The following is a 128,586-nucleotide window of genomic DNA, read 5'->3' as shown; positions in this document are numbered from 1 at the left end:
CCGCTACTCACCCAGCACCCCACGTTTGTCCTAGAGACGTCTCTACCCACTAGAAGACTCGCATCGTACCAGGTTGGAAACTTCCTTTCTGTGTTTTCTCTAGGGTTTCTAGGACACATCTGCTTCGTTTGCCCTAAATCTGAGTCCCACGGGGATGTGTAAACAGTTATTACGTTTCCCGCAGGACTTCTCTAGAACAAGCTGACCACGGCCAGGCCTGTCACCTCCAAGATGGTGGCCACAGAAGAGCCCCAACATCTGGAGTGGGGGGTTGGGGGAGGTCGTCAGGCAGGCATCTTGGAGACGGTTGAGCATCAGCTGGGTTTCTTCTCCAGAAGTATCAACCAGTCTGCAAGTCAGCCACGGTTTACTGCTCAGAGGCAAATCAAATGGTCTCAGTCACAGGGAGGAGCCCGGGTTCCCTCATGGATGTGTTTACTCAGAGGATATGACCTCGCAGACACACAAACACTCTGCCAGCCTCCCACCTGAGCAGCTCCCACGGGAGCTCTAAAGTGCCTGGTAATGGCCACGTGCCCTGTGGCTATAGCCCCTGAGGTCTAGGCCTGTCCCATCAGGCCACATTCAGCAAGGCCCCACACCCTGCCCCTGTCCTGACCTCTCCTCACCTCAGGGGTCTGCAACGAGAGAAGAAGCACACAACAATGGAAAGAATCCAAGCCCGACTCAGGAGTCCTTCAAAAGATTGTGCTCCACTGGGGGCGAGTGATTTTGCCCCTCAGAACCTCAGTTTCCCTTATCTGAAAAACAGGGAAGGAACTCATTTGTGGAGGTGCTTTGGGGATGTGAACGTACCCAGAATACGCTGGGTTCTTAACATATGTGTGTATTATGGAGTTTCATTGGTGAAATCTTCCCTTGACCCTTCACAGATTGTCAGAATCTGTGGAGATGCTTACTAATCTTTTGTTCTAGTAACACTGCAACTTTGAAGGCACCAGATGGTAGCTCTTTTATCATGGAAGCATTCCTCCTGTCTTCCTCCAAGACGCCCTCACATACTGATCAGATAGGGTAGTGGTCCTATCTACTCCCAGCCTCTAACTTTTATAGACCCCATAGAAGACATCTGGGTTCTGACTTCCCGCTGTCTTCTTGGGAACTGTCCCGACCCCTTTCACATGTGTATAAGGGAGCACCTTGCCCGATGACTACTCATCCCCTGGGTTTCTGTTGACCTCCATGACCTCCTTCTCATGGAGGAGGTCATGGCCTTCTCCATGACCTAAGCTGGGCTAACCAGGCTTCTTCCCTGGGATTTATCATGTTGGAAGTGGAAGAATCTTCCTTCCTCCAACGTGTGTAGATCTGGAGCTGCTGGAAGCCACGTGGAAAGCGCCAGCCTGCAGTGAGAGAACAAAGCTGACACACAGAGAGAAGCAGACATAAAAGACACAGTATGATTGGGTCCCTGGATCAGGTGCCCTTTAGCCCTGCCTGTCCCACCCCTTAGAGGCGCGAATCATCCTCAGAATGCCAGAGGAGCAGCCCGTGTTTCCCAGCCTCTTCTGAGGTCCAACTGATTGGACTGTGGGTGGGCATTTGACCCCTGGGGGAATCAATCCAGAAACTGGATCCGTCCAATCTAATTGCGTCTCCTAGAATTGGAGTATAGATGGTCAGTGTCAAGATATTAGCCAGTGCTGAGCCCTGGAGGTAAATAGAGCCTTTGAGGGCAGTCATGAGGATTCTTACGTAAGCGGAGGTGAAGCTTGGGGCAGTGCCCCCAGGGAGGCTGGGAGGCAGCCTGTCTTGGTTCCCCACAGCTTTCCCTTCCTGTTTTCACTCCTCCAGAGTCCTGCACTGCCTGCTCTCAGGTAGCATCTCCCTGGAATATTTTCCCTTTTGCTCAAGCTGCTTTGATAGGGTCCCCATTCCTCCACTCTCCTGTTCTGTCAACGCAGCCCAGGTTCACCCAACGCAGGGGAGAAGGTGTCCCTATGGGACCTGGGAGTTTACACTCAGCCTTTTTAAAGTTTATTTATTTTGAGAGAGGGAGAGAGACAGAGAGAGAGCGAGAGAGGGGGGGTGGTGGAGAATGAGCCGAGGAGGGGCAGAGAGAAAGAGAGAAGGAGAGATAGAGAATCCCAAGCTGTCAACACAGAGCCTGACATGAGGCTTGATCCCACGAACCGCCAGATAACGACCTGAGCCGTAATCAAGAGTCGGACACCTAACTGACCGAGCCGCCCGGGTGCCCCACACTCAGCCTTTTTAAAAAGTCGAGATACAATTCACAAACGTAAATTCATCTCTTTAAGGTCTACCATTCAGTGGTTTCTTAGTATAGTCACACGTTTGTGTCAGCGTCACCGCTGGCCAGTTCATGGCATTGTCATCACTGGAAAAGAAACCCCGTACCCGTTAGTGATCATCCCCCATCCTCGCCCCTGCTCTCCCCAGCTCCTGGCTACCCCTAAACTGCTTTCTCCATATCTGTCCATGTGCCTCTTCTGGACATTCCGTATAAATGGAATTATACAAAGTGCGGTCTTCTGTGTATGGCTTTTTCACTCAGAGACACGTTTCAGGGTTTACGCTGTGGCATGTCTCTTCACTTCATTCCTTTTGATGGCCCAGTACTATTCACATTTTGCTTATCCATCCATCAGCCGGTGAACATTTGGGCTGTTTGCACCTTTGGGCTATTGGGAATCGTGGTGCTATGAACACGCGTGTGCGAGTATTTGTTTGAGTCCCTGTTTTCAGTTGTCCCGGGGTACACCTGGGAGTGGAATTGCTGGGTCATACGGTAATTCTGTGTTTGCGCCTTTCAGGAACCACCAAACCGTTTCCTCCTCCAGCAGCTGCACCCTTTTCCATTCCCACCCCCAATTTCCCCACACCCCCACCAACCCTTGTTATTTTCCTTTTTTATAAAACAGCCTTTCTGGTGGGTGGCATCTCACGGTGCTTTTGATTTGCCTTTCCCCGGTGACTAATGATGTGGGGCATCTTCTCATGTGCTCCCCGGCCATTAGTATCTCTTCTTTGCAGAAATGTCTACTCAGATCCTTTGCCTATTTTTTTTTTTTAATGGCACTTGTCCTTTTATTAACAGGTTGCAAGAATTCTTTGCATATTCTGCATACGGATTCCTCATCGGATGTATGACTTGCCAGTGTTTTTCTCTCATTCTGTTGGTTGCCTTTTTACTCTCTCGATCATGCCCTCTAAAGCACAAACATTTTTAATTTTGGCGAAGTCCAATTTATCTATTTTTTTTCTTTTGTTACGTATGCTTTTGGTGGCATAGCAAAGATAAACTCAGTCTTTAACCTTAAGTCGAGAGTCTTTCCATCTGTATCGTTCTGATTTCTGTCTGAGGTTTGTAAATGTCTTTTCTATTGCTTGCATCTTGAACAAGCCTGTCTCAGATTACAAATTCCCAGGGCAGTGACCAATTCTGAAAAACAAGTTTATACTGTGCAATTAATTAAAGCTTCAATGACGGCGATGATAATGATCCAGGGGCCAGTAAGTCTTCCCTTGGGTCTAACCGGATTTTGACATGAAGGCCCCAGAGAAGGGGCAGACCCTTGGACACGATGGAGGGGGTCAGGAGTGGCTGACCTGCTTGGAACATGCCCACCAGTAGAAAGAATTTCCACTAAACCTGGCTTTGCACCAGGCCAAGGGCACCGGTTTTTGCTGGGAAGAAGATGGGGGCTGAGAGTTGGCCTCTCCTGCTCCAAGAGGGTAAACTGTGCTCCCTGAGCAAGAGCAAGACTCTAGCGCCCTCAGCTCAGGCTAAGGGCCATAACACGGTTGAGTCAGGCAGACAAGAGAACGGAACAGGGTTCCCTGTTCAGCTCCCTGCTCGGCTCCTGGTCTCTAGAGACCCTCTGTGGCCACAGCTCTTTCTGGTCAGCTGACTTAGAGCTGACCCCCGTGGGACTCTTGTCTCTGGGGATCTTCCTAAGCCATGCCAGGGCAAACCAGCTCTGAGCCAGTGGATGGGGACCACAGCTGACTAGCCTCAGATTCCAAGCTGCCCACACCCATGGGTTTTGGCAAGACTCACTAGCACATTCCAGTCTGGCATCATTTAGAAAGCTCCTACCATGCTCTTGTGCCAGGCCACACAGGGCTCTCTGTCCTGGACCTCAGCTCTTGGCCTGGAACACTGTGAGTGTTTGGGTTGGTGTTTGGATCAAGCATCCCATGTCCCTACTAAACCCAGAGGCAATGGAAAGAGCCTGGGTTTTGGTGTCAGAACAGTTTGCATGTTGGATGACCACTTGATCCAAGTCTGATTTGGGGTAAGTCGTTTAACGCCTTTGCATGTCTCCCCTGCATCTGGGAAAATGATGTCACTGATGTCATAGGGTGGCCGTGCGAGCAAAGGAAGTGTGGTCTCTAAGTGTCTAACATCTGATGGGATGGGCTTGATAAATGGAAGGTATCGTAATCATTTACTGCAGAGCCAACTTTCAGTCCAGTATTGCTCTAATCTGTTCTTGAATCTCCCACATTGGCACCTCAGCCCAGATGTCTCTCCTGAAGATTTGGCTAGCCAATCAGCCCCAGGTCTGTCCACCCATTCACCTGGGGCCTTAGGGTGCCCCAAACTCAGCCTGCCCATGCTGGGTTCCTCATCCCCCCGCTTGAAAACTTGCTGCCCTTCTCTCCCCATATTTGCAGTCTCAGTAAGGCCTGACCATCCAGCCAGTGACCCAAGCCAGAAAGCTGGGTGTTTCCCTAGAGCTTTGCTCTTGCAAATGCCCTGTATCCTGCCAAACCCTCCTTGACAACTCGTGACTGCGTCCTCCCCTCTTGGTCCCATGGCCCTTGCAATTAGTGAAAGCTTTAATGATGATCACGATAATGACCAAAAGCAGGTACTTAGTAAAGTCTTGGTGAATGAGTAACTCCTCTCTGGTTTCCTGCTTGCTAGGCCCTCCTCTCCAGTCTATGCTCTGCATTGTAGCCAGGGCGTCCCTCCAGAAGCACATCCTGCCATTTCCAAGACCAAGAATTCAGTGGCTTCAGACTGTGCGATCATGTGACGTTCTCCAGCATCCCTTGGCAGCCCAGGCCAGTCCAGAGAAGGCTGATGATGGATGGATCCGTACTGGAAATTTCTCACCCAGGTGAGATGGCAGGCCAATGGGACGAGAGGGATGTTTACCAGAGTGATTGACAAGATGTGCCAAGACATGGAAAGTAGATGAGGAAGAAGGGAAAAAAGGGGAGTAAGAGAAGCTGAGTTATCACCCAGTCAGAAGGAGATAGTGGTAACGCAACTTTGCTGGTTATGAGTCCTTTCCCCATGCTGGCCACTGAGTTGTGGTCAAAGAGAGATGTTTGTGTTTTCAATGTCAGAGGCCATGTGGTCCCAGGTGACATGGCCAGAGTGCGGGGACCAGAGGGCAGTGGAAGTAACTGGAAGTGGAAATGACCAGTCCCTGGAGATTAAACAGTTAAGGAACTGAGAGGGTGGGGTGGTGATGGGGCAGCAGATACTTTACTGTACTTTTGCAAGGTAAAGGAGGCTTTCTTTGGGCAAACCGAGACATGTGCTCATTCTTTTTTTTTAATTTTTTTTTATTTTTGAGGCAGAGAGAGACAGAGCATGAACGGGGGAGGGTCAGAGAGAGAGAGGGAGACACAGAATCCAAAGCAGGCTCCAGGCTCCAGGCTGTCAGCACAGAGCCCGATGTGGGGCTCAAACTCACGGACTGTGAGATCATGACCTGAGCTGAAGTTGGACGCTCAACCGACTGAGCCACCCAGGCGCCCCGACATGTGATCATTCTAATGCTCAGCCACTCAGGCCTCTGGCAGGCCTCAGAATGGAGTAGAAGTGCCTAGTGTAAAGCCATTAGGGGCTGATGGGGCATGCAGGCAGCTGAACACAGAGTGGGGCGAGGTGGCATGACCAATGCCAAGAAGCTCACCGGGCAGGCGCTTTAAAGACAGAGAAGTCTGCATGGGAAGCTTGTCTGGGGACAGTGGAAGACGCAGGCGATACCTCCAGACCTGGTGGAGAATGAGATTTGCTCAGCCTCCTCCATGAGTCATACTTTTTGGACTTTCTCAAGCATTCTTTTTCAGCCTCATAACTTTCTTCAGAGTTATCTATTGTGTTTCCCTTTCAGAAAATGAAACCAAGACAGGGTGTGACTTAGTTGATTGACCCCACAGCAAATTCAGGAAAGCCCTGAAGTAGGGTTGCAGATAAGATACAGGACACCCAGTTAAACTCGAATTTCAAATAAACAACAAGTAGTTATTGCATAGGATACACTTACACTAAAAAAAATTTTTTTTCATTGTTCATGTGAATTCAAACGAGCTGGGCAACCTCTTTTTTTTTTTTTTTCATTTGTTTGTTTATTTGTTTTGTTTTTGCTGAACCTGGTGATCCAGAAGGCAGGTGAGTAGCCATATGAATCAGAGAGCCTGGTTAATGACCTGGGAGGCAGTGAGGGCAGGGCCAGGTCTGAGCCAGTCAGAGAGAAGAGTATCCACCCAAGGAGAGTGGCCAGCATGGGGAAAGGGTTCAAAACCAGCAAAGTCGCACTATCAACCATGGCCAAATTATGGAAAGAGCCCAAATGTCCATTGACTGATGAATGGATAAAGGTGTGGTATATACATACAATGGAATACTACTCGGCGATCAAAAAAGAATGAAATCACTTTTTGCAATGACTCGGATGGACCTAGAGTGTATGATGCTAAGCGAAATAAGTCAGAGAAAGATAAGTATCATATGATTTCACTCATATGTGGAATTTAAGAAACACAACAGATGAACATAGGGGAAGGGAAGGAAAAATAAGGTAGAAACAGAGAGGGAGACAACCCATAAGAGACTCTTAAATACAGAGAACAAACTGAGGGTAGCTGGAGAGGTGTTGGATGGGGGACGGGCTAAATGGGTGAGGGGCATTACGGAGGGCATGCGTTGGGATGAGCACGGGGTGTTGTATGTAAGTGGTGAATCACTAAATTCTACTCCGGAAACCATTTATTACACTCTATGTTAACTAACTTGGATTTAAATAAATTAAAAAAAAAGCAGCAGAGTCAGCTTCTGGACAGGAGCATCAGGGGGGTAAGCAAGAATGCTTTCTGCTCATGACTGTTCACACTTGCTTACAAACAGCTGGAGCCTCAGTCCACAAATGGTGCTCACACCTGTCATTTTCATTGGATCCTCTCAGCCCGAGGAAGTAGCACAGCACAGGTCCCAATACCCGAAGTGCCGAGGAGAAAGCCGAAGTTCGGGGAGGCTTTGTGCGGCCCTGGAGTTGGGGCCCACAAATGGGGGTCTCTGGGGAGGGCATCGGCTCTTGCAAGGTGGGGGCGGGGGAGCAGTGGCAAGCCCCGAATCGCACCCCGCAGGCCCGGGGGGGGAGCATGGTGCCTACTTCCCAAGCAGGCGGGATGCAGGGGGAGGGGAATCCGCCCAGAGAGAGCCTTCACTGGGGAGGGAGGGAGATGCAGGGAGTAGAGAAATGACCAAAGCTCAGGATCTGCTAGTAAATCATTTGCCTTCGCCAGGACACAGGAGCTGTGGATTGTTATTATAAAATGCTGAAGTGAAATGAAATACAGACAAAATAAAATACAATACAGCAAAATAGAATACCAGCGCCAAAAGGAATAAAGGTGCCAAACCACCCGATAAAGGTTCAGGGGAGCCGGAACTCCCACAGGGCTGGGGCCCGAAGTAGGCTCGAGAACAAAGCCGTTGGCTCCAGGCCGGGGAGCCCGGGGGCAGCAGGGGACAGTGTCATGCTCTCGTCATTCTGTACACTCCCTCAGTGACCTTATGGCATCTCTTATCACTCTGAGGGGGTGAGTTAGGTAAAGGTTCACAAGGGCGGTTCTGAGGAGGGGCTCAGGGAGAGCTTCTAGCTCATCTCTGGTTGTAAGGAGACAGCGAGTGCTGCCCTAGGTGCTGGGGTCAGTTCATTGACTCACCAACATGAAGTGATGCCCCACTATGTGCCAGGCAGCATGCCGTGTGCTGGGCAAGGTGTCTGTCTTCATGGGGCTTACATCCTGGTTTGTAGGTGGGTGGAGTGGGGAGAGACAGACAACAAATAAGTGAACAAACACATGAGTGGGGAGGCAATGTTTGAGTTGAAGCCCAAGTGAATTGGGCAGCCAGGCACGTATGTGGGGCTGAGAGGTCCAGGCAGTGGAGACGGCTAGTACAGAAACCCTAAGGGGCAGACAAGCTGAATGTGTTAGAAGAACAAAACGAAGACCGGTGTCTGAAAGAGGGAGGGCGGTCCTTAAGAGCCTGTGGAAAGGGTTAGGAATCTGGGCTTTGTTCTAGTGGGCTGGAAACTATTGAAGGATTTTGAATGGCACTGTAATAGCATCTGATAGATGTTTTAAAACAGTGGCTTCAGAAATACATGTTGAGGACATGGTGCTAAATGCAATAAACCAGGCTCGGAAAGACAAATACTGCTTATACCACTTACGTGAGGAACCTAATATAGTCAAACTCATAGAAGCAGAGAAGATCATGGTTGCCAGGGGCTGAGAGGAGGGGGACATGGGCACAAAGTTTCAGGTATAGGAGATGACTAAGTCCTAGAGATCTACCAGACAGCAGAGTGCCTGCAGTTAACTATACTGTATACTTAAAAATTTGCTAAGAGGGTAGATCTTATGTTAAGTGTTCCTATCACAAAAAAAGAAAAGGAAAGAATAGAAAACAAAAGGAGTACATGTTACATAATGACCAGGTACACCAGGTATGTATACAAACATATGTGTTTTAAACATGTTAAAATAAAACAAAAGTATCACAAAACAATAGATATCTTGTGCAACGTGTTCTGATAGTCCCAATTCTTCTATTTCATTAAAACGAAAATCAGGTCATGACCCATAGATTGATGTCATGCCCACTAATTGGTTGTGTCCTATAGATTACCCTGCTTTTAGACTATTACTCGGGCCCTTGGGTATAAAATACATTGTCGGGGGAGGGGGGAAGCAAGAGGAGCAGCCGGAAGACCAGTGAGGAGGGTGTTGCACAAATCTGGACACAAAAGGGTAGAGGATTGGACTGGGATGTTGGCGGTGAAGACAGAGGCAGATGGGCAGACATGGGATATATTTTAGAAGCAGCATGGACAGGACTTATTAATGAATTCGATGTAAAAGGAGAGAGGGGGAGGAATTAGTAATGACTTAGTTTTTGGCTTGGATTGCTGGGGAACAGCAGTGCTGATTACTGACAGGGGTTACCATGGGGAGGCAGCAGATTTGCAGGTAATCAAGAGTTCTGTTGGGGCGATGTTAATTTCAGCACGCCTTCACTCCTCTTAATTGTTCCTGCTCCAGGCTTAGCATCAGCTCCAAAGAAAGGACACAACAGGTAGAAAGCAACCCATGGTGAAACATTAAGGTTAAAAAAAACCAAAAACCAAAAAACAAAAACAAAAAAAAACTTAGTTAATAGCTACTCAGAGCTTACTCTGTGCCAGGCAGTGTTAAGAGCATTACACATATTCATTTCACTCGCAGGACAATGCAATGGAATAGGTGTTACTATTGTCTTCATTTTATAGAAGAGGCACAGAGAGGTTACTTTCCTCATCCTTAGTCACATAGCAAATACCTGCCGGAGCTGAGATTTAAAGCAAGTCTGCCTGAGCAAAATGTACCTCTGTTAAGGAAAGAGGTACTCCGTCTTTTGGAGAAGGATGAATCTTGACTTGAAGAGATGTCCACATTATATTGCGGAGTTGAAACACAAAGGCAGAATTCAGACGGTAAACAGTAGATGCCGGTTTTGATCTGCTTTTTTGGTAAAAATTATGTGTGTGTGTGTGTGTGTGTGTGTGTGTGTGTGTGTGTATACACACACACACATAATTTTTATTGCTGTACTCTATATATTGTATATGTATATGTATATATGTATATGTATATTGTGTATATGACTCACTGTGTGGCCTTAGGCAGATCTCAAGCCCTCTCTGGGCCATAAGGGCCTCAGAGGGAGGTTTGAGGGAATGCCTAGGAGCAGCGGCATCCTGGTTAATGTTTAACAACTGGCTCTAGGAGGGGGAGAGATCCTCGATTTGTAGCCTTCACTGATTTCCAGGGTATAAATACTGCCCGCAGTTTCAAGGTCGTACGTACGTGACAGACGTACGCTGGGAAGAGAGGCGCGGCAGCACAGTATCATGTAGCATTCCCGCCATGAAAATACTACACATAAGTCGCCTCAAGAGCATGGATAACAGTAAAATGTCACAAAGTAATTAGGACTCGATGAGTTTTGAGTATTTATTACCTTTTTTCCAAAGTAAGTTAATTGTAATTGGATATAATTTAACATTTAATAATGCTGTGTTTAACCACTGGCTTACAAAGCCTGTAAACATGTAGCAGTCAGCTCTAGCCAGTCTGTGTGAGTTGGCTCTAGGACACCACTGTCCTGGAGCCTTTTGAGCTCTGACAGGCTGAAGGTCCAAGGTAAGAAGGGGCAGCAAACCCACTGAGGTCATGAAGGTGGGAACGGACCTCCCCATCTGCTCCTTGGTTCCCCGCCCCACCCCCCCATGGTGTCTGCACCCAAATCACAGTCTCTGGAAGGAGAGGGAGGAAAGAGCACAGGAGAGAAGGACTCCAACCAGGAAGGCAAGTGGCAGGAAGGGCTGGCGGCATCAGTGTTATTGTTGGAGCTGTTTTCCTCTGTCTTATCAATGGCAGAGACCAGGGAAAACAATCCCCTTGACTTAATATCACCGCATGAGCCAACAGGAAACCGCCACCCCCCCCCCACCCCCCGCCAGGCACGGGTCTCTGAGGAGCTGGCCACTCTGGAGGGCCTGAATCTTTCCCAGCCCTGACCGCTCATGTTCTGCCTGCTTCTGCTTCCCACATTTCAGCACGTTGATGACATAGCTCTGAGTCTCAGTTGTTCCTTCTCTGAAATGGCCTATCCTGCCAGGTTCTGCAGCATCAGAAGGAGTAGCTTGTCTGCTGTGAAGCAAGGCCAACTTTCTACTCCCTGGCTTCATGTCTCGTGCACGAACATCACCCTGTCTCCATATCATCTTCAGTTTGGGAGCTTTGTGGGCACTCTGAGTATCACTTCCCTTCAGCAGATTTGGAAACTGAGGTCCGGGGAATTCAGGGAGCCTGCCACAGTGTCCAGAGAACCACCTGCATACACATTGGGCAAAATAAAAAAGTTTGGAATTGAGTTTGGGGAGGGTGTGGGCCCACAGGGCCCCTTATGCCAGATAACATTTATAGTATCTGGTAAAGGTGAACACCTATGTATCCTACAATGCAGCAAATGCATATACGCAAGAGATGACTCTTATGAATGTATGTCAGGAAGAGTCCTAACTGCACTGTTGCAAGAACCATTATAGGAAAGTGGCTGATTAAACCGTGCTATAGTTACACGATGGGATAGAGTACAGCAATCCGAATGAACAAATTTACAGTGGTAGCATATCTTCAGCATGATTAAAGTTGAGCAGTACTATGGTAAGCGGAATAAGTAAGTCACAAAGATTTCAAACTGCACGATGCCCTTTTAATAATGTTAAACAACAAATCAAAGATACGTTTTTAGAATACACATATATGAGACAAAACTATCCAATTAGGAAAGCAGGGAAATGATTCCAGAAGGTGATTATGTCATGTTGAGGGTCCTGGGGGGGATTGGCTAGGGGTAGACCTCATAGGTGTGTGTACGTGTGTGTGTGTATATATATATATATATATACACACACACACACATATGTGTATATATATATACACACACATGCACACACACCTATATATATATATACACACATATATATATATATACATATATATATACACACACACACATACCTATATATATACACATACCTATATATATATATATATAGGTATGTGTATATATATACATACGTTATTGCCAAGGTTTTAGTTTTTTTATGTTAGCTGGTTTGTTCACAGGAGCTTATTATATTCATAAATATTTAATCACAAAATAATGTTACAAAGTGAGGATTACGGTCAAAGCCCTTCAATGCACCTGGGCTGGGGGAGAGGGACAAAGTTGGCATTGGACATCAGAAGACTTGACTGCTGCCACCAGCTAATTTTTTAGGGGGCCAGCTCAAAACCCCAGAACCAGAAACTATGCGATTTTTCTCTTCCTAATACTAATTTTCAAATGGGTGAGATGAGGTTTGGGGACTAGATCATCTTTGAGCCCCTCTACTAGCTGAGCTAGATCGGGATCCGCTACTGTAGCAAATAAGTCCCTAATCTCGGGGCTGAACACCAGAAGGCTTGTCTGTAGTGCACATCACAGTCTGGAAGGTTCTCTGCCGCAGATCTCCTGCAGTGCTGATTGAGCGATCTGGCCTCTTCTGCCTTGGAGTCTTTCACGTCCCACCTCAAGAATGGGGGAGAGAAAACACAGAGAACCCACGCCTACTCTTTCTGCCTCATCAGAGACACACTGCTTCTACCCACGGTCCCATTGTTGAGAACAAGTCCCATGCCGTCCCCAGCTGCAAAGGAGGCTGGGAAATGGAGGGAGGACATTTCGTTTCGGCCATGCTCGAGGCTCTGAGTTGTTCCAGACCAGATTCGACAGTCTCCTGTCTCTGAGTCCACAAACCACAAAGGCTTTCTGAGTGTATTCACTCATTCCTTAAGTAAATAGGCAGCCTGCTCTGCTCCAGGGCTGGGTCAGCCAAAGGAGCACATAGCCCAGTGGTGTTGCTGGCTGGAAGGGGGTGGGAGGGGAGCACTGACCATTTTACGAATATCATAACGCCATGTGAACACCCCCTAAAAAAGAATATTGAATGGATGGGTATGAGGGTGGGAGTGGGGTTATGATTACAAAAGGTGGCTTTGAGAAAGTCATTTTTTTCCGTGAGGTTTTGAAAGGTGAGAGAAGACTGACTGCCAGGGAGGCAAAAGAGGAGGTTCTTCCTGGCAGGGAACAGCATGTGTGAAGCCGTGAGGCAAGGAAGGCCTTGTATGAGAAGGAAAGGCCAGTTGTTTCACTTGGCTGGAGGGTGGGGTACACATGTGGTACAGGAGCGGGAAGGTAGCTTGTACTTGCAATTAGCACAGAAAGGCGGTCAGCAGTCAGAGGTCAAAAGGGCCTTGAATGTCATGTGTCACGCTCAAGTGTTTGGACTGTATTCAGTGGACAGCCATGGAAAGATTCTCTTACTAGGCAAGAAAGGCCACGGGGTGACTGGGGAGGCAGTTTTGGCCCCTCCCAAAGTCTCCGTCAGCAAGCTTTCTTCCATTCTTCGATGTAGACAGGACTTTTCCCCAAAACGACGTAGAGAGCTCTGTGCACTCCGCTTTAGGTGGAGTGTTTTAATTCCCGTTTTTTCAAACAGATGCTTCATAAGCCTAAATACATGGGAACTCCAGGGCCACACCCCTCCCTCCCCTCTCTGCCACGTGCTCCACAATGAGACATGACCACATTTCGATCACTGGTCCAGAGTGACCAGGCATCTTCTTTCCAGCCCTGGAGACCTGGGGTATCTCCACGTGGTTGAGGTTTGCTGAGGGGCTATTGATAAAATGTGTATGGATTGTTTTTTAAAGTGGAGGTGAAATTGGAAGGAGAGGAGGCAAGTCATGGTTTCCCATAGCTGCTACGTGAGGAAGGGCCCATCTCTGCCCCAGCACTTTTCTGAGGGTCATTCCTCAGTGAGTAGGCGCCTGCTCGGCCTGCTCCCTATGACTTCTGGGAATGAGAGGTCCAGGGCCTTCTGCAAGCTTGCCCCAGGCCATGCACAAGGGTAGGGCAGAGAACTCTAGGCTTCTGACATCCAGGCCGTTGCCCCTCATGCCCATGCACAGTGTCCAGCTTTGAAATCAAGCAAGCACTCTCTGAGGGCCTTCTAGAGGCCAAGGTCATTGGAGGGTCCAATGCCTTCCTGTGTCCTGAGATTCAAGCAACACTGGGAAGATGTGACACATGAGCAAACTGTCTAGCAGAGGATAATCAACTCACCGAAGTCACAGCTAGGAAAGGGACAGTCTCCAAAGGCCCAGGCACTTTGCACCACTCAGAACCTACATGGAGTGGCTGGCTGAGTTTAAGGTTCAGGGATCTCCTCACTTCTTGTGGTTCTCTTATGGTCAAGAGTCTGTGGGTGGGGCCTGGAGTGGTCAGGCTGCCCCTATGGTTTTACCATCAGAGCACTGCACAAAGATGCTGAAATCCATCTGGCAGTCGCTGAGTCCTCTGCCCGGGGCCACAAGGACGCTACATCCCCAGGAAGAGGAGATGGCAAATAGTCTTCATCTTCTGAGTCAACTCCACCCTTCATGGTGACGCCGAGCACTGTGTTGAGAAGGAATCTGAAGTCATGTCTGGGGAAGAGTTCTGCACTCAGGGATTTCTGTCCTGGATGGGGGATGGGGCAGTGGCGCCCGCAGGGAGAGTATTTGCCATTTTGCTATCACTGCTGTAAGCTGACACCTTCTGTGTCAACACACAGCCCAAAGGAACCCAATGCCTAGCCTTGGCCCAGAGGAGAGGCCAAACTCAGCCTTCCCAGGGTGCACTTTGCTGTTTATTCCTGAGGCATGGAGTGTGGGCAGGTTCAAGAGGGTTAGGGATTCTTTCACATTGTAAGTCACGATGTAATGCATTTTGAAGAAAGCAGCAGCATCAATGGGCACAGCATCGTGAAGCCCCCTCTTCTTCCTCTACTCGTGTCTGGTGTCTTTCAAGCCCAAACCGAAGGCTGATTCCCCCATGAAGACCTCTGCTTGCTCTTCCTTCCAAAGTTTCTCTTGTTTTCTCTGAGCTCAAAGCTCTTTCTTGGTTTGCAACTCCCCCAAACGTCTATCAGACTGTTGTCTGGGACTTTAGGAATAGACACTTCCCTACACGGGCCCTTTTCCTCCCGACCACCACTCCAGGTAAATTGGGTATTTCTCTTGTTGAAATTGCCAAAACCACGCTTCCCTTTCAAATGACTGCTTATTCACAGTTAGCAAAGCACCTTCCTCCTGTTCACACCCTCACTTGACCATGTCAGTAGGTAGTTGAGAAAATGGAGGTTTACAGAGAGGGCAGAGACTTGCCCAAGGCCACTTGGCCAGCTCTCTTTTCTCCAAATCCTGTCTTCTCACCATTGTCCCATTCTGGAGACCATGAGGTAACAGAGTTGCCAGAAAGGGAAGGGGGCAGGGACCCAAGCCTCACCTGGAAGTCCTGTCTTCCCTGTGTTTCCGGCGCCAAGGCCGCCGCACCAGAAGACTGCCAGAAGAGGACCAATGAGGGGAAAGGGAGGATGTGGAGCAGATTACGAGCAGGTGGCTTAGCCATTAGGCTTCCTGGGTGACCTTGGGCAAGTCCCTTTCCTTCTCTGGGCCATGGGACCTCCTCCTCTGGGAAGTGAAGGTTTGGGCCAGGACCTCTGACATTTTAAATGCAAGGTTTCTTGATGTGCACATCATGGGGACAGGGGAGGCACAGAGTTTAGACCTGGGTGTGTCTTCTGAGCCTGCTCTCCAGGCCCCCCATACCCATCTGGTGATCCTCACCCATCACCTCCCATCCCGCAGGAAGTGCTGTTTCAGGGAATCTTGAGGGACTGGCTGAAGGGCTGACCTCAGATCAATCAGCTGCTACCCCGGCAAACTGCCTGTCAGTTGCTCAAATTTATTGATTACTTACTGGGTATAGAGTCCACGTGTTGGGCACGTGTGCTATAGGCAAGAGGAGGAAGCAAAGTGTAAAGCCAGAGAAGCCATGCAGGCTCCAAAGGGGAGCGTAATCTGGCCACCTCTCCAACCCTCCATCCAGCCATCCATGTAGCAAACAGTTCTGGATCATCTACTTTTTATGCAGCAGGCCCTGTGTAGGAACTATGGGACAGGGGTGGGGAGGCAGGGGGTAAAGGAGGCAGAGGCCACCAGCATGGTTGCCAGGTATGACAAGAACCCTCACAGCATCAAATCACTAAGAGACAGGGGACCCCGGAGCAGACGTCTCTCCAGGCAGGTGACAGAGATAGTTTCAGGCCTAGTGACAGAACGGTTTTGTGTAGCTAGCACCGAGGTTCTCTGCAGGCCCCACTGCTTCCCATTTATTGCCTTATACCTGGTGGGACCTGCCTGACCCCTCGAGCCATGTGAATTTGCCATCCACACTAGGGGAAAAATGCCAGCACCGCAACATAACAGGACTACTTTCACCAAGGAGGAGAGTTGGGGGAGGGGTGCAGAGACAGAGAGCTCTGGGCTGGGCCTAGGTAGGCTCATCTGGGCTCCCCAACTGCTTGCTTGTGCAACTGAACATGTCCCCTCTCTGAACAGCGGCTTTCTCTAAAATGTCCACGGAAAATCAAAACCAGTGGTTTCAAATGCTATTCTTCCTCCTCCCATCTCAGAACCTCAAAGACAGCAGCAGGGTTCCAGAGATGACCCCAATTATTTCCAGTAGTAAACTGGTTATCACACTTACTTCTAACAAATGTGTACCCCCTGTTTAAACAAATAGATTTAATACTTATTTGAAATATAAAGGGTATTGTATACGTAGGTCTCTGACGAATAAAAATACATTGAGATGTGACTGGCATATGCACTATCATTTGTATTAATAATTGCAAATTGTTTGATAGACAGAATCTTTGAAAACATCATCAGGTGATCTGAGACAAAAACTTGGAAGGGGTTCTTGGTTGGTGGGAAAGGGGGGCACATCCCTGAAGGCCTTTCAGGTCCAAGCACCCACCCACAGATGTTGTCTGTGCAGTAGTGGGAGCAATCCTGGAGGAGGGGAGTGGTGGAGAGCTTTTATGGAATGTCTTCTGCTTAGCAAACGCACACTAATCAGGTTACAAACAGCTCACAAACCCAGAGGTAGGACGGTTACGGTCCTCATTTTACAGAAGAGAAAATAGGCTTGCTCGCAGAGGTTAGGTGCCATACCGAGGTTACTGAGCTGGAGGGTGGCCAACCTGACACTTGAACGCCGGGGCGGAACGGCTCCAGAGCTAAGGGGTGAGGTGGGAGAGGTGACTCGGTCCCCTCCAGGCGCCTAGCCGCCAGGTTCCTGGCGATGGCACAGCGCAGGCGCCGGATGACTACCCCAGACTGAGAGGGTGAAGGCCCCGGGGCTTTGGGGTGTGTCAGGCGGAGGATCCCCCAGGCATACTCGGAATAGTTGGGTCACCCTGGACCGTGGGTGACAGTCGTCTTCCCGAGCTCCCCTAGCCCCATCTGGGGTCCTGGCGGCCCGCCGAAGCAACGGGTTGGGCTGGGGCCGGGGGTCGGGGCGGAGGAAAAGGCCGGCCCAGAGCAGAAATAGGAGAAGGGAGAGGGGGAGGGGGGAACGCGAGGGAAGGAGGCGGGGAGTCCTTCCTGGGGCAGGAACCCGGGCCCCCCTAGGCGGAGCTGGCCCGCAAAGCGATTCCGCAGATGGAAGGAATTAAGTGGGAGGGGGAGGGTCCTACGGTGATAGCAAGGGGAGGGGGGGCGGGAGCCGTGTGTGTGTGTGTGTGTGTGTGCGCGCGCGCGCGCGCGCGCGCGTGTCTGGGAGGGGAGGGGGAGAAGACAAACACATCAGACTAGACGGAAATAGAAAAGACGACACACACACCACACACACACTTGGACAAACAGAACCACAGAAAAAGACGACGAGCCAGACAGAGACTGGGGCACAGGAGGTATTCGTCCGAGAGAGAGCGGAGACAGTAAGAGAAAGGAAGGAATAAAGGACAGGAGAAACGAGTAAAAATGAAGTAATCGCCGAGGATTTGGAAAGAACGAGAGACCAAAGAGCGCGGAGCAGAGCGAGAGCAGATTGATTAGGCCGGGGCTGCGCTGAGCTCCCGAAGGCTCGGGGAGCCGGGCGGGGTGGGGCCTGGGAGGGCACCGCCCACGGGCGGGCCAGCAGAATACTGCAAACGCAGGGTGCCTTATTTCCCCCCTCGCGCTGCCCCACTACTCCATATTCAATGAGGCGGCCAATGGAAGGCGAGGACGGTGCAGAAGGGGCGGGGCCTCCGTGGACCCCACCTCGGGAGCGGCCGCCAGAGGGGTCAGCACTGAGGCAGATAGCGGATCGCGGGGCGGGGCGGGGCGGGCGGCGCGGAGGGGGCGGGCCCAAAAGTTTCCTGCCCAACTTTCGCTGCCTCCTTCCTCCGCCCGCGCGCGCTGCGGCCGCAGTCGGGGGGAGGCGGCGGCGGCGGCGGCGGCTGCGGGCAGCGCGCTGGGCGCAAGGCACTGGGCGATCGCCGTCGGGGCTCGGGCGGTGGGCAGTGGGCGCAGGCTCCCCGGTGCCCGCCCCTCCGCTGCGGAGGGGGGGGGCGCAAGCGGGCGGCCGGGGAGGGGCCGGCACCGCCGCCGCAAAATGAGCCTGCTGTCGGCCATCGACACGAGCGCCGCTTCGGTGTACCAGCCCGCCCAGCTGCTCAACTGGGTCTACCTGTCGCTGCAGGACACGCACCAGGCGAGTGCCTTCGATGCCTTCCGGCCGGAGCCGCCCGCCGGCGCCGCGCCCCCTGAGCTGGCCTTCGGGAAGGGCCGCCCGGAGCAGCTGGGCTCGCCCCTGCACTCCAGCTATCTCAACAGCTTCTTCCAGCTGCAGCGCGGAGAGGTGGGTGCCCCCGCGCGCCCCCGCCCTCCGTCGACCGCGCGGGGCCTTTTCCTATCCGCCCCGCTCTTCCTGGCCTGGCCCGGCCCGGCTCCGTATTGCCCGGCCCTGCTTGGCTTGGCTTCGCTCAGCTCTGCCAAACTCGCCGCCCGATGTCCCCGGGGCGCCGGGAGCGCGTCACCTCCCGGCTGAGCCCGGCTCGGAGCAGCTCAGGCGCGGGCGGGGCCCTCTTGCCCCCTCTCCCAGCCTGGAGCGCCCTGCTCAAAGGGGCCCGGGGGCAGTCCCGGCTGGGCGGGGGGCTCCGGATTCTCTCCAGACAGCCGGGGCGCGGCCAGGGCGGAGAGCCCCTTCCAAGTGTCCTTCCCACGCCCAACCCCACCCCCCTCTTGGCCACCGCTTGCTGGGACCGGGAGTGCAGATTCTGCTCAGAGCTCCTCGGCAGGGGCCTAAAATCTTGTCCTCCGCCGACCTCGGTGGTGGCCGACCCAAGGGACACCCTGGAGAGCAGGGCTTTTCCTGCTGTTCTTACGCAGGGACCCCCAGATACATCCTCCGGCTGCTTGCCCTCCCCCAGCCACATAGGAAGTGGTTTTTGAGGGCTTGACCCCACAGACTGCGCTGTCCCCCGCCCTCCCAGCCTGGAAGGAAATGAAAGGGAAATCCTCTCGAGCTCTTGGAGGGGGGCTAGCCAGGGGGAGAGGTTTCAGCTGCCCAGTGCCTTCTCCAGAAACCTGGGACGGCTGCTTTGCAAAGTCTGCCTGTTGGGGGGATTCAGTTACAAAGTGGAAGGGGCAGGGCATCTTCCCCAGCCAGATAAATACACAGATTGCCAGGACCTCCGAGCCTCTTTTCAGGGGTCATTTCCAGAGCTTTCCTAGATACCCCTCCTCTGTCTCTTCAGCTGGGTTCCTCCTCCTCCCCCAGTCCCATTTACTCATACCTCTTTTGGGAATTGCAGATACCCTTCTGTGGCCTTCACTCATCCTTCTTCTGGAAGCTCTCCCTGCAAAAGTGCAGGGGGGAAGGGGTGGAGGAGAGGACACACTTGAGGGTTCCTTTTCCTTCTAGACCCGAGCACAGCAGTTAGTTTTAGGAGAGGCAGGGTTCTGAATGGGTCGGGGAGAAGGGCCTGTGTATGCGTGAGTGTGCTGGGGACAGGAGGGGGAAAGCAGAGGGTCTCCCTTTTTGGTCCCATAATGTGTTCAACTCTGCCAGTACCGACTAGGGAGGACATGGGCATATAAAACGCTGGCCTAAGGCCCAGAGGTGGGCCAATACCAGGCGAGCTGAGACGAGGATTGGTTGGCCTGTGTTGGGCCAGTTGGGCATAGTCGCGGGAGATGAGTCTGAAAAGCCAGCCCTTGGTGCCAGGCAAAAGCATTTGTATACCAGGGCTCTTTGTAAACTATAGAGCACGCTCTCCACGGGAAGAATCATTCTTGGCTGGGAATCTGTCTTTCTCATAAGAGACCTTGTCATCTCTTCGGGGAACTGGCTTCGGTGACCGGTGACTTTGGGGTGCAGTTTGTGGATGTTTCTTCAGTGCCTGGGTCTTTTTAGGTGTTATTTTGCCAGACATTTGTTGAGTGATGTGTGGGCCCTTTAGGAATCAGGAACAGGCCAGTGGGGGCCCCAGATTAGAAGACAGATGAGATGATACAATTTGAAAGGTAGGTGATTTCATGGGGGTGCTGTGGAAATCCCAAGGGAGAAGGGTGATCATGACCCACATGACCATGACCTCTCGCCTCTCACAGGTCAAGTGGGGGTCCCCAATCGGCCTTGAGAGGCCTCCCTCTGTTCCTACCATTGGCGGCTTTCTTCCCCAAATGTGGGTCACTGCTGAGAGGCCTGGGAGTTTGGGGGCCATCCAGAGTCTCTTGCAGGAGTAGGGCATTTCTCTTGGAAATGTCTGACATCCAGGATCCCAGCTGGATCTCAGTGAAACCCATCTCCAGTCACTTCACTACTACTCACCTCGGGTTCCCCGTGAAGCGGTATATTCCTTCTCTGGGACAAGTGTAAAAGCAGCTGGTAAAAGTTATGCAGAACAATGGTGGAAAAGAGTCTCTTATGACCTGACTTTGGGGGAACCCTCTGTCTTTCTTGGTCTGGGCCTCGGTTTACCCATCCATTGAATTTAGTCTCTGCTGTCCCTTGGGGTGGTCTCCGTGGGATTTGAGAGAGACGCAAAGAGGTTAGAGGGGCTTCTCCTACACTCACAGGCCAGTGGCTTCCTTGGAGGGGCTGGAGGTCTGTGCCTGCTGACTTCCGGAAGGCTTTCTTGGCTTCAGACTCACTCATTCTCACCCCTCACCCGCTTCGCCTCCTAAACCCTGTTGGATCCCCAGCTGTGCTCCTGGGCTTTCCTGTGTCCAGGGCTTAGCCAGTGACCTAATATGGCTCCAGAATAGCAACTGGCAGAGAAGGCATGAAAAAATACCCCCCACCTGAATGCCACCAAGGGGCTGGTTGGAGAAGAAGCAAATCATGGGCAGGCCAGAGGGGACTCTATGAAGGGACCCAGGGACTCAGGAGCATCGCCATTCTGTGCAAGGCCTGGCAGGCCTGGTGGCAGTGCCTGCGGATGTGACTTGCATGCTGACCGCTGACCACGGCCTGTCTGCACCAGTCCCTGTGCCAAGAGCCCACCCCCTCCTGCACCACCCCCAGGCTGCTCCCACCACAATAGCAAAACACCATGAATGCAGCTGGGATTTGGGCGGGGGGGTTGAGGACATGGGGGCACAGAAGCCCATTGTGCCCCTGGAACCTCAGCTCTGGAAGCTGAAGATAAGCCAAGGGTTCTGAGTGGAACAGTGGCCCTGGGAGCAGAGAGAGATGGCAGAGTTCATGTACAAGTCCAGGAGCGGGCACCAGGAGGTGACCTGGGCGCTGGTGGGGGCTCTTCAGCTTCTCAGCTTGTGGTAAGGATGCCAGGCCAAAGCAGGCACAGGCACTTTGGGGCAGTTTTTTAAAAAGGCCTCGGTCTAGAGTCTGGGCCCTGTGCACTTTGGTTCCAACCCCTGATCTGTAGCAACAACTATATGTCTTTGGAGGGAGACTCCTGAGGCTCCTGGCTGAGCCCCTCCTCTCTTACCCGAGGAAGGAGAGGAAGGAGGGCTGTTCGTAGAGGGAATGGGGGTTGGGTGGCGTGGGGAGATCTTCCCTGCCAAGTTTAGCCTGGAATTTAAATTCACAGCAGTGTGGGGGCTGTGGGACTCCACCTCCAGAAATGGGGAGGTACCCCTCCTTGCTGAGCATTAGCTCTTGGGCCCCTCAGAGGGATGTCCAGAACCCCTCCTGGGTAGTCCCTGTACCCCCTCAAGAGGAGATCTAGCTGTCCCCCTCCAGGTCAGAATCCTAGAGTGGCCATTATCTTTCCCTCTTCCTCCAGGGAGAGATAGATGTGGCCCTACAGTCAAACGATGGTTTGTGGAGGCCGGGGGCAGGGCTTTAGGGTCAAATACGTTTGGAAAGCAGAGCGGCCTGTCCTTCCCTTGGAGACGCACAGTGTCTCCCAGCACCATGAAGGTGCTGAGAAAGCCCCGTGGTGTGAAACTTGTTCACTTTCCTTCAACCCAACAGTTCCATCACTATTTGACCAGAGAATGCTTTCGGCCTAGAACCTTTGATAGCGTTTTTCTGAACACCTCCCGGCCCAGGGACTGCTCTGTTGAAGGACATCTCTTCCAACCCTTAGGAGGTTTTGGCTGTTAACCCACGCCCTCCTCCTACCCCCACCTCGGGGCCCGGCACTAACTTCTGCGGCACCAGAGACCCCCCCCCCCCCCCGCCCCCTTCACTGCCCTGGTCTGTCCACTGGAGGTTGGAGATCAGCAGTAATGCTATCACAAGACTCTGTGGACAGGGCTACAGCCCTTCTGCAGACAGGGCTGGCTGTTAGGCCCTCAGAGGAGCACCTAAGGTGTCCTGCTTTAAAGAGCCCCCAGGTCTTGACAGTCTTCTGAAGGTTTTGTGTGTCACCTGTGCTGCCCTGGCAAAGCCACATATCTGTGTGAGGATGGAGTTTGTCTCAGTGGGGCTGAGAGTGGGCTTCTGGGGCTGCTCTTGGTTCCTAGCAACATTTGTGGCCTTTGTGTGCGTGTGGTGAGGGGAGGGGGCAGCGCCAAGTCCTGGGAGGAGCTCTGACTCAGGCAAGGAGGACCGTCATCCGAGGGCCTGTAGGCTGAGGTGGCCTGGCCCTCCCTCCATCAAATTGAGTTGACTAGGCAGGCCTGGACTCAGAGGGGAGGCCACACCTTGTGGACCTTCTGAGTCAGGTGGGAGGGAGGAAAGCAGGCAGGATTAGTAATTTGTAATTAGCAGAGGCAGAGGGCCAGGCCCTGTCAGCACCGAAAGGGGGGCCTCGAGGGGAAGATGGTCCCGAGAAGCCATCCCTTACTCTTGGGGAGTGCTTTTTTTCTTGGCATCTCTTTTCTCATAGCTCCCATTTTACAGGAGAGAAAACAGGCCTGGAGAGTCACCCAGCATGTCAGTGGCAGAGCTGTGTCTGGAACTCTTCCATGCTCCAGCTACAATTGTCCCTTGTGGCTCATCCTGCTGGCTGTCACCTCGATCATTCTCTGGGCCCCAGTGCAGGGCGGCCAGTCTCCAGAGGTGTTCTGTCAAGCCGCAGGGCCTCTGATATTTTGTCCCTGATCCCGAACCTTTTGAGCAGTGGTAGGCATTGGTCACGGGTACCAGGTTTCCTGCTGTGTCCCTGCTCCAGCCGCTCCCCAGAAACCGAGCACGGGACTCCCTGAAGCCATGACGGAAGTCCAAGGGAGCCCTGGCTTGTGAGAGTCAGATGATGGACACGGAGTATTTGGCAACACTTTTGTCTCATATCATAGCCTGTGTGCAGTGTCCCCCTTGTCCAGGTGGGGAAAAGGCTCTCCAACAGGAGGATGATACCATCAGGGGATCAGTGACAGCACCAGGGCCCCAGCTCAGGTCTCAGGAGGCTTGATCTGCGCTGTGTATATGTGGGCGTGGGTGTGGTGGTGTATAATCTTTTATTCTGTCCTCCTCTGGCCATGCCGGGAAGCTTAGTGCAGTCGCTAAGCTTTGCCCTGGGTCTTGCCTGCCCTCAACACCTTGGCAGATTCCAACTTCTTTCTGGTGCACGTGGCTGCCCCTTCTCCGAGACGCTTTCCCCAGCTGCCACGGGCGCACACCTCCCTCTGGCTTCTGTGGCCCATGGCAGACACGCTGTGCGTGCTTCCGGGGAGGCGTGTCATGACCATTGCTATTGCTGAGGGACCTACTCTGTACTTGCGTGTGTCTGGACAGCTACGTCGTCAGCACGCTTCTCAAACCTGTAAGTCCTAGCAGCCGATGCTCAGGCAGTGCCTGGGACTTACTAGGTGCTCGGTCACTGAGTGGATGGGTGGATGGATGATTTGCATTGCACTTACTCCCCCTCTCTTCCCTCTCTAGACCTGTGATGATGTGTGTCCCCGTACCTCATCTCCTGTTCCACCTTACAGGGGAAATGTTTATGGATTTTGCTTGATTACTTGGAAAGAGCTGACTTGGGAGATAGTAAAGCCCTGTCGCTAGAGGTGTCCGAGCAGAAACTTAGGTGTGCTCATGGTTCTTTGCCTTCTGTGGTTGTGGATCTCTTCGAGAATCGGAGACAGCACGAGCTCTTCTCCGAGGCGTGAGTGCCCAGAGCACAGGCATGCGGGCACACACAGACACGCGCCCTTGCGTGTGATTTCAAGGAGATCATGGCACCCACGTGCTGACAATAGATCTCAGATCAAGGCTCCCTTCTATAGAGGCTGCAAGCCTTGGTGGTACTCCCAGACTGGCTAAATATTAGGGTGCCTTTCAGTCCTTAGGTTGTCAAATTCATGCTTTCTGTGCTCATTCCACAAATGCGTTCTAGAAGTGAGAGACAGCTGGTCCCCAGTGCTTTCTGGCTGCACAGAGTGCATATGGCTGCAGAATGGGAGCACCTCTCAGGTGAGCGGTGACCTGGGCGGGAGCAGGAGGGACCGGATGGGGAGAGAGGGTCTTCCTGGGTCCTTTCAGCGGAGCCCTGCTGCCACTGTGCTCCTCCCTCTCCAGGTCCTTTCCCCGTTTCTCTCTCCCCACTCGCCCTGCCAAAAAGAGCATGGACTGTTTCCTTAAGTGAGACTCTTTCACTGAGCTCTGGCTGTGGACAGGGATTGTGTTTTGCACGCGTGGGTGAATGGGCCTCCGGGAGGCTGTGGCGCCCTGGGGGTTTCTGGGTGAGGGGCTGCTGCCTCTGGCATGGCTAGGCTTGCCACCTTCTTGGCCCACAGGTCAGCTTCGGACCTTGGAAACAGGAGCAGGTCTGGGCTCTCACCATACCCGAGAAATCTTTAGTCAACATGTGAATTCACTCTCCCATTGGCCAAGTCCCCATCCTATCAACAGGTTGTCTCCTCTCCCTGTTCGTGTGGAACTCTGGGGGCGAGAGCCCCAGACAGACCCTGGGGGAGAAGAAGTGTGGATCCCCTTGGAGAAGGGGCGGAGTCACTTGTGAAATGAGTGGTTTCTTGTGTTAAAGACAGGGGTATGAATGTGTACGTGTATACGCGTGTTTTCATGCACGTATCTGTGTGTATGGAAGCAGGGGATAGGGGTGGCTTTTGGGGATAAGAAAGCAGTTGTCTAGCTGTTGAAAGAACCCCCACAGAGCTGGGGATTAGGATCAGAGAGTCCCCCCACTTCAGGGCCATCTCTGGCCTGGGAGGGGCAGGACTTCCTCGGATGTTCCCCTTCTCATTGCCTCGCCCTTGCCCATCGCTGCATTGTTTTCTGTGGGCATGGTTCCATCTCTCCTGGCTGTTTCTCCTCTCTTCTCTGCACTGGTTTCCTCTCCTTCTAGGCTGCCTTTGGAAGCTTCTATGCACTTGCCCTGACTCCTGTTTGCCCCCCTCCTGCTAGGCCCTCTTACTGTCCTGGGGGCTGGGAGTGGGGAGTCAGCCCTGGAAATCCTTGCCTCCACCCCCGCAGAACCCCCAGCCTGAGGACCTAGACCCCTCACGTAGCCCAGAAAAGCTGGTGTCTCATCTTGCCAGGGCCAAGAGGCTTGACAGTACGATGTCACAGGCCCAAGGAGAGTGGTCCACACCTGTTCTTTTCCTCTGGCTCTCCTTAACATAGGAGAAGTTAAGCCTTGGAGGCCATGTGGGAGCCGAAATATAACAGGCCAACTGATGTGGGTGTGAATCTCCCCTTAGCCACATGGTGGCTGTTTTACCGTGAGCAAGTTACGCAGCCTCTCTGAGCCTCAGTGTCCAGCTCCGTAAAACGGAGCCAAAAATGCCCATCCAAATGGTGTTCTTGCAGGTATAAGAAAACCAAGAAAGGGAAAGGATCCAGCCGAGTGTACGAAACAAGCAGGATCAGAATAGATTTTAGCATCTTCCCCTCTGTTTTTCTGCAACAGCCATGCCAGAGCCTTGGGGAAGTTCTAGCAATGGGCAGAAGCTGGATGCTCTATCGCCCAGATATGCTGTGAAAACCCCACCTTGCCTGCTGGCTGCTGGGAGGAGGGGGGAGAGAAAGGTGGTCTCTTCCTCCAGGATGGTGATCTGGGCCCAGAGGCTTCCACTCAGCACAGTAGTGGGGCTTCCCTCAACCAGTGCCCTGAGCAGCTTAATCTGGGGTGAGAGTGCCTTTCACTTTGTTCATGGCAACTCGGAGACCCCAACCTATACCTCTAAGGTGTTAGGACATTCATTACCTCGTCTGTCAAGTGGGGCCCCCTGGCCCTTCAGCGCCTGTGATTATCTGCACCCAGGACAGTTGTAGGTATGAGCAGCGGCAGGAACAGTCTGGAATCTGGGGTGATGGGACGTTGCAGAATCTTTGCCTTTGGATATGCCCAGCCTCATGGGGAAGCGAAGAGACTTACTGCATGAAGAGATTAGAGAAGGACCTCAGAGCTCCTTCAGCCAAGGGCAGCTGAGTCATGGGGTGATCCCTACCAGGCCTAGTCCTGACGGACAGGGCTATGGCCGGGAGGTCCAGGAGGCCCTCGGAGGAGGCAGGGCGTCTCTCAGGAGCACCTCAGTCTGTGCTTTCCACACTGTCCCGTGGAGCCCAAGGCCTGAGTAGGAGGAGGGGCTGGGTTCAGGGCCACACCATTAAAGTTATAACCAGATTGGGAGCCAGGTCCTGGAGGAGGTTTGGATGGACACAGAGAGGGCATCCCGGGGGTGGGGATAGTAAGTGCAGAACTAGAGGGGGGACAGCGGATGCCCCGTGGGACACTGGGGCTGTTTGAGAGTTAGGGGCTGACTGACGAGGGGCTGCTCCTGCCGGGCCTTGCCCTCCAGCTACAGGCAGCAGAACTCGGAACAGGTGGGCCCACGGCGACTGAGTGCCGTCTGTGTGCGGGCTCCGGGGGTGTCTTTCAGTAGCTGGTGTCTGGACCTTAAGGAAGTAGGACTCCATGTTGCATTTTACAGACGGGAAGCCCAAGAGGCCAGGCCTTGCTCCGCAGCCGGAGGAGAGGGGACACCGCGTGTCCTGGCCTCTGCTCCATCCAGTCGCCATAGGCTGTGGAAGAGGCAACTCGCCTTTCACCTCCACGGCCCCAGCTCCTTGGGTCTTTGGAGAGGAAACAGGTTGCAGCCTCACCCGCCCTTTCAGCCAGCCGGCGAGCAGGACTCCTGGCCCTCAGGCCTGGCTGTGTGCCCTCGCCTGTGCCCCTGGGCCTCTCTGGGCCTCAGTTTCTCCATCTGGAACACGAGAGTGGCCGAGTCAGCTGCCTGCTCTGTCCTGTCAGCTCTAAGGTGGTGTCATCTTGAACCGGGGCTGGGGGAAGGGAGCTGGAGCAGCCAGGAGGGCCAGGCCAGGGCACACTAGGGGTGATAGAGGCTGTGAGGAGCTCTGACCTCGCTTCTCTGACCTGGAGCTGCCGGTGCGACACAAGCTGTGAGCGCCTGAGCTGGTGGGTGGGGGCGTCAAGCTGCCAGGGACGGGACAGGCTGCTCAGAGGCCTCTGGCTGCCCAGGGACACCCGCGGGGTCACCCGTGGGCAGGACGGTGTGGCCACAAACGGGGGAGAGGCTGTTCAGGGTGTAATTAATGTACTTTCTGGCACCCACCAAACTTCCCCTTCCTCTGGACAGTCTGCTACCAAAACAGTCCCGATTCCTGTGGACTGGCTTAAATCTTCTCCAGAGGGGGGTGGCAGGGGGAGGGGAGAAAGAAAGAAAAGAAAGAATGGGGGGGGGGAACGAAGAGGGTTGTTATTTGTGAAATTGCGTTTCCCAGCCATGAGGATGAGTCACACCATTTGGAGCTTGGAGTTTCTTGTTTGGATGAACTTTTCTCTGGGAGGCTGTGGTGATGCTGTTTTCCCTCAGGCCAGTTCGGGTGGGGAGAGGCCTCGAGTCAAGCTAAGGAGAGACCTCGGTGGTTGGAAAGTCCAGGTGCTCCCAAGGCCAGGTAGGGCTGGGCCGTCTGTACCGAACTGCCTGGGGGAGCTTATAAAAAGCAGATTTGGGCTGGGGGGAGGGGGAGCCGGGAGTTAGTGTTTACTGGGGAGAGGGTTTCAGTTTGGGATGGTGAAAAAGTACTCGAGTTGATGGTGGTGATTTTGCCCAATAATGGGAATGTATTTGGTGCCACTGGACTGCATACTTAAAAAATAATAAAAACAGGGACGCCTGGGTGGCCCAGTCGGTGAAGCGTCCGGCTTCGGCTCGGGTCATGATCTCATGTGGGTTCATGGGTTCAAGCCCCTCGTCGGGCTCTGTGCTGACAGCTCAGAGCCTGGAGCTCTGGATCGGATTCTGTCACTCTCTCTCTGCCCCTCCCCCCCCCCCCAAAATAAGTGAACATTAAAAAATTTAAAAAAATAATAATTAAAACGGTTGGCTTTCTGTAATGTAGATCTTAACCACAATAAAATGATGTAGATTCCAGGCCCTTGGTCCCAGGTGACTGCCTTGGTAGGTCCGAGGTGGGACCCAGTACTCCGTATTTGTTAAAAGTTTCTCGAGTCGTGCATCACAAGTTTGGACATACTCATCTAATCTGTAAAATGGGGACAGTGACTCATGGGATTGTGCTGAGCACCAGCTATCTTAATACGTGTAAAGTTTCCAGTACCTGGGACATTGTAAGCGCTCAGTAGATGTGACTGGTGTCATCTAATCCCCTTGCTACTGGACCCCTCCCCGCACCCCTTAAGATTGCTCAGAATTGGCTCGCGCACCTCCAGGGATGGTGGGGGTGGGGGGCTCTGCCTCTCAGGATGAACCACTCTGTCTTGGCTCATCTGAGAGCTGGAGAACCACCCTCACACTGAATGCAAGTTTGCGTGGTATCATCCACCGGTCCTGGGTAGCACTGGAGCAGAGGTGGTCATCAGGAGCCTTTGAGGTCCGTGCTCAGGCACCGTAGGCTGACGGCGTGTTTAGTCGCGCTGCCCTGGATGTGGTGTCTGTGTCTTTTTTCCCCCAGGCTCCAGCGTAAACCTACACGAGAGGGAACAGAGGCCCAGAGAGGGAAAGGGCTGGCCCCAGTCCACATAGCAGGGTGTCCGGGGAGCCAAGAAGAGTGGTGGCCCCCAGATGGCCAGGGCTGTGTCCTCGGGGGGGGGGTGCCAGACCCCCAGAGACAGACCCAGTAGGGGGGCTGAGGTAAACGCGTGTGAGGAGTGACGTCTGTCCTGGTTGGGGGGAGGGGTGCCTGATCCCCTGGGGCCTGCGTTCAGCTCATCTCCTTCCCTGCCCACACTGAGGCAACACAGAAAGGACTGTCCCCACTCTGGGCCCACATCTGCCCCGTCTTTGTAAGGGAGCCTGAGGCAACTTCCTCTCAGGGGCTCTCTTCCCCTGGCAGCCTGGGGACTTCTAGGAACAAGGCTGTCTTCCTATTAGATCCAAGGCTCCCCGAGGTCTGTAGTTCATTCCTGGAGCTCCTGATACCTGAGCTGGGGTCAGGGGATGCCCAAGCCCCATGCCCAGGTTTGTCATTGACCCTCCCGGGGAAGCTGCCTCCTTCCAGCCTCAGCCTTGCCTCGGGAAGGGGGTACCGTGGCTGTTCCCTGCCAGCCTCACCACAGGCCCTACCTTTGCTAAATTCCAGTGTGCCTGGCTGCCTGGAGCCCGTGACTCCTATAAATAGAGGCTGTATACACCAGGAGGGGGCCTGGGCCGTGTCTGCTTTGAAGCCAGGCAAGACATCTGGTTCCTGTCAGCTGGAGGTGGGAGAAGTGGGCCACTTCCTCCTGGGCTCCCAGAGGGCGGGCCTGAGCCGGACCGAGGGCTCCCCGGACGCAGTCTGCACAAGGGCCTCGTGCCACAGGAGACCAGGCAGAGCGCTGAACCTCAGTCTTGTCTTCTGTACAATGGAAACAATGCTGTAAGCTGGTGCTCCACTTTCCTGTAAGAAGGGGATACTGAGTCAGCTCAGAGATAAGTGATTTGTCTAAAGTTACGCCACCAGGAAGTGGCAAAGCCCCAAATCTAACAGGTTGCCCTCTGCTACGCCTTCTTACCTCCTGGCGGTGTGTAAAAGAACTAACGCTAATCGTCGTTACCATCAGCAGCATGGACTCAGGGGTTCCTAAGTGCCAGGTGGGAGAGAAAGTGCTTTACACCTGTGGCCTCATGTTAGCCTCACAGAAACCCTGGGAGGTACCTATCATTATTCCTGTTTTCCAGACAGGGCCACTGAGGCCCCGAGTGGTTAACTGGCTTGCCCACGGAACTCAGGCTCCAGGTGGCCAGAGCCCAGGGGCAGCTAAGGAGTCAGTGTGAATTCACGAGCGTGTATGTGTGTGCACATGCCCACAGAAATTCCCCCCCGAGGCCACGGCTGCAAACGAGTGTGCCCAGGCCTTGGGAGCCCTCACAGCCTCTGTCCCCCACAGGCTCTGAGCAGCAGTGTGTACAAGAGCGCCTCGCCCTATGGCTCCCTCAACAACATCGCCGATGGCCTCAGCTCCCTCACCGAGCACTTCTCTGACCTGACCCTCACCTCCGAGACCCGCAAGCCCAGCAAGCGGCCCCCACCCAACTACCTGTGTCACCTGTGCTTCAACAAAGGACACTACATCAAGGACTGCCCCCAGGTAAGGCCGCCCAGCTTCTGTGGGTAGAACAGTGCCCCACCCCCCACCCGGAGCCCCCTTCCACGAACCAGTGGCCACGTGGGCCTCTGGTCTCCCACCTTTTTGTCCCCTCTGGTATGTCTGAGGCAGGGCTGGCTGGTGTGGATGGGACAGAGCCCCAGCCTGAGCCTGCACCATCTAGCGAGCAATCTGGGTAAAGGGCCCCCAGATGAAGTTCTGGGCCTTCACGTCCCCAGTCTTCCTGCCAGGGTGGGTCCTGTTACAGTGGGGCAGGAGCGGGGCCAGCCGCCTCCTCACAGCTCTCCCGAGAGAGACCCCCATCTCCTCACACTCACAGGGAAGGAATGCGGGCTCTGGGCCAGGAATCCAGATGTGCACCCCCTCCCCCCGACCCCACCTCTCCCATCCTCTGTGGCAATTTTCCTCAGTCTCTTGCCTGGGAGCGGGGAGCTGAGAGGGCCTTGCCCCCGGCTCCGTGCCCCCCAGGGTAGGCCTGGGTGAAGGCCTCAGGCACTGCAGGCTGGGCATATCTCTCTCGGGGTGGGAAGGGTGCCAGGAGGTGGAGAATGTGGGGAGCAGCCCCTGTCTCCCACTCAGTGCTTCGCTGTGACGGGGCGGGTCAGATCCCACTCACGAGACGACCTTGGACTCTCTGACCGACAATGGCTTTGGCATCTTGGGGAGAGAGGTTAGCATTGTTTTAAATACGTTACAAGATGGTCCGTGATTTTTTTTCCTATTATTTTTCGTACTTTCTAATGTTTTCATAATGTGTATTTTTACTTTAATTTTACATATGTAATGGAAATGGGATCCTGGAAACTCAGAAAATCCATGCAGTCTTACCCTCCAGATGTTGGAAGCCTGGGGAGTGGCTGGGTGGGGCTGGGTGCCTTCAGACCAGTGGGAGGCCGAGACGGGCTTGTTGCTTCCTCCTTTTCTCAGAAACAGCCGTGCCCCGCGTTAGGTCCTTGCTACGCAAAGTGTGGCCAGGCATAGCCACATCAATGTCGCCTGGGAGCTTGTTAGAAATGCAGAATCTTTTTTTTTTTTTTTTTTATGAAAAAAATGTTTTTAATGTTTATTTTTGAGAGAGAGAGAGAGAGAGAGAGAGAGAGAGAGAGAGAGAGAGAGGCAGAGAGAGAGGGAGGCACAGAATCCAAAGCAGGCTCCAGGTTCTGGGCCGAAGTCAGATGCTCAACCGACTGAGTCACCCAGGTGCCCCCCCCCCATAACTGCATTTTAGTAAAATCCCCAGTGATTTGTGGATACCAGTGATCTCCCCCTCCCCCCACCCCTGGTTAAGAGAGGCCCACCCCAGACCTTGCGGATGGGGGCCGGCCCATGACGGCTGTCCTCCAGACCCACCCTCCAATGGGCCCCGTCTGCCTCAGCGTACGCAGTAGGCCAGGGGCCCTTGGCACGAGGGGATCTCAGCAGAGGGTAAGGCCCCTACTCCCTAGAGGTTCTCTGGATGGGTCCAGGGGCAAACCGGCAGCTAAGAATCTGGTTGCTCCTCAAGGATATGCCCATGGCCCACCCGGGCAGCGGCCCCTCGTAACTTCCCCAGCTGCACCCCTGTGAGAGCACTCTCAGTCACTCACCATACCTCATCATCTCCTGCCTACAGCCTTTGCTCACAACTACCCGGCATGTCAGGTCTCTCATTAGCCTCATGTTACGTGATGCTTTGTGTGAGTCAGGCACTCACACAGGATCATTGAGCCAGTCAGTGGAGGAGCTGGAATTTTCACCCCGGCAGGCAGGTGGCATTCAGACCCCAACAGGGTTCTTGGGGCTCTAAGGAGGTGTGCCTGTGCTGAGCTGGCAGCCTGGGAAAGCTTCTGGGAGAAGGAGGGCTTGAGTGGGGTTGGCAGGTTGGTGGAAGAAGGGTGACCACTATCCAAAGGCAAGGGATGATGAGGCAGAGGTGGAGGAACGTGTGTGTGTGCACACGCGCGCGCATGCCCAGCCCTCTCTCCAGAAGGCACCAGAACTCTTCTAACGAGGGGGCAGAGTGTCCCTGACCTCAGTGTCAGTGCCTCTCGATTTCCAGCACAGTGAAAAACCTGGTTCTTCCTCTATATTCCTTTATCTGGATTGCACAGTATATTCACTTAGCCCGTGCAGGGCTCTGAACTCTGCCTGCAGAAGTGGGAATACTGCATCTTACAGTTTAGTAGGAGTACCCATTTTACAGCTGGACAAACCGAGTCTCAAAGAGGTGAAGTGCTGAGGAGAGGGCAGAATATATGTGAGAACCCCAGTCTTGGGGCTTCAGTGCTCTTTGCTTTCTTGAGCATTCATTCCAACCCAGGCTGAGATGCCCAGGCCCTGTGGGGCCTCAGTTTCCCTCTTGAGAGGGTCAAGGCTCTCTTCCAGCTCCTTCTCAAACCGGATTCTATCAGAGACTCCTGCGGGCCTGAGGACCTCCCTCTACCTTTCATGAGAGTTTTATCATCTGTAAAGTGAAGCTGATGAGGACACTAACTCATAGGATTGTTGTGCAGATTCAAGGAACTAATGCATGGAAAGTGCTTAGCACAATGTCTGGCACACAGTAAGCGCTCAATAAATGTTGGTTAGCATTATTTTTTTTTTTTTCCTCCCTCGGGTCACAGTGGAGAGGTACCAGGTAAGGGATTTGGCAAGGTACTAGGTATTTTGGCAGGCTGGAATATAATTAGATGCTTCCCATCCCTCACCTGACCACAAGCTCCAGGGGCGGGTGCTGGGCTAGATTCATCTCTCTACCGCCATGCTGGCCCGAGATATCACACACAGGTGCTCAGTACAGGTCTTCTGGAATGGCGGAATGGGTGGGCAAGGCTTTTGTCACATGGGATACTATGAGTTCAGCATATATAAAATATTTAAAAGTGGAATGGGAATGCTTGTTTTGGTAACACCCTTAGTGAGATATAATTCACATGCCCTATAACTGACCCATTGAAAGTGGACAAGTCAGTAATTTTTAGTATATTCACAGAGCCATGCAACCATTGCCACAATCAATTATAGGATATTTTTTTAAAAGGTTGTATTTTTTAAAGTAATCTCTACCCCTAATGTAGGGCTCACACTCAGGAACCCAAGATCAAGAGTCACATGTTCTACCAAGTGAGCCAGCCAGGCACCCCAATTAGAGAACATTTTTTAAAGTTTATTTATTTATTTTGAGAGAGACAGAGAGAGTTCAGGCGGGGGAGGGGCAGAGAACGAGAGGGACACTCAAGCAGTCTCTGCTCTGTCAGCGCAGAGCCCATGCAGGGTTCAAACTCACTAACGGTGAGATCATAACCTGAGCCGAAATCAGGAGTTGGATGTTAGCCGACTGAGCCACCCAGGTGCCCCTCTACATCATTTTTATCATCTCAAATAGAAACCTCATACTCTTTAGCTATCACTATCTCCTGGTTCCCCAACCCCTAGCAACCAATAATCTACTTTTTATCTCTAAGGATTTGCTTATGCTGGGCATTTCGCACAGAGAGAATCATATAATGTGTGGTTGTTTGTCACTGGATTCTTTCATTTAGCATATTGCTTTCAAGGTTCATCCATGTAATAGCATTTATCAGTTCCATGATTTGGGAAGTGTTCCATCTTGTTCTATTTTCTGGAAGAGTTTGTGAAGAATTACTATTAACTCTTCTTTAGTGTCTGGTAGAATTCACCTGTGAAGCCATCTGAACTTGGACTTTCTCTTGTGGGCAGATTTTTAAAATTATGAATTCAGTCTTTTTTTGTGTCATAAGTCTATTTGGGTTTTCTATTTCTTCTTGAGTCAGTTTCTGTAGCTTGTTTCTTTATAGAATTTGTTTATTTCATCTAAGTTATTGAATTTACTGGCATACACTTGTTCATAATATTCTCTTATAATCCTGTTCATTTCTCTAAAGTTGATTATAATGTCCCCCTCTTTTGTTTCTGGTTCATGTAATTTGAGCCTTCTCTCTCTTTTTCTGTCTTTTTTTTTTTTTTTCTTGGTCAATCTAGCTACGTGTTTGTCAGTTATGTTAAACTTTTCAAAAGACCAACTTTTGGTTTAGTTGATTGCCTGTACTGTTTTTTCCTGTTCTCTATTACATTACTTTCCCCTGTAATCTTTTAAAAAAATTGTGGTAAAATAAATACAACATAAAATTTACCATCTTAACTATTTTCACATGTACAATTCAGTGGCATGAAATACAGTTGACCCTTGGACAACATTGGTTTGAACTGTGTGGGTCCATTTATACATGGATTTTTTTTCAGTAAAAACCATACAATACAGTAAACGTATTTTCTCTTCCTTATGATTTTCTTAATGACAGTTTCTTTTCTCTAGCAAAGTTGATTATATACAGTATAGAATGCATGTAACATACAAAATATACGTTGACTATGTTATTGGTAAGGCTATTTATTAGTAGTTAAGTTTGGGGAGAGTCAAGAGTTATACACATATTTGTGACTATTTTGGTGGTTGGCACCTCAGCCCCCACACTGTGCAAGGGTCACTTGTATATTCACCTGTTGGGCAACCATCACCGCCATCCATCCGTGGAACTCTCTTTATTTTGTGAAACTCTGTACCCATTAAGCAATAATCTCCCCCCACTTCCTTCCTTCCCCTGTTCCCTGGCAACTACCATGCTACATTCTGTTCCTATGATTTTGACTACTCTAGGTACCTCACATAAGTGGGATCACACAATATTTGTCCTTTTGCGATTGGCTTATTTCACTTAGCATGATGTCCTCAAGGTTCATTCATGTTGTAGCAAGTTTCAAAATTTCCTTTCTTTTAAAGGCCAAATAATATGTGTGTGTGTGTGTGTGTGTGTGTAGACCACATTTTGTTTGTCTATTTATCTATCCTGGATTGCTTCCATCTTTCAGCTATTGTGAATAATGCTGCTATGAACATGGGTGTGCAAATATCTGAGTCTTTGCTTTCAATTTTTCATTCTAATTTTTATTATTTCCTTCCTTCAGCTTATTTCAGGTTTAGTCTGCTCTTTGTCCAGTTTTGTAAGATGGAAAGTTAGGTTACTGATTTTACATCTTTCTTCTATTTTTATTTATTTTATTTAAAAATTTTTATATTATATTATTTTATTTTATTTTATTTTATTTTATTTTAGAGAGAGAGCATGAGTCGGGCAGAGAGACAGAGAGAGAGAGAGAAAGAGAATCCCAAGCAGGCTCCACACTCAGCACGGAGCCCAATGCAGGGCTCGATCCCATGCCCGGATTGTGACCTGGGCTGAAACCAAGAGTTGGATGCTCAACCAAATGAGCCACCCAGGCACCCCTCTATTTGTAAAATGGAAGTGCATGTGCACGTGTGAGCGGGGGAGGGGCAGAGAGAGGGGAGAGAGAGAATCACAAGCAGGCTCTGTGCTATCAGCACAGAGTCTGATGTGGGACTGAATCTCATGAATCATGAGATCATGACCTGAGCTGAAATTAAGAGTCAGATGCTTAACCGACTGAGCCACCCAGGAGCCCCTCTTCTGTTTTTAATATTGATGTTCACAGGTCCAAATTTTACTCTGAGCTGCATCTCATAATTTTGTATGTTGTGTCTTCATTTTCATTCATCACAGAGTATTTTCTGATTTCCCTTGTGATTTCTTCTGTGACCCACTGGTCGTTTAGAAGTGTGATGTCTAATATCCACATTATTTGCGAGTGTCTCAAGTAACTTCTAAAGATGATTTCTCGTTTTATTCCATTGTGGTTAAATAACACTTTGTGTTATTTCAGTGCTTCTAAATTTGTTGCGGTTTGTTTCATAGCCTTTGGGCTGTCCTGGAGAACAGTTCATGGGCACTTGAGAAGAGAATGAGTCCTGTCGTTGTTTGTTGGCATGTTCTGTAGGTGTCTGTTAGGTCTAGTTGGTGTGGTGTTCTTCATGTCTTCTGTCCCCTTGCTAATGTTCTACCTCATTCTTGTATCCATTATTGTAAGTATAGGAGTATCGGAATCTCTATTATTGTTGAATTGACTATTTTTTTCTTCAATTCTGCCAGTTTTTATTGCATGTATTTTGGTGCTCCCTTGTTAGCTACATCTGTGTCTATCAATTTCTGATGAATTGATCCTTTTATCGTGATAAAGTGTCCCTGTTTATCTCTAGTAACATTTTTTGTTTAAAAAAATTTTTTTTAAATGTTTATTCACTTTTTGAGAGAGAGCTAGAGGCAGAGCGCAAGTGGGGGAGGGGCAGAGAGAGAGACACACGCACATACACACAGAATCTGAAGCAGGCCCCAGGCTCTGAGCTGTCAGCACAGAGCCCAATGTGGGGCTTGAACCCATGAACTGCGAGATCATGACCTGAGCCAAAGTTGGGCGCTAAACTGACTGAGCCACCCAGATGCCCCAACATTTTTTGCTTTAAAGTCAAATTTGTCTGATGTTAGTATAACCAGCTTCCTTATGGTTACTGTGTACACGATAGATCTTTGTCCATCATTTTACTTCATATCTTCATATGAAGATATGTTCATACCTTTAGATCTAAATTATATTCATATCTTTAGATCTAAGTTGTGTCTCCTGTAGACAGCATGCAGTTGGATCTTGGTTTACTTTTTATATGTACTCTGAAAATCCCTGCCTTTTGTTTGGATTGTTTGATCCATTCATATTATCAACAATTAATGCTCTTTTTTATATATGTGATTATTGATATAGTCAGATTTAGGTCTGCTATCTTACTTTTTATTTTCTGAATTACTCATGTCTTCTCTGTTCCTCTGTTCCTCCTGTACTGCTTCCTTTTGCATTAAGTGATACTTTTCTAATGTACACTTTTTAATTTCTTTAATGATTTTTTTCACTTTTTTTTTTAAAGCTGCTCTCAGGCTTATGTTACATATCTTAACCTATAAAATCTGCTTCAGATTTATACCAACTTAATTCCAATAAGATATAGAAATATCACTCCTTTATAGCTCTGTTCTCTTTTTCTGATGTTTGTGGCATTATTGTTCTGCATGTTACATCTATGTGTGTTGTAATTAAACGATACTTGTTATAATTCTTACTTTATATAATTTTATGTGTCTTAGAGAAGCTGGAAGAAGAAAAGAGAACAATTGTATGTTCACAGTTTTTGTTATGGTAGCTTTTTATTTCCAGTTTCTAGATCTCTTCATTTGTTCCTGTGGACTCAGTTTATCACCTGGAGTAATTTCCTTGGCCCAAGACAGATTTGCTTCTACCTGCCTGCTCTGTGCTATTAGTGGCAAATATCTTACATTTCTATATGTTATAGGACAAGTAATACATTACGTACATACTGTTTTCTACATTTGCTTTTTATTATTATTTTTTTAAATGTTTATTTTTGAGAGACAGAGACAAAGCGTGAGTGGGGGAGGGGCAGAGAGAGAAGGAGACACAGAATCTGAAGTAGACTCCGGGTTCCAAACTGTCAGCACAGAACCCGGTTCTGGGCTTAAACTCACGAACTGCAAGATCATGACCTGAGCCAAAGTCAGACGCTTAGCCGACTAAGTTACCTACGTGCCCCTACATCTGCTTTTTAAATCAGAGAAGAAAGGACAAGAAATATGCATATGTGCTATCTTTTATAATTACATAATCATCTTACTAGAACTCCTGTTTATTTAATGTGTATTTGAATTATGTCTGGGGTCGTTGGCTTTCAGCCTGAAGAACTTCCTAGAGTATTTCTTGAAAGTGTGTGTCAGCAATGAATTCTGTGTTTTTGTTTATCTGGGAATGTCTTTATCTCCCTTTCATTTTTTTAAAAGATATCTTTGCAGGGTATAGAATTCTTGGCTGACAGGTTTTTTTTTGTTTGTTTGTTTTTTGGGTTATTTTGTTTTGTTCTCTTAATCTTTGACCACACTGACTGTTACCCCACTGCCCTCTGGCCACCATCATTTCTGATGAGAAGTCAGTTGTTAACATTGTTAGAATTCCATTGTAAATGACATGTCATTTTCCTCTTGCAGCTTTCAACATCTTCTCCTTGTTTTAGTTTTCAGCAGTTTTACTATGATGTGTCTATTTGTGGATCTCTTCGTGTTCACTTGGAGTCTATTGAGCTGCTTGGATGTGTTGCTTAAAGTTTTTCACTGGACTTGGGAAGTTTTCAGCCATTATTTCTTCAAATATTTTTTCTGCTCCTTTCTCTCCTCTCCTTTTGTGGAATGATTTTTAAGTGACCTGAATGCTTTTAAGATCTTAAATGGTCCAACTGGGAGCAGAATGTGGAGAATTCTAGGCAGCCCTGCCTAGGTCCTGAAGCCGCCTGTGGAGCTCCGGTCTCCGAGTGAGACAGCAGTGAGAGCGTGGTTAAGGCATTCACTGCCAATGGCCTGGGTGGTGGGACAGGAACCAGGAGATACTCTGAGGCCCCTGGTGCAGTCAGGAAGGCCGGGATGGGTAGGGGCTGCCAGCTCTATGACAGCAAAAATCCCAGCTGGTTGTGCAAGAGGCATGGTTGCTGTCTGCTGGGCCCACCTGCAGGGTTATCTGTGCATCTCATGTTGGCTTCTGCAAGCCAGTGTGGCAGGCTGCAGAGACCTGAATGGCAGTACTTTGTCTGAGCCAACTGCACGTGAGCTTGCGTGGGTATGTGTGTTTGTGGTGGGGGCTTGGCCTAGTGCCCCTTCTGTGCCCAGGACACATAATCTGCCCAGGGCAGAGCTGAGCCCAGGACACGCTACTGAGTGTACAGGAACCTGGTACTCTGTTAATTGATTCTTTTCCAACCTTAAGGGTGGAGAGAGGTGTCCAGTTCAGCCATCGGACTGATGGGGCCTCTCATATGTGCCAGGGGCAGTGTGAGGGGAATTGGGCACTACAGGAAGACTGGGAGCCCCCTGAAGCGGATGCGGAAGGTGCTGGAAACCAATTACCAGTGATGCTGAAGGGCAGCCCCTCTTTGTGGGGTGGGGCTGTGCCTGGGCCAGGGTCCCTCTCCAGCCAGTGTCAGCACTGGCCCTGGAAGGTCCAGGAGTCAAGAAAGTCTGCCATTTGGTTCTTGAAAAACCTGCCCCTGCTGCTGTCTCCACCCTGTGCCAGGCCTCCAGTTCAAGGGCAACAACAACATTAACAACAATGATAATAGTCTGTAAGCACTGAGTTGACCACTGAGCTAGATGTGCAGTATGTATTAACTCACTTAATTCTCTCCAAAACTCTATCCGGTCAATTGCCAGATGATAAAGCTGAGGCCCAGAGAAGCCCAATGACTTGTCAAAAGTCACATAGCTAATAAACAGCAAAGATAGAATTGGGACTCAGGCCTTCTTCATGCCAGAGTTCATGCTTTTTAAATTAGGTTCTATGATCTATCAGCCTTAACGTCCAGACTTTGATCTCCATGCTCTCAGAAAGTTGGGGTTCTTTAAAAAGATGGGTTACTGGAAATAAGGAGGGACAAGGATGAGGTGAGCAGAGGCCATAATAGGCCTGGTCTGGCCATGTTGTTGTGTGTGGAAGATCGCACTGCTGGCCCAGCCCCAGGGAGTCCGTCAGGAAGGCCGGAGTGGGTTAGGGCTGCAGCTGTGGTGCGAGCAAAAATCCCAGCTGGCTGTACGAGAGGCACGGTTGCTGTCTGCTGGGCCCACCTGCAGGGTTATCTGTGCGTCTCCTGTTGGCTTCTGCACACCAGCGTGGCAGGCTGTGAGTGGTAGCATTTTGCTCCGAGCCAGCTGCACGTGAACCTGCGTGAGTATGTGTGTTTGTAGTGGGGGCTTGGCTCGGTGCCACCTCTGCCCAGGACATATAGTCTGTCCAGGATGGAGCTGGGCCCTGGCCACACTTCAGTTGCCTGACCCTTTCTAAGCTCCTCCTGTATGCCAGACCAGTTGTAGATAAGGCCCTATCTCTGTCCTCAGTGGGATAGACAGAAACACTATTGGCTATTCAGGGTGACCAGGGCCATGGTTGAGGTTTGCAGGGAAGGACCAGCTCAGCCTGGGGTTTCATGTGAAACCTCAGAGAGGAGGAGTCTAGAACTGGGGTGGGGAAGGCTTCCAAGCAAGCGTGTAAATAACGAGGGTATGCTTTCCGGGAACCGCGAGCCCTTGGCTATGGCTGGGGCTCTGGGTGCCTGCGGGGAGGAGAGGGAGGTGTGGCCACAGCAGGTGGTGAAGGGCCTGTGTGCCAAGCTGCACAAACTTGGACTTTATCTGGAGGGCAGGGAGAAGCCATCCAACGGTTTAGGTGACATGCTCGGATTGGCATTTTGAAAGCTCACTGGTGGCAGGTTGGAGGCCGGGCTGGAGGAAGCAAGACTGTAAACAAAACCAGTCCAGTAACGTGGACAGATGATAAGACCAGATATTAGACAAGGGAGGGTGAGCAAAGGTTGGAGGTGGGGGGGAAATTCCAGACACTGTCAGAAAGTACCATCTCTGGGGCATGGTGACCACTCTGGGCCACCATGCCTCCTCTCCAAAGTGTATCTGCGATTTGGGGCCAGTGCAGGACTCCCTGCCTCGATGGCCCACTCAGTGTCTCTGTATGAACGGAGGCTGGGGTGTCGATGAGGGCAGTACGGCCAGGACCCAGTGTCCTATCTCTAAGCCCTCTGTCCACACTTCATGGCAGTCAGGCCCGGCCACACTCGGCCTGGCAGCCTCCCATCAGGCACTGAGCTATGAGCAGAAATTCTCCAAGCTCTCAGGCTCTGTCACTCCCACGATGTTCTTGTGGGGGTGGAGGGCTGCTTATACCTTTGGGGGAGGCCCGAGGGGTGCCATCACCTGTGCCTCCCATGTCCGGTGAAGGACCAGGCGCCACGAGGGGTCTGGGGAGGGCCTGAGCCCAGGGGAGCTGCTGTTCCTGAGTCAGCATGCCCAGGGCTGCTAATGAAATCCAGATGTCAGACAGAAAACAATCATCGCCCCCACCCATCTGGCAGCTCGGGTTACTTGGAGATTGCAAAAGAAGAAGAAAAATAGAGCAGGGAGAGAATCGATCCTAGGATAGCTGAAACCTTAGAGGCGGGATGTGAGTAGTTTCAGGGTCTCGCTCGAGTGAGGGACAAGAGGCAAGGGAAAGGGGAAGGTTGGTCAAGGCCCCCTTCTCCCCCACTCCGATCTCTACAGCTCCTGGACCCTAGACCTTGGACTGCTCCCCAGGCCAGAGCAGACTGGTGTCCATGGGGTTCTGAAGGAGGCAGGGAGGGCTGTGGCCACCAGCCTATGTCTGATCTCCACCTGGGGTTTCCAGCCCCCCATTCCAGCTCTGACCTCACTGCAAGCCTGGATTTTCTCTGGGCCCAGAGGGGACAGGCAGAGAGGGACGGAAGGTACGCAGGATTTTCGGTGCAGATCCTTGGGCTCAAGACCATTAGTGTGCTGGTGGGGAAACTGAGGTTTCCCAGCACAGGGCCAGGATTACATGCTATGACAGATCAATAGAGTGAGGAAGGAAGAAAGTAAGGAGGAAGGCAAGACAGTGTCATTCTGTGACTCCAGCGAGGAAGGGCTGGCCCACGGCTGCTGGCCTGCGTGTGCACATAACAGGTATCGCAGTGTTCCTGCCAAACCCTGGGGCTGGCTGAGCGGCCAAGGGGCTTGGGCTGTGATGTTCCAGCGCTTGGCACAGGACCCGGAATGTCTCAAGCGTTCGGGGAATGTTAGCCGGGATGGGTGTGGGTGGGGGATGGTGTTGGGGCTCCCGACTGGCACAGGTGCTGACGTTGGAGAAGGACCCCAGACCCAGTGTGGTAGCCTTCTGAGTCCCCTTCCTTGCGGCATGGTAGTTCCGAGCACAGCTCCCGACACCAGCCCCCCTGGGTTGAACCCCTAGCACTGTTTTGTGTTAGCTGCGCGTCTGTGGGGAAAATTAACGGGATGTCTCTGGGCCTCAGTTTCCTCCTCTGTAAGATGAAGATTGTGGGATGTCGTGAGGATAAATGAGTTACTTTTATCTGAATTGCTGAACAGAGAGCCTGGCACCTCGCATGCACCGTGTTAGTGGTTGCGGTGGTGTTATTGACCATTGTTATTGTTATTGTTAAGGCTGTTTCAGACCGTTTTAAGACATTCCAGAGGTCTGAGAAAGTGCTTCAGGGCTGTGGGCTTATCAGAGGGGACCCTGTCCCCCCATCCCGCCCTGGTCCCACAGAGGGGGCTGCCTCTGGGGTCATGTGATCGTCACGCATGCGCTTTCTCAGGAGCCTTTGGATGGGGGCGGGGGCAGGCTCTTATGACTTTGGGTTACCCAGGTTTGCTTGAGGGGCAGGAAGGCAGGGACTGGGTCCTGGAAGCTCCATTTGGCCCAAGTAGGAGCTCCAGGAGGAGGTCACTGGGGCTGGCCGGAAGGTGCCCAAGGCCTCCTGTGGGCTGTCAACTCCCCTCTGGCCCAGGCAGCCGACTGCTGGCCCTGGCACAGACAAGTGGGAGCAGCTGCGGGGGGTGGGGAGGGATGGAGGGGTGGGGTGCAGGGCGTGGGGGCTCCCTGGGCAGCCACTTGTACATCCTTCCTGCTGTCCCGGGCCTGGCAGGAAAGAGTCCAAGGGGCTGGTTTCACATCCTCAGCTGTTAGTTCTCCTTTTAAGTGGACCACAGATGGTGACTCGGAGCCCCCAGCAATCGTGCCAGGCAGAACTGGGAGCCAGGACCTGCCGTGGTCCTTGAACCACCTGCAGGGCTTAATAGATGGAGGCCTGGAGCCAAGCAGTTGCATCCTTGGACGAAATAGCTCCCCAGCGTCGCTTTCTCCAGGCAGCCTTCTCTGATTTTTCCTATCCTCCAAGCTCAAGGGGACCTCTCTCCTCCCAACGCCCAAAGGACCCCATTTACTCACTCATTAATTCCTCACCTGCCCATGGCCTCCTGTGTGCCAGGCTCTTGGCCTGCACCTCACATACAGTTGTTTTCCTCTTGGGGTAGCTCAGGGTGGTTCTCCAGGCCCTGTGAAGGTTCTGACGAGGTCATCCCTCGACCCCCTCACGCTCCTGGAGGACGGGAGAGTGCAGGGCAGTGGAATTTCACAGAGCTGGGCTCGGACCACACTTCTGCCCTTTCCCGGCCGCGGGTCCTTGTGCACACCGCACACCTGCACCCAGGCATCTGTAAAATGGGCCCACTTACCTTGTGGGGTGTTTGTGGGAAATGTGTGAGCAAAGCAACTGATACAGAGCTTGGCGTCCAGTAAACGACAGCTCTTGTTAGTGTTACCTGGGACATCGCTGGGCCTCCTGGGCCTTATCTGCCCTCATTTGTAAAGAGCCCGGCTTTACAGGGTGGGTGTGAGGTAGATGAGAAGCAGCCTGAGACGAAACAGGCACCGAACCTTCCTCTTTCCTTTTCCCCGCCTCACCCCTGCCAGGCCGCTTAACCACACACACAGGTGCACACCCACACCTGCATGTCCACATGTGCACCTGGGACTCTCAGCCTCTGCCTTTGCTCATGCCGTTCCCCCCTCCCTGACCCTGCAGCAGTGCCCTTCCCTAATCTCTTCCCTCGTACCCTCTTTCAGAGCCCAGCCTGAACCCTCCTCCCTCACGTGCCTCCCCAGCCATCCTAGACCCTTAGGCTCTTCTCTCTGAGCCCCACTTTTCATGACCAGGTCCCCACCGCAGGCCTTCAGTGGCCTCTCAACCTGTCCTGCCTCTCTGTCTAGTTCCCAGAGGACAGACAGTTCCCCTCATTATGCGGGCTCTGCTCTGCCCCAGTCCTGGAATGTGGCCCCAGTGCGGCTCTGGGAGGCAGTCCCCATCCGTTTGCCGTTTGAGCTCTGCCGAGCCTTCCCGGGCCCCGGGACTCTACCTGTGCCGTGCCCTCGGCTGGTAATTCACTCTCGCTTTCTCCATCTTCTTCTCCCGGCCCAGCCCAAATGTAGCCTCTCCTTTGAGCATCCTCCTGTGCCCCTCCGTGCCCCCTGCCTTGCTGAGCCCTGCCCAGCCCCGGGCTGGTCCTCCCACAACCCTCTCTCCTACTTTCCGGGGGCCCGACCCCAGGCAGGGTCTGTGTCTGCTTGGCTGCAGAGGGGGCACGCATGGGCATCGGGGTCAGAAGTCCTGAGCTCCCGCCCCAGGCCTGCCCCTCAGTGGCTGTTCAGCTTTGGCTGAGTCTGTCCTGCCCTTGAGCCCACACACTGCTGGAGCCTCTGAATGACTGGGCCAGCCAGAAAGCCGTGTCAGGGCCTCTGTGAGATCCAGGTGGCAAGGCAGGCAAACATGCTTGGAAAACTGTAAAGTCGGGCCGTTTACCCATCTACCCAGCGAGCAGCCGTTTACGGAATGTTTGCCGGAATGGTTAGAGGTGAGTGAGGGTATGTGGGCTTCTGGGGCTTGCATGCCTGCCTGGGGGCTGCCCTGGCCCCTGCCCTCTTCTGTGCCCGGTCTTGGAGATACATTTGGGACAGCAGCAGCGTCCCTTCCTACCACGTCTGGGGTGACACCTGGGGACCGAGACTGCATTGGACTCTCCTGCATCCCGTGGCTTTGGTTTTGGGGACTTGGCACGGCTGACCTGGCCTGCCTGTAGGAGCTGGGCTCTCTCCCCACAGGCTCCCCATGCTCAGGTTTGGGCTGCAGAGAAATGGGGCAGTGGGGGCAGGGAAGGAATGCCCATGGAGTGGGGTGGGGAGCCGGCAGACATGAGACCTCCCTCTTGCCTGGCTTACCAAGTGCCTCCATCACTGGCTGACGGGATTCTCACTCCAGCCTGGACTGTTTCTGCAGTCCATCTGCCCCCTTCTTCTCTCTCTTCATCTCTCCCTCACTTCCTTTCTTCCTTCTTTTGTTTCGTAACAAAGCAGCACAGAGAGGTTAAGGAACTTGTCTCACAGCTGGTTAGGATCAGGCCAAGTCTGCCCAATTCCAGGGGCCCAGCCTTTCCCACTCCCCCTCTCTGCCCACAAGAACGGGTCCATCCACTAACTAGGACACACGATGCACCTGCTGTGCTCTGACCTGGGCGGAGAAAGCCTGCCCCCCGCCCTCGCCCCAGGCTTTCCTCGCTGCCTTGCCTCTTGGCGCTTCCCTGGCTTTGGCTAAGGAGGGACACTTTGTATGGGAGCCGGTGTCTCTCATGCCACAAGTTGGGGTGATGGTGAGGAGGGGGCTGTGTTTCCAAGGCATGAGCATGATGACAAGGAGTCAAAGCGGACGGAAGCCCGAGCCCCTCTGCCCCTTGCTGGGTTACACGAAGCTCAAACCGGGCCAGGGGTCCCCTCCTCCCACAGGCCTTTTGAGCTCTCCTCATCTGTCAGTCACTCCCTCCTTTCTGTCCCCCAAAGATCCTCACACGTCCAGCTTAGTATTTTGTATTCTGATTATGATCTCGGGGCAGGGGCCGGTGGGCCCAGGGAGTCCTGGTGCACAGTGAGCGCTCAGCAAATGTGAGCTGCTTCTGCTGCTTCGACATCGTATCCCCCTCTGCCGACTGTAGCACCTGCCGCAGAGCTGGGGCTGTCACATGGAGGGGCATTAAAGCCAGTAGCTGCATGTGCGGGGAGCCTTCACTATGTCCGGGTGCTGCTCTAATCATTTTACACATGTTGACTCATCTACTTCCTGCCACAGCCCTCTGGGCTGGGGAGCCCATTTTCCCCATTGCCCAGAGGGGATAAGTGACTTGCCCAGGGTCACACAGCACAGGTAAAGTCCCAGGCAGTCTTGCTTCAGAGGCCGTGCTGCCATAAATTTGTGAGGAAGGATGGAAGAAATGAACAAGACTGAACTGGAATGTGGGGAAGGAAAGGAAGCCAGGGAGCTAACAGAGGCTGAGCCCCTTCCATGTGCCAGGGACCATGCTGACTCCTTGCACATCATCAGTGACCTCAGAGACATCAAGAAATTCCCCCAGGGTCACACAGGAGCCAAGGGCATAGCTGGGATTTGAGCCCAAGGAACGTGGCTCTGTAACCTTGCTGATTCCTAAGCCTCCGTTCCACCACCTCAGCCTGCCGTCGTTCAGCACAGTTGAGTGAGGGCCCCTAGGGACCCCTGAGAGGCCTCAGGACAGAGGAGCTGGCTTCTACCCCCAGGTCTATACAGTTGTGTGGTAGGTCTATACAGGGAGTCATTGGGTGAGGCCACTCATTGCTAAGGTATATGGCTCTAACCAACCATGGGAGGAGGAGTTTAGAGGAGGGAGCATAGGAGGTGGGTGGCCTTGAACAAGCCCCTTGCTCTTGGCTACACCTCAGTTTCCCTTTCTGCGCAGTGGACCCAGTGATGGGTATCCCGTCTGCCCCTCAGAGCTGCTGTGTGGATCTCATGAGCCAACAAGTTGGAAGGAATTGCAAAAGCCAAGCTGAACAGAAGTAAGGGGCTCTTAGGAATAAAAAGATGTTTATTTTTGAACATCTACAAGCCTGCTTCTCAAAGTGTGGTCCATGGGCCAGCAGGAGCATGACCAGGAGCTTGCCAGAAAGGCAGAAACCTGGGCCCTCCCCCAGACTGGCTGAATCAGAAATTGGCATTTTTTTCATAAGCTTTTAGGTGACCCTTAGGCACATTACAGTTTGGTCTGAGTACTGTCTGGGCTCCCATTTCCCCATTTCTGAGGCTGCCTCTTGGGCCTCCTTCCCATAGCCTGATAGGGGTTCTTGGGTGGAAAGCCCCATCTCATTGTAGGAAACGCTCTGGCCCAGCAGGACTCCTTCTTACGGGAGCACATCAGATTAAAATTGGGAATGGGCAGAGAGGCTCTGGCAGCCTCTGTGGCTCCGGGCAGCCCCTGATGAGGCCACCCCCGTTTGCTTAGGCGTACAGCCCCCATCTGAGCCCGCAAGGCCGGCCATGCTTGCAACAGGGGAGGGGGGGTGCGTCTCAGCCGGGGTGCAAGGACTGGGGATTTCCTCTGAGCAGGTGAAGGGCATCTGTGCCCAGATGGTCTCTATCTTCATGCGGAAGGGCAAAGGGTGAAACGGTGGCTGGAATGTTTCAGGTTGGACAGAAGAAGGAACTTACTAATTGGGAATGAGCCAGCACAGGATGATGAAGGCCCTCATGCCCTTAAATGTGGAGCCATGTTGCATGAGGTCAAAACGCAGAGCCAGAAGAGATTTCCAGAGGTTCTTGGTCCAGCTATTGCCTTAGACCATTTTGACATAGCCAGGTGACTTGTCTAAGGCCATACAACAGGCCAGTGACAGCGAGCACCCCAGACTTCTGACTCCCTATGCCTGTAGTATTTCTTTATTACAGGCCTTTCTGGAGGCTGGGGATTGACCTTGATGATCTTCGAAGTGTCCCTCCAGCCCCGCTTTGAAACAAGGTGGAGGGCTTTGAGGGTAGGGGGAAGGGAGGGGCTGGTTTTGTGAGCCTAGCAACCTCCAGGTATCGCACTGTATCCTGGGACACTTGGGAGACCCCAGTTTCCAGAGACCATTGGGAACACCCCTGGAATGGGGGGGTCTGTGAGGCAGACACAGCAAGTTGGGAACGGGGCCCCTGGAGACAAGGGGTTCCACGTGGAGGAAGCAAGTGAAGGCCAAGGGGCTTGACCTTGGTGTAGGGACCATGGCTGCGTGTCCTTGGACCAGTTACTTGTATTCTGTTTACTCGTCTGTAGTGTGGAAGAAAGTTGACCAGATCAGTGGTCCTCTACTGGAATTTCACATTAGAATCACCTTGAGAATCTTTGTTTATTTATTTGTTTTGAGCCAGAGAGAGAGAGAGAGCGTGCTCAAGTGGGGGAGGGAGGAGAAAGAGAGAGGGAGAGAGAATCCCAAGCCGTGTACTGACAGCGTAGAGCCCGTGAAGGGGTTCGATCCCATGAACCGTGGGATCATGACCCGAGCTGAAATCCAGAGTCAGACGCTTAACCGTCCGAGCCACCCAGGCACCCCGAGGATCTTTTAAACATTTGATGTTGGACATTCTGACTCAGTAGATCTGGGGTAGGCCTTGCCATGGCATTCTTTCAGCTCTCCAGGTGATTCTGGTGTATAGCTGAACAAAAGCACCTTTGCCTAGGTATGAAGTGGTGGGGAGCTCAGGCAGGTGCAGGGGGAGGGCCTCTGCAGGTGAGACAACCACCATTGTCCTTCTGAGGTCCTGGGAGTGTACGATGACAAGATTCCATGAAACTTGGAAATGAACATTCCCGGGGCCGCCTGCTAACTCTGTGCGGTGTTCAGTCACACAGCTCTCTTAGATCGCGTGATTGCGGAGTTTTACTATCCTGTAGAACGAGGCTTCCACACGGATGATTCTGACACTTGGTTGTCAGACGTTAAGAGTCTGAGGTTCTATAATCGTTCCATATGTGAATTGTGTGATTTTGAACTCATCCACATTTATGTGTGTGTGTGTGTGTGTGTGTGTGTGTGTGTCAATGTGCTGCTATCGTTGTCCTTGAAAATGAAGATTCTCTGCCGCTCTGATTCTAACACATTGTTATACTGACTTTTAACGACGCTAAGAATCTAAGCTATGACGGTACTAACATTTCAAAAAATTCTAAGTTCAGCAACTCTGTGATCTGTCCTTCCATCCATGCAGTTGGCCGCCAAGGCCTGGAGCCTGGCCTTTGTCTCCCCAAGACAAGGTGGTGATTGTGCAGGCTTGGACGCATGCCCCCTCCCCTGTGTGGCCTGGACGGCCTCTCTTGGGGGAAAGAGTGGGGGTGTGGAAAGCGGAGACCCCACAGCTGTCTGTGCGCTGGCTCTAGCTCTGTCACTGCGGTGGGGGAGTGGAGGGCGGGGCAGGTGTGAGGGCGTGTGCGCCCATGCAGCGGAAAGGGCAGCGGGCTACCCGGGCAGCAACATTTCTTCCTCAGTGCGTTGGCCCCATCTCAAAAATGACCTGTCACTTCCCACAGTGTCAGCTTTGGCTCAGACGTTAAAGTCTATCACATCCAAAGCACCTCCCCTCAACACACACACATGCACACACCCTGATTCCAGATGGGAAAACTGAGGCCCGGAAGGAGCGGTGCCCCAAACCGGCGTTCCTGTGAGTGTCCAGCTACCGCCAGGTGCCTTCCAGCCAGGCGTTCTTAGGCTCGCTTTCTGTACAGAATCATTGGCCTTCTATAGGACAGAGTCAACTTTTGGGTCCCTCTAAGGTGACAGGGACCAGGCCAGTAATTCAGGATCAGACGTGTGGCAGATTTCACCAGGCCCAGGGGCGGCTCTCCCTGTCCCACATGACCTCCCCTGGCCATTTCCTGCCTGCCAGACCACACAGTCTTCCGTTACATCCCCCCAGGACTGGTGCTGGCATGAGCCAGCGCGTGGCAATCTTGGAGACCAGGAGGCAGAGGCGGGTGGGCTGGGAGTAGTGGGGTGGAGATACCCGCTGTGTGATCTTGAGAAAGTGTCTGCTCCTCTCTGGGCCTTTCCACACTAGAGACTGGTGGATCCTAACTCACAGATTAAGATTTTTTTTTTTTTTTTTTTTTTTTGGTTGAAGGATTAAGAGAGATTCTATACAGGAGAATCTGACAGACTGGGACGGGGCAGCCCCATCCGTTGCCACACAGAGCCTGGCTCCTGCCCGTTTCTTGTGTTTGCTGAAGGAGACTGAGTGGGCTCATTTATAGTCACTTGGGGGAGCGTGACTTTGGATTTCAGGTGCTCTCCTGGGTTTTTACAAGGTTGGCAAGATAGGGGAGAAAGTACAAAGGCCTTGGACATCTGAGATTTTAGGCAGGTGTCCATATAGTGATGATGAGGGTGGTGAGGTCTACCATTGACTGAGTTCCAACTCTGGGCCAAGCACTTTGCATTCACAAGCTCATTAAACCTTCTCAACTCCCCACCCAACACATGTCATTATTTCCACTTGAGCGATGGGAAACCGGGGCTCAGAGAGGTTCAGAACCTTCCCGAAGCTCTTGCTGCCCTGGCAAGAGGCAGAGGCAGGACTCGAATCCAGGGCCTGGAGCTGCCTAGCCGGAACCCTCTTTCACTCTGCACTTGGCTGGCTCACGAGATAGACAGTGGCTGCCTCCTCGTGCAGCCGGGGTGCAGAAAGACATTTTCCAGAACAGAGAAGAGTGGTTGCTTTTTTCCTTCCTTCAGCAGGGTTCTTTTGATTTTCCAGGCAGTTCTTGTCATTTTGAGAAATCCAGAGCCGCCTGTGGCTGGCCCTGCCCCGGATCCACTGAAGCTGGTGGAGATGGGCATAGAGCAGGAGGCTCTGTGCAGCCCCCGGGCCCAGCACCCATACACAGAGCGCCGGCATGGACACCCCTCACCGATGCGCTGGGGCTCGCGACTGCATAGAGGCTCATCCTGCCGCGTGCTGCCACCACGCCCCAGGGAGCTGGAGGTTGACAGGGAGCCTGGCGACCTTGCCTTGCTTTGGGTCCTGGAGCAAAGGGCCACTGCTGTCCTCTTGACCATTCGCTTCCCTGTCGACTGACTTAAAATGGAGCTGGCAGGTCAGGTCATCTTGAGGTGCGTGCCCTGGAGCGGTGCCAGTACGTGGTGTTCCCTGTGCGGGTTGCGTGCGCGCGTGCGTGTCTGCAGACGTGTGGCTGCCCCGGGGCCCAGCTCAGTGCGCAGGCTCAATGCGCCTTTGCGGGCAGAGCGAGGAGGCTTTGCTCCAGGACTCCCACATGCCAGGATCTCTTGGGTGGTTCCTTCCACTCCTGCGATTCTGGCCTTCTGGGCTCCTGGGAGTGAGGCGAGGGTGGGAGAGGTGGTCTGGAACCAAGTAAGGAGCACACGTGGGTGAGCTCCAGGGCCCAGGGATGGTGGGCTTCTGGGGGCCTTGCCTATACGGAGTTACTGCCCTGCTGTCATCCCTGGGGAGGGCGACATGCCCTCCTGGCCAGTGTCAGATTGAACAGCCCTCTCCTGTGGCATGGCGGCTCTCTGAGAGGCCCTCTCAGGGAGCTTGGTGGGGTCCCAGCGCTGACAGGTGGTTCCAGGAGGTGCGGGGAGGGCTGTCTGCAAGTGGCCGCCCTTCCTCCCTCCCTCTCTGTGTTTGCTTCAGACTTTCCCCTAGCGCCGGACCGGGTCGGGAGTCTGCTCTCTGCCCTGCCACTCACAGGCTGTGCAACGCTGGAGGTCACCTCACCCCCACCGGGGACCCCGGTGATCACCTGCTGTGGGTGCCGCGTGGGCTGTGGGCCCAGGGCGCCTTTCCCTCTGGACTGCAGCTCTTTCTCTTCCTCCTGGGCCTTCTCCCCTTTTATAGACTCGACACCTCTTCCCCTGAGTCTTCTTTCTGGGCTCTGAAGAATCAATTGCTCTGGGGCCTCGAAGGCAACTTGGAGCAGTGGGAGCGCCTTGGGCCTGAGTTCTCGCGGTCTGGTTGTTTGCAGTGTGGCCCCTCCTGCACTGAGCCTCTTTGCTCACCTGACAGGGGAATCTGCGTATGAGTGTGTGTGTATGTGTGTGTGTATGTGTAATTTTAGCACTGCCACGGGGTAGCTGGCCCCACCTCCACATCAGCTCTGGGACAGGGTGGACCCTATCCCTGAGGGCACCTTACACAGGCTCAGGTGACAGGTTTATAGGCCACTCTTAAGGGTAGGCCTCTGGGAAAGAGCCAGGACAGATAGTTGTCACGAGGCTGTGACATCTACCACAGGCTTCTGCCCAGTGACGGCCAGTCCCCCTTCCATCCATCACTGTCAACGCAGGGCACCGCCATCACCCTCCCCTGGTCCTCCCCTCCCTCTTCCCCTCCCCCAACCATCAGCGGAGAGGGGGCCCCTGGTGGACCCCCATAGCCATACAGGATGGTTGAGGCCAGACAACCTCAGAGTCATTCTCTCCCTCCCAAGGGCTTACCCAAGTCGGGGTGGGCTAGGGGGGACCCTGTCTCCTGTTTGTCTCCAGAGCCCCCCACCTTTCTCCTCTCTGCCACCCCTCCCCAGACTTTACCAGCAACTCCCCTCACCAGCACTTGGCCGCAGCCCCTCCCTAGCTGGTGTCCCCACATCTGGTCCCTGCCCCCACCATTCAATCCGTTATTCATGCGTCCTGCTGGAGACCTGCTTGAAATGCCAGGCTGGTCCTGCCACCCCTGATTTTAAACCCTTCCCTGGAGCCCCATGGCTTCTGGACTCCTGTCCAACTCTGCAGTGTAGCCCCAGGACCCTGTGTGGTCTGGCTCTCGGGAAGCCCCCTGTGCTTCCTGCCACCCCAGCCCTCTGCCCCAAATGCCTTTCTCACAGGGACCCCACTCCACTTCATCCGCATCTGGCTCTTCCTGAATTCCTGTGGCCTCCTCCCCAGCCATCCTGGTCCCGTCCTCCCCAAACACAGGGCTCTACTCTTGCAGAGCCCATCTCTCAACATGTAGATCACCGTTCAAGTGTGTTACTTTTATCAGTTGATTTTGGCGTGCGTTTGAGTGCCAGGCACTGTTCCCGGTGCTAGGGACATGCCGTGGTGAACAAAAACACAAGAGAAGGATGCAGCTCCCACTGTTGTGGGATGATCGATGACAATCGATACAAATGGATGTGCTGTAGGGTTAGGTCAGGTCCAGAGAAGGTGTCAGGGACAGCCCCTCTGAGGAAGGGACAGCTTGCACAGAGACAGAGGAAGCAAGGAACAAGTGATCGGGGAGGCCTGTGGGAAGGGCAGTCCTGGCTGAGGGAACAGTAGGGACAGAGGCCCTGAGGGGAGGCAAGGAAGGGCTCAGGCTTTTCGAGGAAGGGCAGGAAGGCCAGAGTGGCCCTCCTGACAGCTCCAGCTCAGAGGGAGGGCTGGTTGGGAGGAGAGGGGCTGAGACACAGGAGGGAGCAAGTCCCCAGCACTGGTCTCCCTTCTCCCACCTCCTCCCCCAGCTGGGCAGCCTTCCTCTGGGGGACATAGATGGGCACTTGTCTTGAACCCCCCCTCCCCCTGCCCCTCTGAACACTTGCAGTGGGGACAGGAAGTGTCGGCCCTCGCCTCCCAGCTGCCCGGGTGGGATGCCACCGAGAGGGCCGGCCTGCCCAAGGAGGGACAGAGGCCCTATTGAGCTCAGTCTCTGGACCGGCGGGGACAATAGCCACACTGAGGACCAGGAACATCAGCCGGCATGCTTGTCCAGGAAGTCGCCAGGCTGCTGCCCGCCCCCCTCCCCATGTCTCCCCAACCCCTTCTGACTTTTTCCTCCAGCTACTTTTTTCAGGCTGAGAGTAATGTCCAAAATGGTCACTTTGTCCATCACCCTCCTCCCCAGAGGCTCCCTGCTCTGTGCCAGACCCGTGCTGGGCCCTGGGATCAGAGAAGAATCCCACACGGTCTCTGTCCCCGGGGAGGGGACGGAGGAGGGGGCAACAGACACACCAGCCAAGCGGGGCATCCTAAATACCTCCAACAGAGATGTGCAAAGCACAGTGGCCCGCAGTGGGCAGGGGTATGTCTGCCGGGAGAGCTGGTAGGGAAGGCTTCCTGCAGGAAGCGTCGTAAAGTGCTTCTGCATCAGGGCATCTGGGCAGCTTCTTAGTCGGTTCAGCATCCAACTCTTGGCTTCGGCTCAGGTTCCTGGAATAGAGCCCCACATCAGGCTCTGCACTGATAGCCCAGAGCCTGCTTGGGATTTTCTCTCTCCCTCTTTCTCTGCCTTTCCCCTGCACGTGCTCTCTCTTTCTCTCTCTGTCTTTCTCTCTCTCTCAAAATAAATAAACGTAAAAAAAAAAAAAAGCGCTGCTTCATCCGGGGTCACGTTTTGAAGGCCCAACAGCCACGTGGCACAGACAGGGCAAGACTAGACTAGCATCTATTATCGGCCCAGAGGTGGAAGGAAGCTGTGGTCTCGGCCTCACAGCAAGCCAGAGCCCATGCCGGGACTCGAACTCTCTCTGCTCCTCCAGCCTGTGCGCTATCTCCCCGTGGAACGTTTGCACCGGAAGGATCTTCAGGGACCACCTAGTCCAGGAATGCCAGCACACAAGTGATGCCAACTTGTGTGCCAACACACAAGTCACGTGGGCCTGTCACTCCCAGCCCGTGGGCATCGCGAGGCGGTCATCACCCCAGTCACGCCATTCTTGCCTGTTGAGCGGAGCTAGGGGACAGCTGCAGGATCCTTCTCAGCACGGTCCTCTGGTAGCAGGTGGTGGGAGCGGACACACAGCACGCAACACCGGCCCTTCCTGGTGCCGTTCCCTCCTCTCATTGACACAGGGGGACACTGAGAGCCAGGGAGGGAAAGGGCTGGTCTCAGGCCACAGAGCATGTCGGTGTGGCGTGTTGAGGCTGGGATGACGGTCTAAGTCATGAGGCTTCAGCGGCTGGGGCAGACCCCTCTCTGTGAAGGAGAGGCCCCGCCGGTCTGTGCCTCCAGTCTGTGGGGGCACCAGACCTCTCTCCCAAATGTAATTCCTTGAACGAGATGGCTGGTCTTTTGTCTCCTACCTGACGGTAAGCTCCTGGGGGCCAGGGTTCCAGCTGTCTTGTTAGCCGCCCTGCTCCGGTGCCTTGTAGATAGTTGGCACTCGATACATGAATTGTTGAGGGCTTGAATGGAGGACCCTGTGGCGAGAGGGGTAAATGCACGCAGAGACCATTCCTCCTCAGTCCCTTCCCCACTCCAAGCCCGCTTGTTTGGCCCCCACTGGCCTGCAGAGGACAAGTGAGACCCCCAGGGACAGCCTGGGCCCAGCCACCGAGCTGGTCACATACATGCCAGTATATGGTAAGCCGCCAGCCCGGTCAGGGTGGTACTTGAGGTTCCTGTGGGGAAACCAAGACCCAGAGAGCCACAGTAGTGAGCTTACAGAGGAGTCTTGCAACGTGGGCAGGGAGCTGAGCCAGAATCTCCTGACTTCTGGGCACCCAACCTGGCCTCCCGCCCCCACATCTGTAGCTCAGGGACTGACTTTTCCTGATAGCCGGGCCCCTTGGGAGCTGTGTGTGCCAGGGCCGAGGCAGACAGTCGTGGTGGGGGGTGGGGAGGAGATGCCTGTAGGCCCCGAGTTCCTTTGCTCTCCTGAACAGACGGGGCCGGAGCCCTGAGCAGCCAGGCCCCCTGCTCCCTTCATTGTTCCCCATGATGGTTTCCAGATGCCGAGGAGCCCCAGGTTTGGGGCTGAGCCAGGAGAGCCAGGCCAGCCCCCCCCAGCACCCCGCCACCACCTCCGCCGCCAGTCCCATGTTCAAAGAGCCGTCGCCCCGCTCCAGCCCAGCAGCCTGACTGTCCCACAGCCAGCCCAGCTCTGGCGGTCAGGAGCCCAGCGCTCCATTCCTGGCGCTGACCCTCACTCCCCGCATGGCTTGCGCTAGTCATTTGCCTTCTCTCTGTGCCTCGGTTTCCAGGGCTGTAGAAGGGGCCTGTGGGGAGGGGGGGCAGGGTACAGAAGACAGTGTCGATGGACGCTGCTCCTCTAACAGACTGGCAGCAGTCGCATCTAGAGCAACGGTTCCCAATGTGTGTCCCCGGCCTAGCAGCAGCAGCAGCAGCAGCACCGGGAACTTGTTAGAGATGCAGATTCCCAGGCCCGCCCCAGGCCTATTGGTTCTGCACCCCCAGGGTTGGGACCAGCAGCCTGTGTTCTAACGAACTCCCCAGGGGGCTCTGACGCATGCTCAAGCCTGAGGAACAACCTGTGCTCTAGACTTATGAGCCTGGGCATCTGGAGTCAGGGAAACGGGAGGCCACTGTGTGACCCTGGAAAAGAGCCTTCGTTCCCCAGTAAAGGAAATGGGTCGATGATCTGACCACTCTGCTGATTGAGTGAGATAGTTAGCACTGGTCAGCCTGGTTCCCACACCACCCTGAGGGCACGTCCCTCGTCTGTCTGGCTCATGCCACCGTGTCAGCGCCTCAAAGGATCTGGCCCAGAGCCCTAGCAGAGGGGCCCGTGCACAGGTTGCAGGGCACAGGTACACCGCATTCCCTCACAGGTGTGAAGGCTTCCAGGGGGTAAGCCCCCCCTGGATTGGGCTCGGAGATGAGGTATTCCGGATGGCAAGACGGGTGTGTACAGAGTTGAACATGAGAAGGAGTACCAGTAGCTAGGCCCCCTCTCCTGACATGGGTACACACTCTCTTTCCTCCCTTCTCAGGGCACCGGAAGGGTTATTTGTCTTGTGGGGCTGCCCACAGACAAGCGCAAGGACACTTGCACCCCAAAAAAATCAGAGCTGGAGGCTCTGTGGGAGGCACGTGGCACTGTCGGAGTCAGCCAGGCCTGGGTTTGGATCTCCTACTTCCTGGCTGTGCAACCTTAGGCAAATCTCCCAACCTCTCTGTGCCTTCCCCGTCTGTAGGGGTTATACCGGGGATAGAACGGCTGGCGGAGGTTACGCTGCACATAGGCAGGAACTGGGAGGCTTGTATAGCTGGGGAACCTGGGACCCGGGGAGGGGAACGGGCCACCTGGGGGCACAAAGCAGAGCTCGTGCAGAGCCACACTGCGCTGAGCACCCTTGCCGTTAGGGACAGTGGGGAAGGGACGGTTTTGAAGATTTTTTCAGTCCCTGGGTGGAGAAACAAGGTCAGCTGCGGCCTGGGCTGTGGGGGTGAGGAATGAAAGGCTTGCTGCCTCCTTGTAAACGTTTGGAAAAGTCACATAAGAGCAGCTCTTCCTCTGCTAGGGCCCCACCCCGAAGAGGAAGACCACAGGTAGGTTTGTGCTGTGGTCTGATGCCTGGCAGCGACCAGGAGAGGCACACGTATGCGTGCCTGCACACAAACACTCACGTGTCCACAGGCACACCCACCCTTCCACCTGTAGCCCATTCTCTGATTTCCAACACCATCTGACTCAGTGGAACCCCAGTAAAAGCTGGTAGATCCCTGGGCTGGCCCCCAGGAGCCTCTTAACTTTTGCTCTGTCCAATCACAGCTGCCACAGGTGACCTTGAAACCATGGTCTTCTGGACCTCGCTTGGCAATGAGGGAATTGGACAACAGCCAGTAAGACCGGGGTTCAAGGCCTGCCTCTTACTTGCTTGGTGACCTTGGACAGGTGACTAAACCCCTCTGGGCCTCTGTTTCCTCATCTGGAAACGGGGTCACAACAAAGCTTACCTGCAAGTCAGGTGCATGGCCAGCGCTGGCACAGTCCTTTCCTGTCTGTGGCTGTTGTGGTCTCCTGAGCAACTCAAGCCCCAGCACTCACCTGCTGTGAGCTCTCAGAGGTGGACAGCTTGCTTCTCTTTCTACCCCTCTGTGGTCAGATGAGGAGATCGAGGCCCAGAGAGAGGAAGGGCTGATGTGAGGACAGCCCCTCCAGGCAACCGAGGGATCCCCAGCCCTGGCCCCTGCCAGAGTGACCCCAAACTGCTGACTTTAGCGTTTTACTGGCCAGGGTAGATCAGGTTTCTTTTCTGGCTCTCAGCCACCCTCCACACGTTTCCCCATCGCTATTTTGAGCTGAGTTCCCCTGTCCCCTCCTCCCAGGGCCGTGGCCCTTACACCGAAGCCTCATCCCAGGTTAAGATTGCCACTTCGTATCCTACTGCCTTCCTGTCCCCAGCAGCTCCCCTAGGATTAGTACAGAGCCTTCCTCCAGCAAGGTAGGGCTGGGCTGGTCACATGTGGCCTGGCCTTGCCAGGGACGGCCTCAGATGTAGAGCTGGGGACCAGCCAGCCTATGGGAATGGCGCTGCCGGCCTGAGGCAGCCCTCCAGAGTGGTCAGTGCAGCCCAGGAGGGGCATTCTGGGAGAGGAGGATCCACACCAGGCCCAGCCCCAGCATTGCCACCTCTGGTGTGTGACCTCAGCCCCGGCCTGCATGCTTCACTCATCACGGGCACTGCTCATACCAGTGTCCCCTCAGCGGTCCATGTACTCTAAGACCCACCCAGGGTGCTCAGAGGGAAGCAGGAGATACGGAGTGCTCCGCTTGACCGTGGCACACTTCTAAAATTTTTTTAAACCATGTTTTGAAGGCGGGGGAGGGGCAGAGAGAGGGACACACAGAATCCAAAACAGGCTCCAGGCTCCAGGCTCCAAGCTGTCAGCACAGAACCTGACGCGGGTCTCAAACCCATGAACTTCGAGATCATGACCTGAGCCAAAGTCAGACACTTAACCGACTGAGCCACGCAGGCGCCCCCCACGGCACCCTTCTAGACTGATGGGAAATAAGAAGGCAGAAATGGTTAAGTTCAGGATGAAATCTGTGGCATGCTGGAGGCAGGGTCAGGGCGGGACATGACCCACAGCCAAGCCAGTGGTGCAGACCGCAGAGTCCCCCTGGGAGTTTGGGGAGCTGGGGCCTTCTCTGGGGGAGGGTTGTCAGTGCAGGAGCCTGGGACTCAGAAGATGAGGTAAGCACCTCAAGGAGGGCAGTTAACTCTGTCTAGGATTGGGGAGGCAGGAGCCTTTGAGCTTGGCCTTGAAGGATACCTGGGCATTCACGAGGTAGAGAACATTTGGGGCATAGGAAACAGTAGGAGCAAACGCATGGGCCTGGGGGGTGGGGAGCAAGAAGGACACAGCATTTGCAAAAAAATGATTTTGTTGTCGTTGAGTGTAAGTTTTGTAGGCGGGCATAGCTGCCTCCAAGTAACCGAGGTTAGAAGGTCATCTGGGTGGGGGGGCACCTGGGTGGCTCAGTCGGTTAAGCCTCCCGACTTCCGCTTAGGTCATGATCTCCTGTTTCATGAGTTCGAGCCTTGTATCGGGCTGGCTGCTGTCAGCACAGAGCTTGATTCGGATCCTCTGTCTCCCTCTTTCTCTCTGCCTCTGCCCCACTCACGATCATTCTCGCTCTCACTCTCCAAAATAAAAAAATAAACCTTTAAAAAAAAGAAGAAGAAGAAGAAGAAGGTCATCTGGGCCTGATGGGGAAGGAGCCTTTGGTGTTTTGCCTCAGTCCTGCAGGTTGATGGGCAGGGAGTGGGGGTGTCCCAGCCTGCTGTGGTCATTAAACCACAGGGAGACTGCCTGGCTGAACCCCGGTTGTGGCTGGAGCAGGAGAGGCGGCAGTCAGAAGAAAGGGCTTGCAGAGCAAATGGGCCACCCAAACAGGGACGTGCAGGGACCTGGAGCAAATGGTTGTCCGACTCAGTAGCATCCAGCTATGGGCAAACCGCAGGGCGGTTGCGGGTCTTACAATCATCTCCTACAGTGGCCGCGGGATGGGCAGTGGTTCTCTCTGCAGCCGCGGGAGGGGAGGAAAATCCAGATCTTTTGCAATCGCTATGATTCGGATGTTTTTCACCCCTTTGGACCGGCCCCTCTTCCCCTCCCCGCCCCTAAGCTCTGATCCATGTGGTTTGCTGGTGGAGGAAAGCCAGAAGCAGGAAACAGATAACTCAGGGAGTGGTTGTTCATGTGATTAAAAAGTCTTGGCTTTCCAAAAAGTTTAGCCCAAAAGCACTTCACGTTGCCTGGCCTCGGGGTGGGGTTTGGAGAGAGGGGTTTCTGCTGCCTCCTTGCCAGGGCTCCTCAGGGCACAGGCACCGGGCTGGAGACATGGGGGTGGGGTGCGGGGCCGGAGGGGCTTGGTCTCCGGGTGTCGTTTCCGCTGTAGTTCGTTTCCCGCCTCCTCTCTCACCTCGTCCTGTCACTCTGTGGCCCTCCTCTCCCAGACTCTGCTCCGTCCTGCTCACTCTCACCCTTCCCCACCCTCCCTGTCCCTCTTCCTGATGTCACTCCACCTCTCTTCCCTGCCTCTCTCTGCCTCCCCCTTGTTTTCTCCTCTCTCTCTCTCTCTCTCTCTCTCTCTCTCTCGGCCCTTCCCTCCTCTCCACACTCCCACTCCATGCCCCCTCCCCAGGGTTTTCCTGAAAGCTTCCATTGTTCCCCGGCACTTTGACAAACCCTAGTGTTGTGGAATCAGGATGGCATTTTTGCGGTGGCTTTGGGCTGGGAACGGGGTGGGAGGGGTGACAAGAGGCTGGGCTTTCTGGGCGCATGCTGTGCTGCGGCAGGAACCCAGAAAAGGGGAGGGGGCCCCGGGGGAGGTGACGAGGACGCCTGTGCTCAGACAAGGGGGCCCTTGAGGCTCCAGAGGAAACCCAGGGTGGCCTCTTGCCTCGTCCCCCCTCCCTCCCGGCAGCCCACAGGCCGTGTGGCCCAGCCCACCTGTCCCTCTGATCCCTGCTTCCTCTGGGGCCTCCGCAGAGCCTGCAGCTGCCTGGACCAGTCCTGCTTGCCTCTGTGGGCCGTGTGTGTGTGGACATGTGAGTGTGGGGGGCTTTGGAGGGTCCCTAAAGCAGTGTCCCAGAGCACAGGAGAAGGAAACGCGTGGGTGTCAACCCTGGACAGACTTGAGCTCAGAACCTGGCCCCATTGCTTACTCATTATGTGACTTCAGACAAGTCGCTGCCCCTCTCCCAAGCCTCAGTTTCCTTATCTGTCATTAGGGTTACGAGTGATGATTTTGGACGGCTGTTGCATCGATTAGAGATACTCTCCAGTGCCGAGCACTGGCTCCGTGCTTGTCACCTGGAGGGTGAAATGTGGTCTCTGCCTGAGGACATGGGTCCACGACTGTTTCTGCAGGTGTTGAGTCCCACTTGGGCCAGAGCGTGTGGCTGCCAGTGTCCATAACCAGTGTGGGCCGCAGTTGGAGAAAGGGTCGCAGGGCTGGCCCTGTTGGCAGGCCCCACTGTGAGAACTTTCCTCATCTGTCTTCCTGGAATGTTCCACCGAGCCTGGCGCAGAGTAGGTGCTCAGGAAATGTTAGTTGAATGACTGAGTAATTGAGCTGATAGCCAGGAGCTGGGGGTCAGAGGTGGGGTCGTTCTGGGAGCAGGCTTGTTCTCTAACTTTCTCACAGCCATTTCATGGAGCGGCTGTGCAGAAGGAGGAAAGCGTTGCTTTGGAGCTAGCAGATTGGGTTCAAATCTGGGCTCCATGGCTGTGGGGTGCTGCACAGGTTGCTTGACTTCTCTTGGCCTCGCTTTGCAATTCCATCAAATGGAGAGGCTGCCGTTGGGAAGCAGCTGGCACATAGTAAGTGCTCACTAAATGTCAGTGTCTCAGCTTCTCCAGAACAGCCCCCTCATTTGCAGGTGAAGAGACTGGAGATGAGCATGGGAGGACCAGGGCCCAAACCCGGGCGTCTGGCCACAGCGCCTGTTCATTCCCCATTGTCCCAGTCTCGAGACAGACAGTAGGGAGGGCAAAAGGGTAGGCCTGAGAAAGGCTGGGGGGCTCAACAGAGGGGGATCCAGGAGAGGGGCAGTGCCCCCCTCCGGGGGGGGGCCCTAGCATCCAGAAAGAGCCCCCAGAACCCTCTTGAACTATCTAGGAAGGGCCAGCAAAACTGCACAAGGGGTCCTGGGACTATGCACCAGTCACCCCTGCCCCTTCAGCCTCTGTGGGGAAGGGCATCTCACACTTCTCAGACCCGGGGCTCTTCCTCTGCCAACCCTGGGCCAGGAGTACCCAGGCACCCGGCTGCAAGAAAGCATGCAGACAGGGTGGGACAGGGAGCTGGTTAGGAGCCCATCTGTTCCTTATTTCCTCCCCCTGCTCCTCCTGGCTCCGGCCCTCGCCTCTCAGCTGGATGCACCGTGGGCCGGCCTAGAGCTCCACAGCAGAGAGGGGAGTGTGAGTGGGCCTGCCAGGCACACGTTGACTTATGGACCTCGGAGAGGACCCTGCCTGGTGGTCAGTGCCACCCTCACTCTGGAGATGGAGAATCTGAGGCCCAGAGAGGGGAAGGGACACCCCCAGGGCCACCCCGCATGCCAGGACCCATGACCGTAGCAGCCGTTTCCTGTTTCTTCCCATCCTGGCTGGGCGGGTTCCTTATCTGTGTGTAATCCTGGCATGTTGCAGGGCAGTTGAGAGAGTGGGCTTGAGTCAGATGGCTTGGGTTCAGATCCAGACTCCACCACTTGCTGGCAGTATGGCCTTGGGCAAGTTACTTTGACCTCTTCGTGCCTCAGTGCTCTTGTCTGAACCTGGGACTGATCATACTTAGCTCATAAGGTAGGGGTTGTAGGAATACAAAGGCCCTGACCAGAGTGTGGCTGTTACTCTGTCCCAGAGCTTGGCTGGGCGTAGGCTGCTCTCCCAGGCAGGCAGAGGTGGTGCGGCCAGGGCTGGGGTGAGGCCTGCAGCTGGGACCACAGCCAGAGCCCTATATCCAGGGAGCAGAGCCCGTGCATCCTTGGGAACAGAACCCGGCATGGAGTCCTGACATGCAGGGGACATAGCCTCAGCAGGCCCACCCTGCTGCCCCCTCCTGGGCCCAGGGTCCCTGGGACTCTCTGCCACAAGCTACCAAAGGCGACAGTGTCCTCTCCCTGCAAAAGGAACTCCATCTAAAAGGGGCAAGAGGACAGCAAGCTTCACCCTCAAGGCTTACTCACTCTGGGTGGGACTCCAGGAAACAGGGGCAGGGACTGGCAGACTGACCAGCCAAGTTCTATGTCATGTGACAGGTGCGGATACTTCCCAGCTGTCCTCAAAATTGAGGGAGTGGATGGAATCTAGGAGGTGGGAAGTCTGCTGGGTGGCTGGGGGCAGGGCCACCCTATGGACATGAGTGCGGGCCAACAGAACCAGCAGCAGGCCGGCCAGGGTCCAGCAAGCCCCAGTGGCCACACCTGCAGGGGCAAAGTGGGGGACAAGTATGGGTAGAGTTGCCATCTCTGATGGGTTGCCACCACCTTGGGAAAGCATAGGGCGCCCCCTCGTGGGCAGGAGGGGCTCGCAGGCCAGGGAGCGGCAGAATGAACCGCCAAAGTCACACCTACTCATTAAAGACAATTCCTTAATTAGAATAGAGGATCCTGTCTCCCGGAGGCAACCTCTGAAGGCTTCTGCCTTCCTGCCGGCCCTTTTCGTGCACCCTTTTCCTTTTTATGGGTTTACTCTGGGAGCAGCCCATGTCCTGTCACCTTGTCCTGTTTTCTTTATTGGCATTTCCCCAAACCCTTCAAAAAAATTCCTCATGAGCATCTCAACGGCTTTGCTGTCATTCATCCGAAGGGTGTAACATCATTGAGGGCACCAGGGCATTGGTGTTGAATGTTTAGCTCATTGTAGCTGTTCACGTCATAAACAATGCTGAACATTCTTGAACACCCTGTTGGTCCGTATCTCTGATGGTTTCCTTAGGACGGCTGCCCGGAAATAGATTTGCTGGGGGAACGGTCATTTCTAAAAGCTGCGGGAAGGCTGTTCACCAAATTGTGCTGTAGGGATCTAGCAGGAAATATACCTGTTTGGCCCCACTCCCGGTGGTGTCTGGGAGTGCCCTGTCTCCACCCCTGCTAGTTGGCCCTCTCCAGCAACAAGACTTACAAGCGCCCTCCCAGTAACCTGGTCCAACTGTCTGACCGAGACAGAAGTCCCCTTGGCAGCCTCCCTGAGAGTGGTTTACACAACCTCTGCTTGCATACCACCAGTGACAGGCAGCTCACCATCTTACCATCAACCATAAGAAATCTCATGAGCTGTTGGGAAAAAAAAAACAGGGAGCCGTGCCCAGATAGTGTCAGCATCATCTGTGTCTCTTCCCAAGCAGGAGGCTTGCCCACAACCTGCCCAGCTTTGCTCTCAGCTGCTGCTTGGCCCAGGTTCTCCTTTCTACCCCCACAGCAGCCCCCACCGCCCACTTCCCAGGCTGCCCTCCGCAAGGATTCCAGCCACGGTCTGGAGGCCGGAGGATCCAACCCCTCCTCCCGGCCCAGTCCCTGGCTTGCTGTGTGTCCTTGAGCCAGTCATCTTGCCTCTCTGGCCCCCAGAGGGCCTGTCTGTGCTACCAGGGTGGTGTTGAGCACCAGTGAGCTGTGCCCGGGGCTGATGCGATTCCCCAGAGCCGTACGTGGCAGGGGCCCGGGTCAGGAGAGCAGGTCAGGCCTGGCATCGTTCCCAGCCCGGGCGGGTGGCGGCCCCTGCAGAGCCGTCAGCAGTCAGCGTCTGTTTCATGTTGAAGTTTATGAGAAGAGGCTGGCCTTTCTGGGAGGAGGCAGGGGGAAAGTGTGGGGGGTAGAGAAGTCTTTGTTCCATCAAAAATTCCTCCTCCCTTTGGCCCTGCCCTGCTCTGTAAGCATAAACAGTGTTGGAGTAAGTCCTTCCAGGAAGCGGCTCCTTGCTGCTGAGCTGAGAGCTGCCCTCTGGCCTGTCTTCCCCGGCTTCCACTGCCTCTTTACCCCTGCCCTGCAGGCCATTTCTCCCCCTGTGACCCGCAGGAGGGCAGAGCCGCCAGGCTGGGCTGAGCAGAGGGGCTGAGGACGTTTCTTCTGAGTACAGCCCTCAGCTTTGTGGTAGAGACACATTTGGGGGGTGACAGACAGAAAAGAGAGGCCAAACGTAGCCTCGTGGAAAAGCCCGCTGGGCCTAGTCCTGCTTCTCAGACACTGGAAGCTGTTTGGCGAGTCCTGCCCCTTCCCTGTGCCTTAGTTTTGCCATCTGTTAAATGGGTTGATGATATTCCTTGCCCCACAGGGTTATGGGAAGAGTCGAGCGGGAGCCTGATAGGCTGTGGAGCCCTGAGCGCAAAGCCCCGCACACAGGTGGCCCCTTGTAAGCGTCTCCCCTCTTTGCTCTTCCCTTTGTTCTCCGCCAGCAGCACCACAGAGCTTCCGCGGCCTTCCCCTGTCTTTCTTGGTTCTTCCCTGAAAATTCCAGAAGGTGAAAATACCTAATGCAGTCCCTGTTTTGCCTGCCACCGCCTCCATCTTTGGGGATAGTGGGCCCACCCTTTACCCAGGTGCCCTCCCATCTTTGGGAGCTTTCCTCCTGTGATTTACACCCCCCGGGTCTCAGCCCCAGCCTCTGCATTGCCCCGAAGGCAGCTGCTACCCCTCCCTGCACCAGCCCCAGGAGAAAAATCATCCTGAAATTGCTAATGCTCAGTGAGCACTTGTAATGTCCAGCTGTCAGCTAACACCTTCATATGCATGAATGCCTCCCATCCTTCCAGCAGCCTGGGGAGGCGGGCCCTCACCATGATCCTGGTTTCCAGATGAGGAGACCAAGGCACGGAAAGGTTGAGTAACTCACTCGGGGTCCCCCAGATAGTCCCAGCAGAGGCAGAATGTGATCACCGGCACCTGGCCGTGGCATCCATGGTGTGAGCCATGTCCCACGCAGCGGGGGTGCCAGTGCCTGGCCTGATGGCAGGGTGGGAATGGGGTGCTGAGGACATCTGGTCCTGCAGGAGGCGGTAGCCCCTGTCCCTGGGCCCTGCCCAGCAGTTCACACTCCCTGATGGATGGCTCCAGAACGGCTGGTTTTCTAATTACACGGTGTGGTGGTGCTTTCCGACCCTCCCCTCGCTCCTTCCTCTCATCTGCCTGCTTCTGTCTTTGGTGCACATTCTGTGTCATCTTTTTCATGTGGGTTTCCTTCTGAAGCAGAGACTCTTTGGGAACCAAATTGTCGGCTCTGCCCCATTCCTCACCTTTCACTCTGCTGAGTGACCCCAGGATGCCTTGCCCCCTCCCTCTGATACCCTGCCCGCTGCCCTTTGCCCCAGCTGCAGGGCCTGTCGGTTTCTGAATCAAGAAGCCTGGAGGGCCAGATCCCAGAGTGGGCCTGACTGGTGATGGCCCCCACATTTCCCCCTTCAATCAAGGAGTCTCACAGGCTACCATGGGTGAGGCACCCCGTGCCTACCCATCCTAAAAGGCACCTTTTAAATGTAGGTGCCTTTATGAATGGAGACACCAGGGAAAGAGTGCATCTAGCATTTATTTCAGGATTACTGGGAAGGGAGGCCATAGAAGCTAGAGTTGCTTTGAAGCTGCGGGTACGAGGCACCAGGTAGGAAGGGTGGCACCAGAAGGGGTCAGAGGGATCACTGCACACCCACGGACCTCAGACCAACAGAGCTCAAAGCATAAGTTGACCCCTCTACCGCAATTTGACTGGAGCCTGGATGCCGACTGCATGCTGAGTGCTCCCCTCGGCATAACCAGCCTCCCTCACAGACCTGCCAGTGCTGAGAGCCAGCCCTGCCTTGGAGCTCAGACTGAGCGTCCTCCCCAGGATATAATGGCCGCCAGGAAGGCCAATAAAGATCTAAAGACATTAGGCAGCAGGCCCAAAAGATCAGGGCAGTATTGTTGTCACTTGCTAAATTTAGATTTACACACTCAGTAATATGTCCCTTTTTAGTGATTTGCCTGAAATTCTAGTAGGCTGTCACCAAGTGGTGGTATTGGCTCTTGGGAATAAGAGACACGGTTCCTGAAGGAAGAAATTATTGCTTTACGTGCTGCTATTATTCTATGTTCGTAAATAACAATAATAACTAATACTGCTGTTTTAGGTATCAGGCACTGTTCTAAGTGTTCTACATGTTTATCTCGTTTGATCTTCAGAATAGTCAGATGGTGGTTCGTGTCATTATCTTTGCGAGTAATTTGCGTAAGATCACAAAGCTGGGATTTCAGTCCAGAGTCTGTGCTCTTAACCTTTATGTGCTACTTTGTGAATGGGCAATTACCCAAACATGACTGTAGAGACGGATCACCCTGTAGCCCAGAGCTTCTTAAACTTAATGGCACATGGATCCCCTGGGGCTCTTGTTAGAATGCAGATTCCCATTCAGTCGATCTAAGGTGGAGCCTGAGACCATGCATTTATAACAAGCTCTCAGGTAATGCTGCTGATGCCAGTCTAGGACCCACACTTTGAATATCCACAGTGGAGAACGTGTGTTTAAGCCTGTGTCAGACCCAAAGCCTACAAGTGCCAAGTACGTGACGTAAATGCAAGGAGCAGCTGGTTGGAACAGAGGCAACACGGAAGATGTGCAGTCATTGTGATGGGGCCACTCCTCAGCCTCAGTGAATAGTCACCTGAGAGATTTCTGGACCAATGTGGTCCTAACTTCTAGGTGGAATCTCCCATTTTCTTTTTCTTTTTTAATTTTTTTAAATGTTTATTATTTTTGAGAGAGAGAGAGAACACAAGCAGGGGAGGGGCAGAGAGAGAGGGAGACACAGAATCGGAAGCAGGCTCCAGGCTCTGAGCTGTCAGCACAGAGCCCAACGCCGGGCTTGAACTCACAGACCGCGAGATCATGACCTGAGCCGAAGTCAGCCGCTTAATCAACTGAGCCACCCAGGTGCCCCTGAAATGTCCCATTTTCAAATACTGAGGTGACTAATCCAAGTTTATAAAACACCTTGCAGCTTGTACGTGAATGTTCATCACAGCATAATTCATAATAGCCCCAAATTAGAAACAACCCAAATGTCTATCATCTGATGAATAAGTAATAAAATACAGCATGTCCACACCATGGGATAGTATCTGGCAACAAGTCGGAATAAAGGTCTGAGACGTGCTCCTACATGGATGATCCTTAAAAGCATTACACTGAATGAAAGAAGCCAGACACAAGAGGATGATTATTGTGTGATTCCTCGTATATGAACCATCTAGAACAGGGAAATCTCTAGAGACAGAAAGGAGATTGGTGGTTGCCCAGGGCTGGGTAGGGTGAGAAGGGTATAATGGATATAGGGTTTCTTTTTTGGGGGGAGGGGGGACAACCAAATGTTCTAAAATTAGATTGCAGTGAGGGTTAATATAAAACTCTGTGAAGTGTACTAAAACCCACTGAATTGTGCACCTCGTACAGGTGAAATGTGGGGTCTGTGAATCATATCTTGTTAAAGCTGCTTAAACCAAAACCAAAAACACCACACAGGAGAGAATTAGTCTCTTTAATAGGTAAAGTGCAGTTACAAGTCAACAAGAAAAATCACAAACCCCAGCAGAAAAAAAAAAAAGATCACAAAGGACACACATCAACCCACGTGACACATTAACCAAGGAAGCACAGTGGTTCTTAAATGCACGGGGAATTCTCTCTTGCAATAAAAGAAAGACAAGTCAAAGCCACTCTGAGAAGACTTTCTACCTCTTAGACTGGCAACAGTGACAGCGATTCTGGCGAGGGAATGGGACAATAAGTTGGTACCCTTGCAGGGTGGTGGGGGCGGGGGCCGGGGGCAACGCGTCATTATCCTTCAGAATTGAAAGTGCGCATCCCCATTGACGCCGCGGTTTAATCTCTGGGGATTTATCCCCCACATGTCCCCTCACGCGTGCAAAATGTGATACGCGCACACACACACACGCACACACAATTACGCATTGTCGCACTGCCATAGCGGAAGAGTGGGAGAACCCAGGTGCTCTGTCGTGGTGCTTGGCGAGCGCCGCAGAGCTCGCATAGACGCCGCGCTGTACAGCTGTTAAACAGAACACGGCAGGGCCATTTGTACTGATGCAGGGAAGAGGTGTGTTATTGCATATCTCACAATAATAATATGCTCGAGATAGCTTACTAAGAAAGGGAAGATGCAGAACGGAAGGTATAAGGTGTCCTTCGAGTGAGGGATGGGGACGTGAGTGCGTGTCTATATGGTGTGTATGTTTGTAAATGCAGAACCCATCCCGGGGTGGTGTAAAGGAAATGAAGAAGGCCTCCACGAGGGGAGCTGTGGCCGGGACCAGGGGGAGGGGAGATACACCTTCCGGGTTGCACACGTTGTGCCTGCGTTGCCTCTCCGATAACCATTTAAGTTTATTATTTGGAGAGAGAAAGAGAGCGCAAGCAGAGGAGGGGCAGAGAGAGAGGAAGAGAGAGACAATCCCAAGCAGGCTTCGCACTGCCGGTGCGGAGCCTGATGTGGGGCCTGAACCCACGAACCACGAGATCGTGACCCGAACCGAAGTAGGACGCCCAACCGACTGAGCCACCCGGGCGCGCCCCCCCCCCCCCCCCATAACCCTTTAAACCACACCACCGTGTGGCCAAAGAGCACCTGTGTGCGGGTGCCTGCGACCACTGGCTGCCTTTTTACGACATCGGAGTCAGAGAAGGAATTCCTGGCCACCATCACACAGTTTGGTCCCCGAAATCTAGAAAGGATGTGTACCCTCCATCGCCTCCTCTGTTCTGTCTCCCTTGTGTGGGTCTCCCAGCCTTGGGATCCCGGGTGTGCTCTGGGGGTCGCCCGGTGTTCCCTGGATGGGGACGAAAGGTGTCTGCACATGGAGTGTGAAGGAGGAAGGGGAAGACCGGGCGACCCCTGTAGGGGCGTCAGTTTGGGCCGGTGGACCCCAACGCCCTGCGTTTGCTTCCTGTCCTCTAGGCACGCCCCAAAGGCGAGGGTCTGACCCCGTACCAGGGCAAGAAGCGCTGTTTCGGCGAGTATAAGTGCCCCAAGTGCAAGAGAAAATGGATGAGCGGGAACTCCTGGGCCAACATGGGGCAGGAGTGCATCAAGTGCCACATCAACGTGTACCCGCACAAGCAGGTGAGCTGCGGGCACCGGGAGCGCGGGAGCCACGGCGGGAGGGGCTCTCTGAAGGGCCTCGGGTGTGGGGGAGGGTGACTTTGTCCCTCTTGGGCCTCGGTTTACTCCTTCATATGACAAGGAGGAGACCAGATCTCTCCACGTTGGTTGGCCCTTTGTTGTTCTCATCCGAAATGGGGGTGAGGGAGCACCATTTCCCCAGGGAAGGAGGGTAAAGGGACAATTTCACCAAGACCCTGAGACCACAGACCCCCGGTGAATTCTTCGGTACTAATGAGCTCGGGGTCCTGTTGTGAGATGAGCGGGGATGTGGGGGGCAGCAGGGCACTCACTCCAGAGAACACGTATCTCGTTCATTTGCTCACTCAGTTGACTCATGTATACAGGACGGCCCCAGTGTACCAGGCACTGAGTGTGGGGCTGGTGGCCAAGGTACACGTGGGCACGCTGGGGCCTGGGGGACAGAGATGTCATCCCAGGGAGGATGTACTCACTGCAGGCTGCAAAGAGGAGGCCCGTTTACTCCGGGGCCTGAAGGATGGGAGGAAGCCAGACCTGTTACAGACCATCCAAAGAAGACAGTACAGCAGGTGCAAATGCCCCGTGGCCTTAAGGACTTGGGTGCTCAAGGCCCAAACCTAAGTGAAGAATCAGGAGAGCAGGGCAAGAGGAATAGGGTGGGTGGGGTGGGTGCTCTCTCGAAACCCACGAGGAACAACACTTTCAGCTTTACTTTGAGATGATTGTCCTGGGTGTGTGCAGACATTAGTCTTGGTGGGGCTGGCTGATCAACAGTGAGGAGTCCAGTGGGAAAGCCATGGCGTCCCGTGCGCGCTGGGAGAGGTCTGAACCTAGCAGGTGGCCTTGGACCTGAGTCCAACACAAAATGTCACCGGATTGGATGTGGGAGGTGAGGGAGAGGCAGGAATCTGGGAGAACTATCACCCTTGAGTGGATCCCGGCCTGGGGGCAGGGCAGGGTGAGACCTAGGTATCCCAGATAAAAGCAAAAGTCCTCTGATACACATGTTACATGTGAGATGTTCCTGAAAAATCTAAGTCCGGACGTCAAGAAGGCAGTCGGATTTGTCATTTTGAAGCTCATATGAGAAGTCACAGTGGCTTCTACATACTCGGGTATCATGGACTTAGAGGTATGTAGGGAGTGGATGAGATTTCCTGCAGAATGTACACAAAGTAGAGACAGAATTCCCCAGTCCATGTGTTGGAGAATCCCAGCACTGGGGGCTCAGCTAGAGGAGAAGGATCCATCACGGAGCAGAACCGGGGAGCATGGAGTCCTGGAGGTCGGGGGGGGGGGTGTACCGTTCAAGTGGGCAGGTGTGGTTGGTGCAGAGATGTCTGGTATAATGGTCATGGCCAAGTGCCCTGGAGATTTGGCAACACCGAGGCGGTCCTCAAATTTCACGGGGCGCCACGTTTACATGGTTATCTCGTTGAACTGCACCTAAGGTCTGAGAACCACTAAGCCGGTGCCCTGCAGGTCAGGCGTAAGGACAGAGTGGAGACGTCGATTCTTAGTGGACGTGTTGTCTGGGGCCGTGGCTGTGGAGCCATGACGGGGGTTGGAGGGGTTTGTTGGGCCAGGCTTCATTGTCTACTCTCTCAAGGGGGGTTGATTGTAGAGAGAAGCAGCGATATGGGGCAGTAGCCACAGGAGGGCAGGTGGCATTGAGGTGGGTGTTATGGAGACGGGAAGTCCTGGAGCATGTTACAGGCAAGTGAGAAGGATCCAGAAGGAAGCAAAGGGCTGATGATACGGGAGCAAGGGGGTGATGCCTTACCATGGCACGGGAGGTGGGGGACGTGGGAGTGGTCAGGAAGGTTGGTGGGTTTGATGGCACAAAGAAGACGAGCTTCACTTCCAAGGCTTCCGTCTTCTCTCTGAAATGGGACAGGAGGTTTTCAGGAGAAATGAGAGTGAGGGGGGATGTGGTGGCCTCAGGGAAGGACGGAGGACATGGGCCTCCTAAAGAAATCTAGCTGCGTCCCAGGCCCGGGGAGGTGTGAGCTTGTAACTGGCGCCACCAGCCTGGTTCTGTGACTTGCTCCAGCAGGGTCACGGGGCAGGCATGGGCCAGAGTCAGTGGACGGGGGCAGAGGTTTGCCAGGACAGTGATTCAGAGGGAGGAAGGCTGAAGAGCTGGCATATTTGGAGGAGTGTGATCATGCGTGGTCCTGGGATGTCAGCCGGATGGCCGGGAAGGGAGGCCAGAAGGGCCCTAATGGGAAGGGAGGATGAGGCGGGGCCCAGGCCGGGTGGAGCTGCACAGAGAGCAGCTCTTGGTCTGAAGACCAAGTCCAGGGCGTGGCCAAGGGGGCAGTGGGAGAGAAGGTCACGTTGACGATGGCACGGGGGCACTAAGGAGCCAGGGCTAGGGCCAGTCCTCCCCGTGTGGGCCGAGTCACCAAGAAGGATGGCAGGAGCAGAGGGGTGGAGGAGACGGGCCAGGAAGGGAGGTGGGCTTTGAGGCTCTTGGGGAAGGCTCCCGTGAGGCACTGATGTTGGCTGAGCTGTGGTGGAGGCTTGCAGGGGGCTGCGTGGGGGTGGCCGAGCTGGAGGGAACAGCATGTGCGAAGTGGGGAGGCCAGGGTCAGGCACAGAGCACTGGTGGAGCCGAGGGGTGAAGCAGAGGTGGGGGGGGGGCGGGCCGCCTGGGACTGGCTCGGAGGCCATGGTGTGGAGTTTGGGCTTTATCCTGTTAGCGCACGTGGGAGCCATCTGAGAGGATTCTCCTGATTGAAACATCTTGTGATTTTATGACCCTCATGCTGGCCTCCATTGCCTCTGTTTGCAGACCTCCCCACCCCCTCCCCCAAGGGTTTCTGTGGTTCCCATCAACCACACTATGACAGGTGGGCAAGGAGACTCAAAGCTGGCCCTCAAGGTCCAGCAGACGGGGTCTCCTTAGGGGCAGAGCCTAGCCCACATCCTAACGGCAAAGAGGGGGGCACCCAGGCCCAGCAGTGCCAAGACAGGCCTGGTGACCCGGTGGGTGGGCCTACTGTTTGGGGAGCACATCCAGGGAATGGGGCCAGGAGTAGGCAGTTCAAAGGAGACAAGGCGTCCTGGTTCCTGATTTCCCAGCAATTCCTGAGGTTGGAGACGCCAGTCCAAGACACCTTTCCCACCATGTGTGACAATGATCACACTACCTTGTGGGTTGAACTCCGCGCTCCCAGGGGCACTTGGGGCATGGCCAGTGCTGCTCAGAGGGGTTCATTCCTTCTCTCATGGACCCACTTGGCTGAGGGCTCCTCCGGGGCCAGATCTGTGCAGGTGCTGAAGGACGACCAAGTTCAGGGCTTCTAGGCCTTCCCTTCTCCAACTGCAGCGACGGGATTCAATCGGACAGGGTTAGCAACTGGCATTTAGGGAAACTCTGGCCCGAATCATCCTCTGGGCATCATCTGCTGAGTCCCTACACACCCCTCGTGTATACTCTGTCCTCAGATGGGGTGTTCCGTTCATCCATATTTCACAGGGAGGAGAAGCAGGGCCCTGAGAAGCCCCGTCTTCTTCCCAAGGTCCCCGGGTGGGAAATGGGGTTGAACTTGCCTCTGTGCTTGGAGACGGTCTGTTGAAGTGCTGGGGGGCCCAGGCCTGAGGCCAGGCGGGAGTCAGTACGTGTCTCAGCTCAGCTGCACAGGCACTGGGTGTGCCGGAGCGAAGGGTTCAGCGTGCTCCTGGGGGCGGGAGGGAGAGAGGAGGCTGCAGGTGGGTCCCCGTGATGGGAGAGGGCAAGGATGGGAAAATTGTAACAGTACTTAATACCCGTCATCCTCTCAGCTACCCCACGAGGTCAGCACTGCTGTCTTTCCTTTCTACAGAGGGGGAAAGGGAGGCAAGGGGTGTAAGTGATTGACTCAAGGTCCGTAGAGAAGCTGGGTTTCATGAAGAGGGATCAAGTTTGGGGCCAGAGGGAAAGGGGAGCACGGAGGCCACGTCACGGTGGTGGGCTGGGCTGGGGAGCCCCCAAGGGGGCTCAGCTGCGCGGGTCAGGGCAGGACTTGGGTCGGTGCTGGGGGTCTGGGAGGCTCACTTGGTCTTTATGATGCCCATACCCTCTGCAACCTGAGCAGAGAGGCACGGCCTCGCCCACAGGCCTGAGGCCAGGGTGCCAGCCTCCCTGCAGTGGCTCCAGCCTCCTCGGCCCCTGCCCCTATATTGCCCTAGCATCCGGCAGGGCAGGGCTCCTCGCTCCTTCCACGAGGAAGGAGCCACCATCCCCAGGCCAGCTGTGCTTTGGAGCATCCTGCCACACTCAGTCTCAGCGCAGCCCCCCACGGGCACCCCCATACTCAGGCTCAGTCTCCGCACTGGTACCCGACCCAGAAGGATCCTCCGGAAACATGTGGCTTTGCTCTTCCCCTCTCCGTCCGTCAGCCCTATTGGTTGAACCCTGCTGTGTGCAGTAGGGAAACTGAGGCCCAGAGAGACCACAGGGCTTGAGCAAGCCCCTCAGCCAGGTAATGTTAAGGGGGCCTAGGACCCAGTGTCCCAGCACCTAGCATCCCCAATCTCCTCTCCTGGCCTCTACGAACTTTTCACCTGGCTCCTCTGTCTCTGAGGGGTTGCAGGCTGGGTGGGGAGGGGCATGTCCCCACCCGACTCCCCAGCAATCAGGGGCCTTTGAAGAGCTCAGAGGAAGACCTGGGGCCCTCGCCGCCCCCCCCACCCCAGGCCCCCATGGTGGAGAGGAGCTGCTTTATTTCTTCTGCCCCCTGAGCTCTGACCTGTGGGGCATCCATCCCCTGAGAACCCTCCGGTTCCCTCTGCTCCCTCTCCTGCCACATCTGTTTCCCGTCAGGCTCCGGCTGCGGCTCCCCTGCCCCCTAGGAGAAGAAAACACTGAAGGGCTCTGCCTCCCTGCTGGGGGGTGGGGGCGGCCCTGGGGTGATCCATCCCAGCAGCTGAAGGTTTTCCTTCCACAGAGGGGAGTCATCCTGGCGGCTCCCCCCCGCCCCCACCCTGTGCTCCTCCACTCAGCGGAGCCCCGACCCATGGAGGGAAGGGAAAGGGACACTGATAGGGTCACGGCCAAGGAGGAGGGATGGTGAGGGTATCGCAAGGGCGTTTCCACGGGGACTCAGCTGGATCCCTCACTCCCAGCCTGCCCCCAGTCCTACATAATACTAATAATAGCAACAATGATATGTGATATTAATACTGGCCAGCACTTTGGTTTTCATGTGCCAGCTAACTTGGTATGTATTAACTCATTTACTCTTCACAACCACCTTACAAGTAGGTGCCCTTATTAGCCCCATTTTATAGAAGAGGGCGTTGAGGCACAGAGAGGTTAAGGAACTTCTGGAGGTCACCCAGCAATTGCTAAGTCTCGCAGAGCTTGACTTGATGGTTATACAGTGCTTTAAGACACCGACTTCTCTCTCTATCACGCATACGGTATATGTTATTGACCTCCCGCCCAGGTTACACAAGGGTACGTTGAGGCTCCGGAGGAGAAAGTTGTTGTCCAACAGCCCTGGGCAGATAGGTGAAGCTGCAGGCCCCAGGGCAAGACCCTTAATGTCTTGGGGCCTCAGTTTCCTCATCTGTAACATATGGCGAGAGTAATGTGCCCCTCCCAGCCAGGCTGTCAGGTTGGATGGTATGATTTGTGTGGCAGTGCTTTGCAAGGTGTAAACCATGGGGGGCAAGAGTGGCCTCAGGCCTGCTTATTCTGGCATCTCTGGCCCCACCTGGAAGGCTGGTTCAAGGAGGGGCCCTGGCCAGCATGAAGAGTTGGGGAGGAGAGCTAGAAACCAGGCTGAGTTGATCTGGACGAGGGGAGACCCCAGTATTACCTCTCTCAGGCCTGTGGGAGCCAAGCGGAGAGTGTGTGGCCCCTGTGTGGCTGTGATGACAGGTGGACGTATAGGGACCCAGAGTTCAGCTCAAGGTCAGGGAGCCCTTCTTTCAGCCAGGGAGCTTGGCCAGCAGGGAGGTCCTCGGCCCTAGCTCACCCATGGGGTGCTGTTGGTATTTATGAGATGCCTAGGAGAGCAGGTGATGGGGCCTTCACAGGCCTTCAAGCTTGGAATCGTGGCTTCAGTGACCCTTTCTTTACCTGGTGGTATCCCCTTCCCATTAATAATCATAACAAGCAACATTAATAGTTTTTATCTGCTATGCTCTTTCTACTCACTGAGATGTAACAACAGCCCCGTGAGAAAAGTGTTATCAATGTCCCCTTCTGCAGACGGGGAGACTGAGGATCAGAGGGTCGGTGGCTTGCCCAAGGTCACACAGCTTGTAGGTAGTTCAAGCCCGTATCTGACACAAAGCCAAACTCTTTCTCCTCTCCCCTGGCCAGGAAAGCCAGTCATCTCAAAACCCCTTGAGACAAGGCCAAGGCTCCCGTCCTTTTTTGCAGGCTTTCTCTGTGTGGCTCTAGGCTTGAAAGTGCAGAGGTGGGTTTTATGACCCTTGGATCAGAACCCTGCCCATCCGCAGTCCCCGTGTTCATCTCCTAGACCCCCGTGACTCTTCCATTTCCCAGACCGCTGCGAGTGTCAGCTTCGGGCCAGGTATTGGGTAAAGCCAGTGCACTACTTTTGAGAGGTTCGTGGTCTGCCCAGGAGGCAGTGCTCACCCTCAGCTTCCCTCCAGGGCCATCCCTGGTCACGGTCACTGGCACCGAGGCTCCCTGGCCTCACACCAGCCTGCAGTTCCTGCTCCCTGTCCCCAGCGTGTGGGTCCCAGCTGGCTTCCCTTGAGTCCCCCCAGATCCATGCAGGGGACTGTTCTGCAGGAGGGGGCTCTGGGCTGAGGCTTCGCCTGCCAGCCACGAAACTATCTGCTTCAAGAGGTGTGCCTAATAGCCTCCGTAAAATTTCCAGGGGAACAAATCTTTCCTGGCTTTTGAGAACCAGGACAGGAGAGTGAGAGGGAGTGGGAAGCTCCCTATGTCACAGATGTATTCTCGTACGTGCCTCACGCTGCTTAGCGTACAAACATCCAGACATCTGATTCCTCCCACGGCCCCACAGACGAGGTGCAGTGATGGCCCACTTTACAGGTGCGGCAACTGAGGCTCCTTAAAATCATATAGTGAAGTTCTGATCATTTGGCCACTCAACGGACAGTACCAGGCCTTGGGATGAGGGGCACCGGCTGCTAACCTCACGGAGCTGAGGTCTCATCCACCCTAACCCCGAAGCATGGGAGTGACAAGCGGCCTGGCGAGGAGCACTGGGTGTGTTGGAAATCAGGAGACTGGGCTTGCGTCTTCCTTGCTCTGGGCCTCGGTTTCCTCACCTGGGTGATGTCTGTGCCCCACTGTCCCACCTCTGTCCTGGGCTTGCTCAGAGAGTCCTGGGGGAGGGCACGGTGGTGTCTAGACTAGTCGCTCGGGTACAGGAGCCCCTCCCACTGCCCAGCCCCAGCCCAGGACACGCACCTGCAACAGGCCAGAGGCAGGAAGGGCCCAAGCGCCTAGGCAAACAACCTCTGTGACTACAGGCTCGCTCTCTGGGCACCCCCTCCCCGTCTGTCTGTCTGTCTGTCTGGTGCTGTCCCTCGCTGCCTCTGTCTCACTCTCCCTGCTTCTGTTTGTGTTTCTGTCTTTCTCTCCACTCCCTCCTTCCTCTCTGCAGAGACCCCTGGAGAAGCCCGATGGCCTGGACGTGTCCGACCAGAGCAAGGAGCACCCCCAGCACCTCTGTGAGAAGTGCAAGGTGCTGGGCTACTACTGCCGCCGAGTGCAATGAGCCGCCGCCAGCCCGCTGCGCCCACAGCCACCTTCCTGCCAGCCAGAGACCACGCCCCCTCCCTGTGTCTCTCCGTGCGGCGGCGTGCGTGGGGGCGGGGCCTCGCAGCCTTACCGGCCTAGGCAGGGGGCCTCTTAGGTTCTTGTCTCGCGTGTGTTGACAAACAGTGTTACTGACATAGCTGCCCCCACAGAAAGCCGGGTCTCTGGGACTCTCTACAGGTGGGCCTGGGGTCTGTGCAGAAGGGGCAAGGGTGAGCGGAGGTCAGTACACAGGACCCCATAAAGCCCTGGGTGTCCCCTGCAGGGTCCCTTCCTCTGAGACTCCCTTTGGGCTGAGCAGCCTTGCATTGGCCACAAGTGCACTAAATTTACTGTGAATCCCAAAGCCTGCAGGGGACTGTCTCCCCAGGACTACCCAGGCCTCCTTCTCTACCCAGAACCTTCCAGTCTGCCCTGAGTGCAAAGCCACTCAGAGAGCCCTACTTTTCTGTCCTGTTTGTGTCAGCAATCCTGGCTAGCTGACACCGGTTCTAGCAGCTGCTGGGGAGTGGGCATCTCTGCCCCCTGCCCACCATGAGCCCCAAACCCGACTGCCTCTGACATCATTAGCATTGCATACCCTAGACCCAGAGGTCAGGGACAGGGAGGCACTGAATGTTGGACAGCGTTCCACGGTGTGACCTGGGGCATATCAGACAATGCCTCCCCTGCCCCCCACCACACGTGTTTTCCACTTGGGGTTGGATTTTGTGCTTGGATTTTGTCAGGCCCATTCCCTACCCTTTTCCTTCACCTCCCCCCCAACACTAGGGGCCACCCCCTGATCGAGGCTGAAGGGCCCAATGGGGAAGGCACTCTGGCAGGACAGACGCAGGCCTGGTGTCCTGGAGACCTGGGTTCAAATGCTGGCCCTGCTGCTGACACACTACGTAGCCTTGGGAAGAACTTCTCATCTCCGGCCCTCGGTTTCCCCGGTGAGAGAGTGACTCCAGAAAGCAGAGGCCCGCTTCAGTGCTGGGATTCACATGGAGCCTTATTTGGAGAGGCCGTCCAAGTCCCAGACTGCACACCGCCACCCATCAGTCACTTAGGTGAGAATTGAGGGGCGCCAGTCTTCTCGTCACCCCCTGCCACCCCCGCCCCGCCTGAGGTCCCCCATCCCTGCAAAAATGAGGGAGAAGGATCCCCTGTCACACTTGGCAACCCCGATGTAAGCTACAGAACTTCTCATTTATAAAATGGGGACAATGATTTCCTACCTCCCAAGGGAGCAGGGAGGCCTCTGGGCAAGTCACGTTGGTCAGAACGCTGTCCTGGCTGGTGGGAGGGATCACGCTCCCCTCTCTTCTCTCTCCCCCGTGAGAAGTCCTAATTTTGTTGTCCCATCATCCTTCCTTTCTCCCAGGGAGAGGGAGAGAGCCATCTGTCAGGACTGGGTCACTTGATTTTGCCCCAACATCATGCCTCTGTGGGAAAAAAAAAAAAAAAAAAAAAAAAAATCAGACCATGAAATGGGCCTGAAATTCAGTGTTTACCGTGGCTCAAGGTCACCCAACGGGTGCCCAATCGCCTTTTGTTTTCAAATGAAAATGCTGTGTACGACTGAGGAGTTACAGTGAAGTGTTAACCAGGGGTCCAGGGAGCACGTTGAAGAGACGGAGTGAGTGTATTTGCAGCCAGGGGGGCTGCAGGGTAGATATCAGGGGGCCATGCCCTCTGAGCACTTAAGAAGAGTGTGTTAGTTCCAGCCCGAGCCCTGTAGCCGCCTCCCTGCCGCCCACAGGGGCAGAATGCCCAGGAACCGACTGTGAACACCCTCCCCTTCCACTGGGAATGCCACTGAGGGATCCCTCCCAGCTGTCTCCTGTCTTCTCCATGATGTCAAGGTGGGCTGGAGTCATCCTGGCCCAAGGCTCTCTGTCCCCAGGGAGAAGCTGTTGCTGTCAGTCATTCTAGAGCACTGCTGAAGGTAGTGTCCGCGGTGGTGGGCAGTGAGCTCGTCTCTGCTGTGAGGACTGGGACCCAGCCCTTCCGGGGACCTGGCCCCAGAGGGGGACCCTGGCCCTAGGACGCCCGGAGCCTGCCGACTGTCCCACAGTGGTGGGGAAGGCCCACACCCTAAAAAGAACCCAGGCTCCAGACCGCTGGAGTCCACGGGCCTGCCACGGGCCAGTAGGAGATGGGATATCACCCCAAAGTGACCTTTCCAGTGGGCTCATCCAGCTGGCAGTCATTGCCCCTGCCTTCTATGCAGAGCTGGCTGGCGTGGGGGCCGGGCCTTCCTGCCCCAAAGCAGCCTCTCTGTGTACCCCCTGCTCCTGCACGGCTCTGGCTGAACTGGGGAGCTCTCTATGGGCGGCAGAAGCCACTGTTGTCGAGGCCGGGTACTGCGAGGACGAAGTGCTCAGAGGGCCTGGGAGCCCAGGAGACAAGAAAGCGTGTGGTTTGTACGTTCAAAAGGGACAATCGCAGGCAGTTAGTAGATCTAGTGATCTAGTTGAGAGAGAACAGTGTTTAACCCGTATGAAGTATTCGATAGCTCTACTTGTGAATTTGTATTTATTTTGAGTTATACTTGACACGATTCCTTTTTTTTTTTAAAGAAAAATACTATGTGTGTATTTTGAAAAGAAAATTCATAGATGTTAAAATTTTTTCTGGTTACCAATTTTTCTCACAACACTGAATTTGTTACCTTCTCCCGAAAAATCTCGACAGTGATTTTTGTCTGTATATATTTGAGGGGCCTTTTTTAAAAAAAAAAAAAAAAAGAAAAGAAAAAAGAAAAAATATAATTGCCTGATCTTTGAGATTAAAAAAAAAACAAAAAGAGAGGCATTTTCAAACTTTTGGAGATTTCAGGAGGGCAGTAGAATATCAAACGAAGATTTCTGGAAGTATTTTGCAAACCTTTCTGGTTGAGCTGCAAGAAAATATTTATGGTGATAACTTTTCTCTTTTTTCCTGTTGTTGGTTTTTTGTTTCGTTTTGTTTTTGGTTTGATTTTTTTTTTTTTTACTATGCTTTGATCTGTAAAAAGTATGCAACTGAACTACATTAAGAAGGAAATATTGTCTACATAGAATATTATATGAAGTTGGTACATAATTCTGATGAGGAAAAAAAATCTTTGCAATTCTTTAAGCCATATTGTTGTTATTCTGTGTTGTTTTCCTTGGATGAAAATATCAGTATTAAGTAGCCAAGCATATTATCCAAGTGCTTAGACTTATTAATATGTTTGTGTCCTGTATTTATACATATGTGTATTTTGGAAAGTATTGCTTTTTTTTAAGGGAAGCTATTATTAGGTAACATAGCCGAAAAGGGAATAGTGACCCCTTTGAGCCTCTTCAGCTGAGGATAACAAACACAGCATTGTAATCCATTCTCTTGCACCTTCTTATTATTATCTTGTTATTATGGTTATTAACTTTGTAGGGGGGCAGGGAGTGGGCCAGGGGAAGAGGGGCGTATCAGTATTACAGAGCCAGCATATTATCACTAACCGGCCCCTCCATGATTGGCCAGAGCCGAAGATGGCCTCCTTGGCCTGGTGGAGGGCTCGGGTCAGCAGGGCCCAGCAGGGAAGACGAAGCAGGAGGCAGACTTCTTTGGACGCCCCTCTTTGGAGTTTTGCCGTCTGAGCCACGCCTCTGGGCCCCATGCTCTTTGAACTTGGATTTGTCAGCCGGAGCCCTTACACCTGCCCTCCAACATCTAATAGACTTGAATCTACTCTAAATGAATATTTAATCCAACATCACTACATTGTAGCCCAGTGCAACAACTAACCCTGAAGTTTGGGAGGCGTTCCGGCCTTCAGGGAAGTGGCTGAGCCGTCCCCCAGGGGCTGGTGGCAGAAGGGCTCATCGCTGTCTGTTGCCAACCTCGCCGTTGGACCTCCTCCACTCCCGTGTGGTGACCCTGTCCATGTCTGTATCTGTTAATATGTGTGTGTCCAGCTAAAGAGACAAACAGAACCCGTGGGCCCAGCTCGGAGGGTGTGTGGAGAAGGCTCCCGGCCTCTCTGAAGGGCTGCCCTCGGGATGGCATTCCGTTGTGTGCCTTATTCCTGGAAAATCTGTATACAGCTTGCCTATAGCAATATAGCCTTTTCATGCTGTATTAAAAGAACTTTTAAAAGCGAGAGAGGCTCATGGGTTTTGTTGTTGACACAGAGCATCGGTGGGGAGCTGGACGTTTTCACAGATGTGTGAAGTCAAGTGGGTGGGTGTGGGGGGGGGGGTCTTCTAGCTGCCTTTCTGCTGTCCCGAATCTGGGTCATCTTGTCCCTGCCCTGCCTCCATGCTGTGGATCTGCCTTCTCCCAGCCCCTCTGCCCCACAGTAGACGCTCTCTCCAGAGGGAGGGCCCTCCCCAAGTTGGGCCCCAGACTGGGCGAGATTGTCAGCACATTAGGTCACACGTTAGCTCAGCAGTGGGACTCCCGGGTGACCATATATAGGAGTGAATCTCCCTTGGAGGCAGCAGCCCTAGGCCCCACGGCCGTGACCACACTGGGGCTTCTTGCCAAGACCAGAAATCGGGACTCACACACTGGGCATCACACCATGAGAAATCTGAAGTGTCCCGGGCCTCTTGGCAAGTCCCCAGGAGAGGGAACAGAGGGTCTCTCTTCTGAACAAGGTCAGGATGAGGCCGGGCTGTCACAAGGTGGGGTTCTTGCTGAGAGCCACGGATGGGAAGTCATGGCTCTTAAGAAGCCACCTGCACATGGGGGCCCTTCCCTATTCGCCAGAATCACTATGGGAGCTACAGTCCCACCCCAGAGACGCTTGAGAAATTGGCCTGTGTCCTCAGGATTTTAAAGCCCCCAGATGAGCCCAGTGTACAAGGCCAAGAAATGCCAGCAACGGTCCCTCATGGTCCTGTGGGGTCAGTGGTGATGTCAGCGCGGAGGCTGGTGGGCAGACGCTCCCGCCGCACTCCATCCACAGCTCCAGCCAATTACTGCCATCTGAGAATAAACTACTTGGGCTGGAAACCCAGGTTGTTATGTGAAATTTTCCAATTTTAAATTTTGGCAACGAGTTTACTGAAATTTTAAATAGGACATAGGTCAAGTCGTGTGTCTGTGGGCTAGCCTTTGCCTCCAGACTGCAGCCTCTGGGACAGAGCAGGGAAAAGGTGTGGGTCCTTGGGATCGGGGACCACAGTGGGGGAGGAGCGGGGAGCAGGCAGCAGCAGAGATCCCCGGCTCCAGAAGCAGGGAATGCTCCCCCTGTGTTATCTGGAGTGCACCGTGAGTCCCAGAAGCCACCAAGTCTCCTCTTGCTGCTTATGGGCATGCTCACCCCCAGGTGCCGCCCTCGGGGGGAGCGAAGTGGCAGGCGGGGCCAGAGTCAGCCTGAACTGGCTGGTGGGTGTCCCTACAGCCAAGCAGGTGAGTGGAGAGGGGACCCAACCGCAACACGGTAGGAGGAGGAGAGAGTTCTCACCTGTCGGCAGCAGGCACCCCCCTCCCCCCAGCCAGCAGCAACAGAGGGGTGCTGGCCTCCCCGTTGCAGATCTATACAGGTCTGAGGACTGGAGTCCTGGTCTGTCAGAGTGCCCCTGTGCCCAGCAGCCCCGCCTCCCCCGGCTGTGCGAAGCTAAGTTCCTCTGCCTCTCTGAGCCCCAGCTCCCCCAGGGATAGTATGCAGATAGGATGGCTCAGTGAGCACCAGGCCCAGTGCGTGGCTTGCCACCGGTGAGGGGGGGAGGGGGGAAGGGGGTCCCTGGGGACGTGGATCTCTTGCTCCCATTGTCTGTGGCTCAGGCAGAAACACCTTGTCAGAGACGACACAGGAAGTCAGAGGGGGGAACCAAGCCTCCCACACTCGGCACCCGCTGTGTGCTGGGGCTGAGGCTTCAAGGTTAACATTCGGGGATCTGCCCTGTGTGTCAGTGTGCATGCGCCCCTGTGTTTGTTTTGCTTTGTTTTCCGTGGAAAGAAAACAAACCCGAGGCAAACACAGCCTGCATTTCGACATCTCCCGGAGCTGTGGAAACCAGTAATTCTCCTGGACAGGAAGGATTTCCGGTTAGACTTAATGTCCATGTCCAGAGGCAGCTGGCCACAAGGGCCCGGGGAGAGCAGAGTCCACCTCAGGGGAGAGGAGAGGACGGCCCAGCTCTGGGCCTGCCCCTGCCCCCCCCTGCCCCCCACGCCCACACCCCCCACATTTCTGTCTGGGCGAAGTTGAGGCCCCCAGGAAGGAAGGCTTGCCCGAGGCCACCCAGTGGGCACGTGGTGGTGCCAGGGTTCGAACCCCGAGTCCTCGCTCCCAGGGCAAGGTTGTGGAGGCAGAACTGGGGCTGAGCCCAAGGCAGCACCCTGCCCCCAGGCCTTGGTGCACGGAGCCCCCTCGGGTGCCTGCTCCACACACAGGGGAGGGAGACCAGGCGCGCTCAACCACCCTACCCCTTCCCATCTCAGCTCCAGCACCACCGGGAACCCTTGGGCCCCCGTGTGACCTAGACAAGGCTCCTAGAACCACTGTCTTCCCGGAATGTGTGATGTGGGGCCGCCGTGTCCCTGTGTGTCGGGGCAATCAAGACATGCTTGCAGGCCGCAGTGGACACGCTCTGTGATGGCCCTTCTCTTTCCGCTGGGCCCCCATGCTTGGAGGCTGGGCCAGGCAACCGGCCGGCCACAGGCCCGTGTCTTCCCTGGCTCTGTGGCCCCATGTGTGCTCCTAACAGTCGTAGCAGGAGCCAGGACAGGGGACAATATTGCCAACATGGCAGGTGGAGAAACGGAGGCCCAGGGAGCGCTGTGGCGCCCAAGACTGACAAGTGGGGTCCTCTGCTGAGCACTCTGACCTCCACCCTGTGCTATTTCTGATTCTGACGAGACACTCTCAGTGGATTTCCCAGCGGCTGGAGCTGGGGCTGGGTGCCATGATGAGCGGGGAGTCAGGCCCCAGCCTGCCCTCTCTCCTTGGCCTGGGAAACCCAGGGTCAGGCATCCAAATACCGGCCCAAGCTGCTCCCTGGCCAGCGCTCCTGGACCGGGCTCCCCCACAGCCTTTGGGAGAGAGAGAAGGGTCAGGAGCAGCTGGGACGAGGCGGGGGGGGGGGGGGGGGGGGGGAGGGGGGTTGCGATCTGCTGGGGGCAGGCAGCCGCCTCTAGAGTCAGGCATCTGGTTGTCCCTAGAACTCTGTCCAGAGCCAGGAACAGTCTGTCCTCAGGCACAGAGTCCCCTCTAAATACACCCACTTTGTCCAGAGCCGCTAGAGGCCCTGTGCTCACCTCGCCCTGCCACACACACGCATTCACACACATTCACACACAGGCACTCACACCCACCCACCAACACGCGTGGCTGTGGCCCCTGGGGAGTCCTGTGGGAGTGGGGAGCCCCGGGTCACACTCTCCAGACAGACGGTGCTGCTGCAGTGACTACATGCGGGGGGCCCCCCAGGGCGGCCCCTCTCCCTGACCCTCTCCCCCAAGGATCACTTTTAGGGAGGAAGAAGCCCCGGCTCAGAAGGGCGATGGGCTCCATGGGAATCTGCCCGTCCCCTTCCCCGAGCGTCCCTCACCATGCAGAAGGTGAGAGAAGCCAAGTCCCAACCCTCGGCCCGACGCGGTGAGCGGAAGTGTGTCCTCGTATCGCAAACGGTTGACAGAGGCCATGTTTTGTGAGGCGTGACGATGGCCTTGGGGGTGTGAAAACCACGTCCTCATCTATTAGCTGCTGGACGATTTACGGGCCAAGTGAGACGGCGCCTGCGTTTTATTTTCAAATAATCCAGAGGGTGGCGCGTGTGAGGAGGCGGGAGCCCGGGGTCTGATGGACCGTCTTCTCCACCCCTGGGCTGGGGATGAGCTCCGCGGGGAGCCAGGCCAAGGCAAAGTGTATGTGCGGGTGGGGGTGGGGGTGGCCCCCACGCACCCAGTGCCCTCCACGGTCCTCTGGACGGGCAGCCAGGGTTTTCTCTATGCATCTCCAGCGCCAGGGCGGCCTGGCACCTGGCAGGGCCAACTGTGGAATAAATGAGTAAGATCCAGCCGACAGTCCATCGAGCCCTCTGGTGTGCCCGCCACTGTACTATGTGATGTACGTGCACCATCATTTCTGATCCTTGCAGCAGCCCTGTGAGGTGGGCCTAGCATGAGGACCATTTGACAGACGGTCAGGCTGAGGCCCAGGGAGGTCGAGTGACTCGTCCGAGATCATCTGGCACGAGTAGAGCCCCTCCCTAGACCCCTCCCAGAGACATCTGACCCCAGGGCCGTGTCATCTTGGCCGTGTCATCTTCCTGCCTCCTGCATCTTGGGCCAGGAAGGGCACTTTTTCCCGTCCCCATGTAACCCAAGCTGGGGGCCGAGCAGCGTTCCCCTCTACCGCCCGCCTTCTCCTCGTGCCACCATTCCCACCTGTGGCCACTCCTTGCAGTTGGGTCAGCCTCCACGGCCCCTCCACACACAGCTCCTGCAGCCTACGGGGCAATCTGGGGTCCAAGTCTGGGACCGTGGCACCTGCCTCGACTTCCATCTCTGGCTGCCCACCTTCATTGTGGCAGAGGTGCTGGGTCAGACAGACGGGCCACTGGACTGCAGCCTCACTGCTTGTCAGTTGTCATCCTAAGCAAGTGGCCTCCCCCTCTAAGCCCTGGTCTCCTCCCCTCCTAAGATGGGAATGATGGCCGCCGATCTGAGGGCCACCGTTAACGACGAAAAGACATCAGGAAGCCAAGTGCTTGACTTCTAGAGCATGCTCAAGAACGGTTAGCTACTTTAGTGCCCACAGAGGTGGTGAAAGTCCCCCAGGTCTGTGCTGCCTCTGAAGCACCCCCCCCCCCCCCCACTCACCTAGCCATGATTCCCTTTTGCCTCCTACCTGTCAGCCCCTTGAGCTCTGCGTTCTGAAACCTTCACCTGCCTGACCAGGTGGCAGGTGAGGAGCCTATGCCTTGCTTCTGGGAAGGGACTTGGATTTGTCGGTTCCTCGGGCCGTAGGCCAGGCACCCACATCTTGTTAGTTCAGTTCTGGCGGGGCTTCTGCCTCGGTTTCCCCCTTGTGCTGAGGCAAGAGACCTGTGCCTACCGTGTAACTTGCCCCCTTCTCCCTTGGAATCTGACCCCAGCCCCACCCCACAGTGGAGGCTGCTTCAAACCCTGTGGCCAGGCTCTCTCTCCCCTGACATCCTTGCCGGTTCACAAACACCCCCACCCTGCAGTCCTTTCGCAGCAATCGGCCGGTCCCCTGCTGCCCTCTGGTGGCTATGTCTGAGGACGGCAACTTCCTGCTGGGGAATTTTTTTTCCCTCCCCAATTCCAGGTTAAGTCCTGACCTCAGCTGCACAGGGCTGCAGGCCTCATCACCTACGCACCTATGAGCAATATTGTCAAGTAATAATACCTGAGTTTGCCCCCTTTGATTATAAAAATAGTGCATGCACAGTATGAAGTGAGTGCAACGGAAAGTAGGATGTGTAACTACCCAGTGGTCCAACTTCCCCCAGGGATCACTACTGTCGGGGGTGTGACCGTAACATTCCGCAGCCTTTTTGCTTGCGTGAACCTCTGTGTGTGTAACGTACACATACACACACGTTAACTGGGTTATATTTGGCATGCTGTTCTGCAGCCAGCTTTGTCTGTACCATCGTCTTTCCCTGTAGCATAGAGATCTGCCTCATTTGTCGAACAGCCGATTGTACGAGTTCGGTGAGTAATGTATTTGTCAATTCCTTATAGAAGGACTTGAAGCATTCTTGTTTTTAAAAGTTCACCTTTTTTTTTCCTTTTTAAAAAGTTCTTATTTGAATTCCAGTGAATTAACACACAATGTAATGTTAGTTTCAGGTGTACAATATAGCGATTCAGCACTACCACACGTCACCCAGTGCTCATCACGACAAGTGCGTTCCTTAATCCCCATCGCCTATTTCACTCATCCCCCCCCCCCCGACCTTGCCTCTGATAACCATCAGTTTGTTCTGTATAATCTGTTTCTTGGTTTGCCTCTTTTTTTTTCCCACTTTGCTCATTTGTTTACTTTCTTAAATTCCACAATGAATGAAATCATACGGTATTATTTGTTTTTCTCAGACCGACTTATTTTGCTTAGCGTAATACTCTCTTGCTCCATCCATGTCCTTGCCAATGGCAAGGTTTCATTCTTTTTTATTCCACTGCATGCATATATATATATACATACATATATATATATGTATGTATATGTATGTATATATATATACATACATATATATGTATGTATATGTATGTATATATATGTGTATATATATATGTATATGTATGTGTATATATATATATATATATATATATATATATATATATATATATACATCTTCTTTTCCATTCCTCAATCAATGGGCACTTGGACTCTTTCAATAATTTGGGTATTGTGAATAATGCTGCCATAAGCATTGGGCTGCATATATCCCTTAGAGTTATTATTTTTGTAATCTTTGTGTAAATACCTAGTAGTGTGATTGCTGGATTGTAGGGTAGTTCCATTCAAAAAAATTTGTTTAATGTTTATTTTTGAGAGAGAGAGACAGAGCGTGAGTGGGGGAGGGGCGGAGAGCGACGGAGACACAGAATCCAAAGCAGGCTCCAGGCTCTGAGCTGGCAGCACAGAGCCCAACATCGGGCTTGAACTCAAAACTGTTAGATTATGACCCGAGCCGAAGTCAGACACTCAACCAACTGAGCCACCCAGGTGCCACCCAGGGTAGTTCTATTTTTAACTTTTGAGGATCCTCCATAATGTTTTCCACAGTGACTGCACCAGTTTGCATTCCCACCAACACTGCAAAAGTGTTCCCCTTTCTCTGCATCCTCGCCAACACCTGTAGTTTCTTGTGTTTTTCATTGTAGCCATTCTGACAGGTGTAAGGTGAGATCTCATTGTAGTTTTGATTTGTATTTCCCTGATGACGAGTGATGTTGAGCATCTTTTCATGTGTCTGTTGACCATCTGTATGTCTTCTTTGGATAAATGTCAATTTAGATCCTCTCCCCATTTTTAAATGGGATCATTTGGTTTTTCAGTGTTGAGTTGTTAAGTTCTTCATATATTTTGGATACTAACCCTTTATCAGATATGTCATTTGCAAATATCTTCCTCCATTCCATAGGCTGCCTTTTAATTTTGTTGATTGTTTCCTTTGCTGTGCAGAAGCCTTTTATTTTGATGTAGTCTCAATAGATTAACTTTGATTTTGTTTCCCTTGCCTAAGGAGACATATCTAGAAAGAAGCTGCTACAGCCAATGTCAAAGAAGTTACTGCCTGTGCTCTCTTGTAGGATTTTTATGGTTTAAGGTCTCACATTTAGATATTTAATCCATTTTGAGTTTATTTTTTGTGTATGGTATGAGACAGTGGTCCAGTTTTCCCAACACTATTTGTCGAAGAGACTTTTTTCCCATTAGATATTCTTTCCTGCTTTGTCGAAGATTAATGGACCATGTAATTGTGGGTTCATTTCTGGGTTTTCTATTCTGTTCCATTGACCTATGTGTCTATTTTTGTACCAGTACCATACTGTTTTGATTACTACAGCTTTGTAATATAACTTGAAGTCCAGAATTGTGGTGCCTTGACCTTTGTTTTTTTCAAGATGCTTTGGCTATTTGAGGTCTTTTGTGGTTCCATACAAATTTTGTGATTGTTTCTTCTAGCTCCGTGAACAATGCTCTTGCTAGTTTGATAGAGACTGCATTAAATGTCTAGATTGCTTTGGGTAGTATAGACATTTTAACAACGTTTGTTCTTCCTATCCATGAGCATGGGATGTCTTTCCATTTCTTTGTGTTATCTTCAATTTCTTCAGTGTTTTATTGTTTTCAGAGTACAAGTCTTTCACTTCTTTGGTTAGGTTTATTCCTAGGTATCTTATTGTTTTGGGTGTAATTATAAATGGGGTTGCTTCCTCAATTTCTTTTGTTGCTTCATTGTTGGTGCATAGAAATTCAGCAGGTTTCTGTACATTGATTTTGTACCCTGTGTTTTTACTGAATTCATTTATCAGTTCTAGCAGTTTTTGAGTGGGGTCTTTTGGGTTTTTTATATAGAGTATCACGTCATCTGCAAATAGTGAAAGTTTGACCTCTTCCTTGACGATTTGGATGTCTTTTATTTCTATTGTCTGATAGCTGTGGCTAGGACTTCTATACCATGTTGAATAAAAGTGGTGAGAGTGGACGGCCTTGTCTTGTTCCCGACCATAAAGGAAACAGTTTTCCCCCATTAAGGATGATGTTTACTGTGGGTTTTTCATACATGGCTTTTATTATGTAGAGGTATGTTCCCTGCAAATCTACTTTGTTGAAGGTTTTTATCATGAATGGATATTGTACTTTGTCAAATGCTTTTTCTGCATCTATGGAAATGATCCTATGGTTGTCATCCCTTCCTTTATTAATGTGATGTAACATGTTGATTGGCCAATCTTTTTTATTAATCACCTTTCTGTTTTGTGCAGTAGGAAGCTCTGGGGTCAGGAGAGCCAGAGTCTGACCTGACAGGTCTCAGGCCACTGTCACTGATCTCATTGCCATGCCCCTCCAGGCCCGTTCCCCCACCTACACTGTTAGGGCATCAGGCTCCATCTAGAATCCTTCACTCTGATGATTCCTCTAAGCTGTGACCCCGCAGGCTGCACTGGGATCATCCATACAGTTTTGGGGCTGGTGAGGGGAGGCGGCCCGGGACCCAGTGGGAACTTGGACAGCTGTGGAGACACCTGTAATGGGCGAGGCTGACTGAGGAAGTGCTGAGGTCTGACCCATGTTCCTCTCCCACAGCTCGCTGAGGGCAGCTGGGCTGGCTGCTTTCTCTCAGAGGGGAACGTGGGCATCTGTAGCTGTTTCCCCCTCCCTGAACTGACCTGTATATCACCCAAGTACAAAGACAATATATTCTCCTTGCAAACAGCTCAAACAGTACAGAAGGTTTCAGCTTCTAGGGTGAAACAGACTGGAGTCACTCTCTCCCTTTAAACAAATAAATCAACAGACGAAATATGTAACACAATGGTTTCCAGCTGTCGGACAAAGGCAGCACAGAACAAGGGTTCCTGAGAAGAGGAAACATGGGCAAATGAAGTGAGACCTGGGAACAGACCTTCTAGGTCACCGGGAGGGGCAGGGGAAGCCACACGGCCCAGCGAGCCCCCTTACTGGAGGAGGCAGACTGGGGAACTTAGGGGGCAAAGGCTATGCAGAATTTTCAGATTGGAGCACAGGAAAGAAGACAGCTTCACTGAGAATGGAAAATGGCATGGAGAGGAGGAAGATGTTAAGAGAGAGCTCCAGACATGTGCAGAGGGTTCCTGCACTAGTTAGCTGAGCATGCAGGGATCAGCACATATATGTGAGGAAATTACCTAAAGCCGACAAAAGGAACAGGCAGAGCTAAATCCCCAAAGTGCACAGGGGGACAGAAATAATTTGAGTTCCCACCAGCTAGATTGGGAAACTTCGTAATAAATAGGGCGGAATTCTTAGAACGATAGGACCTCGGTAGTGGGACAAATTTAGTCCTTCACTAAGGGATGTGCGGGTCTCTAAAGCAAGCCTCAAAGCTCCAACAAGCTCAAAAGCAAGCCTCAAAGGAATAAAACTATCTCCAAAGAACTTATTTGCATTCTACCACAAAGCTGAGGAATATGTACATGACACAACAATATCCAACACTTATAAGGTAAAATATCTGTCATCCATTAAAAGTTAGGCTTATAAAGATGCAGAAATATGTGATCCACAAGGAGGAGGGGAAAAATCACCCAGTTGATGGCCTAAGCAGACAAGGACATTAAAAAAGTTACTGTAACTATATTCTGTATTTTCAAGAAAGTAGAAGAAAGCATGACTAGGTTAAAAAGAAACATGGAAACAACATTTTTTAATACCTCAATCAAACTTCTAGTGATGGAAAAATATCTCTGATATGAAAAATACACTGAAAGGGATTAACAGCAAATGAAAAGGAGAAAGGACTGGTGAACTTGAAGACATAGTTGTGGGAACTATACAAAATGAAAGGCACCAATATAAAAAGACTGAAGAAAACAAAAGAATAGGGCATCAATGAACTGTGGGGCAACTCTTGTCAGGTGAATGTGCAAGTTAAGAATCCCCAAAGGAGAGGAAAAAGAGAAAGATGTTCAAAGAAATAGTTAATGAGCATTTCCCAAAATTGATGAAGTCTATAAACCCGAGAAGGTCAATAAACCCAACACAAGAAATACATAAAGGAAATCATATATTGTATCATAATCCAATTGCTTAAAATCAGGATAGGGAGAAAATTCTAAAAGAACATAGAGGGAAAAGGGCACATTATATACAGAAGAACAAAGATTAAAATGGTAGCACACTTCTCATAAGAAAAAAAAAATTCAGGCCAGAAGATAGTGGGATATCTTTAAATTACTTAAAGGAGAAACTGCCAACCTAGAATTTTAAGCCAGTAAAAATATCTCTGCAAATCACATATCTGATAAGGGACTTGTGTCTAGAATATATAAAGAGCTCTTGCAACTCAACAATAAAGACAATCCAATTTAGAAACAAAGGGTCTGAGTAGGCATTTCTTCAAAGAAGGCATACAAATGGCTGACAAACACATGAGAGGATGTTCGACACCATGTCAAATTAAAACTGAAATGAGATACTATTTTACACTTACTAAGATGGTGAGAATCGAAAAGGTAGATAATGAAGTGTGGTGAGGCTGTGGAGAAACTGAAACCCTCATACACTGCTGGTAAGGATGTACAATTTTGTAGCCACTTTGAAAAACAGTTTGGCAGTTCCTCAAAACAGTAAGCATTAAGTTACCATCTGATCCAGCAGTTCTTATGCTATACGTAAAGTGGTACAATAGATTTGCAGGTAATCCGTGGTAAATTAAACTATGTACTATAAACTCTAGAGAAACCACTAAAAATATAACAGGAAGAATGAAGTCTAATAAATCAATAATGGAGATGAAATGCAGAAGAGCTCAATCCAAAAGAAGATGAGAATGGGACCAAAAGCCGATGGGACAAAGAGAAAATAAATAGCACAAAGGTCAATTTAAATCTAATGGTATTGATAGTTACATTAAATGTAAGTGATTTAAACATTTATTTGGATGGCAGAGATTGTCAGACTGGATAAGAAAGCAATGCTCGATGCACCACATTTGATCCATCATCTCTTAGCTCTAAAACCCCTCTTCCTTGCCCTGTTTGTGATACTCTAACAGTTCTGCCTTGCCATCTGGGATTATATAAAACTTTATCAGCAGAAGGCACTTGGAGAGACACTTTATTCTTCAGAGTTCTCTTTCCCCCTTAGCAGGTGTACTCATGTTATGGTTAATAATTTTTAAAATTCAATTATAATTAACATATAGTGTTATATTAGCTTCAGGTGTAAAATATAGTGATTCAATAATTCTATACATTTCTCAGTGCTCATCCAATAAGTGCACTCTTAATCCCCTTTATCTGTTTCACTCATTGTCCACCCTCTGTTTTTAAAAGTCTGGGTTTTTTTTTGTCTTTTTTGTTTCGTTTCTTAAATTCCACATGTGAGTGAAAACTTCTGGTATTTGTCTTTCTTTGACTAGTTTCACTTAGCATTATACCCCCTAGGAACATCCATGTTGTTGCAAATGGAAGAAGCTCATTCTTTTTTATGACTGAGTAGTATGTTATTATATATATAATATATATAGTACACACACACACACACACACACACACACCACATCTTCTTTATCCCTTCATCTAGCAATGGACACTGGGGCTGTTTCCATATCTTGGCTATTGTAAATAATGCTGCAATACACATGGGGTGCATATTTTCAAAAGACTGTTTTCATTTTCTTTGGATAAATACCCAGTAGTGGAATTATTGGATCATACGATAATTCCATTTTTAATTTTTTTGAGGAAGCTCCATACTGCCTTCCACAGTGGTTGTACCAGTTTGCATTTCCACCGACAGTGCAAGAAAGTCCCCTTTCTCCACACCCTTGTCAACACTTGTTGTGTCTCATGTTTTTGATTTTAGCCATTCTGACAGGTGTGAGATGATATCTCATTGTGGTTTTGATTTGCATTTCTCTGATGATTAGTGATGTTGAGCATCTTTTCATGTGTCTGTTGATTATCTGTACGTCTTCTTTGGAAAAATGTCTATTTAGATTCTGTCCCCATTTTTAAATTGGATTATGTTTTTAGGTGTTGAGTTGTATAAGTTCTTTATATATTTTGGAAACTAACCCCTTATTGGATACGTCATTTGCAAATATCTTCTCCCGTTCAGTAGGCTGCCTTTTGTTTTGTTGACGGTTTCCTTTGCTGTGCAAAAGTATTTTATTTAGGTGTAGCCCCAATAGTTTAATTTTGCTTTGTTTCCCTTGCCTCAGGAGACATCTAGAAAACTGTTTCTATGGCTAATGTCAAAGAAAGTACCACCTATGTATTCTTCTAGAAGTTTTATGGTTTCAGGTCTCACATTTAGGTCTTTAATTCATTTTACTTTTGTGTATGGTGTAAGAAAGTGGCCCAGCTTCATTCCTTTGCACATAGCTATCCAGTTTTCCCAGAACCATCTATTAAAAAGACTGTCTTTTCCCGGTTGCATATTCTTCCTTCCTTTGTCATAGATTAATTGACCATAAAAGTGTGGGTCTATTTCTGGACTCTCTGATGCATTGATCTATGTGTCTATTTTTGTGTCAGTATGTAAATTTTACATTCAGCTTTTCCTGTTAGTGTGTTGTTTCTGTATCCTGTTTGGACCCTGACCAGTATAGAATTAACATGGCAGCGGTCCTAAGAGATAACCCCACAAAAATGGGATTTAGAGATTTGTTTGGCTGTGCCCTTGGGGTTGAAGGCAGTGCTGAACTACCTGCATGCCAACGGGAAATGGGATGCTGGTAATGCATGGCATGCAGTGACATCACAATTAATCACGTTATCTCCTGTGATTAAGTAACAAGAGAAGCCTGTGCCTTGGGAGGCCAGGTGGCTGCCCCACTTGACTGTTGGGATGTGGGATGAATTCTTTGGAGCATGCTTGATGGTTTACCAAAAGCAAATGCGAAATTCTCAGCTTAAGTTCTGGTCAACAACCAGAAAGCTTCCATGACCACCCTAAAAAGATTCTCTCATTTCTTACAGACACTGGATTATAATCCCTTAAAATCAAACAAAAATTTAATTGTGTAGATTGCCGAATTACATCATGTAAATTCATAGTCTCACTAAGCTTTTCATGTGAAAGGGAAAGAATGGGATCCTGAAATGTGTAACAGGGACATCTGGTTGGATCCAAATAAAACTAACAACTTGAACCCTCATGTCATTCCATCCTTCCCTTGCCAGTGGAAGTACCTTGCCCTGCTGTGTCAGAGAGGAACAGGCTTCTTTGCTCGGACACTGTGAGAACTTCACTGGGGCAGATGCTTTGAAAGGCAGTGCCCAAGACTCATCACCACCTCTCCCATAACTAGGTCAAATCTCAGCATTTTCCAGAGGAACAAGAGGACTCCGGAGAAAACAGATTTTACACCCAAAGAACTGTGAGACTTTGCTAATACATATTTTTAAGCATATTATATGTGCTGTCAAAGCAAGCACCATACTTTTTAAGCATATTTATTGAGCCATGGTTCACACGTCCTACAATCCATCCATTTAAAGGGTACAAGTCAATGGTTTTTAGTATATGCACAGATATATGCAGCCACCAGAACAGTTCATTTTAGAAGATTTCCATCATCCCATTAAGAAACCTCATACACTTTACCTATTGCCCACTTACCCCCCCCATGCCCCCACCTACCCCTTCAGCTTACGCAAACACTAATCTCTTTCTGTATCTATAGATTTTCCTGTTCTGGACATTTCGTACGAATGAAATCACACGGTTTGTGGTGTTTTGTGACTGGCTTCTCTCACGGAGTAGAATATTTCCAAGGTTCACTCAGGTCGTAGCATGTATCAGCACTTCATCCCTTTTTTATAGCCAAATAATATTCCACTGTGTGGATATACCACTTTTTATCCATTTGCTCACTTAAGAACAATTGGGTTCTTTCCACCTTTGGACTGTTATCAGTAATGCTACTCTACGCATTTGCATAAAAGTTGTGTAGACATTCGTTTCTCTTGGGTACATACCAAGGAATGGAATTGCTGGGTCATACGTTAACTCGTGTGTGTGGCCATCTGAGGAACTGCCAGACTGTGTTCTAAAGCAGCTGGACTATTTTTTAATTAATTAATTTTTTAATTTACATCCAAGTTAGTTAGCATATAGTGCTATGATGATTTCAGGAGTAGATTCCAGTGATTCATCCCCTATGTACAACACCCAGTGCTCATCCCAACAAGTGTCCTCCCCAGTGCCCCTTACTCATTTAGCCCATCCCCCCACCCACAACCCCTCCAGCAAGCCTCAGTTTGTTCTCTGTATTTAAGAGACTCTTCCATTTTGTCCCCCTCCTTGTTTTTATATTATTTTTGCTTCCCTTCCCTTATGTTCATCTGTTTTGTCTCTTAAATTCCTCAGATGAGTGAAGTCATATGATATTAGTCTCTCTCTGACTGGCTAATTTCACTTGGCATAATACCCTCCAGTTCCATCCATGTTGTTGCAAATGGCAAGATTTCATTCTTTTTGATTGCTGAGTAATACTCCATTGTATATGTATACCACATCTTCTTTAGCCATTCATCTATCGTTGGACATTTGGGCTCCTTCCATACTTTGGCTATTGTTGCTGGTGCTGCTATAAACATGGGGGTGCACATGTCCCTTCGAAACAGCACAACTGTATTCCTTGGATAAATGCCTAGTAGTGTAATTGCTGGGTCGTAGGGTAGTTCTATTTTTAGTTTTTTGAGGAGCCTCCATACTGTTTTCCAGAGTGGCTGCACCAGCTTGCATTCCCACCAACAGTGCAAAAGAGATCCCCTTTGTCCGCATCCTCGCCAACATCTGTTGTTGCCTGAGTTGTTAATGTTAGCCATTCTGCCTGGTGTGAGGTGGTATCTCATTGTGGTTTTAATTTGTATTTCCCTGATGATCAGTGATATTGAACATTTTTTCATGTGTCTGTTAGCCATTTGGATGTCTTCTTTGGAGAAGTGTCTATTCATGCCTTTTGCCCATTTCTTCACTGGATTATTTGTTTTTTGGGGGGTGTTGAGTTTCTTTATATATGCAGCTGGATTATTCTACACGCTAGCATCAGTCATTATTTTCTCCCCTCATGTGGTTTGTTTTTCACTTACGTGATGGTGTTCTCTGCAGCACAAACATTTTTAATCTTAATTTTGGTGAAGTCCAATTTATCTGTTTCTTCTTTTGTTGATTGTACTTTGAGCGTCATATGTATAATCCTTCAGCAAATCAGATATATTCCTCAACTGTGCTGAGTTTACCATGGAGCTCACCAAAGGACTTCTCTGTTTTGGGTATCATTCTTGGTATATATTTTTTTCTTGTAGTATCACCACTAAACTCTTTCTTACAATTTCTCTCTGCTAAAATTGGTTCCCATCTGTTCATGTTGTTCATCTTTCCCACTAGATACTTTTAACATATTAATCACAGTTGTTTTAATGTTCCCATCTGGGACGGTTATATCTGAGCCTGGTTCTATCGACTGCTTTGTTTATTAACAGCGTCTTTGCCTTGAATGATGCACATTATTCGTGCGATAGAGGATACGGCAGTATAGTGTGCACTCTGGGAAGTGGCCATGCGGCTTCTTGGTTCAAGTCTATTGTGGGACATTAGTGGATGTCGTCCGGAGTTGAGCTGGGCCTAGGTTTTGTTGTTGCTGTTCTTACCTTTGGGGCCCCACAGGTGGAGGTTCCTGTACTGGGGGCCAACTCTGCTTGTGGCGAAGCAGGGGTGCAGAAGGTGCAGAAGGGTTTTCCTCCGTGCTCGTACTCCACTTCCAGCTTTGTGCAACACAGAAGGTTATCTCTCTCCATGCCTTTCCTCCTCCCCTAGCAGTAGACTATGCTTGGAGTGGGGCCAGGAATGCTGTTATCCCGGTCTGGCTTCAGTCTTAGGCATGTCTTGGGTGTGTGTTTGTTCCTTCCCAGTGGTAGCTGATTTCTGCTTGCTAACCAGTATGGGTTCTTGGGCCCTGGATGGTTTCTTGCCACTCCCAGAGGGTTATGGGATTTTTTTTCTTCTACCTTTCCCCCAGCCATGGTGAGCTTTTACTTTTCCCTGGAGATGAAGGGAGTACGGCCCTTCCACGGGTGGATTCAGAATTTTGCTTCGTAGGAGAATATTTGAGGAAGTGAGCAAGGATCCATGCCAGGAGCTGAAGATCACTGCAGGTCCGCCTCAGCAAGGCGGGTCTCAGGGGCCCTTCTCCTGAGCAGTGAAGGTCTAGGGAAAAGATCCTGGGAGGGAACGCGAACTCGCTCTGGGTGGAGGGCCCCTAGCCCTTCCAGACAAACTAGTCCTTCTTTGTCTTAGCAACTCAGTAAAATTTTTACCTGATTTCATCTTACTCACTGGTTTTGTGGCCAAATCTTTTTGCTGCGCTCTGCCACAGGCAGGATGGTTTGGCTGTCCACTCTCCTTAGATTACCTAGTTGCCTTTCTGATGAACTCAAGAAAAGTCATGTCTTTATAGTGTACTCATCTTTTTATTACTGTTGGGACAGGAATGTTTCTGCAGTGTTCTATATCCTAAGCAAATGCAGAAGCCCATACTATTAATATGATAAGGTTACGGGTGATGTAAATTCTCTATATTATAGGGGTGCCTGGCTGGCTCAGCTGGTAGAGCATGCAACTCTTGATCTCGGGGTCGTGAGTTCAAGCCCCACGTTGAGTGTAGACATTAAATAAATAAAACTCAAAATAATTTCTTTGTATTCTATATTTATGTAACATTTGAATTCTCACAAGTGTATTTTGGTTTTATAAGTAGAAGAGTCAGGATTCTTTGGAGAAACTGAACCAACAGCATATGTGTGTGTGTGTGTGTGCGCGCACGTGTATGTATATGTAAAATGAGATTTATTATAAGGAATTGGCTCACACAATTATGGGGGCTGAGGAGTTCCAAGATCTGCAGTTGGCAAGCTGGGGACCCAGAAGAACTGTGGGTGTAATTCTAGTCCAAGTCTGAAGATCTGAAAGCCCAGAGCACTGATGTGTAAGCTCTGGTCCACAGGCCAGCAGACTCGAGCCCCAAGAAGAGTAGATATTTCAGTTGGGAGGCAGAAGGCTCACGTTCCAGCACAGTTAGGCAGGACGAGTTCCTCTTACTTAGCCTTTGGTTCTGTCTTGGCCTTCAACTGATTGGACGAGGCCCACCCACACCAAGGAGGGCAATCTGCTTTACTCAGTCTACCAATGGGAGTGTTAATCCCCTCCAGAAACACCCTCACAGACACACCCAGAATAATGCTTGACCAACTGTCTGGGCATCCCATGGCCCAGACAAGTTGAAACAAAATTAGCCATTACAATGTTGTACTAACAATAATAATAATACCATCATAATTCTGGACAACCTCTTAAGGCTGAGACTGATCTGGGAGGCACAGTGGTGACAAGACTTTCTCTACATGTCCTGTTCCAGTGGCCCTGGACGCCCAGCTGAGTTCTGGCTCCCTGAAGCCACTCACTGAGAAATATTCTCCAGTCTGGACCCACCCACGCCAGACCCTCCTCCTAATGACAAAGAAGAGCTGAGGGCCACCACACAGGGGTCCTCCCCTAGGAGGCATCTTGCCAAGCTGAGTAGGAGGCACCTTGCCAAGTCGGGAAGCCCCTTCTGCCAGCATTATGGAGGAACAGCAGCCCACAAAGCTTGGGCCGAACAGGCGACCGCCACCTCATCATCTGAGAGTTAAAGTAGAGGGCTCATTCCAGATTCCCAGAGCTTCCAGCAAAAAACGTTTCCAGAAGTAACTGATGACTCTCATGGTCTAGTGGTTTGCTTTTGAATCTTGCCCACCCTGGCCTCTGCTCAGATTCTCAGACTTTAGAATTACTTTAACATTCCGATTCCTAGGTCCCACCCACAGATATTTGTATCCAGTAGGTCTCAGGTGTGGCCCAGGGCTCTGCGTGTTTGGCCAGCGCCCCAGCACTCCCAGTAGCATTGCTTTAGGCCTCACCTGACCCGGGAAACATTTACAGACATTCCTTTTCATGGGGCAACATACCGGAGTCCAGAAGTGTGTTACATTCTCCCATGTTCTCCCACGTGCTCCACGCAAGTAGCCGGGCACAGAAAGTAAGCCTTGCGTGACTCCATAGGTACCAAGTCCTGCAATAGGCAGGATTAATCTACAGTGACGGGATCCAGGGGTTGCCTGGGAAGGCGCACGGGGTGGGGGGTGGGGGGGGCGACTCTCTGGAGAGATGGGAACGTTCTATGACTTAGTTCGGTGTGCGTGTTTGCCCAAAGCGATCGAGCTTTACGCTGAAAATGTGTGAATTTGGTTCTCCGTGAATTCTACCTCAGTGAAGTCCTTTTGAAAAGCTGTCATGTGTTGCCTCAGAAAAATGCCATCGCGGATGATTAAACACGTTGTGCTTCCGTGGTATCACACGATGACGTCTGAGAGCACGCGTGTGACTCACCACTTCGTTCACGCATTGGGTGACATGTGTCAGCGAGTCACCATCTTGTTTGTGTGTTGCTCAGGCTCCCGCTTTATACAGTAAGACCAGGCACGGGCCCTTGGGCAAGGTGCTCGCAAGAGAGCTGAGCGAGCGGCCCCACCCTCAGGAAACTGGTTTTAGGAAATTCTCACGTTCCACTCCCCTGGCCCACACCAGACTCCTCTGGATGGACGTGTATGTGCGCGCGCACACACACCCCTCATTCGCTCACTCCCCCCTCACAGAAAAGGAAAGTCTCTGTGAAGTAAACACGAGCCCCACAGGCTCTGTGACCTGAGACCCCTCAGAAATCACCATGGGGCCAGCAGGTCACAACTCAAGGGGCCTGCCTTTCAAACTTGTCGACACACCCTTGCCTCCCTGGAGTCCCCAGAGGTCAAGAGGAGGCTCCACAGGGACAAAAAAAGTTGTGGCTTTGACTTCAGAAGTCACAAGAACTCTGAATGCGGGCACCTGAGGACCAATGGGCCTGTGCATTCTGAGAGGCCCCCTGACAGAGAACCCTCTGGATTGGCGAGTCTGAGTTTCTAGCCCCTGCTCTGTCAGCAGATTCCACAGGGTCACCTGGAGAATCGTGACCCCACTCACGGCCTCAGTTCACCCACTTATAAAATGTCGGACTGGCTTGTGGACCAATTATTATCATCATCACCGTTATCACGAATACTGTTTGGCTCAAGAGCCCATCCTTCAAATGAAACCCCTTGCAGAGCTCCAATAAGAAAAAAAGCCATCTGCCTGAAAATGGGGTTCAGGGGCCCACATCCCTGGTCTCCCCGTACAGCAGAGGGCCCCTACAGCTCTTGAAAATTGTTTAAACACTGCTAAGCTAGCTAAGCTCCCAAAACACGCAGCCGAACTATGGAAACTGACATCAGGAAAACCCTCCATGACTCCAAACGACCCAACTCCAGCCACTGTGACATCAGAATGACAGGGAGCACACATGACAGACTGTAGGAACCCCAAGACGAAATAACTCCATCACGCTGCGAACGGAATGTGACTATTCTGTTATCCAGACTGTTCCATCTCTGGCTGTTTGAGTTCTTAATCCTTCTCTCTCACCCCGAATCTGCCATCCCCGTGACTTCAGAAACACCTAGAATTCCACATCTAAATGGCAAATCTAGGATGATGAAGTCCACACCTAGCTTTACATTTTCACAGATCCTTCCCTAAGACTTTGACACATGGACAATGTCATCGTGCTGGTGAGAGTGTTTATTACAGCGATGTGCCTGGTGCCACATTACACACTTGACACAGATCGCATCCGACTCTCCCCATTCTGTGAGCCCAGCATCACTGTTACCACATTATACAGCAGAGGAAAACAGACTCGGGGTGGCCAAGAGGTAGGGCTGGGGTTTGGGGCGACACCAGTGCTCGCAGATAGCCCGTGGGTGCTAAGAGCCCATGTCTGAGCCCATGCCATCTATAAGGATGACGCTGGGACCCTCCGTGGCTGCTGGGGTGATGATAAACGCTGCTTCCTAAAGCCACCAGACGATCTTTTATAGAAAATAGGATTTATTTTCACATTTAAAGTGAACACAAATAAAAGCCCCAAAGGTGTATCATATACATCATCAGATTTGTTAAACACAGAAAAATCGAAGCCCTCCGGAAAATACACGTTGACGGTCTTCCCGAGCACCAGGCACGCACATGCCATTTCCACTCTCCCCGACTTCATCGACTAGGCACAGCTCGCAGTGGGTTTGTCCCGGGTTTGTCTGCTTCTCCCCTCACGGACTCTCCTCAGAAACTGCGGCGGCGAACCAACAGGATTCACAGTGGCTGGGATAAAAGGCCTTGGCCGAGGACCCTTCGCAAAAGCCCCGATTACGTTCCAAAGGCCAAGCTCCGGGGTTCTGTGGCTTCCGCCACCAAGTGAGGTCATACCACGGCTTAGAGGGCTGTCACAGCTTCATCTCCAGTCCATCTTGTTAATTAAATTATTCCAATCAGAAGAGGATGTTCAACAGATACAGTGGCCCTTTTGCAGCAGCTGCCTTTCCCCCTCGGTCAAGGAAAAGGCAGAAACCTGTACCCGAAGCTAACCCCTCAGCACCCCCGATGTCCAAGGCACAGGTGAACGTGGGCTGGGGGATCACGGATAAGGCCTGATGGCATCACGTCTGTGATGGATGGCCAGAAACGGGGTGGCGAGGGAGGGTGGACCCTGGGGCAGCGGTGCAGTGGGCCCCGTGGAGATCAGACATTCCCCACCGCGGCATGCAACAAGGACAGACAAGTCTGCTGGAGCCCGAGGCGGCCCCCAGGGGAGCCCAGGCACGTGCAGCTGCCGCCAGCCTCGCGCCCTGGTCATGGCACCTCAGCTCAACTGGCCGCAGTCTGTGATGACGATCTTCTTGGACGTCTTCCCACTCCTGGAACCGAAAGATTCTATTTTCTTCACGACATCCATGCCCTCTTTGACATGGCCAAACACAACATGCTTGCCATCCAACCTGTGAGTTGAGTCAGGTAAGAGCGAGAGGTAGTGCGGTGTCACCCAACATCGCGGTCACTTGGGCAGGGAACTCTGTACCAAAGGCAGCAACTGTGTAGGGAGCCCGCGCTGAGAATCTGGACCCACCCCCTCGAAGCTCCGGTTATCAAGCCTTGCCGAGCTCCCCAAAATACACCAGAGGTCTCCCTTCCAGGGCATATGCTCTGCCTCGCACGCCCGGTTGCCCTGGGCCACTTAACCTTAATCCTGGTAACTTCACCTATGAAAGGTGAACTATTCTTGTCCGGCACAGGGAGGTAACGGGGTTATCGAACCACTCCCACGAAATGAGAGGTCCGTGTACGGTCACGAGTGGCAAGCTAAGAGCTGGGATAACGAGCGTGGTGAAAATAAGTCCTGAGAGGCTCTTGATTTGAGAGTTCCAAGGATTCAAAAGAGAGCTCGGTCAGTGCCAGCAAGGCTACCGCTGGCTACCCCCCAAGGGCAGTAATGAAGGGGTTTCATGGAAGGAGCAAAGAGTAGGCAAGGCCAGCAGAGACCTGCTCAGCCCGGAAGGACATCTATGTCCCTTCCGGCTTGGAGGTTAGAGATAGCTGGTATCCACCCACCACTCAGGTCTCCCTAAAGTCCTAGGAAATGGGCTTTATTAAGTCTTAGCTCCAGGCCAGCTATTGTTCCCTTGACCCTATATGCCTCAGGGCTGGGACACAGGCGGGCTTTGGGCAGAGGAACTTATTAGGTGGTGGGTAATCCAGCAGGGAAGACATCCCTAAAATCCATGGGCATGTGGGCAAGAGGGCTCCAGGGTCCGTTCCAAACCTGACGTGAAACCGGGAAACAACAGGCTAAACTAAGCAAATAGGCTTCTACCACAGGCCATCTTGAGGCCTGAGAACTTCTGCTGCATTTTCCCAAGCGTGTTTGGTAAAAGTCCTTTTGTGCGTGTGTGCACGACGCATGGAGAAAATCCCAGCTGACAGCAACAATGAAAACCCGATAAAGACACACTTCCAAGAACACCCCAAATTCTCCCTTAGTCCTTCCATGAACTTTATCCTTCTCCCATACAGACACACAGCCCAGGAGAGGCCTACTGTCCCAGGGCACAGTCCGGCCTCACATGACCTTCCCCTCAGAAGCACACAACGCTTCCTCTCGCTGCAAGGCCAGCCCCCAGGAGCCAGGAGCAGGGAACTCACCAGTCTGTCTTTATGGTGCAGATGAAGAACTGGGAGCCGTTGGTGTTGGGGCCCGCATTCGCCATGGACAGGACACCTGCAAAAATAAGCAGGAGTGAGCCGTGCTGCCCCAGGAGGCGGCTCACCAGGGAAGTCATTCTAAAGAGCGGACAGTTCACACCCTGGCAAAGATGTTTAAGTCTGAAGATCCTGGAGCTGGAAGAGCAGAAGCGGGCCCAGAGGGCGACCAGCTCCCCAGGGCCTGTCCACCTATGCTGCCACAGGGAGGAGAGGCGGAGCCAGAACAGGCCTTTTGCAGGCTGCCTCTTGGGTCTCCAACATGACACGAGGCTGGGTTTTGCTTCTCAAAGAAAGGCTTGTTTTTCAAACTGAGAGCTCAGAATGAAAAAGCTCCAGGAAAACCCAGCACCCCACCCCCGAGTGCTGAAGGCAGGGAGGCGTGTCGCCGGATATGGAGCGAGCAATGGTCGGACGGCAAACCTCCCAGGCGTGGGAGGCATGGTGGCGGCTGGTCAAAGCGCAGGGCTTTCCGACTGGGGAACGGCCGCCGCCACTCACCTGGTCCCACGTGCTTCAGTGTGAAGTTCTCATCAGGAAAGCGGCTTCCGTAGATGGACTTTCCCCCGGTGCCATTGTGGTTGGTGAAGTCGCCCGCCTGCAAGCACAGGGCACCTTCTGAGCGGTGGCCACCCAGAGCCGGCAGGGGAATGCCACTGCGGGGCTGGGGGTAGAGCCCCCGGCGCACCTCGGGCCCACCCAGCCAGAAGCCCCTCAGGCACAGGGGTCAGAAAAAAAAAAAAAAATCCAAGGATATAAGGAGTAATAAAACGACAAGGAAAGCAAGCAAAAATAAAGCTTAAGTATGTTCTGCCGTAACTACCTTGCCTTTCAAATCATTCACTTTTTGTTTTTTTTTTTACCTGGGCAAGTTTTTAAATGATTCTCAAAGGATCTAATGGCCACTCTGAGAGGATTCGTAGGGACACAGAATTTTCTACCCACAACTCTTGGAGGGTGGACAGGGAGGTGGCCAGGGGTCCCCGTTCCCAAGTCCGATCTGTAGGGAGTGGCAGCGGCTGGCACATGCTAGGCCCCGCTCCCTGTCCAGCATCGCCCCCTCACCAGGCCCAGCAGTTCCCCTAAGTCCTGGAGACCCAGGACAGGGTCCCCCTAGGACTGGCATCCTTCCTCACAGCCTGCCTGAGGCTTCACAGAAGAGCTGCCAGCCCCAGCCCCGGCTCCCTGCCAAGATCTCTATCTTCTCGAGATCTGATCCTCAGGTGAGAGGGATAACCTGAGCAGCCTGACCTAAGCATCCACAAACGGCAGCAGGGTGTCCCCAGAGTGGGATGATTCAAAACCCCGGCTTGAGCTTCCGGTGCCCCCAACTCATGCCTCAGAGAGTCTTCCGGCCTTGCAAGTCCCTGCCCCTGCCCGCTGCTATTCAGAGGAAGAGCCCAGCCTGACCTCCACGTCAGCTCCCGCTTCATCCACAGCCCGCCGCAGGCAGAGCTGGGAAAGCCTCTGCAGCAGAAAGCCACAGGCTTGGCCAGACCTGTCCCCCAGCCGCAGCCTCCCTGCCCATCCCTGCAATCGCCACATTGAACACGTCAGCAGGCCCAGTCCCAACACACCGCCACTCGCCACAAGATGATGACAGCCCCAGGTCGGAGTGGAGGGAACGGGGGAGAGAATTCTGGGCTGGAAGGGCTTCAAAGAGGTCATGACATTCATGCCCCTGCCTCTATGGTCTGCTGGCCTCAACACATCAACCCCTGTCTTGGCAGGGTCTGACCGAACAGAGGACCCCTGGGGAGGTTCCTGCTGTCCACACCTGTCCCCAAACCTCTGATACAGCCAATACTGGTCTTTTTGAAAAACAGGCAGCACAGGTGACTAATGAACACTCATCTGACCGAGAAAGATGCCCTTCTCCAGAAAGAGAAGCTCCAAGTCCAGACCTGTGTGTTCTTGTCTCTGCTGTCTTCTCCCTCCTCCTCTCCTATGCCAAGTGCTCAAGGGGACACAGTCAGAGACTGTCTGAATACGCTGGTCCTCCAAGGCCTGAAGATCTACCTGCCCCTGTCCCCCATGCATATCCGGACCTCAGTGCTGGTTCCCCACCTCCACCCCCAACAGGCTCTGCCAGCCAGGCCATCCTGCCTCTTGCCCTGTGGCTCCACTGCCAGGGCAGGGAAGGGCTGTGGCAGCCCAGACAGGCTCTGCTGTGTCAGGGTGAGAAGACAGGCCGACAGAGTCATTCGTCGCTCTCCATTGGGTATCTCCACACACCAGGCAGGTGCTCCCTCATTAATCCTCAAGACCACCCTACGAGGCGACCCATTACCACCCCCCACTGACAAAAGAGGAACTGAGGCAGGGCCACCATACCTGGCACATGAAGGACGGAATCACTCTGTGAAAGGTGGAGCCTTTGTAGCCGAAGCCCTTCTCCCCGGTACACAGGGCTCTGAAGTTCTCTGAGGGTTGAAGGAACAGCAAGTCAAGAGCCGGGCCCCAACTGCAGGGTCACAGCTCATTCTAGCCTGTGCCTCTTCAAATCCCCGCTCCTGCCCCAGGAGGTGAGCAGGGTGTGGAAAGACCCCGGGACGCCTAAGTCTGTTCTGGCTGTGTAACCCAGGGCAAATCATCTCCTTCTCGAAGCTCAGTGTCTGAGCCCTGTGACAAGAGCACACGCTCCTGGCAGGGAGTCCCCGGGCCATGGAGCCACTACCCTGTCCCCCTGGCCACCAGGAGGGAGAAAGTTGTCCCAGAGGAAACTGACCTGTGCCTTCTATTGATTCTGAGGCTATAGTAGACAGGTGGGCAGGGCTAACGCTGAGGCTCAGAGAGGGACAGAAAGCTGGCCCAGGATACACAGCAGCTGAGCCTCCTGTGGAACTCCCATCTGGTCAGAGGTCTCTGTGTCCCAACTTCTCTCACCATCCCACCCACCTGGGCCCCTCCCTCCTCCTAGACCAGACTCAGAAGACCCCCAGCCCCATCTTACCTGCTGTCTTCGGGACGACATCTGCCTTCAGCTGTGGGGAGAGAAGAGGGACAAGAGAAGGTGGTCAGTCCAGAGGCAGGTGACAGAAGGAACCTCCTCTCCATCCATCTCCCACAGTGGCTAAGGAGTCAGAGGGCCACTCCATTCCTTTTGCTCCCAGCCCTCCACAAGAGGCAGCCGAGGCAGCTATCATGTCTGCCAGCTGCTTCCTGAACCCCAACCGGGAGGAAGCAGCCTCCGTTTCCTAATCTATAAGAGCTGACGATGCCATCCTGGCCTACTTCCAGGGGCAGAACTGGCAGAGCTACTGCAGTTGGGCCCCAAGCATCAAAGCCTCAGGCCCAGAGAGGGGCCAACCCAGCCCCTTAGAGAGGCAGGGGGGCGGGACGGTGGGTAAGGGTAGGCTAGAGCCCCATCCAAGCCCACCTCTTGCCTCCCAGCCTCAAGAGCCACCCTGGCGCCACCCCATTAAAATAAATGGGAGCAAGGAGGGTGCTCTCCATTTTCCAGAAGAGGAAACTGAGGCTTAACGAGAGCCTCTGGGTTCAAAACGGGGTCGGGCTTGAGCTACACCTGAGCTTCCGCTGTTACCTACCCCGCTATTTGTTTCTTTGTGAGTCAGGGGCAGGACAGGAGTGCCACCCACGGGAGGATGGCGGGGTTGGAACTGGGGTGAAGGGCCCTGGGCACACTGACCCCGACTTTCAGGAAGGACATCCTGGGTCAGCCTGGTGGCCTAAGGCCCGCCCCGCACGAGAGGAGGCGGGCCGCCCGGAAACCACCTCGGCTCCCTCCCCGGCGCTCCGCAGGGGGCGAGCCCCACCGAGGGGGCGGGGCAGCGGGCCAGCTACGCGTTAAGCAAGGGCAGCCACGTGAGCACCCGGCCCGCCCGCAGCCCCGTCCCCGGAGCACCCCCCCGCACCCACCTCTGAACTTCGGATCTGGGAGCTGACCACGCGAAGTCTCAGGACCTCTCCCCTACCCCAGGACGAGCCAGCAGGGCCCAACTCTCCCACCTGACCTTGAGCTTTCACCTCCACACGTGCCCCCCACTTCCGCCTCCGAGGGGAGACCGGAAGAGACCAATCTGATGCGCCTTGCTAGGGATGGGGAAACTGAGGCCCAGAGCCCGGGTGTAGGGGGCAAGGTCACCCAGCGAGTCAGGCACGGAGCCGGGCCGAAGTCCAGCGTTCTCCGGGACCATCCCGGACGCCCAGTCCGGCGCGGCCCGGCCTGGTGCTCTCACCTCCAGCACCACGCGGCCGAGCGGCTCCCCGTCGGCGCCCACGTCCAGGTACACGAGCGGGTTCCGGGAGGAAGGGGACGGGTCGCCGGCGCCGCTGCAGGCGCGGGCCGCGGGGAGGCGCAGCGGCGCGGAGCGCGGGACCCGGAGCAGGCCGAGCAGGCGGGGGCCGCAGCGTAGAGCCAGCATCGCGGCCGCAGGTCGGGGTGGGAGAGCGGCGGTACCCGCGGAGACCGTAACTGCGACAGTCACGCGCGCCCAGGGGGGCCGAGTCAGCCTGGGCCGCCCGCCGCCGCCTTTATCTGCCGGGCCCGCCTCGCGGCCCCGCCCCCACCCGCCCCTCCGGGCCTGTCCGCGGGCGACCCCTGCCGGCCCCAGCGGTCAGCGCAGCCAGTGAGCTGCTCTTAACGCGTCCCCCACGGTGCCAGAGACCTGAGGGACAGACACGACCTAGCAAAAGGGGGTCGGTTCCATTCTGTAAGAGTTCCAACAGTATGAAAAAAGAGAGGGAAAATATGCTGAAACGTGGTTAGCTCCAAAAGATGAGCCTCGTGTGTTTTTATTTGAATATAACAAAAGGCTACATTCGCCCTTTGTATAGGCGCCCCTCCACCCACAGACCCTGCAGACAGAGACCAAGAGAGACGGTGGGTGAGAGATAAAGAAGGTGGAGATGAGAGGTGTATTAGAGTGAAAGATGGCAGGAGGACGCAGGCAGAGACGCCTCTGGTGGTGACCACAGGCCTCCTGGTCCTAGCCTGGCCCTGTCTCCAGATGCTTCTATACATCGGATCCTCTTCCCATACGACTGGAACTCGAAGGGTCTGGCCAGGTCCCAGCCCTCCACCAGGACTGGGTCTGACTACCGTCCCTTCAACCCCATAGACTGACAGGTCTGGTCTCCAATAACTAGAGCAGCTGGCTGCTGGCTTCCTTGCTCCCCCAGTCATGCTAAGAGCACGCCTGCAGGTAACATAGTATGGGAGCCATTCCATAGGTAATGCAAGGATGAGTAAGTGAAAAGGCAAGACAGAAGAGGAGGGGAAGTGAGAACTACCGCCTGGAAGGATTTACCCCATATGTTGAGGGGGGCTTCTTAAAAGCCTGGTAGGGGGGCGCCTGGGTGGCTCAGTCGGTTAAGCGTCCGACTTCGGCTCAGGTCATGATCTCGCGGTTCGTGAGTTCAAGCCCCGCGTCGGGCTCTGTGCTGATGGCTCAGAGCCTGGAGCCTGCTTCAGATTCTGTGTCTCCCTCTCTCTCTGACCGTCCCCCGTTCATGCTCTGTCTCTCTCTGTCTCAAAAATAAATAAAGGTTAAAAAAAAAATTAAAAAAAAAAAGCCTGGTAGGTATGGGAGGACCACGGTAAGTAAATAATATGGGCCCTGGGGGAGCATCTCGGCTAACATCTTCACTCTCCAAATAGAAAACAAGGACCCAGATGGGGGAAGGCACTGCCCGGGTCTAGGAGCACCCTGGATCCTCCACTGCCAGCCTGTGCCAGTCTTCTCGGACCTCTCTGAGCCTCAGTTTCCCCTCTGGAGAATAAGGATATGATGGTAATCCTTACCCTGCTTGTTTCCAGGTCTGTTTCAAGAGGAAAATGAACAAGAGAGAGAGGAATGTGTCAACTGTTAAGCATTGTGCCATGAGCATCAGTGATAGTTGGACTCTAGTCTTTGCTTCGGGTTTAGGGCTCAGACAGCAGTGGGTCTCAGCTGCAGGGGCTCAGAGGTCCAAGGAGCCTCAGAGGAGGGTAGGGGCTGAACGTTGGAGTCAGGTGGACTTGAACTGAGACCCGAATTGGCTCCTGAGAAGGGGTCAGGCAACAAAATGCTGGCCCAAGTAAATTCACAAGGTTAGAGCAGAGTGTCCTAGGCTCATTAAAATTGTGGCTTGGCCCTTTTCTGGAAGTTCATAGTCCCCTTCTCTACTCCTGGCCCAGGAGGAGCCGGGTCATTCAATGATACCCCAGCTGGGTCTGGGAGCCCAGATGCTCCCCGGGTTCCAGCTCAGGATGGAGCCTCCCTCTGTCCTGGGGAATGGCTCCTCCTTTCTCATGGTGCTCGTGCCCTGAAGCAGAACAGGCCTGAGCAGGGAGCCAGGTTGCCACCTGCCCCGTCCGGGCCCTCAGCAATCTCCCAGGACCCCCCTGTATTGGTGCATACTGTAGACCGCAATGAGGAGGGAGGAATCAGCCCGCATGGCAGTGACAGGTGCTCAGCTCATACAGCCCTTAGCCATGCCAGGTGGGTTAGTGGTACCCTGTTGTCCCTCAAGCCTGCTCTTGGAGGGTCTCCGTTTATCCCCCAGCGAAGCACGAGCAGCCCTCACGCAGGGGAGAGCTGCCTTCATTCACTCAGACACTTTGTCCTCAGAGCCCTTCCCCAGCCCCTAGTTTGTCTGCACCCCACTGCAGCCTGGGAGGCGGTTCCATTTCAGAGATGGGTTGCAAGAGATGGGAGAGTGAATTTCCCGGGAGTGCAGTGTTGGAACGATGATGAATCTGTCTGACCCCAGGGCCAGGGTTTGTTGCATGGGTCAGATCCTTCTCGCTGCCATTCAGGAGCTGGTAATGGGGTGGGGAGGGCAAGAGAGACAAGCTTGGGACAGACAACACAGCAAGAGGGGGGCTGAGGAGTTTGCCAGAAGTCTGTGGAGCTCAAAGGACAGGGCAAATGGTTTCTCCCTGGGGGATCGGTCCAGAGACAACCACCTCTGTGGGGCAGACACACAAAGATGTGGAAAGAAGATTCTAGAAGGGGAATGAGCCAGAGCCAGGCTGGGTACCTTCAAGGAAAGGCTACAATATGGACCATAAACTGAAAGGCTGGGGTGGGGGTTGGCGGGCAATCACAGAGGGTCCTGAAGGCCAGGCTGAGCTCTAACAGTGTTGGATAGCACTGGGGAACCATTGATGGTCCCGTGTCCCCATCTATAGGACCCCAGACTGAGAACCAGCCCTGTCCACTCATGTTCCTCTACTCTCTTTGGAAAATCAGATGTTATCACTACCTCCTACCCACGCCAGGGAAAAGTTCCACCTTCTCCACGGGCTCAGCTGTGAAGTCGTCCCTCCTCGTACCGCCCTCAGTGGCATCAGGAGGAGGGACAGTGCCTGAGCTGAGCCGTGAACTGAAACATGCCCAGCCCTCGAGGACTCCCAGCCCAGGTGACATTGGGCAAGTGTCAGCACTCACCTGGCTCTGAGGCTATTTATAGACTCTGTGTCATCCTCAGAAACAGCAGTTTCTCTCCACTCAGCCAAAGTGGCTTCTCATCCAGGGTGTTAATGGTTTTTGTCATCTAGGGATCCTGAAGGATCCCTTTAGGCATCATAGAGCCAAAGAACAGTCCTGTCATGCTGACATTCAGGGGTGGCGAATTCAGATGCCTATGGGGGTGGGGGGAAGGCAGTGACATACACAAGTAAAGAGTCAAAGCATACTGGGCAGGCTCTAGGGAGAGAGGGGAGGTGGCGCTGTGTCCAAGCACCCCACTTAAAGGGGCAGCTGCTGCCCAGGCCAGCCAATTGTGTATGTGAGACCATGAACCCAGTATAGCCGGGTCTTCTCATTTTTCAATAAAAGCTGAAAACATTAGGTTTTGTGGAAATCTCCCAATTAAAAAAAACTTTTTTAATGTTTATTTTTGAGAGAGAGAGAGAGCGTGAGCAGGGGATGGGGCAGAGAGAGAGACAGAGACACGGAATCCAAAGCAGCTCCAGGATTTAAGCTGTCAGCACAGAGCCAATGTGGGGCTGAAACTCACGAACCGTGAGATCATGACCTGAGCCGCAGTCGGACACTTAACTGATTGAGCCACCCAGGTGCCCCATAAAATCTCCCAAGTTTTAATATTTTTTTTAATGTTTATTTACTTTTGAGAGAGAGAGAGAGAGACAGAGACAGAGAGAGAGAGACAGAGCACAAGCAGGGGAGGGGCAGAGAGAGAGGGAGACACAGAATCCAAAGCAGGCTCCAGGCTCTGAGCTGTCAGCACAGAGCTCAACGTGGGGCTCGAACCCACGAGCAGTGAGATCACGACCTGAGCCAAAGCTGGACGCTCAACCGACTGAGCCACCCAGGCACCCCAAATCTCCCAAGTTTTAAATGTTGGGAACTACTTTTAAAACAAAGTTGAGCACTGAATGAGCCGTAAACAACATTTCCACAACCTAGATGGGACCTCTGGGCCAGTAGTTTGCTAGCTGTGAGCAAACTCTAGCTCTGTAAAGAGGCTCAGAAGAGGCTCAGGGACTTACCCACAGTCACACAGCCTGGAAGTACTGGGAAGGTGGATGAACCCTCTCTTTTCCCTGGGGATCCAGAAGAAGTCGGGACAGACCGTTACAGTGCCACGTGATGGTAAGTGCTCCCGAGTAAGCCTCTCCCAGGCAGCCCGTGTGGGTGGCAGGGGTGAATGTTGTGGCTGTTGTGAGGGATGAAGTCACGGTGGTCCTGGAGACCTTTCCAAGAGGGGCTGGGAGGGAGGTGGCCCTGCTGTGGGCAAGGGGTGGATGTTCACGAATGATCATTGCCAGTATCAGTCACTGGGACAATGTACCTTGGGTAGAAAGAGGCCTTGGGCTTCATTTCTCTTGGTTCCATTTGAGGGGGCTGGGGCCCAGGAGAGTATCTGTTATGGGCAGCTAGCTGACAGGGAGCCTAGAAGAGAGATTCTTGGCTAACAGCTCAGAAAGTGAGCCAGACCTGCCAACAGGCCACTGGGAGGGCTGCACTCAGGCATTCCCCTGTGACGTTCCCAGACTTCACGGAGCAGTATGAATGCATCAGCCTCTCTCTGCTGGCTTCCAGGAACCATGGGTGGGTCCGTTCTCGAGCACGCTGCAAACCAGAGCATGATGGGAAGAAGGGAAAGATGGGCAGGGGAGGTTTCCCTCGAGGCCCAGGTGGATGGTGGTGGGCACAGTGACCAGAAAGAGGCCTAGGAGGAAGGTCTGGGGAAACTCCCCTTTCAGAGTCCAGCTGGGCTGTAAAAGTCGCTGGTGTGGGTGCCGTGGGCCTCTGGGAGAGGCAGCCAGCAGGCGGGGCTGGCTCACCCCCCACCCCACGCTCCACCTCCCCAGCTGCTTGGCTCTTGCAAAAGCCCCCTGGTCATGGAACGGAATGGAACAGAGTAGAATGGAGGAAGCATACCTGCTGAACGTATGTGCTAGCCACTGTATTGTGGGCAGCCCTGGGGGCTGAGGAAGTCTTCCTGAGAAGCTGCCCCCAGAGGGAAAAGTTTGGAAGGGTGGTGGAGGCAGGCCCTGGGGGAACGCGTCACTGTCACCCAGCCCCCGGTCCTGAACGTGTGGGTTTTGGGACAGCAGAACTCTGCTGGAAACCTGGCTTCTTCCCCTTTCATTCATTCCCTTCCCAGCTGTTCTCTGCACCCTTGCTGGGTGCCTGACAACTTCTCGAGGGATTCGAAATCCGGTGGTTATTAGGCAAATAAGCAGACTTCTGTTTTCATGGGGAAGAGGGAAAACAGCAGGAAAAAAAAAAGAAAAGGAGAACAAAGATGCTCTTAGGTACACGAGTGAAGCCGGGTGCTGTGCTCTGCAGGGGCTGCGGGGGCAGGAGGGGGTGCGGTCAGGGCTACTTTATGAGAGGGGCCGGGGTGGCCTGACCAAGGAGGAAACATTTGGACCAAATCACACGTAGCTGTGTGAGCTCAGGGAGTTTGTTGTTGGCTTCTTTGAACCTCCGTTTCCTTATCTGTAAAGAGGGTTAATAATGCCTATGCCACAGGGTCGTCCATATTAAGGAGAATGATGTGGCGAAGGGCTTTGACCATACTGGGGCCCCAGGGAACGAGTGAATGAACGAATGAATGAATGAATGCATACCACCTCGCCCAGGCCAGCTGAGCTGTTACCTCATTTGTTAGAAGGGGAGGCTGGGACTCTAAGTAGCAAGATGGTGGGCAGCCCAAGGCTACGCAGAACGGCCAGCATTTGAGCCGGGGTCACTGGGCTTGGGCTCTTTTCACTATATAAAAAAGTTATGATTTTTTTCCCCCTTTTTCTGCCTTTCTCCATGCCCACCCCCGTGGAGGCAGTCACTAAGATGGTCCCCAGTATTCCCCTCACTTAGGATGTGAGCTGGACCTAATGACTCCCTCCTAGTGAACAGAAGATGGCGTCAGTGATGAGATGCCACTTCCAAGACTAGGTTACAAAGAGACTGTGGTTTCTGCCTTGGGCTTTCTCTCTCTCTCTCTCTCTCTCTCTCTCTCTCCCTCTCCTCACTGGCTGCTGTGGTGTGACCCTCAGGCAGCTAATGGAGGCCCCCGGCGAGGAACCAAGGCTGTCTGGCAACTACGTGAGGGATTTGGACGTGGACCTTGGGCAGCCTGCCAACAGCCATGTGAGTGAGCTTGGAAGTGGATCCCGCAGGTCAAGTGGAGCCTTGAGGTGACCGCTGCCCCCGCCGATGGCCCGATTGCAACCCCCGAGACACTGAGTCAGAGGCACCCAACTAAACCACACCTGGACACCTGACCCCAGAAACTGTGAGATAATAAATTTGTGCTGGTTTAAGCCCCCCCAGTATTGGGGCCATTTGCAATGCAGCAACAGATAACTAATACACACGCATCCTGCCCCCAGCCAGGGCCCTTTAAAGGCCAGCTCTGATCCCATAGCTCCACACACAGCCGGTCATTGATCTGCCATCTCAGCAGGCCTGTGTCTTCAGCTGCTCTTGGCAAAGACCTCTCGGGCACAGTTGGACAGAACTGGCCCCAGGACACAGAGCTGCCCTGTCTTGGTGAAGACGGGCCATGGGCTGGCTATTTTTATATCAGTTCCTCTGAAGGTGCATACATGCATGCTGCAAGAGAGCGGGAGCAGGGAGGAAGCCGTCAGGGAGAGGGCCTGAGCGGGGGTTTGGCCATGGCACCGCAGTGGCCTCTGGGGAGGGACGGTACCTCACTTTATGACTCCATGCCATGCCCTGCATGAAGCAACTCGGCACTGAGACGTCGCCCCCATCCTCAGGAGGACCCTGCCCAGGGAAAATGATCCCCATCTTACAAATGATGGAATGGGGACCCAGAGAGGGTAAGCGATCTGTCCAAAGTCACACTAGTGTGGAGGGGCACCTGGGTGGCTCAGTTGGTTAAGCGTCCGACTTCGCCTCAGGTCATGATCTCTCAGTTCAAGGGTTCGAGCCCCGCGTCGGGCTCTGTGCTGACATCTCAGAGCCTGGAGCTTGCTTCGGATTCTGTATCTCCCTCTCTCTCTCTGCCCCCTCCCCTGCTCACACTCTGTCTCTCTCTCAAAAAACATGAAAAATAAATGAATGAATGAATGAATGAATGAATAAATAAATAAATAAATAAATAAAAATAAAAAACAACAAAGTCACACTGGTGTGGAGACTGAAATTATTCTCTGTTGTGCTAGGCTATGTGTCTTCCTTCAAGAGTTGGTTGGCTCTGAGCAGTGGCTCTCACATGGATTATGCCAGGTATCATTCTCTCTAGGTGCCTTTTTTCCAGCTAGCCTGACCCTGTGCTTGGTGACTTAGATTCACACTCTCATCTCGTCCTTGTGATAACTCTGCAAAGGACAGGCTGCCATCCCCCATGATAGATGACGGCTCTGAGGCCAAGAGGGAGCCTGTGATTTGCCCAAGGCCACACATACAGATGGCTGAGCTGGATTTGAACCTAGTTCCGGCTGACTCTGAAGTTTGCACTGTCCCCCTTCCTCCCCCCCCACCCCCTCCCCCCCCGCCACCCACCCACACACACTAGCTGGCCGTCTTGTCCCAGAGAATCTAGCATTGCCTTCCAACCCTACAGGCACGAGGTGAGAACCATGCCCTGGGCTTATTCTCACAGTCCCTGCCTAGAGTCAATGGGCAAAGGAGCTGGCTGGCAGGACACGAGAGGTTCACAAGCACAGCCCAGGTTGGGCCTGGTGCCTGCCCTGTCCCCACCTTTGTTTACCATGTGCTGATTGGCATCATCGTCCCAAGGAGAGGACCCCACTGTCAGGCTCCCTAGGAGTGGGACTCGAGCCTTTGCCAAGTCCAAATTGCAGCTTGGGCAGACCTCGTCTGAACTCTGGGCTCTCTGCCCTGTGGTTGCAAGGAGGCAAACAGCCTGCATTTCTGCAGTCTCCTTTCCCCTTATTTGGCCTTGCTTCTCCTGTTGACCTGTGTGATTTTCTTGAATCTATGGGCTTGACCCTCATCTCTCCTTCCTCACGTGAATACTTCTCACTCTTCTATTAGAATAAATCCCCTGCGAATCGCCTGCCCTCTAATCGAGATGGCGCTTCGCTGGCCACGAGTGTTTGTCTTTTCTTCCAGTCAAAATCAGTGCTACGGTCCTAGCTGCCTGATGACCATATGAACGGCTATCATTTACTGCATGCTTCATAAACTGCACACGGCAAGAATTTACGTTATTTCTGAATCCTCCCGTGGCCCTTAAGACCAGGTACTAGCGTTAACTGCTCTCTATAAATGAGGTCTCCAAAACTGGCAGAGGTTATGTAAGCTGCCCGTAGTTACACAGGCCTTCCCTCGGGTTAAATAAGTGGTTGAGCTATATTTGGCCCGGCTCTGCCTAATCCCAGAACTTGGCTGCCCTACCCTCTCCTGTTGCTGAATGTTAGTACAAAAGGTCAGCAGGTTCAGGTCAGGCTGGGAGAGGTGTCGATTTCTATAACAAAGATGAGCAGAGGCTCTGGAAATTGATCGACTCGCGGGCTATATTCCTAAAACAGCGTGTCAGTATCACAGGCCCTAGTACTGGGCTAGTCTGGGCACGTCGGGGGAACACAGTGTAGGCCTCAGGGGTATGAGGACAGGCCCGACAAATTCAGCAGAAGATACTGCCTGGAAGGGGAGCCGGGGATGCTGGGAATCAAGGTTGTTCACTAGAGAAGAGAGGAGTGTGGGCGCGATGCCATTTCCAAGGTGATGAGGGCTGTCATGGACAGAGAACACAGTGGGGTTCCCTAGGCCTGAAGCAAGCCCAGCAGGAACCAGATCTGGGCTTATTTAGACAAGAAAGCTTTCTCTCAGTCAGTGATATCATACAAGGGTACTTTGAAGTAGTAAATTCCCCATGGAATTTACTGGAGAGACGCCAAGGAGAGGATCCTTACCTGGGGGTGGGTGATGGGACCAGGTGACCCACGAGGTTCCTTCCAGTTCTGAGCTGTGATTTGGTCCACCTAGATGGAGGCAGCTTGGGGGACCAGAAAGAGCCGGGCACAACCTCAGATTCGTTTATTGACGTATTGGTGAGTGAAATACAACACGAAATCATAACAGCCAGAAACAGATCCCGGTATATATGGTTACTAGTTTGAAAATGTGCCAAGGCTTTTAAAGCATAGAAGCAAGTGGAAGGAACTAAAGTAAAATATGAAACTAGTTGGTGACATGCCTGTTTTACACATCTGCACCTTTTAACAAGTTTATTGTTAAATCTTACGTAGCAATGTTAAACCAAAGACGCCACGGGCACACCTGGGGCAGAGCAACCTGTATTTCTTTCCCGGGTGTTCCTCATTGCCCTCTCTCTCCATGCTTTGGGGGCAGGTAGGTTTCAGAAATAATGACCAAGAAATCAGTATGTGGCTCTGAGGTTTCCAGAAACCCTCAGGACACAGCCAATTCGTTGGGAAAATGTGCATGACCGCCTGACAGGCCAGCCTTCTTGCCCAGATTCTCCCTTCGTCCACCTTCAACTGGACATGGGACTCAGGGTTGGAGGAAGAAGGTTGTGGAGGGGAAACGGGTAAAGCGGACCTGGGGGGGGGGTGGGTACATGAGAACCGCCAGGTGGCCTAAGGGATCCAGAAGCAGGGGCATCTTGAGGCATGTTTCTGAGGTGAACCCAAGAAAGGAACAAGGGACTCCTCCATTCCCGGAGGGTCTAGGAATGGGTGTGTCTAAGCAGGTGGGCCTCCCACGTCTCCCCCAGGCATGGTGTGGCACAGGGAGCCACGAACCAATTTCCTAGGTGGGCCCAAGAGGGCACGGAGTGACCCGGTAAGCCTGAAGACCTAAAGATCGTGGTGGGGCAGGGACAAGAGCCAGATGGAAACAAGGACCTCAGTAGACACTAGGGGATCTGCAAGGACGAGTCTGACAGCTGCCTAACCCCACTATCCTGGCACTCTGTAACCCCAGGTACTTAAAGGCCATGCCGGGGCGGGGGTGGGGGGCGGAGGATGGGGGAAGGGCCTTCCCCAGATTACTCAGATTGTTCCCACCATTTGGCCAAAACAGGAACTTGAAAAAGAAATTAAGGTCTGTTTACAGAAAGTAAATTTAGTCACGTTTCGTGCACACTTGGATGTATGGGCTAGAATTCCTATCCATTGTATGATTAAAAGGCTTCCAAACAACTATTGCCAAACAAATATATGTGATACATGTATGTGTAACTTTAATACAAAAAATGCTCGTGAAAATCAACGGGAAAAATGTTCACACCTCAGTAGGAAAGACACAGAGGAAAAGATTAGGCAGGGCACAAAATGTAAAATAAAAATGGCCAGCAATCTTAAGAAAAACAACGTTCAAGCTCACTGAAAGTTGTGGAAGAGATGTCCACATAAAGGGGGGGGGGGCTGTCTGGCTCAGTCGGTAGGGCCGGTGACACTTGCTTCTGAGGTCGTGAGTTTGAGCCCCACGTTGGGCATAGAGATTACTACAAAAAAAAAAAAAAAAAAAGGCACAATACTGAAAAAGAGGAGTAGAAATGTCCAAGGAAGGTATGGGATGTCATTTCACACCATCAGCCTTGTGCACCGGCCCACGCTTTACCCCCACAAGCCGAATGTTTCTTCGAGGTCCTCCACAGCAGCTCAAGCCTGCCTCCCCGACCACCACGCATGACGTGGCCCAGGCTGCCACACTTTGAAATCTGGCTTCACCTCCCACCCTGAGCCATGCCCACAGCCAATGACAAAGCGTGGCAGGGGTGGTAGGGAAGGCCGGCTCCTGGGAGCGGCCTACCCCTCTGACGACTGGTTTTGGCTAGAGGGCTCCCCAAGGGCTGTGCGAGAGGAATCCATCCAACTGAACCTCCCCCGTCCCTCCCTCCCTCTCTTTCCCCTCCCCCACTTCCTTCCCTCCCTCTCTCCTTCTCTCAAGGTCAGACTTGAATGACAGCCTGACGGCTGGCCCATCCTCCCCCTTCTCCCACCCCATTTCCGTCCACAGGCATTTCCTTTAATATTTTTCTTTCACCTCTAATCTCGTCTCGGTGCCTGCGTCCTAGGGGGGGCCCCACTAACACCCAGCCAGGGCTCCAGCACACAAACTGGGCTTTGACCCACCCCCACCCCCACCCCGAGTCCACTGCTGCCGATGTGCTTCCTCCCTCACTGAAAGCGGTGGTGTTGCTGCCCTCTTATCGTAGCGGGTCTATGCAGACTCACCAGGGTGACCATACGGGGAGGATTACAGTATTAATGAGATCTCAGACTCAACTCTACCTGCTGACCAGGTGTTCAGATTTCCCACAAGCTCTCCTGCCCCCCACCCCAGGGAGGCATCACATGTACCCCTAAAAGCAGTCTGCTCCTGATGAGGGCCGTCCCTGCTCTGCCCCCATGAAGGAGCCATAACGAAGTACCCCAAACCGAGGGGCTTCGACAGCAGAAGTTTGTCCGACAGTTCTGGGGGCCAGGAGAATGGGGCTGTCCGCAGAATGGGTTCCTTCTGAGGGCTGCGAGGGTAGGGTCTGTTCCAGGCCCCTCTCGTCAGCTTGTAGATGGCATCCTCGACTGTGCCTTCCCGCCGTCTTCCCCCTACGCCTGCGTCCAAAATTCCCCTTTTTATAAGGACACCAGTCATAACGGACTGGGGTGCACCCTAACGACCTCATCTTAACTATAACAGCAACAACCTTATTTTCAAGTGGGGCCTCGACCTCTCACAAAGGTTTTAGCGAAACCCCTCTCTTTCCCCTCCTTTTGTACTGTCAGCCTCCCAAACCCCATAAAACTCAGCCAGGAGCCTCCTAGAGGCAGGACTGGGGGGACCGGTTCTGCTTACCGCTGGCGGAACGAATTCGGAACCGTCTTTCCCTCTGATGACGGAGATTTGTTCCTGGACCAGGCTGGCTCCAGTCCTCACTCAGGAGACTCCTCAGCCCAGGCTACCCGTTCACCAGGCAGCCCCAGATGTGCTAAATCCCCCTGAGGCTCCAGCTGGGAACCCCCTTCATAGACTTTAGTTCTGTACCTGCAGACTATAGGTAGCGGGCCTGTAGACCTCTGCCTTCCACCTCTGGGCTGTTATGGGGCCATGTCTGTAAGGTGCTTTGTCCGGCATGCTAAGTACTCAATGCATAGTGACCACTACTATCCCTATTTCTGGTACTGTTGTTACTTGGCCATTTCCTCAAGGGACAGGCACCACCTTACTTCTCTACCCCTATTGTGTGTAGCGCCTGTGGATGCCCGCTGAGACCAACTGAAGACTTCTAGGTGGAACCTCTCAGAGCACCCAGGACCCTATCAGGTGATGAGGGGTACAGTGGGTGGGCTTGGAGTCCTTGCATGCCTCTCCCACCTGAGGACTTGGGCTGTTATTAGAGGATCACAGAGGGTTTATTTTTTTTTTTTTTAAGTTGTATTTATTTATTTGAGAGGGAGATAGAGGTGGGAGGGGCAGAGAGAGAGTGACAGAGAATCCCAAGCAGGCTCCGTGAAGAGGCTCTGTGCTGTCAGCACAGAGCCTGCTGCGGCACTCGAACTCACAAACTGTGAGGTTGTGACCTGAGCCGAAACCAAGATCCAGTCTCTGGACCCACTGAGCCACCCAGGCGTCCCGATCACAGAGGGTTTTTGACCTTTGTTGGTGCCTGTTCTGGAGAAACACCCACACAGCCTGGAATGTTCTGGGCTCTGATTGCATCAACTGGAGAAGCTTCCCGGGGTGCTGCCCTTGAAAGTTCAAGGTTTCCAGGCTGCAAGGCTTGTGGGCAGGCTCTAAGGCGGTGATGAAATTATTGGCAAATACCTCTGCGTACTCACCTCTGCTCACCCCTCAGCTCTCTGCCCTCCTCGCTCCACCCATACTCATCTCACCGATGGTTTCTCCTGGCTCCTTATAGTGGCTGCTCCTGAGGCCACCACTGCAGCCACTGACCAGTGCCCTTCAACACAGCCCTCATCAGAGGCTGCTCTCTCTGGCACCAGGCTGTCCTTGGGTGTCTCCTGGGTTCCCGTTGTCCTCTCTGATCACTCCTTCTCATCACCTTCTCGGTCCTCTTTCCACCTGCCTGGCCCTTTTGAGTGGACTTGCCAGGGCTTTATCTTTTGGCCTGTCTCTTCTCTCTGCCTCTCACCCAATCCCAGGACCGCTCTGGGCTTGGAAGGGGTAGTCTGGGAGGGGCCTTGGCATGAGACTGAACATCTCTGGAGGGGCAGCTATGTGAGAGTCTAAACCATCAGCTGGCATCTGAGAAGTCCCGCAGTGAGGGAGGTACTGACTGACCTGTGCTAGGGTCTTGGAGAAGACTTGATTGGAGTTTCCACCGGCAAATGATGGCCTTCCATAACAGGGCTCTGACATCTGTCCCCCAGGATGTGGGCCTGGGGACAAGGCCAAATTCTGGGGACAGGGAGGCAGGTTTCCATCCAGGTAGTTCGAATAGCCCAGCAGAGTTAGAACACAGAAGACTGGGGGACAATCCATGGTCCAAATATGACAGCTAGACACAAGGTCAGTTGAGGCTGGGTTCCAGGCTGCCCAGGACCTGGGTCACTCTCCCTGCTTCTCTTCCTTACTCACGCATTCACTTCTTCGCGGAGCAGCAATTATCAAGACTCAATTACATGCCACAGATGCTGAGCTCTTTGGCCAGGCCAATTATCACTTGAGCTGCTCAAATGCACCCATTAGAAACAAGACTTAGGGGCACCTGGGTTGGTTAAGCAGCCAACTGTTGGTTTGGGCTCCAGCCATGGTCTCCCGGTTTGTGAGTTCGAGCCCTATGTTGGGATCTGTGCTGATGTGCGCAGCTTCTTGGGGTCCTCCCTCCCCCTCTCTCTCTGCACCCACCCCCGGTTGTGCTCTCTCTCCCTCTCAAAATAAATAAACTTAAAAAAAAATTAAAAATAAGAGAAACAGAAAATAAAAAAAGAAAAGGGGGCACCTGAGTGGCTCAGTCGGTTAAGTGTCCGACTTTTTGCTCAGGTCATGATCTCATAGTTCGTGGGTTCGAGCCCTGTGTCAGGCTCTGTGCTGACGGCTTGGAGCCTGGAGCCTGCTTCGGATTCTGTGTCTCCCTCTCTCTGCCCCTCCCCTGCTCACGTTCTGTCCCTCCCTCTCAAAAATAAGTAAACATTAGAAAAACTTAAAAAAAAAGAGAGAGAGAAACAGGACTCATCCTAGAGTCTGAGGGGGCTGAATTGCCCGTGATTCCTTGATGGGGTGGTTTTAAAATAAGTCCTGGAATCTCACTGCCACTCCTGACATCGAGAGGTGGAGTCTTTTTCCCGTTTGCTTGAATATGGACTGGCCTGGGGGACTCACTTCTGACAGAATGTGGCACGAGTAAGGCTGCATATGTCTTGCTACCCTTGACCAAAGGCAGCATGGCTTCCACCTGATTCTTGTTTCGATGCCCAGCTGCCATGCCGTAAGGAAGCCCAGGCCACACAGAGGGGCCACCTGAAGGCACTCCAGCTGACAGCCCCTGCCGGGGTCCCAACTGCCACACATGTGCATGAGGGGGGCCCTTGAAAGGACGCCAGCCCCGGGCCCCTCTGACTGCAATCACTCGGGAGCCCGGAGTGAGAACCACCCAGCTGGGTCCAGTCAGCCATACGAGCCATAGAGTTGATAATAATGAATGATCGCTATGGTTTCACGCCACGAGCCTTGGGGTGCTTTGTTGTATAGCTGGAGTCGGCCAGAATGCCTGGTGGGGAGACGCAGAGGACACCGGATGGGCTGGCAGGAGCCCTACTTGGGCGCCTAACCTCATGGGTCTACCGAATCTCCAGACGACATGGCCAACTGAGGGTTCATGATGTCTCTGCACTCACCGCCCCTTCCCCCAGATGTCAGACAACGGCCCTGCCACCTGCCCGGGGCCCCCCAGCTGCAAACTGGGTGTTGCCTTTGATACTTCCCTCTACCTGGCCTGTTCCATGCCACCCATGTATTCATTTAGCAAACCTTAAATGGAGCAGCCACTCAGCATCACTCATCATCACTCAGCATCAAGATTTGTGCATATGCTAGGGAGCGAGCCTGACCCGGTCCCTGCTCTCCGGAAGCTTACAGTAAAGTAAATTATCCATTGCAAATGGAACAAACACTAATATCTTAATACCTTTGTGCCTTCGTTAATCTAAGCACAGTGCCGAGTCCTTCCTGTTCTTTCAGTCACTGAAGCCCGTAAGTGACTGCACGAGGAAATAGCTCCAGACATCATCAGCTTCGTTTTTCACATGAGGAGACCGGGGTGCCGAGAGGCTGAGTGGGGTCCCAGAAGTGATGGCAGTGGTAAGCGGGAGCACGGAGACGGAGTTTCTTTCCAGCCCACCCCTGCTCCCCCTTCCACTGCTGCTGTTGTCAAAGTCCTGTAGGCTTTCTGGAAGCAGAGGCAGAGGCAGGGGTTTCCCCGGAGGCCGTGCCTGTGAGAGACAGAGCTGGGAGCAGGACTGGGCAGGGAGGCCCCCAGGCTCCTGTGCAGATCTGTCCAATCCTGGGCTCACCCACGGGAGCCCCAGGCACAGGTGGCTGAAAAGGCCAGGCCAGCATGTATCCCCACTGTGTGCAGTTGTTACAGAGGAGCGTGGCCTTGACAAGTCTGACCTTGCAGGCTCACACACTCCTTGCCACCCAACCTCAAATTCTTTCCCAAAGGGCAAGCTCAGGACGCCGTCTATGGCTGCATCCGGGTTACTGAGACAGCTTCGTCTCTGATCCCTCGGCCCAAACCGTGTCTGGAGCCATCATTCTTAAAACACACATCTCTTGCCTGTGAAATCCACTGGTAATTCCCATCTCCTACGGGATTAGGAGCAGATTCCCGAGCTGACCGTTGTGGCCTCTACCCTCCACCACTGCACCAAACATTTAGGGACATGGGATCTAGAATCAGACAGCCTGGGTTCACACTGGGTGTCCCTGCCAACTGCCTAGGCAGCCTTGGGGAAGTCACTTTGTGTTGTTCTTAGCCGTACAATCTCTGAAAGTTGTTGTGGGGGTCTAGTGAGAAGCTGTAGGTAAGGCACTGGCATAGAGAAAGGGTGGGAATGATCTTCCCTTCAGCTCAGATCTGCCTCTCAATCAGCATGGCCACAGAGCCCACAAAGGGCTGACGTCAGGTCAGGCAGGGGGTCTCTGTCACCCTTAAGCTTCTGGGTTCACTCTCAGGCTTTCTCTGCCTGTTGAGGGACCAGAGGGGTGGGTCCAGTCACCCCTGGTAAGTGTGGTCTGCCCTGAGGCAGACCTGGCAGGGTCATGGTGAGGGGCCAGGCTGGAGCAGAGAGGTGGGGAGACGGGGAGGGGACTCCGCATGAATGTGAGTGCACAGTGTGGGTCCTGAGGGTAGGGCCTGGGGCCGGCCCACCCTCGGGTCCCCCACCCCTGCTCCAGGCCCGTCAGGCCCTGCAGTTGGACTGCTACACCCGGTCCTGCCCCCACCCAGCGGGCTGCTATGTAGGAGGCCTTGTTTGCTGAGGATCCTGGTCCTGCCTGGCGCCAGCCTGGCCCACAAGACTGAGCCCCTCCTCAGGGCAGTCCCCACAAGTCGTCTCCTCCAACAAAGGACCAGTGTCCTCAACAGGGCAGGTGCTGTGCAGGCAGGACAGCAGCCAGGCCTGCCAGGGCTTCTGGGCGGTCAGATCACAGAGGAGTGACCAGGCCCTGGCTGGTCAGGATCAGGGCCAGCAGGCTCTTCATTGTTTTAGTTGGTTTTGAACCACTGCCCCTAGGAAGAGGTTGGGGGAGGGAGGCTGGCAGAGGTCTGGGCTGGGGAGCAGCGGTGCATTTGCAAGCTAGAGGCTAGAGGCTCGATGAGGGGCCTCCAGGAGGGGTTCAGCTTCTCAGGCCCCTGGTCCCAGCTTGACCGGAGAGGAGACAAGGAGGGAATGGAAGTCCACCTCCTTCAGCCAGGCAAGAGGCCATCACTCCACACGGTAGCTTGTGCCCCACCCTTCCCCCTGAGCCCCCATTTCGCTCTCAGCCAGCTCCAGCAGACCACCGAAGCTCCTGCGCAGGCCCACTGCTAGATCAGGCCATCGGCTGGTCCCGCAAGGCCAGCCTTCAAGCATCCACTGCTGGCCGGTCGGACCCAAGGGGGCTGTGGGCGCCCACCCCCAGCTGGGGGCCACTTCTCTGAGCGCGGGCCAGTCACAAGCAGGATTTGAGCCAGTGCTGGGCCAGGGCCGCCTGCCATCTCAGGCCACATCAATCAACTATCTAACAGGAGGGCACCTGGGGGGCTCAGCTGGTTAAACGTCTGACTTCGGCTCGGATCGTGATGTCACGTCTCGTGAGTTCGAGCCCCGAGTTGGGCTCCGCGCTGACAGTGCGGATCCTGCTTAGGATTGTCTCTCTCCCCCTCCCTCTGGCCCTCCCCCACTTGCACTTTCTCTTTCTTTCTCTCTCTCTCAAAATAAATAAACCTAAAAAAATATCTAAAATGAGGGAAGTGAGAATCACCTTTGCTATTTGTAGCTCCGAGCCATGGGAACTGGACGATCTGCAAGTACTGGAAAGAGTGTCACGGAACAGGGACAGATGAATGGAAGTTTTGGAGAATACTGAATAAAAGCTGCAGACTTCGGGACGACGCGAGGCTAGATGGAAATCGGTCAAGGATTCTGTGGATGGTGTATTTTTCCCACCAGATCATGAGCTCCTTGGGGGTGTCGTTCATCTGAATAACTCTGCCACAATCTCAGTGTCTTCGTGCCTGTCGTCACTCAGCTCACAGTGATGGCAGGAAGTAGTTGGTGGATGAACGGATAGATGGATGGATGAGTATGTGCATAGCGGTGGAGGATGGACGAAGGGTAAATGGGTGGATGTGATGAAGTTTTGGGGGGATGAGGCATTCGTGGGGTCCAGAGCCGATGGCCAAGAAAGAATTCTTACAGACGTCTTTGGTGCCAAAATGGTGATTTTATTAAAGCATGGGAACAGGACCCATAAGCAGGAAGAGCTGCACTGTGGTCCTGATGGGTAACTCATTATATACCCTCAGGTTGGGAGGGGGTCAGGGATAGAGTAAGTCTCTAAGGAATTTTGGAAGCAAGGTTTCCAGGACCTTGAGGGGCTAGCTGTTGCTAGGGAAACATCATTTATTAGCATTTAATAAAACCTCAGTCATGAGACCCTTTAGATGTATATGGGGGGGGGCATATAGCTTGGAGCATGGTTGCCAGCATATATCTTGGGGCAGTTGAGATAAAAGAAGCAGAGTTATAGGATCCTTGAGGTTGGGACAATGTTAAGCCAAGGTTCTCTTTTGCCCCCAGCAAAGTGTCATCATCGAGGCAGCTGAGCTCCTAGAGGGAGGTCACTCTGACGGTCTCAAGGACTTGTCAGTGGACTGCAGGCAGTAAGGGAATTTAATTTTTCATTTGCCACATTTTCCCACATCACCATGGCAAGCACTCAAACCCCTTTCCTTTGTTCTTGGGTAGCTGGGAGTGTCCGAGGAGTATCACACAGATTCCACCTGTTGGGGGGGGGGGGAGCGGGTGGTGCCAGCCTGTATTTTGCCCTTGGCCTGCCTCAGCTGGTGAGTAATGACTGACTGAGTCTTGCATGGGAAGGAGACCAGAAAGGAAGCCGGGCCCCTACCATCACAAAACCTAGGCTTCTCAAAGATCTCCTACCGGGAATGCAAAGAGCGCTAAGCATAAACTTGAACTTCATTAACATCAGTGACTTCTGGGCATCAAAAGACATCCTTGAAAAATGAAATAAAAACTAAAGCCACAACCTGGGAGAAGGTATTCATAACACATATATCTGAAAAAGTTCAGTCCCAGTAGATACAAAGAACTCCTATACAACAACACGAAAAGATAGCCCAGTAAACAACTGGTCGAAAGACATGAACAGGCATTTCACACAAATAAAGGGCATCCAAATGATCCCCAAGCGTATGAAAAAGCACACAACATCATTAGTCAATAGGGGAAAGCCAGAAGAAGCCCCAAGGAGGTATTGTTATGCAGTTATTAGAAGAGCAGGAATTAAAAAGGGTTGGGGCTGATATAGCATGGCAGGAACTTTCCTATGTTGTTAGAGGAAGTTGTACGATCCCTTCAGAAACTGTTTGGTATTATCTATTAAACTTTTTTTTAATGTTTATTTACTTTTGAGAGAGAGAGAGAGAGAGACAGAGACAGAGCACAAGTGAGGGAGGGGCAGAGAGAGAGGGAGACACAGAATCCGAAGCAGGCTCCAGGCTCTGAGCTGTCAGCACAGATCCTGACACGGGGCTCAAACCCTCGAACTGAGAGATCATGACCTGAGCCGAAGTCGGACGCCCAACCAGTTGAGCCACCCAGGTGCCCCGGTAGTTATCTACTAAAGCTAAAAATATGCTTTCCTATGAGCCGGAAATTCCAGTCCTAGGCATGTCTCCAGGAGAAAAGAGTATGTGAGTCTATGCAAATACTTTATAGGACTGTTCATAAAAGCTTCAAACTGGAAACCACCCAAATGCCCACTAACAGTAAAATAGATACATACGCTGTGGTACATCCACAGTGGAACACCACTTAGCAAGACAAACGGAACAGACTGCTGATGCTGACAGCAGCCTGGGTGAATCTCACAGATGGTTCCATGAGCAGAAAACGCCAGAGTATACACTGTATGATTCCATCTGTAAGAAGTACAAGAGCGGGTAAAACTAATCTATGGTCAGAGAAGTCAGAATAGTGGTGATTTTCAGGGGTGGGGGTGGAGGGAAGGGGGTAGTCTCCTGGAGTTCTGGAAATGCTCTGTATCTTGTTCTCAGTGGTGGTTATGTGTGCAAAATTCATCACACTCTGTATTGATGATGTGTGAAGTCATTATGCTTTTATAGTATACGTTTGTGGTATCCAAAACATCCGAAAAAATTCATCCGAGTTTGCTCATTCTGGAAGAATTCAGTGCACCGGCATGGGAGTGGGGTCAAGGGAGGAGCCTAAAGGGGAGCACTACCATGGCCCTTCCGAGATACCCAGTTCTTGGGACTCGGTATAAAACATTTCAGAGGAATTTCTTGATAACGACTGGTCTTTGACCGGGACAGGGATCCAGGTCAGATACCAAGGAGAGGATGCGCCTATGGGGAGGTCCACCGGGTAGGGTAGGTGACGACAACGTGACACATATCTGGGACTTTCCTGCTAGCTCTGCCCCGGCCACTGCACACCTCACCTGCAACAAACAGAGGGAGCTGGCTGGGGATTTCTGTGCCTCTCTGCCCCAATTCTGAGGGGAGGGTAATTCCTTATGAGTTTCCCACCCGGGCCTCTGGGATGGAAGGGTCTTTGTGGTGCCGGCAGGGGCCTACCCAGCG

The 128,586-nt window shown here is 52.9% G+C and overlaps 2 protein-coding genes across 3 annotated transcripts; one reads left to right on the top strand and one right to left on the bottom strand.

Annotated features, from left to right (window-relative positions):
* Nucleotides 1–18,179: 18,179 nt before the first annotated feature.
* Nucleotides 18,180–81,613, top strand: ZCCHC24 (zinc finger CCHC-type containing 24). The gene is made up of 4 exons (XM_027062412.2): nt 18,180–18,619; nt 30,489–30,689; nt 69,561–69,725; nt 77,348–81,613. The coding sequence occupies exons 1-4, from the start codon at nt 18,374–18,376 to the stop codon at nt 77,459–77,461; spliced, it is 726 nt and encodes a 241-aa protein (XP_026918213.1). The 5' UTR covers nt 18,180–18,373; the 3' UTR covers nt 77,462–81,613.
* A 20,024-nt stretch (nt 81,614–101,637) lies between these two features.
* PPIF (peptidylprolyl isomerase F) lies at nt 101,638–108,355 on the bottom strand. Of its 2 annotated transcripts, none has more exons than XM_027062414.2 (6): nt 108,057–108,355; nt 106,811–106,841; nt 106,192–106,280; nt 104,359–104,455; nt 103,801–103,876; nt 101,638–102,518 (listed from the first exon to the last, which is right to left on the bottom strand). In XM_027062414.2, exons 1-6 carry the CDS (start codon nt 108,240–108,242, stop codon nt 102,464–102,466), a joined length of 534 nt encoding a protein of 177 aa, XP_026918215.1. In that variant the 5' UTR covers nt 108,243–108,355; the 3' UTR covers nt 101,638–102,463. The 2 variants fall into 2 exon arrangements, with proteins under 2 accessions (XP_026918215.1, XP_026918214.1); XM_027062413.2 differs by having other exon boundaries at nt 101,638–102,599; nt 108,057–108,354.
* Nucleotides 108,356–128,586: the final 20,231 nt, after the last annotated feature.

The sequence above is a fragment of the Acinonyx jubatus genome, chromosome D2, assembly GCF_027475565.1.
Source record: "Acinonyx jubatus isolate Ajub_Pintada_27869175 chromosome D2, VMU_Ajub_asm_v1.0, whole genome shotgun sequence".
NCBI lineage: Eukaryota > Metazoa > Chordata > Mammalia > Carnivora > Felidae > Acinonyx > Acinonyx jubatus.
This window is presented reverse-complemented; position numbering and strand designations above follow the sequence as displayed.

What these genes read in the sequence shown, in the direction of transcription:
- ZCCHC24 (XM_027062412.2), top strand. Translation starts at nt 18,374, where the DNA reads ATGAGCCTGCTGTCGGCCATCGACACGAGCGCCGCTTCGGTGTACCAG. An exon ending in TCCAGCTGCAGCGCGGAGAG is followed by an intron (nt 18,620 to 30,488) that starts GTGGGTGCCCCC and finishes TGTCCCCCACAG; the next exon opens with GCTCTGAGCAGCAGTGTGTA. An exon ending in ACGTGTACCCGCACAAGCAG is followed by an intron (nt 69,726 to 77,347) that starts GTGAGCTGCGGG and finishes TCCTCTCTGCAG; the next exon opens with AGACCCCTGGAGAAGCCCGA.
- PPIF (XM_027062413.2), bottom strand. Translation starts at nt 108,242, where the DNA reads ATGCTGGCTCTACGCTGCGGCCCCCGCCTGCTCGGCCTGCTCCGGGTC. An exon ending in TCGGCCGCGTGGTGCTGGAG is followed by an intron (nt 106,842 to 108,056) that starts GTGAGAGCACCA and finishes CTCTCCCCACAG; the next exon opens with CTGAAGGCAGATGTCGTCCC. An exon ending in TTCCGTCCTTCATGTGCCAG is followed by an intron (nt 104,456 to 106,191) that starts GTATGGTGGCCC and finishes CTGTGCTTGCAG; the next exon opens with GCGGGCGACTTCACCAACCA.